Source organism: Artemia sp. Qi Xiang Cuo, chromosome 8, assembly GCF_049724085.1.
Source record: "Artemia sp. Qi Xiang Cuo chromosome 8, ASM4972408v1, whole genome shotgun sequence".
Taxonomy (NCBI): Eukaryota; Metazoa; Arthropoda; class Branchiopoda; order Anostraca; family Artemiidae; genus Artemia; species Artemia sp. Qi Xiang Cuo.
The window spans coordinates 23,228,331-23,347,740 of NC_142801.1; the positions used below are offsets into that span (position 1 = coordinate 23,228,331).

Genomic DNA, 119,410 nt, shown 5'->3' on the forward strand with positions numbered 1-119,410 from the left:
TACTCTAATATGACTATATTTCTCCTCTCTGTTTTTGCAAACGCATTTATTGGCCTATTTGCATTGAAAAATACCATTTCTCGATATTTTCATTCGGTAAACGACACCTTTCCCCCCAATATTTTATAAATAAATTGTATTCTCTTCCCTGAATTTCTGTGAATCTACGCCATTGGTTATATAACCCAATACTTCGAAACTTCCGAATTTAGGAATATGTGTATAAATCATTTCGGATGGAGATGGGATTTGTTACACTGAGCAATTCAAATCGAAAATATGAAAAAAATACAAAAATCTTAGAAACGAGGTTTATCCCAAGTCGCAAAATTACCTAAATACGATTCGTCATGCGTAGCAGCAACTATTTGCCATAAATGTAATAATTGCAAATCTTTATGATTTTCTTATAAAATGCCTACATCTTCTTAATTTATCGCCAAAACTCCCGAATCTCAACTTATTTGATAAACTGGACATGTAGATTACATTTGAAACAGTCTAGCATAAACCAAACAGATATGAAGAAATTGATTTTGACTATAATATGTCCCCCTATTTTTTACTTCGTATCTTATAAGGACCAAACAAGAACAGGCTGTCATAAAATAATAGGAAAGGATTTATGAAAATATACAATCTGAAAAAAGACTAGGTAATTTGTAAATTAACCTCTTTTTGTAGGCTTAACCTAAAAAATAGTTCAAAGACTAGAAAAATTTATCTTGTTTTCTTGTAGCTTGTGTTTTGAACAAATATGTAAGTGCTGCTGGTATTATCTTAGTAGTAACTTCTTAAGACTAATCAAGATAGTTTTTTCCCGATATTGGAAATTCTAGCTTAGAAGAAAACATTATTCCAGACCAAATTAGGTCCCATGAAAGGGCTATAAGGCTTTTGTTCCCACCTTTCCTTGACAACTTCTTCTTACTTGAACTCAGAAACATCAGTCTAACCTGAAATTTTATCACTCAAAATGGAATAGGAATAATAATTTAGTTTGAGCCCCAGCGACAACAACCAATGTATTGTATTATGCAATGTAAAAAGTGAAGTTGGAATGTGAAGTAATGTATTATGAATGTCAAAAAGTGCAGTTGGAAGCCGAAAGGATCCCATTTGGAATTTTGGATGCTTTTCTTAAGAAGAAGAAGAAGAAGATCAAAGGAAGTTTTAACTTTTAATGCAACAGCAACCTTATAAGAAAATCAAAATATATTTTCTTGTGAATTATTATCGCTTCTAATCAGCAGTTGTACCAAACCAATCCTGCTCAACTCATCCTCAGGGCTATACTGTGGTGTTTATCCTCCCCATAGTATAGTGCAGACGGTTTGATATCATTCTATTTTCCCTTCTTGTTTTATTTTTATTTTTGTGTTTAAAGCTTGTTCCATAAGGCATTGTTTAGAAGTCCTCCAAAAAAAAGTCCCCCCAGATCCCAAATCAAATTTCAGTGAAAGTGTCATAGTGAAAGATACCCATCCTGGCTGGTCAAGCACACTATCTCAAAGTTCTAATGATAGCTCCAATTCGGAGAATAGGACAATGATAAGTGTAGGGGCTAATGTAACCATAAATGATGATAATGTGTTTCAAGAGGTCCTCTCTTGAAGCTCTAAAAAAAGGAAAAAAATCTCCCCAATTAAAAGCATTTCCCCTCTCCCTGCCCAAGATCCTCCCTCCAAAAACTTAGGAATTTACCTTAAAATTACTCCCACGACCCCCATTGAAATAAAAATGATCACTGCAATAAGAGTTGCAATTTTTAAATTGCTAAAATCAATGTTCTCTCTTAACATTAACCATAATGGATCTCTCCTAATAGCTGTAGAAGATCAGAAATCAGCAAATACAATAATTAACCTAAAATCCCTTTTGAATACCCCAATTATGCATCTAATTGGAACCCAAAACAATCACCAACAAAAATAGTAGTTTATAATGTTCCCCCAGAGATATCTACTCAGGAGTTAAAAGAAGGCCTCTCAGATAGGGCTGGAAACACAATCCCAGTTGAGGATGTTACCCAACTTGGAAAACCTAACTCTAATGGCCTAAGAACTAGTAGATTCTTATTCACACTGAAGGATAAAATTGATATTCCAGAAAAATTATTCCTATTTGGGCAAATCAAACCACACAAGGAATAAAAACCTAAGCCTATCCAGTGTCAGAAATGTTTCAAACTGGGACACACGACAAACAAATGCAATGAAATTCTCCAAGAGTGTAGTAATTGTAAATCTTTCCATCCTAAAGAGCTGACAACTTGCAACAACACTCAGCCTACATGCATCAATTGCAAAGGCCCACATGAATCTACAAATAAATCATTATGCCCTGCATACAAGAAAAGAGCTCTAACACTCCAAATATCAACAGAGAAGGCCATCCCATACCCCTTTGCAGCATTGGAAGCAAATGCTGCCCAACAATACCAAATAAAGCCTGTTATGAAACCAACCAAAACCCCCCAAGTCAAACGCCCCCAATGCATCAAGCACCCCATATAAAACACCATCTTCTAAGCCCCCTAGCTCAAATCCCTATCAGAAGGAATCACCAAGCCAACAAGCCTCCTTGTCCGGTGAGATAAGGTCCGCCTGGCCCCCCCTCCAGAGAAGAAACAAACCAGAAACAGTACCAGGTATCAATCCCCTAACTAACAAACAGCATGCCTAACCAAAAATGCAATCCCCAAACATATGCTTATTCATTCTAAACTGTAATGCAGCACAGGCCATGAACATACATCAACTAAACAAAACAAAAATTATTGCAGAATTGGCAAAAATCTACATCCCAGATGATATGCTCATTCAAGCAAAAAAAGATCTTGCTTTACTTTTAACAAAGCTGAACATTGATACACAGTCATATAAAGAATAAATCAACAACACAACATTTATCAATACTCCAATGGAATGTAAGATCACTCACAGAAAATAAGCTAAATGAACTAATATCATTTATGAATAATAATTCCATTAATATTGCTTGCGTCCAGGAAACTCATTTAACCCAAAATCAACAAATTAGGTCTCTGGGATATACTATCCTGAGAAAGGATAGATCTTCAGAGAGAAAAGGAGGTGGAGTAGCTTTATTAGTTAATAATAATATAAAATATTGTGGCATCAATTTTCCAGATTTTGCAAATGATGTTGATGTAATTGGTATCAGTGTTTTGCTGAATAATTTAAAAACCTATATAATAAGCTTTTATAACCCTAATGGCCAAACAACAGATGCCAAGGATTTCTTTAATTATATAAATAATTCTAATATGTTAAAAAATATCATTATTTGTTTTGATTTCAATGCCCACATCCTTTTGTGGGGGAATAAACCAGCAAATAAAGCTGGTAAATTCATTGAGCATATGACTTCAAATAATAATGAATTAGCTGTTTCTACCCCTCCAAACCTGAACACATATTTCAACCCCAAAAGTGGAATATTCTCCACAATTGACCTACAAATTGTGTCATTAAATTTTTTGAACAAAATTTACATAAACAAAATTGATAGTCTATGTACTGACCACTTTGCTATAGTTTGCTCCCTAAATGAACCTGCTGAAACTTTATCTCATACCTCCAAATATATCAACATTGAAGCAAATTGGTCTATGTTTCAAAATAAGCTAAATGATGAAATTACAAGTTTCACCCAAAGTTCATGCATTTCTAACACAACAGTTGACACACATGCTGAAGCCTTGACATCTTTACTAATAAATACAGCTAATCATGCTATCCCCAAGACAACACCTAAGAAAACATTCCATAAACAAATTCCTAAAGCATGGTGGACAAATGAGTGCCTAAATAAATGGAGGATAAAAAAGGCAGCTAGGACAGAATTCATAAAAAACCCATCAACTATTACATATTTAAAAAAATTACAAGCAGAATCTAATCTAAAAAGAACTACAATAGATGCTAAATATAAATACTGGAATAATTTTGCAGATAATCTCTCCAGAGAAACACATGAGCCAATTATACATAAAGTTATAAGCCACATCTGTGGGAAAAAGACTTCCCCCAACCCACTCCTGTATGAGCTTATACATAATAATACCCATTATGACAATGATAATGGAAAAGCTAACCTATTTGCAACTGTTTTTGTTAATAAGCTAACATCAAATAATCAAAGCAAACTGTCCACAATTCCTATGAACCCAAGTTAGCAACCACGCCCAGGATCCGAGTACATAACCAATCCATTTTGAATCCAGGAATTGAATAATGCAATACATCATATTAGGACCAAAACTAGCAGCAGCTATGACAATATACACCCTACATTGATAAAGAATCTCACACCTTCATACAAACAAGAACTGCTAAATTGTTATAATCACGCTTGGGCATCTTCTAGGTTCTCCAATATATGGAAATGTTCGTCCCTCCTACCAATCCTAAAGAAAAATAAACCAAAAGATAACCCTGAGTCTTATAGGCCCATAATGATTACACCTGTGATGGGGAAAATAATGGAGAAAATGATCTATCACAGACTCCTCTGGTTTGTTGAAAAAAATAATATGATCCCACACACTCAAACTGGATACAGGAAACACCACTCCTCAACAGATGCTTTCATTTTGCTAACAAATGCAATAAATGAATCTTTTTCAAAAAATAATGTCCTAGTTGCAGCTTTCCTAGATTTCGAAGGGACATATGACAATGTGAACCACCAAATCCTTTTAAACAAACTTGCAAACCTTGGAGTACCCCCTAAGCTAGTATCTTTTATTAAATCCTTTATAGAAGTGCGAAGTTTCATCGTTTGTGTTGGTTCAGCCTCTTCACCCCAAAAGACATTAACCAAAGGCCTACCTCAGGGAGCAGTCCTCAGTTGCCTCCTATTTGCCCTATATCTCTGGGACATGAACCTACCCCACACGAATCTACAATATGCTGATGATCTGGTGCTATGGTCATCTGGCAACACCTTTCAGATAGCACAGTCAAGTCTTCAAAAGTAACTTTTCCAGTTTTAAAAATTCTCTCAACATTCAGATTTACCCATTGCACCCACCAATTCAAAAATAATCCAATTTCACCTGAAGCTAAACCATGTTATTGCAAAACTAACTCTAAATAAAACAACTATTTCAGAAGATAATCATATTAATTACCTAGGTCTCATACTTGACCAAAAACTTAATTTCCACCTCCACATTTCAAACACAATAAAAAAATGCTATAGAAAAGCAAATATACTAAAAAGACTTCTTTCCAAACCCTGGGGTTGTAAGGAGAAAACCTTACTCCAGTTTTATAAATCACATATAAGACCCCATATTGACTATGGGCTCATCGTCTATGGTGCATACCCAGATGCAAAAAATTGAAACAACACAAAATGATATAATACGTCTCATATTTGGTCTTAGGAAACCCACAAGCACCAAGTTTCTGCTTATGGAGAGTGGATTAACAACAATAAGGGAGAGACGTAGCTTTCTCTTGACAAAGATCTTACAAAAATTGAATCAAATAGCTCACACACATTACATAATTGGTTAAGAAATCCAGCCATGTATAGAGGTATTGCAGATGAGTATGCTAATATTCAAAAGAAGTTCCCTGTACCAGCAAAGTCTATTGCACCTACTTTCCCCCAATCCCCTCCATGGGATTGGTCATTTCCCAGAATAAATACTGAATTTTCAAAATGGAATAAAGATTTAACCCCCATTGCTTTTGTCCAGAAAAAATTTGCAGAACTTAATACAATTACCTATAAAATCACTTCCAAATATTTGTTGATGGGTCAAAAATGAATGAGAAGGTTGCAAGTGGTGTTTTCCTTCCTCACCTGAAAATTGCAATGGGCGAGAGATTATTTAATAATTTATCTATAATGTCTGCTGAGTTGATTGCCATAATTATGGAACTAGAACACCTTAAGCAAAACCAACCTTTGATTGCACTTTCGAATAATATAATCATCTATTCTGACTCTTTATCAAGCATTGAGTTGCTGGCCTCAGCTCCTCAATATAAGTTGGACATTGGCACTTATCATTGTCTCGGTATTATTGATAATCTTGCTTCAAGTGGCATAGAAACTTATTTTCAGTACATTCCTAGCCACCCGGGCATAAATGGTAATCATCAGGTTGATGAAATAGCAAAAAATGCTATAAATATTGACCAGCCAAGTGGGAGACCAATCCCAATTAAAGATATTTACCGATGGAGGCTATCAGATATTAATTTTAATAAGCTTAATCCTATCCTTTCCCCCTTTCCCAATATGTATCCTTCTAAAATTTATCATAGAACTCGTTCTCGAACAAATGGACTAAATTTCCTTGCATTCTCATATAAGCTTTCTAATTCAAGTGGTTCAATTCCCCTGTCCCCTCTTTGCAGGCATTGTAATATGAATAATGAAACAATTGACCATTGCCTATTTGAATGTAATATGCTGACATCTGCACAACATACCTTGCTTTGTAAACTGTTAAAATACTTTAAACACCACAAAATCTCACTATCAGCCAAGAGCCTAAACAACTATACCTGCACACAGAACACAGAAATCGATATCTATCATCTTATATTTGAACTCCTTGAGTCAAAAGATCTACTGAAAGATATCTGAGAATATTTAATAAATAAGAGACAACCAAGACAGTAGCTCTGTAGCCCACAGAGTGAAGCAAAAAGAAGAGGGCTAAATAGTACCAACTGAATAGCCCGCCTGCTGTGAATTAGAAGAAGAACAATGCCGATTTCTCTATGTGTGCAAAGTCAGGGTAAGATCCAAAATTTGGGCTTGTAGAAAACGGGAAAAGGCTCAATTTATTTGCATCGATTTGCTCTTACAAAATTTACTCGTATCCCTCATGATGTTCGCGTATTGCTTAATGTTCCTATAAGTACTGTTTATTTTCTCATTTTAGATTTTTACAAGCACTTGTTTGCTTGGGAGATGCAGATGAAGCATCACTGTGACTTTCACTTGGTTTACAGAAAATCAAAGGAATTAAGTTAGTTGCATTAATTTAAGTAAACTTCCACATAAAATGTCATCTGAGTGTATGACCTATTCCACGGTGATTAATGTTAATAAAAAATAAAAGCTGAATGGCGAATCGAATAGTGTGCTTTTGTGGCTACCTCATTATGAAAATGTTCTTCTGCACAAATTAATTTACCATTCTTCGAATAAACTATCTTTATTCAATGAAAATAAATTCATCCTTCAATTCTCTATCTTGATATAACAATTGTTTTCTGAGAAAATTCCTTTCAGAAATCTAGAATACTCATCACTGGCGGGACTCAATACATCCCTTAGATTCTACCAATCAAGCTTTTTGGGAATCCTAAAGGATTCCGGGGTGGGCTGATGGGTTGAGGGAAATTCGAGGTCAGCCTAGAACGACCCAAAATAAACAGTATGAAGTGATTTGTTTATATCTGGTTTTACAGATTACCGGCGAAACTAAACTACCCAATAGACTGAATAACATACGTTTATCTTTTATCAGGGGGAACTAATCTACACCTTTACCACAACAGCTAATGTATTTTACGTTTATTTATTGTAATATAACCCAGTTCATGACTGAATGTCTCAGTGAAGAGTCACTCAAGGGCGACAAGGTCAAAACTGCATGTCTCTGACAATTCTGCTGCACTTTGACCATAGAGTTTTGTCTGTAAGGTGACTGTGGTTCCAGACTTCCTTGTGCATAGAGATTACAGCTTCGTTTAATGAAGTGAAAGTACTGGATTGTAAGGATCTATGGATTATTATATAAATAATTTCTTCCCCAAAAAGCAGTTCGCGCGCAAAAAAATAAAAAAAAACAAAAAAATAAGTTTCATTTTCAAAAATAAAACTGGCAAGAGAGTCGACAAGCTTCGTCTACTGGGGATTCATTCTCTACTGATCGCTCTTGGAATAACTACCTTGATCGGATGAGAACCTCCTGCGCCAGAAAGCTTGGAGTCACTCTTCGCTGTAAAAACCTTCTTTCATCCAGCTCGATTATCCCAAAAAAACAAGTTTCATTTTCAAAAATAAAACAGTCAAGAGAGTCGACAAGCTTCGTCTCCTGTATCAGAACCACAGCTGAAAATGGATGCCCGCTATATGCTGGTGCCCCAAAAACGCTGTTAAAACCACTCCAAAAATCCGGAATAGGGCCAACAAGGCGGGCTGTGCCTCCACACCTGACTCACTCCAGCCTCCAAATGAAAGGTTTGATGTAGCGTCGACGGCTGTTTTCTACAAGTACATGAATTCGCCTCCCTCAAATGAGCTCTCTTGTATTGTTCCCCCCCCCTTTGTCAAACAGACAAGGCAGACGTGAAGGCACACAGCTCGATCCAATTATCTAATGGATGAGTCGATTAAAAAATTAATCGAAATTGTTGAGGCGCGTACTTGAGGAAGAGCTTCATCCGGCGTTGCATTTCTATCTGGAACGACCTTCGTGGGGAACTTATTCCTGCAAATCCCTCTGTTGAATCCTTCATATGAAGGTTCAACAGACATTTGAAACCTCGAGGTGCCAAAACAAGGTAATTGAATAGTGGCATATCAAATACCTTTAAGTACCTGGCGCCGTGAATATAGGAATAAAAAAGGATAAAATAAGGCAAGTTTTGAGCCTCAAGCTTCGTGCAAAAATGCAAAAATAAGTCAGTTTGACGCATGGCAACAGTGGAATCGTACCCTCCGTCAACTTTTAAAATATAATTAAGAAGATCTAAGCAAGAAAATTAAAAAAAAAAAAAAATACTTGTACATATTGTGCAGATTTGCTATTTTAGAATGGTGTATGTATAGAAAAGGACTGCGTTATCAATAATAATTATCAATTTCCTGGGAATGTTTTGATCCTGGAGAAATTAACTCGGCGCTAGTTATTCATACAAATAGAATATATAACTTCAGATTTTATAAAGATGACACTGCGCTACAAAAAATTAAAGAATTTATGCTAATACAAAAGAATTGATCTTTGAGGTAAGCTCCGTGCTTTTACGTGGAAAAGTAAAACCAAGAGCTTTTACAGGCAGTTGCATCGAATCGGGGAGGATACTGGTTCCTCTCCCTATATTACAAAAATATAATTTTTAGCATAGTTGCATTGAAAAATGAATTTTAAAGCATTTTTATTGAAAAGGGTCAAACCTGCAGTTTTTAAAAATTATACCCCCCCCCCTCCTAATATTCGTAAATTGATACCTCTGCTACTGAGCATAGCTAATGGCTGATTTGGCGTATACCTGTCTATCTCCTTAGCATGAGAAATAAGGAGAAATAAAGTTTTTTTTCATCTTTGTATTTAGGAATACTAATATAGTGCAATAATTACATCATATCATTTTTCCGAAGAGCTTTTGGCATCAACAAGCGATCCAAAAATTGGTAAAAATCTATAAAGTAATTGCCAATTAAAGCATATGCTTTTGCTGAGCCAAAGACAACTCCGACTTTTAATCTGGCAAAACTCTTATATTTTTACAGGAAGTTTCTTGATTTTTTTTGTAGTTTCGGCTGGATGAAGCTTCTTGGAAAATCAAACTGACTTGGCTTTCTTTTCTAGGATGCCCAATATTAATGCATCGTCTGTACCTCTTCCTGTACATGCTTGAAACTTGTGCAGGAAATATAAAATTTTCCTTCACAACAGTACTGAACCAAATCAACTTGACTTTGTTTTGCTGTACTGTCTTCCGTCTCTTCTGAAAAATTTCCCAATTTGCATTACAAACGATTGTTGACCCAACAGCCTTATATCCAAGAGTAAGGCGTTTAGTTTTCATAATTTAACTTGAGTAGCCTATGCCCTGGGACGGGGTGGGTCCTGGGGATAGTTTTAGGAGTAAATACACCCCCAACAAGGTCAAAAGTGGCCCTAGTTACGGGGCAAAAATACTAATGGGGAGTCCAAGTTTCGTTGGTGCCCTATCCAAACATTAATTATCTCTCAGACCCTGCCCTGGAAAGTATTTCATGGGACATGGTCAGCTTCAGCACTGATATCATTAATTACTAGATATCTCTTTCCTGTATTTTCTAAGAATAGGAAGTTCAAGTCTTCGTCACCTATAAGTCTTTATATACCTAATTAAAATGTGTGTACTATTTTTCACTAGTCACACCAGTTAGTTCCACCTCATAGCATTTGTAATGCAAAATGCGCAATTGCAGAAAAGCGCAATGAAACCGAATCCGGAACACTGCCAGAATGAAAACGTTAGGAATGGATCTGAATTAGGTTAGAGGAAGTGTTACAGCCCCTACATCCATCTTGCCCCCAATCAAGAACGCTTGACTTCTCACGACCTTAGGATAATTTTGTGTTATGTGAATGAGGCTTTCAGGAATGGGTCAAGGGTCTAAATTAGGGCACGAAAAAGTGTTGTCAGGTTCTTACACCCATTCCTTGCTCCAGACCCTGAGTACTTGCCTCATCACCAATAAATAGAGGGCCAAAATTAGAACCCAGAAAGATTTTCCCATCTTCTACCTCCACTTTCAAAAAATTAAAACTAAGCTTGGAGCCTGGATTAAATGACAATGTTTTACATCTTACACCATGCATAAGCATATTTTTCGCACTCAAAAATATTAGCAAAAAAAAGAAAAAAAAAGAAGAAAACGTTGCCGGATGTAAGCTGTGTTGTAATTAAAATCAGCAATATATCGTTTGTGTCAACAGCCTTGGCTCCTTATCAAACGCAGCTAATAACTTTGGCTTCTGAATAGCTCATATCGTTTTCGAAACATCATCATAGTGTCACATTAGTTTCTTTTTTCATGCAATACTAAGTTGACATTGTCCTAAACACATATGAAATTTGCGGCTACTTTACTTAGCAAAACTTTAAATGAAAAGATAGATCCATCTTTAGCAATATATCTTGAAAATGTTGAAAGTTTACAGAAGAATCAGCGACTATTTGTTTGCCTTACCACATTATTGCATGTAATCTTCAGTTTTAACCCTTAAAATCTGACATTCAACAACATTTTTCAACAACATTCAACACGAAGTTCCATAAAATTCAACAATCAATGTCAATTGATATTGAAATTGTTGACATTGACATTCAAAGTTACCAATGTCATCTTGCCGTCCTTGAATTGGGTTAGAAGTCGTGGTAACGAAAGATTTCAGAGAAATGGGAATTCATTGGGAGGGTGTAAAGAGAAAGGCTTTTGAGGAAAGGAGGGTTTAAGGAGGTGGGTTGTAAAGAGGGAAAACACATCTTACCTTCATATGTGTGTATAATTGAGTTAAAATTGAAGTCTTATTGTGTCGGTCACTTTTCTAAAAGGCATTATCATAGGCAGCGCAGTAGTGTTGCCTAAGTAAAGAGCGATGTGGGCACAATCTATATTTTTTTTTTCTGACCAGCGCACTTCGTATAGAACAGGTTGTCGTAGAAACTTCGAAAGGAGCTCAATTGAAAGGAAATTTAAAGTTCTAGTGCCCTTTTTGAAGGTCGAACATGATAAGATGGCGAACAGTCCCCCCCTCCTACGCCCATCATTTTCTCAGACACATATAATAAAAATTTTAAGATGGCCATTTTGTCCAGCATAGTTGAAAGATCCAATAATTATGTCTTTGGGGATGACAGACCCCCCCCCCCCAACAACCTTCAGAGCAAAGGCTATTAATTATACTAGTTGCCCACTATTAACACATAACGTTTTTATGGAAGGGGTTGGTATTGTCTTTAGAGGAGGCTCATTTATTTGGAAATGGAAAGTTCTAGTTCTTTTTTAAGAGTCGAAAGTGATGGAGGACAACAACCCCCCTCCGCTCTCCGATGCCCTATTGTCCCCAAACGCATCGAAATTGTGAGATAGCCATTTTGTTCAAAATAGTCCAGATAACATATAGCAATGCCTCCAGGGTGGAAACAACCCCGCAAAGTCCAGGGGCAAGGGTTGTAAGCTATTCCCTGGGGTTAAAGTTTTTTTGAAATGAGTTGTCGCATAAAATTTGAATGGGGCTCATTTGATTATAAATCTGAAGCTATAGTGCCCTTTTTAAGAGTCAAAAGTGGCCCACCTTGTGCCCATCAATTTCCAAAACAAACATCCGTTTAAAATTTGAGACATCTATTTTCTTCAGCATTGTTGAAAGGTCTAGTAATCATGTCTTTGGAGATGCCATCCCCCCTCCAAAGCCCTCAGGGCAAGGGCTGTAAGTTAAGTAATTCGTTCACTGTTTACACATAGTATATTCTATTCAGAAAGGTATGCATGTTTGAACTTTACTTTCCAAAAGACGAAAGGCATTCACGTGAGCCTTTCTAAGAATCTTAAGGGAAGTGTTGAACTAAATCAAAACACGTTATGTGTAAATGGGTTGTCAAAAGGGCGTAACTCAGCAATAACTAAGCATATTAATTTGGAACTTTTCGGAAATGATAAGGGAGATTATCAATTGACCAAAAAGGCAATATTTTCACGCTACTACCAATGCTACAACTTCTACCACTGCTATTTTTGGAAAGGCTTACTGTATCAAAATGAAACTTTTTGGGCATCATGAGTGTGATGTTCAGCTGACCAAAAGACAACAATTACCTGCTACTACTGTTATTAATACTGCTGCTACTACTGTTACTGCTGCTACTATTACAACACTATTACTGGTACTAGTGATCCTACTATTTCCACTATTAATATAATAGTAATACTATTAAGGCTACGTGGATGAAGGTTCAACTTTAAGCTTTCAGAGAATGCTTAAAGTTGAACATCAATTGAAACAAAGATATTATGTGCATGCTTCTACTAACATTAGTACCACTGCTACTAAACTACCACAGCTACTACTTCAATTATGACTACTTGTAGGGCTAAGAGTATTAAAATGAAAAGGGCATCAAAAGGAATCAAAAAGGCACATCAGCAATATTTTTGGAACGCCTCTGTTACTACTACTATTAATACAACACTACTACTGCTTTAACTTCTCCTACTACCACCACCACTATTATAATACTAATACTATTAAGGCTAAGTCTATGAAGGTAAAAACTTGAGAGAGTATTGACGGAAAATTTGAACTGAATCAAAAGACACAATATGTATTAACATTGTCAAAAGAGTGTATCTTAAGAATGGATTTAGGTTTTAAGTTGGAGCTCTCAGAGAACACTTAAAGGGGAAGATCAATTGACAAAAAGACAATATGCGCACGCTAACCCTAATGCTACTACTACTGCTACATTTGGCCATTTGCTACTACTACTACTACTACTACTACTACTACTACTACTACTACTACTATGTCAGCTACTACAGCTATTGCATTTGCTTGTAAGGCTAAGAGCATTAAGATAACAATTTCAAGAAGTATATGAATATATAGGCTAGCAAAATGACATATCAGTAATGTCATAGCAACGGCTAATTGAATTAAGACGAAACTTCCAGAACTTGATGAGAGGAATGTTCAACTGACTGAAAGGCTGCTACAAGTTCTAGTGTTATTACTATTAATAGTACCACTAGCAATAATACTACTACGGTGACTACCATTACAACTAAGCCTATGGGTATGAAGCTGAAATTTTCAGGGAATTTTCAGGGGAGAAGGTGAACATAATCACAACCCACCATCTGTATACAGGTTGCCAAAAGGGCGTATCAGCAATATGGTAGGAACAGTTTGGTAGGAACCGACTGACGGAGATACTAGGGACTCAGATGAATTTTACTTACAGTTACAGGAGCAAATAGACAAGGTCCCAGGTAGAAATATGATGTTATTAATGGGAGATTTTAATGCCCAGGTTGGTAGAAATAGGGAAAGATGGTATGCTAGCCGAGGTAAATTTGGTGTAAGAAAAGAAAACAGTATTGGATACAGACTTTTGCAATTATTTAGGTATAACAATCTAGTTATACCCAAAACGGTATTAGGCCATAATATGGCTCATAAGTTAACATGTTATTCACGTGATAGTAAAACAGCTAACCTTATTGATTATGTTATAGTAAATCAAAGACTGGCAGGATCAATACAAGATACTAGGGTATATAGGAGTGCTGTTATCAATGTAAAAAGTAAAGATCACCATCTAGTAGTGTCTCGGGTTAATTTAAAGCTGAAATTTCAGAAGAGTAACTACCTTACAGGAAGTTATGATGTCCGTGGACTCCAGGATCTGAATTTGAGAGAAAATTCCATGGGACAGTTGAATACTATAGTTGAGTTTGAAATTTAGTAATGTGAAAGATGGTTGGGATGATTTTAGAAAAATAATTTGTGAAGTTGCTGAAGGTGTATTAGTGAAGAAAGCTAGAACTGCAGCTAAAAATATTAGTGAAAAAGCTTTATGTTTAATAAAAAGGAGAAAGGACTTGTACAAGAATTATCTCAGTGATAGATCGTATGAAAACAAAAGAAATGTAAAGAAAGTGGAGAAAGCATTAAAATATGAACTAAGGAGGTGTGAAGTGGAGGCCATGGATAAAATTGCCGAGGATCTGGAAGATGCAGCTAGACGGCATAATAGTAAAATATTGTACTGGCACGTTAACAAATTGAAAGGGAGTAGTCAATCAGGACTTGTCCACGTTAAAGATAGGAATGGGGTCGCAATTAGCGATAAGGAAAAAACTAAAGAGAGATGGGCCGAAAATTTTGAGAACTTGCTTAACCGAGATAGAGTCGCAGTAAAAAATATAGAGGAAAATGAAAAAGTTTGTGATACTTTGGATGTGAAGGAAGATTTGTTTTGTGAGGAGGACTTAGCAACAGTACTAAAAGGATTAAAGAATAATATGGCTCCAGGTGCTGATAGGGTGGTAAATGAGTTTCTTAAATATGGTGGCTCTGAGGTCAGAAATAAGTTATTGAAGATTATGAATATGATTTTTGAAGAAGGGGAAGTACCTAACGATTTTAGGAAAACCTTAATTAAGCCACTTTATAAGAAAGGTGATAAAAGTGAGTGTGGTAATTATCGAGGCATTAGTCTGGTCTCTGTAGGTAGTAAATTACTTAGTAATATGATACTTTTTAGACTGAGAGATGACGTAGACTAAGTTTAAAGAGAAAAACAGTGCGGTTTTAGAAAAGGTAGAGGATGTGTCGACCAAATATTCACTCTTAGGCTAATAATTGAGAAGTGCCTGAGTTGTTAAACACCTTTGGTCCTCAGTCTTATAGATTATGAGCAAATGTTAAATTCTGTTGATAAAGGGGCTTTAGTCAAGATTATATCCCTGTATGGTATACGAGACAAACACAATAAAGTGATGAGTGCTGTGTACGAGGATAACACTGCTGCGGTTAAGGTAGGAAATGAGTTTAGCAGCTGGTTTGGTATTATATCAGGAATTAAGCAGGGCTGTGTTCTATCCCTCTTTATATGGATTATTTTGATGGACTTTGTTTAAGGAGCACAGGAAAGGCAATGTGAGACCACGGAATCAAATTGGGAGGAAAAAGTCTCCTGGACTTGGATTATGCTGATGATTTAAGCATCCTAGATGAAAGTGTGAGCAAAATGAATGAACTTTTAGAGGTTTTGCTAGTTCAGGGTGCTAAAATAGGTTTAAAAATTAGGGCCAAGGTGAACAAATTGATAAGGCTATGGACAAGTGAAGACGAAAAGGTGACGTTGGGTAACAAAAAGACTGATTAAATGGATAGCGCCCACTTGTTTGGGATCACCTTGAATACGAATAATTGGGGCATTGAAGATATTAGAAGCAGATTAGCATAGGCTAAGGGTGTTTTTTTCAAAGTTAAAAAAAGGTTGGAAGAATAGGAAGATAAGTCTGCAAAACCAATATTAGAATATTAGAAGCTACAGTGATGACAGTGGTCAAATATGGCTCTGAAGCATGGGCGCTCCGAAAAGCGGATAAGATTTGCTAGATGTTTTCCAGAGAAATTGCTTAAGAATGGTTATGGGAACCTGGCTGACTGCCCGTATCTCAAATAATAGGCTATACGAAAAATGTGGTTCGATACCGCTCTCTAGGGCTATAATGAAAGAAAGGTCGAGGCGGTTAGGGCACGCTGTGCGGATGAAGGATGACAGATTGCCGAAGATTGTTCTTTTTGGCCAACCATCTAGGGCTAAACGGAAAGCAGGTCGTCCCCGTCTGGGGTGGGAGGACGTCATAAAGAAAGATTTAAAGGAAATGGGAACTTCGTGGGCGGGTGTAAAAGGGGAGGCTTTGAATAGATTGGGGCGGAGGGGGATCTTGCGTAGCTGTGTTGGCCTCAGGCGGCTTGGTGCTGCGGTGAGTTGTTAGTAGTAGTAGTAGTAGTTTGGTGTGTGAAGTTGAAATTAACAGGGGCCGTTGTGGGGGATATTGAACTAACCAAAAGACAGTATTTGCGTCATAATCCTGCTGCTTCCACTCATACTACTACTACTACTACTGCTGCTACTATTATTACTGCTTCTAATAATACTACTACTACCACTAAATCTAAGGCTACTCTTATCAAATCTACTACTGCTACTACTATTACTATTGGTACTACTACTACTGCTATTAAAGCCAAGGGTATTAAGGCGAAAACTGGGAAATATTGAAACTGCATTGGACTACTTCGAAACAAAATATGCCCACATAGGTTGCCAAGAAGACACATCAGCAATACTTCAAGAACAGATGATAGCATTAAGTTGAAACTTACAGCTTGTGATTAGGGGATGTTAAAAAAACAAAAGGGGCTTTGCGCATACTGCTACTTATGCTACTACAGCTATTGTTACTGTAAACTAAGGGTATTAGTGTAAAGCTTTCTAGGAATATATAGGCAGATGATGAACTCAACCAAAACGAACTATGAGCATGTAGATTTTAGAAAAGTTGACAAAGCAATATCTTAAGAACAGCTAACATTATTAAGTTAGACCTTTAAAAGTAAGTTGTGGCGGATCTTAATTTACCCAGAACTATGCAATTAGGTGTCTAGGTCTAGGTGTATATTATACTAGGTGTATAATACCATACACTATGTGTATGGTATTAATGCTACCACTACAGTTACTTTAGCTAATGAAACTAAGGGTATTAAGGTGAAACTTTTAGGGAGCGTCTAGGGGGAGTTTCAGTTGAACGAAAAGAAAATATGCATGCAGGTTTTCAAAAGGACACTTAGGCAATATCATAAGTAGTGCCGCTCTATAATAGATAGCAATATCATTAAAACTTGTAAAGGAGCTACTTCGATTGGAAATTAAAAGTTCTAGAGCGCTTCTTAAGAGCCAAAAGGGATCAAAATTCCAATCAAATTTTGAAAAAGCTATTTTGTTCAGTATAGTTGAACGGTCCAACAACTATGTCTCTAGGGATATTGGGTATATCAACCCCCCACAATTATGCAACTTTCCCATTATTCTTTAAACTAAATGTTGTTTAAAGCTAAATTCAAAAGGCACTATTTGTATATAGAGTACAAGACTCTTCAGCAATATCTCGAGAACGACTGAGGGTATTAAGTTGAAGCTTTCAGGGCTATTACTATCACTACTTCTGAGTATTTGGGTTTTCAGAGTATCCGGAGTGTAAGAGTATCCGGGTTTTCAAAGAGCATAGATATAAATTTGTGTGAATGGTACTACGTTTTATTTTTCAGGTCAACTTGAGGAGGTATAAACTTGAATTAAACAATATTATTTGTGTCAGGATTAAAATTTGTTAAAAAAAGTTTTTCCAACATAGTACTAACAGCAAGCTAAACTATGGATTCTTATAGAAAAAACCGAAAAAAAGTGAGATATTATTTTCAGTTCCATTAAAAAGACTATGTCAATAAAAAACGAACATAAATTAATTTTAAAACTTTTTCCACGAAACAAGTGTTTCAAAGAAATTAAAGAGCTCCACTAAACCAAAAATTAGCAGAAATAAAGTCGAATGATCTAACAAGTGTAAAACGACCACATATCACAAAAATAAACCAAACCCAAAACGAACAGAAATCACAATACATAACCGATTCAAATTCAAAATGAGCAGAAATTAACATGAGTAGGGCTGACAACCCCCATGCCTTCTAAAGACCAGAATATAATTTGCACTTTACTGAAAACAATTTTTTTTTAAATGTTTCCACTTTTTTAACTGTAATGAATCAAAAATCATTAAGACTTTAAGGAATGAATATCAGTATATGTATATTTAATTACCAGTCTACATTAATCTGCTAAGTAACTTACTACCTAGAGAGACCAGACTAATGCCTCGATAATTACCACACTCACTTTTATCGCCTTTCTTATAAAGTGGCTTAATTAAGGTTTTCCTAAAATCGTTAGGTATTTCCCCTTTTCCAAAAATCATATTCATAATCATCAGTAGCTTAGTCCTAACCTCAGAGCCACGATATTTAATAAACTCATTTAGCACCCTCTCAGCACCTGAAGCCTTATAATTTTTTAATCCTTTTAGTACTGTTGCTAATTCTTCCTCACAAAACAAATCTTCTTTCAAATCCAAGGTATCACAAACTTTTTCATTTTCCTCTATATCTTTTCCTGCAACTATATCTCGGTTAAGCAAATCCTCAAAATGTTCGGCCCATTTCTCTTTAGTTTTTTTCCTTATCGCTAATTGCGACCCCATTTCTATCTTTAACTGGGCCAAGTCCGGATTGACTACTCCCTCTCAATTTGTTGACGTGCCAGTACAATATTTTACTATTATGCCGTCTAGCTGCATCTTCCAGATCCTCAATATGATACTTTTTAGACTGAGAGAAGCCGTAGACAAAGTTTTAAGAGAAGAGCAGTGCGGTTTTAGAAAAGGTAGAGGATGTGTCGACCAAATTTTCACTCTTAGGCTAATAATTCAGAAGTGCCTGAGTTTTCACACACCTTTGGTCCTCAGTTTTATAGATTATGAGCAAGCGTTTAACTCTTTTGATAGAAAAGCTTTAGCAAAGGTTTTATCCATGTATGGCATACCAGAAAAATACATTAAAGTGATTAGTGCTATGAACGAGAATAATTGTACTGCGGGCAAGGTAGGAAATGAGGGTAGCAGCTGGTTTTGTATTAAATCAGGAGTTAAGGAGGGTTGTGTTCGGTCCCCCTTTATATGGATTATTTTGATGGACTTTGTTTTAAGGAGCACAGGAAAGGCAATGGGAGACCACTGAATCAAATGAGGAGGAAAAAGTCTCCTGGACTTCGACTATGCTGATGATTTAAGCATCCTAGATGAAAGTGTGAGCAAAATGAATGAAGTTTTCGAGGTTTTGCGAGTTCAGGGTGCTAGAATTGGTTTGAAAATTAATGTAAAGAAGACTAAGTCACTAAGGCTAAGAATAAGTGAAGAAGAAAACGTGACGTTGAGTAATGAGAAGATTGATCAGGTGGGAAGCTTCACTTCCCTTGGTAGTGTTCTTAGTAAGGATGGTGGGAGCAGTGAAGATGTTAAAAGTAGAGTAGCCAAGGCTCAGGGTGTTTTTTTCACAGTTAGAAAAAGTTTGGAAGAATAGGAAGGTAAGTCTGCAAACCGAGATTGGAATATTAGAAGCTACAGTGATGACAGTGGTTAAATATGGCTCTGAAGCATGGACATTCCAAAAATCTGATGAAAAGTTGCTATATGTTTTCAGAGAAACTGCTTAAGGATTGTTTTGGGTACCCGGCTGACTGACCGCATTTCAAACAATAGGCTATACGAAAAATGTGGATCAATAGCGCTCTCTAGGGCTATAATGAAAGAAAGGTTGAGGTGGTTAGGGCACGCTGTGCGGATGAAGGATGACAGATTGTTCTTTTCGGCCATCCATCTAGGGCTACACGGAAAGCAGGTCGTCCCCGTCTGGGGTGGGAGGACGTCATGAAGAAAGATTTAAAGGAAATGGGAACTTAGTGGGCGGGTGTAAAAAGGGAGGCTTTGAATAGATTGGGGTGGAGGAGGAGCATGAGTAGCTGTGTTGGCCTCAGGCGACTTGGTGCTGCGGTGAGTTGCTTGTAGTAGTTAAAAACTACGGATGTCGGAAAGCACAAAATTTAAATGGACAAAAATGAAAATTTAAACGAAAAATTGCATTGTTTTAAGCAAATGCACATAAATACGCTCTTCCTTTCTTAAGGTAGTGTGAAAAATACTTTCTATACAGTTCCAATCGTCCTTGTGCTATGGCTGTCGTTTTTAAAGCATTTGGGACATAAAGTTGAACTTTGCAGTAAAGAGCGGAATATTGAGGAGGAGACAGTTCGCCTCGTATGGCCATGGCCATGGGCCATGAAGGACTAAGGAAGTCGTAAAAGGCTAAAGGACGTCCAAACGGAGTAAATAAAGTCAGAAGGAACTAAAGGAAGTCGGATGGGAACTAAAAATAAGTATAGGAAACTATAGAAAGTCTGCTAAAAAAAGAAATGAACATCAAAAGAGACAGATGGAAGCCAGAGGGATTAAAGGAACTTTGAAGGGTTTCTGATTACCGGAAAACAAACGGAAGCTCAAAGAGAGGGTCAGAACAGACTAAAGGAAGTTGAAGAAAAAAGGCGATTTTTTTATGTACTCTCAAGGCCCTAAATCACGCATATGGGCCTCTATCACTCTTTAATTGTAAACAATGTTCCCCATACATTATTGTTAACTGGTAAATGAAACTGAGAGAGGAAAGAAACTAACAAAATGAAAAATAAAATCAAAAAGGGTGAAAAAACGAGGATTTTGTCAGCCAGTGGCGAACCATGAAGAAGAAGAAATAAGCAAATATTTCAACAAGGACCTCCGCCAAGTCGTCCTTTTTTTTCTTTGTTCTTTTTTGTTTAGCACTGAGGACGACTTGGCGGAGGTCCTTGTCGAAATATTTGCTTATTTCTTCTTCTTCATGGTTCGCCACTGGCTGACAAAATCCTCGTTTTTTCACCCTTTTTGATTTTATTTTTCATTTTGTTAGTTTCTTTCCTCTCTGAGTTTCATTTGTCATGTATAGCCAGTGTGGTTTAAGAATGTATTAACTGGTAAAATAACGATACAAAAAACCAGGTTTTTCTACTGGCTGAGCATTTTCAGAAGGGGGGGGGGGGGAGCACGTGTTTTGTCTCCTCTAAAAAATTGCACCATTTTAAATGCAATCATTGGAGAAAGGCATATTAGAGGGTTCCCAGAAACCCATTTCCGGAAAAAGTGGGAGGTACACCCTCTGAGTTTTGAACAAGATTTTTAATTAAATAAATAAAATTTACTTTAGCTGCGCTTCAACAGTAGCTGTCAGTCAGGTCAAGATACTTACAGTTTCGCAACCAGTTGCAAAAAAAGACAATACCGCAAAAAAGAGTAAAAAAGCCTTCCACCTCGAAGTTTGTTCAAAATAAACACATATTGCAAATCTATAACCTATATTTAACCTTCATAAAACAAAAAAGAATCACAAGCAGTAAGGTACAAAATTAATCCACCATTCAAAACGGAGACTTCAAGCGTTATTTACTTTTTCAAATCGTTGAGATACATCTTTCCAATTGATAATATTCCACATATTTTTGACATAGTCAGCTCGAACATTTTTATACTGAAGGTAGTAGGCATGCTCCCAGACATCAATACCCAAGAGAGGTACAAGACCAGTTGTTGGTTCAAGAGGATCTTGGTTACCGCAGGCTGCAATGTTTAGACTCTTGGTCGTCTTATTGTATCCAAGCCATCCCCATCCAGAGCCTTGAATGGCAACGGTTGTTGTTGCCATTTTTGTTTTAAAATTTTCAAAAGAGCCGAAGTCCCTCTTTATTTGCTCTGCTAGTGCACCTAAAAACATATTTTTTTCAATGATAAATATTTTAGGAAAAGCAAATTGTCCCTAAAAAATAGTATGGAGTGGGTATGGTTAAAAAAAAACGAAAAAGACCTATCACAGAGAAGAAATAACAAGAAAATGTAAAATATATCAAACTGCAGACGTTATGTTCTGCTTACAGAACTTATCCAATTTGGTTGTCCTTATGATTGTTGATAGAAACGACTATGTCAACAAATTTTAGCAGTTAAAAAAAAAAAATAATTTGAAGAAGAAGAAAATCTTGTATTGATAAAATGTCATAAATTGTCTTTTCTTCCAATTCTTTTTGACAACTAAAACACATTAAGATATCAAATGATCAACCCATAAAACAGCAGTTAAGAGAAACTAATATATCTAAACTCATACATTCATCAGAGTTCCACAAAGATAAACAATTTGCTCTGGAGCGACATTTCATAAACTACAAAAATAAGTGAAAAAAATTTAATTCAGTAGCATATGGCTGCACTAAAGAATGCGAGGCAAAAGGACTTATGCGAAATCAAGGAAAAAATCTGAGCACGCCTGTACGCAGACGGGAGGGGAAAGATTTTTAGTAGAATCGTGCAAAATGTAATGCTAAATAACATCTCACAGTGACAAGACCCAAAATTTCTTCAATGAGTCTGTCATTGGTGAAAAGAACTTCACTGATGAAGAAGATTCTGGGGATAGGGAGGACTCACTCAAAATTTGGCTACCCATTTCTTGAACTTCCATTGATTGATGTTCCTCATCACTGAACGTTTCAAGCTCAAAATCATTCAAGCATATAAGTTACTAGCATAATTTAATAACTGACACAAAAAAAGCGAAAACTGGATCATTTAATTGAAAAATCTGTAGCATTTTTTAAATAGCAGATTTCCAAGGAAATACTAAATTTTTGCCATTAACAGAAAACAGCATACTCGACTTAATTATAAGCCATTTCCTCAATTTGCAACAGTCAAAGCGTTTCTCCAAACTCTGTCTGTTCCATGTATATATTAATTTTTGATTTTCTGTCCATGTCTTAATTATAGTTATTCAAAATGCAGAACATATATTTTAATTGTTAGTATTTTATCATAACAAAACATGATTTTTTTTCTTGTTCTCTCCTTATTAACTTTTTTTTACAGCAAACTAGCAGTTTCCAAGTAGTTACGCATAATTTAATGTAACAAATCATCAATTGTTGTTAAATAAATTTAAAGAAACTCTGAAAAAAGAAGCGTTTCAAAGAAAAAGAAAGAGCTACATTAAACCTCATACAAGCGAAACCTCATACAAGCGAAACCTCATACAAGCGAAACCTCATACAAAACCTCATACAAGCGAAACCTCATACAAGCGAAAATAAAGTCAGATATTAATTCAAATGTAAAACTAACATAAATGACTCCCAAGAAATAAGTGAAACCCAGAAAATACAGAAATTACAATAAATAATACCCCTTATACCATGCAAAGACCACGACGTGACTTGTGCTTTACTGAAACCTGTTCTTTTTGTTCCAATCTTAGATCATGTCTGATAATGAATTTTTAAATGTGTTTCTTAATCTGTTACACTGTTCCCTATGACAACAGACTGAAAGGCCTGGCCACTTATGTTAAGAATGATTTTCTCTTACTTGCCATCACTCTTTGTATTTGCCACTTGTCTGTATTGTGTTTATCTGCCATCCAAGGCCGTATCCAGAAGGAAGTTAGGAGGTCTGAACCCCCCCCCCCCTCATCCCTCAAAATGTTTGTTTGACTTGTAAAATCGTAACAAAAATGCATATAAACAAATTTCTGTTGTGTTTTCTAAAGGGTTTATCTGTGGGTAATATTTCTGTTGTATTTTCAATTTTGTATTTAATATAAAATTGGAAGAGAAAGCATTTAAAATGTATTTTAATCTCATTAAAGTGCAAAAGACGTCCTCCTGGTATTCTTGCTAATAGTTGTGCTCTAAAACTTTGGTTGAATGGATTTATGAAATATAATTTAAATAGATTGATTGAAAATCTACATAAACTTTGAGCCTCTATAGAGTTAGGCTATTCTTATCACTGTTATGTTACAACTCTAAGTATAGACAAATGTAAATCTATCATCCCTCTCAACATTCCCTAAAATCTTCATCTTAATACTCTTAGGTCTCCCTGGGATATCACAGATAAACCCTTTTGACAACCTTGAAAGCACATATTGTCTTATAATTTCGTTCGATATCCCTTTCAATATGCCCCGAGAGCCCGGACTTACGACTCTTAGCCGTTCCTAAAATGTTGAATACAAGTCCTTTAGAAGATCTAGATGCATATAGTATCTCTCGATTCAGCTCAACATACCCCTTAACATGCCCTGACAGTTTCAAATTAATACCCCAGCACATTCCTACAATATTGAAGCTACGCCTTCTTGAAAACCAAGATGAACATAGTTTCTTTTGACTTAGTTCAACGTCTCCCTCAACATTCCCTAGAAGTTGCATTTTATAAACTTAGTCCTTCCTTAGGTATTGCAGATACGCCCTTTGAAAACCTTCAATTCATTTATTGTCTTTTTATTTAGTTAAACGCCCTCAACAATGAAATTCCCAATGAAATAAAACTAATTGTAGTCAGAGGCGCAAGTAGTCGCAGTCACAGTTGCCTTGGGCATAGTAGTAATAGTAGCGGTAGTGGTATGCACAGAGTGTCTTTGGTTAGTTCAACATCCTTTTCAATATGCCCTGAATGTTTTAACTTAATACCCTATGATGTTCCTGAGTTGTTGCTGACACTCTTTTGACAACCTACATGCACATTGTGTGTTTTTAGTTCAACCTCCTCCTAAACATTCCCTGAAAGTTCTTTTGAATTCCCTTGAAATTTACTTGTTACCTTTTTTGGAGACCCTGTTACCCTTTTTTTTTTTTATCTAACATACCCCCCCCCCTTTCCCTAAAGTAAATCCAATATGGGAAAAAGGACAAATTGCATATCTTACAGTCCTTGACCCAAGGACTGTGTGGGGGGGAGGTCAAGCCATCCCCAGTGGCTTAGTTATTTTACCTTTCAACCATGCACAACAAAATATCTATCTCAAAATTTTGCTTGGGTGTTTTAAGGGGAGGGCAGCACAAAAAGGATGTGGGAGAGGAAGGGGGAAGGGCTGTCTACCCTCCTATAACTTTTGACTCTTAAAAAGAGTATTTTAGCTTTAAATTTCTGATCAAATGAGTCCCCCTCCAAAGTGTCTATGACAGCTCCTTCCATTGAAAGTGGCTTGGTGAAAAACTAGAAAAAGCACAGTCCTCTTTGCTCTCTACTTAGGCAGTGCAACAGCGTTGCCATGACAAAGAAGCTTTTAAAAACTAAAAATCTAAATCAGCTAAGATTAACCTCCTACAATTGATAAATGTTAGACGTATGAACTTTGCCAAGTACTATGTCAAGTATTAAAACAATCAGAATACTGCTACCATGTCCAGCACATTTTTAAAAGAGAAGATGGCTCAATACACCCGCAGTGATAGACAGAACTTAAGTAAGTCATAACAATTCACTTTTTTCAGTCAGAAAGACCAGGGTAAGTCCTCCGAAATTCAAACCAACATTATCTTAAAACGTTTTACCTGAAGGCTCTCCACCTCCATTTGGTGAAAGGTTTTGCCAGAAAATTGAATGATTCAGATGCCCTCCTCCATTAAATTTCAAGATAGGTGTCAATGCAACCTCTGTTACCAAGTCTCCTATAAAATGAGGAATCAAAGTTTACTTATGCTTATGGGATATGACAACTTTCGTATTTGCCTGCCCTGTTACAACAAAGTATACACACCAAGACTGCCATATATCGCATATGTATTTCTGATATTTTGACATTTTTGGGCTTTTTAAAATTGATTTTTAAACATGCATCAACTGATACAAAATATGAAATCCTTGGCAATCTCATTAAACTTACATCATCAAAAGAAAAAATAAGCTTTTGCTTTAAATCTCAAAACTGCTAGTACATTTTGCTTAAATTAACCAAAAAAAGGTGACTTTCCAACAAATAGTTACAAAGAAAAAAAAATACCAGTTAAAATCTGTTGCATAAATTAACCAAAAAAGGTGACTTTCCAAAAAAATAATTACCAAGAACAAATTACCAGTTAATCATAGTTATTTCTATAGCAGCAAGAAATACAAAGGTCCTTACTACATGACTCTGTTCTGAATTGGCCATGCTTTAATAAAATCGAAACAATAGTAAAAAAGAGAAAAACGAGGATTATACAAGCCAGTGAAACATATGAACTAAAATGCAAATATTTCGGTCAAGACCTCCGCTTGACCGTCCTCAGTGCAGGATAATAACATCAAAATTACTAATAAAACTCCATGGATACTATAAAATTTTTTTTTTCAAACCTTGAAACGAAACGCAACTAAAGTTTGAAGACCCTCTCCATGTAACGGTGAAGAGGGTTTTCAAATTTTAGTTGCGCTTCGTTTCAAGGTTTGAAATTTTTTTTATAGTATCCATGGAGTTTTATTAGTAATTTTGATGTTATTATCCTGCACTGAGGACGGTCAAGCGGAGGTCTTGACCGAAATATTTGCATTTTAGTTCATATGTTTCACTGGCTTGTATAATCCTCGTTTTTCTCTTTTTTTTTACTATTGTTTTTAGTATTTGTTTTTTTGAGTTACCCTTTCACCGTTACATGGAGAGGGTCTTCAAATTTTAGTTGTGCTTCGTTTCAAGGTTTGAAATTTTTTTTTTATAGTATCCATGGAGTTTTATTAGTAATTTTGATGTTATTATCCTGCACTGAGGACGGTCAAGCGGAGGTCTTGACCGAAATATTTGCATTTTAGTTCATATGTTTCACTGGCTTGTATAATCCTCGTTTTTCTCTTTTTTTTTTATTATTGTTTAGTTTTATCATGATTAGCCAGTGTGGTCTCAGAAATTATTTAATAAAATCCATTAAGAAAAAAAAAAATATGCAATGTATCTCTTTTTGTTTGAGAAGATTTGATTACATCAACAGAAGATAAGATCCAAGGCAAATTTTTCTATGGGAAAGTATGGAGCTTTGAGGTAAAACAGTAAGTATTTATTTTGTCAATAGTGAGTTACCTGACTTTTCATAATCAGAGACAGGGCTCTAGCATTGACTTAGCAAAGAACTATGTGCCACATCATGTATTATTTGTTAGATTACTGATTCCTGATCATGTTTAGAAAAAGTGGTGATGGAAACTTTTGAATTTGGCTCATTTAATTTGGAACTGAAGGTTCTTGTGCCTTTTTCAAGGTTCAAATGTAATCATAGAGCAACCACTGCTCTCCCATATCTATTTTGTTACCTGGCCCCCATAACCATGAGACCTATGACCAAAAAATTCGGATTTTTCTCAATATAGTCAAATCGTTCAATAAATATGCTTTTGGGTATGTCATAAGTCTCATAGCCCCTGGGGTATGCAAATTACCATTTGTTTATAGGCAGATCTACAGTGAAAAAAAAAGTTAGGTTTTATCTTGGGTATTCAACTAGCTCAATATTTTCAAGGGTCATTCCCTGGATCAAGAGTAACATGCATTTTGCTGGGAGGATGGAGGACACATTTTTGATGACAGATATCTTTCCTTAACTAAAACAAGAAACATTATTTATGGTTAAATGATCCATCACTTCATGTTCTATGTGCTTGAATTGGATCCTACCATTATTTAAAGAATGGTAGGACACCATCATTCAGGTGCACAAAAGGTTCCAAAGCTGCCAGTAGCAGAATTACAATAGCTGCCATAACTTTAGCAGCATAACTTGTGTTTTGACAGCTTTGCTTTGAGCAAAAAGTATTTTTATGTGTAAAGTTTGCAAAAAAGTAACAAATGTAACTTAGTATAGCTTGCAATTAGAAATGTCAATAGTTTTCTGAATCACAATTAACAATGTAATCTAATTCAGTGACAAGCCATATACTAGCCATAAATATTGTACTCCATAATTTTATATGTACCATTTTATCAAAAATACTGTATCATATTTACTCTAATACTGCCAGTGGAGCATATTATTCAAAATCTGAAGTATATTGTACATTGCTTACTGCTGTTACTTTATGGATAGAGTTGTACACTCCAATGCTATTGGTATTAAAAAAATAATGCATACCAAACTGCATGCTTGATACTCATTGACCACTATGCTACAACTATAAAAAAGCCCCATTTTATTTTCTGGGAGAACAATATTGATTGACAGCCTCGCAGACACATGCATTATGAAGCTGTGATATTAGTTTTGCCCTAATTTAATCCCCAAAATAAACAGAGAATTTCTGCTACATTGTAGTGTGGTTGTTTTAGGCTACTAAGCTTCCATGTTCCAGCTTTCCCATTACCTGCTTTAACTGTATGTACAGCTTGATAGTTACCAACCCTTTTAAGATTCTTTCAACTGACGAATAAGCAGTTATCAGAGAATTTGGCTATTTGTGCAAGATTTGGACAAATATTCACTTTCATTTGAAGACAGGAGGAGTAAGTAAAAACTTGTCCACAAGGACAAAGGATAACAACGACTTAAAATTAAATTTTTACATAGCAATATACTCAATGGAGCTTTTAGTTTGAACAAGTTTTAAAAAAACAGCAGCATGAGAAGAGATACATTTCTTTTTCCAAAAGAGAAGAGATATTTCAGAAGAGATTACTGTTTGATAAATCTTCAAACGCATACATCAGGTAGCAGAGTAAGAAATAAAGACTCAGTTTGTAAAAAAAAATAAGTCTGAAAGGAATATAAAACTTTACAATAAAATCATCTAGAAATAATAACCAAATTTTTACTTTCAGCAATAATATACAATTTTTTATGAATCATGTTTTGGGTTCGCTTCTGTTTACTGCATATAAATTAAATACCGTACAGTATAATCACAACTCAGTAATATTTGCCTACTACAATCTTGGCGAGTATAAAAGCTCCACCCATATACTTGTATGTCCTCATCCATCAACAATTCAGTGTATATTACCCTGGAAAACATATTTTGACAGAAACTCTCTCAAAATGCCCTTGGAACCAACTCGAGACTTTGCAACCTATTTGTAATTTCTAAAAACATCTAATAATAACATTACACTACTAATTACCAATTTTTATATATGTATTGGAAGAAATTAACTTAAAATTAGATTCTTTAAAATTTAGTGTTACAAGGGTGATGCCAAGTTTTGCATTCAAGAGAAATCTGACTTATCTACCTGTGAAAAAATCGAACGCTGCTTATATTTTTACGTTCTCTGGAGCACTTGTATCTTGGTCCAGCTTTGTATTATGGTTGAGATAGGGAATGATTCTACTGTATATATCTATCTATAGTGCTTCCATTTTAATCAACTATTCCTTGAATTTGAACAGAATCTATAGCTTAATTTTGTTTCATTAAGAGGGGGCAGAGGGGAGGGGCTGATTGTATTTCGGAAGAGTTTTTAATGGCAAATCCAATTTTACCACAATATTTTTAGTTTTATTGTTTTTCTCAGAATTAGCCTTCATACAGGGCTAAAAATTGCTCAAGCATTAGAAGTTGTGGAGGGAGGCCTAGGTATTTAGAAAAATTTCCAATGCCCTAATTTGAGCAGAATATCTATTCTTTAGCATTTCTCTAAAATTGGAGGAGAAGGGGAATACATTTGAACATAACAGGTTAGATGCAAAATAAAATTCTCAAGGAAAAAAGAAAAGTACTTAATTTTTACATACCAAATGAAGCAAAATTCTACAAGTTTTTATATGGTGAAGATTCCTGGCAAAAATATCAACCCCTCTAATTGGTACTTGTGTATTATACCACCAACGCTCAAGAAGTGAAGTTTGGTTAATCCTGATAAAAAATACCAAAACATGATGAAAATACAATACTTAAGAAACAAATTTGAGCTATATATTTGCAGGTTGGGGGGGGGGGGTGATAGCCTGAACTAATTTAACCCCCACCCCCTAATGTATAAACATAGGCCAAATTATATAATTCCAATGTATTCTGTCACCCGCCACTTGTCCTCCATAGAGCACAAGAAAATTATTTCTTAATAGAGACAGACAAAACCGGTTTGTTCTTGAGTTTTACAAAGCATAAACTTGAGTCTTGGTAGTATAATGCGTAAGTACCCTTAAATCTATCATGCATTCAATTATTATGTATTTAAGATTAATATATTATGCCTAAAACCTAGAGTAAAAGAAAATAATACTCAAACTAAATTGCAGAAAATAAGAGAAAAAGGTCTTAAAAGGTCCATTTAATTTCTGAGTAAATAATGGTTATATTTTCAAAGAGCATAAAAAAGGTCTGTAATGTTCATCTAATTTACAGCTTGATAATGAAAATATTTCCAAATTATGAAATACCCTCCCCCTCTCTCTGCATAGGTGCCATGATTTCCCTTTTTCATTTTAGAATAATTTTTAATCTAACTCTCTTATGTTTTTAGACCTTTGTTAAACAGAATAGCAAAGAAAAAAAAAAATTAATTCATGGTCCAGATGTCTAAAATAACCCTCTTTGCACCAATGCTCAGAGTTGCACTGAACCTAATGTGTTCAAGTAAAATTATTTACCATGAGTCACAAGAGAATCTGATGAAATGGCATAGTCTTATACACATTATGCTTTTACTAGCATGGGACGAAAGGTCAGTAATTCAATGATCTATGTCTGGTTTTTGATGTGTAGTAAATAATTGAGACAAAAACTTTGGAAAGTAGTAAAAAATATTATGTCAAGTTAAGTGAAAGCAATAGTTACTAGGGTTGGATTGTCACTAGTGATAAATCATTAGGGGTGGCAACCGTGAATGAAAGGGAATTTTTGGGGAACCAATTTTTTTTGAGAAGATAGATTTTTAGGGAAATCCCCAAAAATTCAGGGATAGTGGGAGCACTGGTATTTTCAGGCAAAATCTGCCAACAAATTTTTCTAGGTCATGAAAACTGCCAAGTAGTATTGCTACTATGCTACCCCACTATTTGTATGGCAGACCGCAACTTGTGATTTGACAGCTTTTCTTTGAGCAAAAATTATTTATATGTATAAAAAATGATATTTTCAGACAAAATCTACCAACAAAATTGAAAACTGCAATGTAGCATTGCTACTTTGTTACCCCACTTTTTGCACTGCAGCCACCATTGCTTAATCTATTTTAAGGTCAATAAATTTTTTAATTTCTTACTAAATTGGACATACACCAAGAGCACTCACAACTGTTACACAACAGGCCATAGGTGATTAGACAAAAAAAACTTAACCCAAATGTAAAATTTCTTACTGAATTTGACATATAGGCTGCAAAAGCTCAGAAAATTTGTTGATACTCACACCAAATGATTTTAGCTGCTTGATTAAAATAAATGGTGTCAGTTTGGTTTCAACTATGAATAATTAATTTAATATTATTTCCATAGCTTCATTTGCAGTGTCAAGGCAGGTGAGGCCAAATAGCAAACACAAGCTTATGCTTAATTGTGTAAAAATGATACAAGAAAAACACTTTTTTTTATTTTAATGCATCTACATTTAATATATATTTTTTTGTCATTGACTAGGAAAAGGAGAAAAAAAGAAATAGACAAACCTTTATCTTTAGCTTCAGCAAGTTTCATTTCTGTTTCATTGAGAACATTCAGGTATGTCTGGTGATGTTTTTGATGATGCAGTTGCATGATCTCAGCACTGATAACTGGCTCCAAAGCATTATAGTCATATGGAAGATCTGGTAGTGTATGTTTATTTCTCAGTGTTACACAGCCAACATTTACAAAGGCTCTGTAGGAGAAAAAAAATACAAAATATATTCAATTATATTAGCTAGACTTGGACCTATACTATTTTGCATAGTTAAATATATATATATATATATATATATATATATAATAAATAACCCTCAGGAACAGGTTAATTCCAAACTTGAATCTTGATCATCAACTTTTTAAACATTATTCCAACTAGGTTTACTTTCTACTGTCCTAGTATGTGATTTATTGTGTTTTTTTTTGTACCAGCATATGATGCTTTCTGCATTTGATATGTTTTGCTACCCCTGTCAGATAGTTGATATGCCCACTGAAAAAAGAAGAAAGTACACAAGGAGGGTCACAATGCCTTATACCAGTACCACTCAGAATCTCAAATTTTCTATATAATTTTTTTCTATATTTTCTTCTATCTAGCCTACTATTAATTTGTCAAGTTCATTTTTATGCTCTGCCTCTTCAAAAAATTCAAATACACGCCTAGGAATAAGTGCTCAAAAATTGATTTTAACTGCATTTATCTGCTAGTGTCCTGCTTACCAGTCCAGTCATAGCAGGGCTAGAGAGGCATTCCCTACTAAAAGACTTGTTTTTGAGAGTGATCCCAGCTTGACCATCTGAAATTATCATTAAAATTTACGCAGTCACAGAGGTTAATAAGCTTCATTAAGCTTTGGGAAGCCTCAGTCCAACTCCCAACAAAAAATTTCAAAATCCTTTATCTTTACCTAGACATGCATATCTACAAGAGCCCAGTGAGATCAAGATTAGTACCATAAATGTGCATCACAATTCCAATTAATAAAACAGACCAGAAGGCTGTCAAATCTGTCTAGCAATGGATAACAAAATCAATAATGTTAAAACATTATTCCAACTAGGGTTACTTTCTACTGTCCTAATGTGTGATTTCTTGTTTTTTTTTTTCAACCAGTATATGGTGCTTTCTGCATTTGATATGTTTTGCTACCCCTGTCAGATATTTGATATGCCCAATGAAAAAAGAAGAAAGTAAACAAGGAGGGTCACAATGCTTTATATCAGTACCCCTCAAAATCTCAAATTTTCTATATAATTTTTAATATATTTTCTTCTTTCTAGCCTACTATTAATTTGTCCATCTAAAATTATCATTAAAATTTACATAGTCAGAGGTTAATAAGCTTCACTAAGCTTTGGAAAGCCTCAGCCCAACTCCAAACAAAAATTTCCAAAATCTTTCATCTTTACCTAGACGTGCATATCTACAAGAGCCCAGTGAGACCAAGATTAGTACCATAAATGTGCATCACCATTCCAATTAATAAAATAGACCAAAAGGCTGTCAAATCTGTCTAGCAATGGATAACAAAATGCATAAAGAGGTTGAAAAATAGCAACTATCCATGCTAACTGTAGAAACTCAACAAACAAACTTTAACATACCACCAACAAAGAAGTGACATGATACTGACCTAAAAGTTGTTCTATTCTAAAAGCAAGTCATCAAGAAAAAGAGGTCATCCAGCAAAGCTCTCCTGCAAAAGTGGCAATGCAAGAAAAAAAAAGAAGATTTTTCTCCAACTGTATAAAAAGCCAGTAGAATGGTGACTGTGAGTCAGGGTGGAGAGGTGACTGTGAGTTCACCAACTATTGACAGCTTCAATGTCAATCCTAACAAGGATTAGGAGACCAAACCAAGGCTCACCCAATAGGACCACAGCTTTGGCATAAGTGACTTGAGTAAACTAAATTCATATTGGTAGCAAGCATGACTTAGGGTAATATATATCTCAAATGGTAGGATATTTCTGAATGGCATCTAGCTTATTAAGCCTATAAAAAAAACATAAGACGCTAGACATAAACATCTAAAGAAGCAGAGAATTATCCTAATCTAGGTTAACAGAACAAACAGATTAGTTATAATAATCTGTTAATTTTAATAAACTTGAAGTTAACTCTTCAACTTCAATTCTTAATGATTTATGTTAACCTTTTATAATTATGTGGTTGTTCTTAATACTAATTAAATTAATTGTTAACTATACTTTTAGAATTTATCTATCTCTTAGTCTATTGCCAATTAATTTACTATTATTGATATTGTTGATTACAGGCATTAAGAACCAACCTTGCAACAAACTTGATTAATAGAACTAAGACATACAATATTATTTTATAGAAGGGATTGCAGGCTGCTTGTGGTCAAGTCTTTATCAGACTAAGAAGATCTTGCGCAGCCATTTGTCTACACAAAGTCTACTCATCCCAGTAGGCTACATAATGGTTACAGGGATAGCTGTTTTGACAAAAAAAAAATTATGTCAAGCTGAAGGTATGGTGGATATGAAAACAAAATAAACACCAGTTTAAAGCCACTAATGTGGGATACCTGTTGGCAGAATTTTTGTTCTTTTGGGCAAAATTTACTAGGTCAAAAGAACAAACAAAAAATGGATACAACATTTTTGGTACTTGATTAGTAACCAATAAACACACAAAAACAAATGCATATTGAATTTCAAAGATGCTATTCAAAACCAGGTTTCCACTGACTAGTGAGGTGTTGCTCACTCTGTGGAAACTATTTCAACTTTAGTTTTCTGGGGTTAAAGGGGCAAAAAAAAAAGGAACCTAGGTTAGGTTATGTATTTAATATATGCTACACTTTACCCCCAACCCCCCTAATGTGCAAATATATAGCCCAATTATGTTCATAAACTATAATATTTTTATCCTATTTTGTTTTATTTCATTAGCATTAACAAAACTTCACTTTGTGCATGTTTATTGGTTACTAAACAAGTACCACAATTTTACTTGCCCTTTAAGCTGCTATGGCAGTTACAACAAAAGTGCAAGAAAACACTCTGGCTCTTTCCCCATTGTGCTACAATAATCTGTCACCTAAAGCTTATATATAGGCTACCTGGGATCTTAATAGCCAACTAGTTAGCTAATTTCACAACTGTATCAGAAACTTTATTGATAGCTGACTAGCTGGCTTTTTTAAAATAAAGTATGTATAACTAGGATATTAATAGCCAACTAGTTAGCTAATTTAAACAACTAACATGAACTTTACCCCCCCCCCCCCCTAATGTTCTAATACATACCCTGAATTCTTGACAGCAAAGTTTTGAATAACAAAACTCAGCATTATTTTTGTCAACAGCATTTGAAAAACTTGAAACAGTAGGAAAATGGGTTTGAATTGAAAATCATGTAATTTTGCAGGTTAGGTTATATCTTCTTTGTGTGGTTACAAAAATGAAATACCTTTGGGGCCCCTTTAAGGGCTCAAGATATAACTAGCCCAAGAAGCAATTATTGAATTATGAAAGAGCATAAAAAAGGCATCAAGTGATGTTTTCACTTTCATCCTGGCTAAACTATAGGGTCACCTAGAAATTTACCTGTTTTTTTTTTTCTCTATATATAAACTGTCCTATTTTCTATTAGCCATCTGGTGGTAGCCTATCTCAGTCTTGGTCTGTCTTTAAAACAGTGGCAGATCCAGGGGGTGGGGTGGGTGAGGGGGCATGCACCCCCTCCCCTAGTGTAGTCTAAAGTAGTGTAATTGGTAAAAAATTTACAATTGTGACTCTTGATAAGGAGACATGTTAAGAAAACAATTCTTACTTTAAAATATGTATAATGATCCTAGTTAACATATTATCCAAGGGAAGAACCTTTATCCTCAAATCTTTCCTCGTTTTTTCTTCTTTTTCCGATTTAAAAAAAAAAAATATAAATTTTTGCCATACTTTGAACATATTTTGTAAATGTTTTGAAATTGTTGCTCTAAGTTTGTTTTTATAGATATGTTCAATCCCCATTTTAAGTTCTGTTTTTTTAAACCAAATTTTAAAATACAGTTCTAAGACATTGCTGAACATCTTAGAACCTATATATTAACAGAATATATACCCACACCCCCCTAGTGGGCAAATATATACCCAAAATTGCATTTTCAGTCTAAATATACCCATTATTTGCATCACAGATGAATTTTATCCTCACCCCCATGATGTGAAAATATATATCCTGATTTGGATATATTTAGGGGTTAAGGTAAAGTTTATTTGGTTATATTTAGATTCAGAATGCAGTATTTGTTATATATTTGCACATTAGGGGGGGGGGGTGTATACTCTGTTAGTATATAGGTTCTAAAATATTCATCAATGTCTTAGAACTGTATTTTTAAATTTTGTTTAAAAAAAAAAAGAACTTAACAAGGGGATTCTTGCCAGTTAAACACCATCTAAAAAACACATTTATAGCAACAATTTCAAAAGATTTACACATTGCATTGAAAGCATGCAAAAATAGATATTTCTTTTCTTTACAGTTGGAAAAAGAAGGAAAAAAGAGGAAAGACTTGAAGATAAAGGTTCTCCCCTTGGATAATATGTTAACTAGAATCATTATACATATTTGAAAGTAAGAATTGTTTTTTAAACATCTCTCCTTATCAAGAGTCACAATTGTAAATTTGTACCATGTAATTTACTTATTTAACTCAAGTTTGCATTAATTAAACTTGCTCCTAACACAAGTTTCAGATTAACCTATTTTGCCCCCCCCCCAATTTTTTTTGATCAACCTATTTTGGTAAGTATTTACCAAATCTTACTATTGAGTTACAACTAAAGTGAATATAGGGTAAAAGACCAGTATCAAATTGAGCAAAATTATGTAAAACTTAAAACCTCATATCTTCTTATCAAATTAGAGTTGGAAAGGTTTGTATAAGCCAATGAATAGCTAAAAATCCAAGCTATGCAGCAACATGGTTTTTATTAAAATTATTGAAGATCATTCACTGAAAATGATTAGTTTTTTGACTTATCAAGAAAGAACTCTTTTAGTAAATACCAATTATCCAGTTTTAATGTAAATATAAGTTTAGTGTTTCAGTATTATGCAAATATTAATAAAAAGCTGATAGTCTTCTGATTCTGAAATTATAGGTTTTATTTCTTTATTTTTGTTATGTAAATCCCAAATATTAAATACATATTTTTTTCATTTCACTTGCTTGTCAAAACAAAGACCACACATTGGATTTATGATGACAAATTACTCCCAATGGGCTGGCTCTAGTGAGAGATGATTGGGTCTACACTTGCATTGTGTCATACTGTAGTAAAAAAGGGGCAGTCCAAAGACCCATTGCTATTTTTCCAAAATGCCAAAGAAAAGTGGTCTTTCCCAAAAAGAGGTCTTTTACCCTACCACTTGATGCCTTTTTTGGTAAAATTCTACTTTAGCTACTTTTGGCTATCTTGGAAGGGGTTTAGGTTATGAAAATGAAACTTTCAGGCATGGGTCTACAGGCCAAAGAATGTCCTGGGAAGTTAATTTGGAGTACCTACCTCCACTCCTTCTCCCTCTACATTTTAAAACAACATTTTACCTTAATTTTCAGTTATCAGTTTCCTTTTCTCTAGCTTTTGCTCTGAAAATGCAATTTCAGTTATTTGAGCAGAATTTTAAGGCATATCAATGTTTTATTTCCAGAATTTAGGAAATGTATTTGCATATCTTTGAAACCTTATAAATTGGGATTGAGCAAAGTTGTGAAGCTGAAAACAATTTTGTTGTAACCTAGGCTACTTCATTTAAGCAGAAGATCTATTTTGCAAGGTTTCACTTCTATAACTCACAGATTTTTAAAGGTCATCAAAGGTCAGGGCCCTCTAGAGGGGGAAGTAGTGGAGGTAGGTACTTCAAAATACCTTCCCAGGACATACTTTAGCCTGTGTACCCATCCCTGAAAGTTTCATTTTCCTAACCAAACCCCTTTCTGAGATAGTCAAAAGTAGCTAAAGTAGAATTTTACCCCTTTTCTATGCTCTTTACAAATAGAATAATCATTTTTGTAGGAAATGAATTTTACCCCCACCCCTATAGGCTATATACCAATTCAGGGTGTATATTTGCACATTAGGGGGTGGGGGTAAAGTTTAAACTTACCTCCCATTTACATCATAAATAAAATCTGCCCCCTCCCCTCTCCTAATGTGCAAATATATAGGCTATCCTGAATTGGTATATATATGGGTGGGGGTAAAATTCATTTCTGTCAAAAATGTTACATTTTTGGAAAGAGTATTTCCAAAAATATATACAATAATTAGGAATTAACATTTCCTAATTATTATATTTGGAAAGAGCATAAAAAAGGCATCAAGTGGTATATCCACTTTATTTGTAAGTCAATAATATGATTTGGTAGAAATTTACCAAATTCATTTCTGACAAAAATGATTATTATATTTGTAAAGAGCATTAAAAAGGGCATTGAGTGGTATATTTGATTTAGTTGTAACTCAATAATATGATTTGCTAAATATTTACCCCTATTTTGCACCTCCTCCCCTAACAAAAATCCTGGATTGACCCCCTGCTTTAAAAGCATGCTAAAGTGAAACCAGAAGTAAAAAATGTCTCACAGTTCCTGTACAATGTTAAATTCATAATTGCAATACTTTTCTTACTGCAATACAAAAACGCAGCCAACTTTAGCCTATAAAATTTGACTACACTTGCTACAATGAATTAGGCTAAATATAGCCTAGCCTACCTTCACCAGCTATGGGCTATTAACACTCTGTTTTCTTTCAAAACTTAGCCTTAAAATTTAGGCTATCTCTAATAGCAAAAAAATAGACAATACCTAAAAGATGTAGGCAGGCCTAATCTGATGGACAACATTTCTATATGCTAGAAAAGAAAACCGAGCTTTTTAAATAATGATTTCTTCTAATGGTGCATTTACCGTCAGGGATGATACTTGATAACTTCAATTCAAAATCAACGGGTATTAGACGATTGATTTTTTTAAGAATTGATAAATTCAATTTCAATCGGGAGATTAACTTAGAGTTGTACATGGTTGACATAAAACAGAAACGACCGATCTACCAATTACTATAGATGATCATGTTTAATTTATGTGCAACCGGTAAATGGCAGGAGTATGCATGACTCTCTTATTGGACACATACTTGTCAGGTAAGCCAATGGGACTTTCTTCTTGATCGCAGTAGAGAGAGTGCAGTTTTCAACTATATAATTCTGTAGAAAAAGCCCAAGGCGGTTTTATAAGGAGATGAGTGGGGTATGTATTTTACGTCCAAGAATAGTTGGATATGAAAATGGAGAGTTTACATTTAACAACGTAGAGGATGCATGAATTAATTTTCTGAAAAAGAGTTTACTAAGTTTTAAAAGATGTAAAAAGCTAGAATCACAAGGAGGGTTACTAGCAAAAATACCGGAAGCTTGGACTTCAGAAAGAGTTTACTTTTATTCACTTTAGTTTTCACGAGCTTTTTATGGAACAATTAATTTTATTTCAACTTATTTAAGTGTCTGACATTCAAAAAGAAAAAAATTCGTTTTTTTTAGACCCTTTTTAGTTTATTTCTTTGGGTTATTCCAATTTTCTTTGGTTTTCAGAGCTGAAAAAAAATTTTTATAGCTAGGATATGGTCTCCTATGAAACAACTGACAGTCCTGAGCAATGCTACGAGAAAGCCAGATACTCCTTACAGAACAGACACGGGAGCCTGTACTCTTTTGATATACTTTTCAGGTCTCTAAGGGCACAAAGCCCTGAAAACTCCCTGAAAACCCATGAGACCTTTTCATCACAGCCGAGATCCTTGAGAAGATCATCCTTCATACCAATGTCAAGACTGACAAGTGCCACTTGCATTATAACTTTTGTACTGTAGATAAGCAAACGTACTTGCAACCAGTCGGCGTTATAGAGATGCAAACCTTTTTAGACGTTCTCTATCTCTTTAGAATATTCAATTCGGGCAGTGAAGATTGCTAAGGTCTCTTTGCAGCTGATGGAACTGGGGTGGGGGGGGGTGGCATTTTTCACGCTACGATGAGCCTGAAGCGATTCTAGTATCTGAAAGACTGTCTTTGCTTCGAAGATTGGCACACTTGTCACGAAAGAAGCGCATCTCTAGTTCCCGTCAAAGAGGTATTAGACTTCATCCCAGACTGCAAAACAAGTTACTCACCTGGCAAGTACTTGGCGAATGATGAAATGCTAATTGCAATTAGAGGACGGTGCAGATTCAAGAAGCAAATTTGTTCTAAGGTGGACAAGTTTGAATTCAATGTTTAATGTGTAGAGGCCTTACAGACATTACATCTATTTAATGTCTTCGTCTACACTGGAAAGGAAACCTATAGTTGAAATCCGTAATGTTTCAGTTCCGACATGAACATGACCCTTGTCGATCTCTTGAAGAGCCGGAACAACAAAATCACAGCCAGCAACTAGTTCATGTCCATAGGGCTCATTGACATGCTCAGACCCTTGAGAATGACATACGTAAACACGTGGAAAAAGAACGAAAGAGAGATCTACTCTCTTTTCTTGCTGGTCATACGAGGGAACCCAACTCGTCCATTTACGAATTTAGAGACCATCTGAACCTCGTGTCGTATATTCCAAAGAAAAAAGACAGTTATTCTTACTTCGTCGATCCACTTTTCAGCAGCAATTGAACATGAGAGTATAAACCAGAGGTCATCATGACGTACAAAGCAACAAAAATGGAGTGGACTCTCTAGACCAAAAGTGGTCCATTTATACAACTAGCCACCACACGAGAAGATGGTCCAAGGAGGTGTGACATGCGATCATGTACATAGGTGGAGTCAATGCCAATATCATTCTGAGCCACTCAACACACCAAGAAAAGACTTGACCCGACGAAAAACGCTGATAGAGCTAGGGCGATCCCTCGTCAACCGGCAAATTAGGATCAGAGCAACCCTCCAAAGGGATCTCACGAGCACTGCATAATTTGATCAAGAGCCATACATGATTTTCAGCTGAGAATGTCCCCCACGTGTTTTCTTCAGTTTCCTTTGACTGAAAAGGTCGTTGCGTCATTTGCCCTTTAAGCAAGGACAGAAAATCCAAATATACGTGCAGTTCGTGCAAAAAAAAAAAAAAATGTATCTACGGAAAATTCCAAGTTACTCTGCGAATAGTGGAAGGATTTTTGTGTTTTAGTATTTCTAAGTGATATATCTGAATATTTTGCAAGCTAAATTGGGATACATTTGCAACTGTATTTTTCTCGAATTTTAGAAAGTGGGGTTCCACAGATCCCATTCTGCAGATAGTGTAACTTTTTTCTCCCTGCTAGTAAAGGGTTAAAGCCGGGCGATATTAAATATCAAAATTGATATTTTTGTATATCGGACCAAAAATCAATATTGAATGTCGAAATGTAAATATCGATATCGGAAACAAAATTTGGAAATCTTTGTTTATTTTCAGCTTTTTCAACCATCTACCAGCGAACATCCAACAGAATATTCCAACACATGAAAAGTTCTCGGTAATATCTAGTGAAAATTTGAAGTTCTAGGGAGGAGGGAGGGGCAGTTGCCCCTCTTCCCTACACCCATGCAAGTGTTAAAGGGAGTTGGGCAGATTATTTTAAGAATGTGTTAAATTGTGATAAAGCTGCAGAAAAAATACAGAGAATAAAGAAAAAATTGAACGATTTAGAAGTAAAGCAAGATTTATTTTGTAAGAAGTTACACACAGAACTCAAAGCACTGAAAAATGACAAGAATTTTGGAAATGATAGTGTCTTAAAGGAATTTTGAGATATGGTAATTACAAAACAAGTGACAAGTACTTACTAATTTTAGAAAACTTTATATGAGCCTCAGTCAGCATTCGACAGTGACTTTTTTTCATTAAACGGTTTTTTTTAACGTATTTTTAAACTATTGATTGCTATGCCGGTATTCACTCTTTAACAGGTTGCAGCTATGGCTAAGACAATGACAAAAATAGGCCTTTTCAGAGGCTAGGAAATATTTATTTCATAGTTACCCCCTCCCACTACAAAATAGTTTGGATCTTTCCAAAAAGAAAAAAATTCCGGAAACAAAAGATCCTGTTAACGGTAGTTGTAAATTATATTAGACATCTTTTAAAAAGTCGTAATTTTTACTAAAATTATTTTACCTGGTAAAATCAGTCATCCAAGACAAAAATACTATTAAAAAGAGATTCATCATTTATTTGCTGTAACTAATCGTCAATTATACACTTACGGTATTTAAAAGCACTTAAACTCTTTTGACTTTAGTTTAGTAGTAGTAGTAGTACCAGCAGAAGTCGCAGAAGCAGTAGTAGCAGTCAACAGTACTGGCAGTTACAAATAGTCGCAATCGCAAGTAATAAGAAGTAGACAAAATAGAAGTAGTAGTAGCTGAAAGTAACAGGCATTCCTTTCGACAATCCCTGAAAGTTTCAACTTAATAACCTTAACCATTCCGAATATATTGTAGCTGCGCCTTTCTGACAACCTGCATGCACACGTTTTTCTTTTGATTTAGTTCAAAACCCCCTCAACATGCCCTGAAACTTTCAACTTAACCGTTCCAGTAATGTCGCAGACGTGCTCTTTTGATAACCTTGGATGCATATGGTGTCTTTTGGTTTAATTCAACATACCCAACATTATGCCCTGAAATTTACAACACAAAACCACAGCTCTTTCTGAGACATTGCATAGACGCCCTTTTGACAATATGCAAACTCAAAGTAACTTTTCATTTATTTTTCCACCCCCATCAACCTTCCCTGAAAGTTTCAACTTAATATCCAAATCTGTTCCTAAGACTGAGATTTTGCATATATGCCATTTTGATAACCGGGATTCATTGGTGTCATGGACTGGGATCATGGTGTAAAGACCTATCATTAATTGGCAAAGGATTATATCAATGCAGACAAAAAAATAGCCTTTCTCTGGATTGTAAACAAAAGTGTGTGGCAAGTTTTTATGAACTTACTTTACTATTGAAACTTGTCTGACTAGTTTTTAGCACACAACGCTCGTCGAGTGAACATCGTGTGTGCTCTGCGTGTGTTAGATTGAATTCTCTCTGGAGACATTGTTTTGAAGTTTCTTTTTTTTTGAAAAATTAGCTTCTGTAAATGGACTGTGGATTGATTATGATGATTGATGAGATTATGCATTAATGGCGGTCCACATTTTTGTTTGTCCTGTTCTGAACTTTTTGGTCCGTAATGTTCAAAAGGACAAAGACACAGTGATTAAAGTAGCTGCAGAGCTTTTTGGTAAAGATGCACTTAAACAGACGATTGACGTTTGCAAAAGTGCTCTGAAGTTTGACGCCCTTGAGAAGCGAAGGGGTTCTCATCCAGCTATAACTTTTCTGGGAGATTTTTATAAATTGTTAAGTGGTCTTGTTGCAAGTAAGGAGCAGTTACTTGGTAATTGGTAATTGTTGATCACTCAGACGTTCCGACTATCCCGAACGACCCCGGTACTATTATAGCTTCTCGTTTAAATGAATGTCTCAGGATGCTAAGCTACCTAGTAGAGAAGCAGGATGCCTCTGTTCAGTCCCCAGGTCCTGTCGCTTGGCCCTCAATGCCTCGAGCTGGACCCTCCGTTCCTGTTGTGTTGACAAATATTCCTAGCAATATCAATGTTTGTAACCCAGCGAATCTACGTGAAATTGTGGAGAAACTCGGCTGTTCTGACACAGTAAAGCATATTGTGGCTCGAAATGATAAACTAACAGTTCATATGACCAACGACCAATCTTCAGTGGCGGCAGTTGCTGCCATACCGGATACGCTTCAGATTCGAGCCAAGGTAGTTAAAATTGAATACGCTGGTATTATCCGAATGGATCTGGACTATGACGTTTCGCAAATCCTTGTTCTTGTGAGCAATGTATGTGATGCGACTAAATTTGTTCAGTGGTTCAGTTAAATTTCAGATCAAAAGTTGACTTAGACCATGCTATAAATTACGGGACAAAGATTGAATATTGTTTGTTCCGGGTGACAGTGCCTATTGAAAGGCCTAAACAGTGCCACAATATTGCCAAGGGTTTGGACGTATCGCTAGAGACTGTACAAACCCAGTGAACTGAAGTAAATGTGAGAGTGGTCACAGCAATCGTGAAAAGAGTTGCCATGCTCAATCATTTACGTGTGCAAATTGTGGTGGAAATAACCAAAGCAATAGTTTAATCTGTTCCGAGCTCTAGAAACACTTACCGGTTCGAGGGCCCACTGTCAGAAGTGAAAATGTGTCCGGCGATCGTTACAAGTTACGTTCTTAAAGGTATAGTTTCTGTTTTCTTTCAAAACATTAATGGTGCCCGAGAAAAGCTAACAACTCTTAAGAATTTGGTTAATCGTTATGATATTGTTTGTTTAACTGAACACTTACTTAACGCTGATAATGCTTCTATGCTGGAAGTTTCGGCTGATCATTTATATTTTATTAGACCTGCTAAAAATACCACAGGCCTTCCCTCTAGCGGTCTAGTAGTTATTGTAAATAAGAAGTTTATTTGTAGTTGTGTCGTGTCGAACGATCTATTTATCGCTGTTGATCTCGGTAGTGTTGTTTTTTTTTGTGTTTATATGCCTACTAATTACCGAAATGCCGTTTCAAGTCGTAAATTTGCATCAGCTTGCACATCTCTGTTTAAGTCTCTCCATAAATTTAAATCGTCTAGTAAATCACTCGTAGTATGTGGGGATTTTAACACAGACCTTAAAGGTGATGCCGCACCCTTCACACAGATGCTTCTGTCATCACTACCTGATGACTTGTTTGTGCTTCCAAAATCTAAGCAATTTTCATTTATGCATCAATCGGGTTCTACATCTGATCTTGATTTTGTTCTTTCTAATGTTCCTGAGCTCCGGGATGTCATGGTTGATGTAGCCGATGATATGCTAACTAGCGACCATTTGCATTTGCAGTTCCATTTGAATCTGTCTCTTCCGCAAGTCATAGGCAGCGCAATCGCGCTACCTAAGTAAAGAACGATGTTGGCACAGTGTATTATTATTATTTTTTTGGTTCTAGACCAGGGAAATTCGTATCGATGGAGTTGTCGTAGAAACTTCGAAAAGGGTTCATTCTATTGGAAATTGGAGTGGCTACGGGCCTTTTTAATAGTCGAAAGTGATTGGATGGCAACTAACACCCCTTCTTGACTTACGTACTTGACTTAAGGCTCCTGCCGAGGGTTCGGCGTAGAGAACGATGAGACTAGGCGCCTCCAGGTTGACCTATCACTTGCCAGGATGTGCACCAGGATGTCTTCCACCAGGATGTGGGCTTGGGTGAGGAATTCATCGGCTTTGTCTTTCCACCTAGTGGGAGGGTGTCCTCTGGGTCGCTTCCATCCGTGTAGGGTTGGGTCGATGTTGAATGCGACCCATTCTGGGGCATCACTTGACATGCGAAGGAGATGACCGTACCAGCCGACAACAGGCTGGGGGATTTGCGTCGAAAAAGGGGTTTGTGCCGTACGTGACAGGAGAGTCTGGTTGCTAACGAAGTCAGTCCAGTGAAGTCTTTCGATTCTTCAGAGATGTTTCGTCTGTGCGACATCGACGGCGCTGAGGATAGATTTTGCAGCTGGCCACGTCTCCACTCCATACAGCAAGACAGTGCTGACTGACGCATTGTAAATGCGCATTTTGGTAAAGCGGCTTATGGGTGGCTTTCGGCAGATGCTGCTAGGCCTCCCAACAAGTGCTGAAGCTTTGGCAATTCGAGATGTAAGCTCTTTTGTGATCAAGCCATCATTCGACAGAGTAGATCCCAGGTAAGTGAAATATTTAACCACATCTACTTGGTTGCTTCCGATGTTGACTTCCTTTACAGTAGAACGGGACGTGGGGGGCTCAAGGAGCATAGCTTTGGTTTTCTGCCAGTTGATCTTCAGTCCAACTTTCGAGGCTTCTTCTGAGAGCACCTGGAGAGCTTTGGTGATCTGTTCGACGGTGCTCGCAACTAGCGCTATGTCGTCGGCGAAGTCAGCATCATAGAAAAGCCGGTCTCCGAACTGAAGACTGAACTGAAGGCGATTCGTCGTGCTGGTCATAACATGGTCTATGACGCAGTTGAAAAGCTCGGGAGCGGTGGCGCAACCTTGCCGGACGCCAGTCTTCACCAAGAATGTGGGACTGCGTCTTCCATTGACTTACATGCAGCTTTCGGTATCCTCTTGCAGCTTTTCAAAGAGTGAGCAATATTTCTTGGGTAGACCCGTAGTTCTTAGTATCAGACAAAGGGAACGGCGATCAACAGAATCGAAGGCAGCCTTAGAGTCCACGAATGCGATGTACGCTTTTTGGTGGAACTCTCGCGTCTTCTCGATCAACTGGCGCATAGTAAACATTTGCTCCGTCGTCGTCCTGCCGGGCATGTTACCGGCTTGCTGGACTCTTCTCTTTCTACGCAAAAAGGTGGAACACCTGTTCAGGAGTGACATGGCGAAGAGTTTACCAGGAACGGAGAGAAGCGTGATCCCACGATTGTTGGAGCAGATTTGATGGCTGCCCTCACGTTTCCAGAGCGGCAATATGATGCCAGCACGCCAGTCATTCGGTATGCTTTCCGTCGTCCATAGAGCTGAGAAGATTAGCTGGAGCCACAGAATCATCGCTGCACCCCCGTACTTGAGAAGTTCTGCAGAAATACCACAGACGCTGGGGGCTCGATTATTATTTAACCGTTTTACAGCATTTTGGATCTCAAAGGTGGTAAACGGTTGCGATACGAGGTCGGAAGTAGCCTCGGGTGTTGTCATTGCTCCTTGAATCAGATCAGGGTCGGGATGAGCAACTGCTTCGGCATTCAGAAGCGTTGAGAAGTGACTGCTCAAGGCAGAGAGTTGGCCTGCATCGTCATCCGGCATGCTTCCATCAGCAGACAAAACACGGCTCACGGTGGAAGTCTTCCCTTCCGTCAGCTCGCGGAGGTGTTTGTACAGGGAGCAGGTGTCTCCTTTTCTTGAGGCATCTTCAAGATCGCTGGCTTTCTTGTCGACAAAGGTCTTCCTATCACTGTGCAGTAGGCTATTACGCAGGCCATTGAGTCGTCTGTACTCTGGTATATTCTTTGGTAAGCGGGCCTTCCAGTGCAGCTCGATCAAGGACAAGTCTCCTAGAATATCCAGGGTTTGTTTTTGTGTCTACTGTGACCAGTGGTATTGCCAGCCGAATCGAGTACATTATCTTTGAAAGACTTCCAGGCTACTTCAGGGTCGTCCAGAACCTGGAGGCAGCTAAACCGATTAGAGATATCGAGAGCATACTTCTGTTGCATCTCAGATGTAGCCAGACTACTCAGATCGAGCTTGGGAGGCCGTCTTTCTTGTCCTTCTGCTCTCAGTCGTAGCCTGAGTGTGGCGACTACTATCCTATGGTCTGTGTTTCCAAGCTCGGCCGACCTATAAGTCCGGCAATTTGTTATTGACGAGCGCCAGCGACCCGACATCATAACATAATCGATCATCTTCTTTGTCTGGCCGTCGTTACTATACCAAGTGTATTTGTGTATATCTCGTCTCTGAAGGAGCGTGTTTGATATGACCAGATTATGCATATTAAAGAGCTGGAGGAGTCTTTGTCCGTTGTCATTCAGTGAATCTGGAGTCACAGGGCCGAGAACACTTTTCCACACGCCCTCCCTGGCATTTCCCGTCGCGTTAAGGTCTCCCAGAAGAGTGAGGATGTCGTGGGGTGGGACTCTAGACAGGGTCGCTGAGAGCTCCGCATATAACTGATCCTTCACTTCTGCAGGACTCGGATTGGTGGGAGCATAGCATACAATAATTGTCCACTTTCCATGCTTGTGCTGGAGCTGATCCATCAGCATTCTATCTGAAATTTGTTTATACGAGAGAAGGCATCTCTTGGCTCTGGCGTTCAGCGCGAGACCTACACCATTTGTCTTGCTTTTTGGGTCACCAGACCAGATCAGGTGATATCCTTCACCAATACCCTGGGACTCTCTTCCGACAAGGCGGGTTTCCGTAAGGCCAACCACAGCTATATTGAAGCGTTTTAGCTCATAGGCAAGCATTGATTTAGCTCCAGGAAAGTTGAGTGTGAGTACGTTCCAGGTGGCGAGTCGTATTCCACCTTCGTCAATAAGGTTCATTTGATGGTCTGAACTCGGTCCAGGGACATGCTGGGGTTGTGGAAGGTAAAGGGGGGGTAGGTCATCCGAGGCAGCATCATCGGTTTTCGTTGCGGTAAAATTTTCCGGTGGAGGGTTGCAGGCCCCTAGGCCTGGGACCTAATTAGAGCTAGGACTTGCCTAGATAGCAATTTCGTTCAGCGTAGTTGATTTCCAGATAGAAATTATGATTTTGAGGAGGACACTCCCCCACAGCCCTCAGGGCAAGGGTTGTACTTATGCCCTGGGGGCATATAAGATTTTACAGAAAGCGTTGTCGCAGAAACTTCAAAAAAGGCTAATTCGATTGGAAATTAAAAGGGCTAGTGCCCTTTTTAATAGTCGAAAGTAATTGTAGGGCAACTAAATTTTCTCTCACGCTCACCTTTTCCCCAAACACATCCAATCAAAATTTTGAGATAGCCATTTTGTTCAACGTAGTTGAAAGTTCTGGAAATTAGGTCTTTGAGGATGATAACCCCCTCAGAGCCCTCAGGGCAAGGGTTATAAGTTATACCCTGGGGAAATATAAGGTTTTTATTGAAAGCTTTGTCGTAGAAACTTGAAAGAGAGCGCATTCGATTGAAAATTTAAAGGGATAGTACCCTTTATAATCGTCGAAAGTGATTGGAGGGCAACTAATCTCCCTCTCACGCCCTCCTTTTCCCCAAACACTTACAATCAAAATTTTTAGATAGCCATTTTGTCAAACATAGTAGAAAATTTTGAAATTAGGTCTTTAAGGATATACCCCCCCCCCCCCCTACAGCCCTCAGGTCAAGGGTTGTAAGTTGTGCCCTGGGGGCATGTAAGGTTTTTACAGAAAGCGTTGTCGTAGAAACGTCAAAAAGGGCTTCATTCCGTTGGAAATTGAAATGGTTTGTCGCCTTTTTAATAGTCGAAAGTAATTGGAGGGCAACTAACCCCCCTCTCACGCTCACCATTTTCCCATACACATACAATCAAAATTTTTAGATAGCCATTTTGTTCAACGTAGTTGAAAGTCCTGGAAATTATGTCTTTGAGGATGACAAACCCCCACAGCCCTCGGCGCAAGGATTGTAAGGTATGCCCTTGGGGCACATGAGGTTATTATAGAAAGCGTTGTCGTAAAACTTCAAAAAGGGCTCATTCGATTGAAAGGGCTACTGCCCTCTTTAATAGTTGAAAGTAATTGGAGGGCAACTAACCCCCCCCCCCCCCTCTAACGCCCACCATATCCTCAGACACATCCAATCAACATTTTGAGATATTCATTTTGTTCATCGTAGTTAAAAGTTCTGGAAATTGGGTCTTTTAGGATGAAAACCCCCTCAGAGTCCTCAGGGCAAGGGTTTTAAAGTTATATCCTGGGGGCATATAAGGTTTTTATAGAAAGTGTTGTCTTAGAAACTTCAAAAAGGGCTCACTTGATTGGATATTGAAATGGCTAGTGCCATTTTTAATAGTCTAAAGTGAATAGAGAGTCACTAACCCCCCTCTCACGCCCACCATTTCCTCAAGCACATTGAATTAAAATTTGGGATAGATAATTTGTTCAACGTAGTTGAAAATTCTGGAAATTGTGATTTTGAGGATGAAAAACCCCTCAGGGCAAGGGTTATAAGTTATGCCCTGGGAGTATATATGGTTTTTATAGAAATCATTTTAGTAGAGACTTCAGAAAGGGCTCATTCGATTGGAAATTAAAAGGTGCTAGTGCCCTTTTTAATAGTCGAAAGTGATTGGAGAGCAACTAGGCCCCCTCTTAAGCTCACCATTTCCCCAAACACATCCAATCAAAATTTTGAGATACCTATTTTCTTCAACGTAGATGAAAGTTCTGGAAATTAGGTTTTTCAGGCTGACACTCCCCCCAGAGCCCTTCAGCGCTAAGATTGTAAGTTATGCCCTGGGGGCATATAAGGTTTTTTATAGAAAATGTTGTCGTAGAAACTTCAAAAAAGGCTCATTCAATTGGAAATCGAAAGGGCTAGTGCCCTTTTTTAAGAGGCTAGTCAAAACTAATTGGAGGGTAAATAACCTCCCTCTCACGCCTACCGTTTCCCCAAACGCATCCAATCAAAATTTAGAGATAGCCATTTTTCAACGTAGTTGAAAGTTCTAGATTTTATGTCTTTGAGGATGATAAACCCCCTCCTCCCACACCGGTCAGGGCAAGGGTTGTAAGTTATTCTCTGGGGAGTATATAAAGTTTTTATAGAGTGTTGTAATAGAAATTTCAAAAACTTCGAAGGGCTAGTGCCCTTTTTATTAGTCAAAATTGATTTGAGGAAAACTAACACCCCACCCACGTTCATTATTTCCCCAAAAACAGACAAAAATTTTTTTGAGATATCCATTTTGTTCAACGTAGTTGAAAAGTCCGGAAATTATGTCTTTGAGGATGACACTCGCCCCACAGCCGTCAGCGCAAGGGTTATAAGTTATTCCCTAGGGACATATAAGGTTTTATAGAAAGCTTTGTCGTAGAAAATTCAAAAAGGGCTCATTCCATTGTAAATTAAAAGCACTAGTGCTCTATTTAATAGCCAGCAGTGATTGGAGGGCTCCTAACACACCTCTCGGGCCTACCATTTCCCTAAACAAATCCAATCAAAATTTTGAGATAGACATTTTCTTCAACGTAGTTGAAAGTTCTGGAAATTAGGTCTTTGCCAGCATTGTCGTATAAACTTCAAAAAGGACTCATTCAATTGGGAATTGAGAGGGCTAGTGCCCCTATTAATAGTCAAAAGCGATCGGAGGGCGAATGCCTCCCCATACCCATCATTTCCCCAAACACTTGCGATCAACATTTTGATACAGCAATTTTGTTGAACGTAGTTGAAGGGCCCGGAAAGTATGATTTTGAGCATGACAACCCCCAACATCCTTCAGGGCTAAGGTTGTAAGTTATGCCCTGGAGGTATGTTGTCGTAAAAACTTGAAAAAGGGATCTTTCGATTGGAAATTGGGAGGGCTATTACCCTTTTTAATAGTCAAAAGTAATAAGAGGGAGAATCCCCTCCCCCCCCCCCCCAACGCCCATAATTTCCTCAAACATTTCCAATCAAATTTTTGATATGGCCATTTTGTTCAACGTAGTTGAAAGGTCTGGAAATTATGTCTTTGAGGATGACAACCGTGCCCCCATAGCCCTCAGGACAAGATTCGTAAGTTATGCCCTTGGGGCATATAACGTTTTTACAGAAATTTTTGTCGTAGAAGCTTCAAAAAGGGCTCATTCGATTGGAAATTGAGAGGACTAGTGCCTTTTTTATTAGTCCAAATTGATCAGAGGGCAAATGTCTCCCTCCACGCCTATAACTTCCCCAAACAATTCTAGTCAAAATTTTGACATAGCCATTTTGTTAAGCTTATTAGAAAGGTCTGGAAATTATGTCTTTGAGGATAAAAAATCCTCCCAGCCTTCAGGGCAAGAGTTGTAAGCTGTGCACTGGGGACATTTATGGTTTTTATAGAAAGTGTGGTCATATAAACTTCAAAGGGGGCAAATTGGATTGGTAATAGTACGATGTGGTGCTCTTTTTCAAGGTCAAAGTGATCAAAGTGCAGCTACCCTCTCCCCCGTACACACACATCACTTTAACCCGAAAAGTGCTTAATAGAAATTTTGAGATAGCCATTCTACTGAAAATATTTTAAATACTATATAACACGGCTTTTGGGTTTGAAACCAACCCCAGAGACTAGGGGCAAGGGTTTTAAGTTATCCCCAGGGGAAATTAAAGGTTTTTATGGAAGGGATGGTTGTTTAACTTCAGAAGAAGCTCAGTCTTTCTCCCTGAAAAAGACTATGTCAATATAAAACGAACAGAAATTAATCTAAAAACCTTTTGCACTAAATAAGTTTAAAAAAAAAAAAATAAAGAACTCCATTAAACCAAAAATGAACAAAAATAGAATCAAATAATCTATAAAGCATACAAAGACCACAAATCAGTATCAATAAATAAATGAAACCCAAAACAAACAGAAAAGAGAATAATTCAAACCAAAAACGAGCAGAAATTAATCTGAGTAGGGTTCTAAACCCAATGCTTTCTAAAAGCCATAATATAATTTGTACTTTACTGAAAAAAAAAATCTTTAATTGTTTTCACTAACAACTTTAAGAAAACAAAAATTAATTAAGATTTTAAGAAATAAATATCAGCATATGTATATTAAACTGAGAGTGCACATTTTTTTTTCAGTAAACTGATTTGAATTTTTTTTTCAGTAAAACACAAATTATATTCTGGCTTTTAGAAAGCAAAGGGTTTAGAACTCTACTCAGATTAATTTCTGCTCGTTTTGAGTTTGACTTATTTTAATTTCTGTTTGTTTTGGGTTTCATTTATTATTGATACTGATTCGTCGGAGTTGTATGCTTAATACATTATTCGATTCTATTTTTGTTCATTTTTGGTTTAATGGAGTTCTTTACTTTTTTGGAAAAACTTATTTTGTGCAAAAAGTTTTTTTGATTAACACATAAAAAGGCCAATTGGTTTCGGAAGTTGTTTTGGGATAGTATTGACCTGCCACTTTATCAAAGTGTGCTGGATTCAATGCTTTCCAGGAATAAAATCCCTTTCCACCTGCTCTCTACAACGCTGAACAGTGATTAACTCGATCTGGATTGCTATCTTATCGAAATCACTCATTTGCTAAAAATCGCCGCCTCGGCGGCAGTTCTATCAGAGAATATTGGTGTTGGTACACGGACAAAGGGATGGAAGGAGGATCCTGAGCTGAATTTCACGAAACATCGTCATAAACAATGATTATGGGTTGATTGTGGCCGTCCAAGATCCGGTCTCTTTTTTGGAATTGTCAAATCTACAAAGAGATATTACCAGAAAGCGGTACTCTTTTGGAAGATACGGCAGGCATCTAACCTGTTACGTGATGTCAGAAATAACCTAAAGCAGCTTTGGAAGCAAGTATCAAAATTAACTTCACCTTCTTCTTCGAATTCTAATCGAATAAATATAACTACATGGGAAAGACACTCCTCCTTCTTATTTTCTGATAGGCCTCCACCTTCGGATACACCGTTCTGCCAGACCCTTCTTCTCCATTTTTCTCAACTAGACCATAGCCGGAAATCCGTTCCTATAGCACCATCGTCCGTCCTGACCCAGATTCGTCTACTTAAGAAAGGTAAGGCTCCTATCTCAGATGGGCTTCAATCTGAACATGTGATGTATGGTGCCAAAAAGCAAGTTGAATAAAAGCTTGTTGCAAGTTGAATAAAAAGCTTGTCTTCCAGGCTTGTATTGCGCAGCAATAGATACCCACTGCCTTATGTAAGGATATCGTGACTTGCGTTCACAAAAAGAATAAGGATCCTCAGTCTTGTGATTCTTATCGTCCGATCACAGTTTGCTCAGTCATCGCGAAACTCTTTGAAAAGATCCTTCTACTAAAAATTTTGGATAGGTGTGATAATGGTGATTATCTTCATGTCTATCCTCAAAAAGCATGAGAAACTAAACAAGTCCCTATATGTTTGTTCAATTGATATATTTTAGGGTTTTGACTCGGTCCTTCACTCGCAAGCTATATTGGCTCTCATAAAATCAGGAGCAAATCCATTCATCTGCGCCTCTAAATGGCAGTGGTATCAGAGGGCATCTATTAGCATATGAGGGGAAACTGTTTATAGTTGCCGGATTCCTCTACGTCGCGGAGCTAAACAGGGCTCGGTCTTAAGTCCTGTAATCTTCAACAATGCAATCCGTTCTGCCATGCGTAGAATACCACCTTTTCTCATTAAGCCGTCTATCGATGCAAGTCATCTTGCGTACGCGGATGATATTATCCTTCTGTCAGACGATGTGCAGTCGCTATGGATAACCTTTATGACGGTCTTCTTGATATTGGATTATCAGTTGCTTCCACAAAAACCGAATTTCTTGTTTTTGGTTGTCGACAGCCTCCTGACTCCAAGAACCAGGCTGGCCCTTCTACTATTTCTGCTTCCACGTCTCTCAAATATCTTGGGCTTCCATACAGAACATCAATTCAAGCAACACGATCACTCATTATTAAAGCATTGAAGAAGAAGCTGAGAAAGTCCTATGGACTTCTCTCCAGGGTGAAGGGTCAATTCAATAAGAAAACAGTCGGTCGTCTTTATAACGCTTTTTTCTCCTCATGTTTTCTTTTTAGTCCATATTTGGAAGTTTTTCACCGCTTCTGAACGGAAACAAATTCGTTCGCTATTTTTCAGATTTTGTAAATATCTTCTTCGTATTCCGATTTGGACCCATAACAGATACATAACAAGACGTTAAGGAGTCCTCGAAATTTGCGAGAAAATGGATAAACTAGTAGCTAAATTCAGAGTTAGATGAGAATCAATAGTCGATTTTCCACTCAACTGTATTTCATTGATGTGAGTTATTCTAATTTTGTAATTCTTATGTTTGTTTATTTGTGCTGACAGGTGTGTGCGTCCCCGGTAAGAAGTTTCCTTTTTGTTTCTTTTTTAATTTTGAATTCATTTTGTTTCGTTTATTATTGGTAATAGTTTCTGTTGGTTTTATATATGAGTTTATTTTTGTTTTTCTGAGGCCATGTTGTTATCCTGCCTTTGAACGGTGTAATTGGAACAAGTTACATTTATCTTGCATTATGTATCTTTAAGTGTGAGTATTGTGAGTTATAGAATTTTACAATGTGCATTTGGTCAATTAAGGTTTGTTTTTTTATTATGAGAGAAATAAGTTTTTTTTTTTCCTTTTTGCTTCGTGTTTTTGCTGAGTGAGAATATTATTGTTGTCTATATGTAGCTCTTGTCTTGTTTTTCTTTTTTTCATTTTACTCTTCTTGTGTGCATTTTTGCACATAGAGGGTACAAATAAACTATTATTATTATTACAAGTAGTAGCAGCAACAGTAGTAGTAGCCTTGAGAGTTTCAACTTAATACCCTCAGTTGTTCCTGAGATAGTTCTGATGCACCCTTTGGATAACCTGCATGAACATAAATGCCTTTTTACTTACCAATCAACCTTCCCTAAAAGTTCCAACTAAATTCCTTGCTTCTTTACTGAGATATTGCTTCTAGTATAGGCTAATATCCTCAGCTGTTCCAGAGATAATTTTTGTACATCCTTCTGACAATTGAAATACAGACAGTGTGTTTTGATGTAGGTCAAACATAACCTTAAAATTCCATGAAAGTTTCATTTAATACAATTAGCCTTTTTAGAGACCCAGGATGAAACATGCCAATTTTCCCAATAAAAAAAACCTCTATATGTAAACAATGGGTATGTTACACAGCTAATACCTCTTGCTCCAAGAGCTGTGGGGGTCGTGTCATTCCTAGAATTAGTTATTGAATCTTTCCTATTTTGAACGACTAGGGTATCTCAAATTTGTATCTGATGTTGGTAGCTAAAAAGGATGAAGTGGGCTGTTCGCCCTCCAGTCACTTATGGCTGGAAATCGCTATGGGAGACAATTCTGATCCAATGACACGGGTCACGGTTGCACTGACCAGAATATCTGCATTATCGAGATTCTTATTATGAGATCTAGCAACTGCAACAACGACTGAACAGTATTTGTCAAAGTTAACCAAGTTGAAGAAGAAGCTGTCATACTGAATATTGAGCTTCGCAGCTGAGCCCTGCAATCTCGTAACTCATTCCTTTTAAAACGGCAGTGGGGAAATAAGGATAAAAATATAGAGATCTTCCACAGCCATTACTGGCACATAGGGCGTGGAATCGAAATTTCAGTTGCTGTTTTTTTTTTTATAAGGACAAGCAACAACCTTAAAACCCAACTTTGCCAGAGAAGGGGTTGATCCCAAGGCCACGGGTTGCCAAGCGGAGCATCATCCACTCTACTACCAAAGGGTAACAGGGTGTTCCAAGATAAGCAATTTCTAATTTTTTTCTTGTAAATATTGTCTTAGACCCCAGAGCCTAAGAAAAGAAAACAGTAAATGTATTATAAATGAACCAGTTACTGTAGTCCAACAAATTTTACAGAAAAAAATGTTCTGTTTTTGCAGATAAATAAAAATAAATAAAATTCACTATATGTAAATTTTGTTTTATGACCGACAGAAATTCTACTAGCAAATTATACAACTTTACTTGTTTATTGGGTCACGTTGACCAAAAAGGAACAAGCAATCAATATAAAACCCACCCATCGTGGCCGTAGTTCCAGACTATTTTCCCTACAAAATGGGACCATTGACTTGCAGTACGGAGGGGGGGGGGTATCGTTTTATTATAATTTAAATATATAATCGTTTTTACGAACTTTATCGGGTAATGGAACGATCTGGGGAGCACTGAGTTTATTGCTACTCAAATGTGACCATATTAGACAAATGCGTGGTAGCTTAAGCTACACGAATAAATAAAGTTAGTATGGGAAATTCAATATAGAATCAGAATTACAGGTTATTATTATTACATTCTTGATAATATAAAAACATTTCATAATACTTGAGTCTTCATACGTTTTCATATAAACAAAAACTGGGTTTTAAATTTTCCTATTTAGTCTAGAATGTACATCTTTGCCTGATTCAAATCGATTTTGAAAAAATGAATTTTTGGCAGATTGAGATAAAAATTGTTTCTATCCCGTTTAGACATACACTTGGACCAGAATCTTGGAACTTTCAACCGAGAAACCCGTTCAGCTGAATGAAAACTTTCCCTTGAACGGAAGTCGTCTCGAAAATGCACCTTTAGCGAACCGCTGTTTTCAACATTTTTTTTTTCGGGGGGGGGGGGGGGCGCAGGTAGGTATCTCACAACCGAGATCTAATTTTGGCAAAACTATATAGCAATTGGGCTTATACATGAACTATGAATTTTCACATATCTAAGTTATTCATATTCTAAACTTAGTAATTCCTATATCATATATTTGACAAATTGCAAAGTACACACTTCGTATTTCGTTTACAACTTGCATTTGACAATAAGCCCCATTTAAACAGGAAATAACATATTTTTGTCAAAAATCTCCTTCTGTATTAGCTAGGAAAAACAAGCTTCATAACCGACAGTACATACACAATAAACAATACCCGATTGCAATAAGGTCACATACATTACGCAATAGAAAAAAAATAACACAAAAAGAATAAAACAAACGACAAGATCACCGGTATTTTAAGTCAAAAATTTCAATCAACAGTGGGGCAATTTCGGCAGTGTCAGCATCAATATAAACGTCAACAATACTTTTACTCAAAGCACGAAGCTCCATAATTTTTTGAATTAACTTAAGGTAGGCTGACTTTGCTTCACAACCACCAATCACAGACTCCAGATATCTTCTCAGTAGACGATAATAGGAAGCCTAAAAAAAAAACAAAAACATATCAATTCGATGTATGAATGCCAAAAGTACCTAAACCTTAAAGCCTCGTCTTGATTGACATCATACACTCCATCAGCAGCTTTTTTTGGAGGTGGATCATTTTTGGACAGCTGGCTATGATTGGACAGCCTTCAAAGGGTATGATTGGCTGTTTAATCAAAGCCGGCCCAGCTGCTGTCAGGGTGAATGATGCCAATCGAGACGATCCTTGATAAAAAATGGATGAGATGCCTACTTTTTCTTTTTTGTCCAAAATCATCATTCCAATTTTGTTCTCAATTAATTTCTACGTATCTAGCTTGATTATCGATGCATGATTTCTCAGTCAATTGCCCACCATAGTAAAGTTCTTGTGTAATTAGCGGACCGCCCTAGCTTCACAATTACCTACTGACCTGAGGAATCTATCAAGCTTTTTGAGTACAACCCACCTCGTCCTCCCCCTCCCCTCTACGACAGAAAGCCAAGGGGGACCCCTGAGCATCATTAATTCTAGCAGCGGTGTTTTAGTCCCTGAACCTTTGAAATAGTTAAGCTATACATAGGTGGTTAGGGGAGAGTGACTTCACTCCCAGATTTTCCCCCAAAGGCATCAACACTTATGATCTACGATGGTTTTCGTACTGAGCTAAGTTTCAGGCTACAGGTCTTACCCTGTAACAATAGTCTATAAATAATGCAAATTTGCTCTTCGTTTAACATTCATTTCTTCAATGGATCAATGGCCAAGCCAATAAAAGGAATCGTTTTCTTATTAAGGCTCCCCCGCAATTTTGAAAAAAAAGGATCACTGGCTAGACCAATAAACTGAATTCTATCTTTAATAAATTACCTTTTATTTTGGGAACAAAGAAAAAAGCTTTATCGCAATTTAAGGAATATTTGGTCCTTACCTTTTGGCTATTTATCTCTATATTTTATAAGAAATTTGAGATGAATTTTGATACATATTTTTATAGTGTAAGTGTACTGATGGCACCAAAAGCTTTTAAATTTTGAAATTAAATTTACGAGAATATATTAATCCAATTCAACTTAATAATAAATAATTTAATAATAACTCCATTAAAATTTGCAATACATCCACTTAACTTATTTTACAGTTACCCATTAAGATTTAAGTACATTAATTTAATTCATTACATTACAGCCAATTTAAATTTGAAGAGTTACCTTTATAATACTAAGAGGAATAAATCCTCAAGCCAAAACATGATTCACCTGTCATACAAAATTCGGGCTCGAAGAAAATGCAAGCTCGTACCGTTCCTTGCGACCGAGCTAAAGGAAAGTACTAGTACTAGAGATGGAAAAGTATTAGAGATGGAAAAGTATTAGTCATGAAGTTCTGAAAATAAAGCGAACAGCAATCAAACCCACTGTGAAAATAATTTACCCCACTTTTGTGCTCTCCATCATTATCGAGTACGATATATTGAGAGATACCAGCCAGCAGACATCGGAGATTTCACTCAAATTGTTCGAGACATTGGGAGGCAAAAACTCTCAAATCTTACAGTAACTGCATCTTATTTTCAAACAGTTCGTGGTAATGAACTACTAGCATAGATAGTTAAAACTCTAAACCACAAACCAAGGGAGTTTGATAAACAATGCATACATATTTCTGTTTCAGATCATTCCAAAGAGGTATAGTTCATTAAGTTCAAGCGCACCAATCAAAAGGTATTTGCATAAATAAAGTTGCTTAATTTGAGAAATGGTGGGGGGATCACCACACAAATATGATCAGTTGATGTAAAAAATTTAACAATCAAAGCTTGGATACCCAATGACCATGTAACCTTCAAGCCCTTAGCTAAAAAAGTTTTTGAGTCATGGATGCGTTTTTTTTTTTTTTTTTTTTTTAAAATGCAATTAATCAGAAGGTAAATAGGAAACTCTTACACCATTATTGCACCTGGAACCCATAGCAGCGAATTATGGTATCCCAAGGTAGTATAACCCGTGGTAGGAAAATAATAAAGAGTAAATCAAATGAGGGGTTGAACAGCACTCGTCACGGATCATTCGTGGTGTCATGTAAAGAGCAAGCGGATATTTAAAAAAAAAAAAAAAAAAAAAAAAAAAAAAAAATCGTAATAATGAACACGAAGGATAGGCTATAGTGATCCGAAGCAGTAGTAACCAAAACTCGAAGACACGGACGTTTGGATTTTAACTTGATTCCAAATATGTGACATATTTAAATAGTATGAATTATCTTAAAATCATATAACAACTTCATCATTAGATTCTGGATGCCCAACAGACCCCCAAAATAGGATTTTCAGACCTCTAACTACAGAAAAGCGAAACTTTGCATTTTGTGTGTGTGTTTGTGCGTGCGTATGTCATATGTGTGTTGGATGGTCGCATCGATTGTCTGCAGAGGTTGCGCTACCGTGTATAAATCGAATTTATTAATACTTTAAAAAAAACACAGTAGAGAGAATATAATATAGTATCGACAAAGGCTATGCTCTCCGTTAAAAAAAAGTGAAACACATTTAAATCCACACATGATATATACTTCGCCTTCGCGCACGCGCGATTCCGATGTGCACATCACGAGAAGCCTATGAAAAACCTGTTTTTTTTTGTACGACCACTAGGAACTGAACTAGGCTGTGACGACACGACTCAGAGCATTGTGACGCAGTATCAAATGTGTTTCATGTTTGGAAAAAGAAGACACTACAGTTCTACAGTATTAAAAAAAGCTAAGAGAGTAGTAATATTTTACAGCATTAGATAACAGATTCCCAGTGTTTCAAGAGAAAGTAAAGAGCTATGCTAAAAATTAATAAGAGCAGAAATTACCCTAAATATTAGAGGGGGGACGCGGACGGAGCTACCAATTCTGTAAAATAAACGAACTTCCGAAAATAAACGAAATTCTGTAAAATAAACGAACTTTTGGGTATATAGCCTATAGACACCATCAACGCAGTAGAAGAAATTAAACTGAATGATAATAGTAACTCCTAATAAAAATAAAAATCCAAATAATTTCTTAAATCATACTGCTTTTCCATTAACAAGAGAAAGTTTAAGAGAGAAAAAACGGTTTTAATTTAAACAAAGCAGCGACAGGCGTACTATTGGCTCGTTACTAAATAATGGAAAAGATAGGGTTCCGAAAAACATACATGGGGGGGGGGGTATACAAAATTCAGTGTTCTTGTGGTAAATTTTATGTAGGAAGGACACAACAAAATTTAAAAAATAGGCTACAGCAACACAAAAATGCAACTGGCTGTTCGCTAGAATATAAACGAAACCCAGAAACGTTTGAATCAGCTGTAGCAGAACAATTAGTTGACCTTTCTTCATTATAATATATTGTTTGACCAGGTAAAAATTGTAGACACGTCTATAGGCCTCTTACAAAGCTTTAGAGAAATTATTGAAACTAGGAAAATTATCTATGGAGGGATTAGTATTAATAGAGACGAAAGGGAATATAGAACTAGTTCACTTTATAATAGATTAATTAAGGGGCAGGTAAAATTTTCTAACAGCGGTAATTTAAATGATAGTCCTCGAACAGGTGGTAACCGTGTAAGTGAAAGTCAGGATGAGGCTAAGACTAGCAGGAGTCAAAGGATAACAGCTAAATCTGCAAATGAAAGAAAATCACTCAATTTATAATGCATGAGGTTCGCTGGCCTGTTTGCCATATCTAAATAGTTCAAGGGTTTTAGCCCATAAATTTAATCAGGGCTGGTGACCTAGGTTTTATTTTTGTTCAAATAAAAATGGCATTTTATTTTTTACAGATTCCATTTGCCAATCTGATCTTATAGACGAAAACTATCTAAAGATGTTGGTGTCTTATCTGTGATTACAGTTGTTGCCGTACTTTGACAGTTTTTATCAAGATGTGAGTTTTATTTATTCGTTTTGCCTTTTTTCTATTTTGTTTGTGATGTTCTTTGTCTTTTTCTTTAGATAATTAACTAAGTTTTTTTCTTTGTTTTCCCATTGATAAAGGCTCCCGGATGTGGAGTCGAAATATTCGGAGTTCTTTTTTATTAATTAATGTTTTGTTGTTGCTTTTGTTTTTAGTACGTTTTAGTACGCCTGTCACTGCTTTGCTTAAATTAAACCTGGTTTTTCTCTCTTAAACTCCCTCTTGTAAAAACCCATATAAAAATCAATACGCTGAAGATCTTCTGATCGTAACTCAAATATTGATAATTTTCATTTTCTGCCGCCTTACGATTTACCAATTAAGTTAGATTGAAATAAATTAAAATTTGGTTAAAACTAAAAACCATCATTACCACACAAAAGTTCAACTGAGCTCCGTCTTCGCCCTGCCCTCTTGGTGATTCTATTTACCTACGATGATATACAGTTAGGGATAGTAACCTTTAACTAGCTTTTGTTAAGTTTTAGGCCAGAAACTCTACTTTCATAAGAGACTAAACCAGCCAAGCAAAAAAAAGAATATTAAGCCTTTATTCATTAAATATTAGGTAAGTTTTGATTGTAGGTTGCTTATTAATTTTTTAGAGCTGCACAGTTACTCCATCAACAATGGAGTACTTTAGAGTTACTGCACAGTAACTGCACAGAGCTAGTTACTGTGCAGAATAGAGGCTAGTGTGTATTACTTGTACTGGATTTACTCCCGAAGTAACAGTGGCATCATTGTTTTTAGGGGGGGGGGGTGCGTATGTCGTCTAGATTTGGAAGAATTCTTTTTTAATGGGGGGTGGGGGGTATTCTTTATTGAAATATACCCTTTTTGTTGTTTTTATTGAAGCAATTACAAAAAAAACGACACCCCCTATATTTATTTTCAAAAATACATTTTGCTCCTCCCTAAATTTCCGTGAATTGAAGCCATTGCAAACTAATAAACTAATCTTTATGAAATTTTGGATTGTGTATTTTATAGAACGAACTTACTAAGGTGTATGTATACATTATGGTAGTTTTATTTGTGCAACTTCTAATTGAAATATATTTCTAACTGAATCGAAAATCCACGCAATCAACATCCAATTATTTGAAACAAATTGCTGTTACCAGTAAACTATATGTACTTTAAGTTCACTGAATGAGTAGAAACTGCTGAGTAGACAGTTTCAAGCAAAACCTCAATTCTGTATCACTGAAATTGGGTATCTCCAGGAAGAAACCTAATGCATCCAAGTTATTTGGGTCCGATTGTTTACTACTATCCTTTACGCGCGCAAACGAAGAGACTCTTTTTTACACGCATAAAAAAGAAAACAGATTAGTCAGAAAAATTGCTAACGAAAATGCACATTTGTGAATGCAGTTACGGGCAGCACACACCAAAAAATTTACTACAGAAAAAACGAAGGAATAATAACAACAATAACAATAACAACCCTAACAACAAATAACAATAATAAGACAAGAGATGTCGTTTAAAATACCTGTGCTAATTTCACTGGTTCTTTGTGAATCACATGAGGTCTGTCTGAGCAACAATAACAATAACAACCCTGACAACAAATAACAATAATAAGACAAGAGATGTCGTTTAAAATACCTGTGCTAATTTCACTGGTTCTTTGTGAATCACATGAGGTCTGTCTGAGCAAAAAAGACAAATGGCTGCCATTATTAATGTGATGTTATCATCTGATCGCCATTCGGGGGCAAAAGAAGTTATAAAATTTTGAAATGCTTCATATATATTATGCCCAGCTTGCTTCAAAATATCCATCTTGATTAACTGGTTGCCCCTTGTAGGGATCTGAAACAAAGTCTCAAATCAAAACCAGCTTCAATTTAGCCGCTGAAAGCCAAGACGAAAAAAGGAAAAGGTTTTCTACAATTTCGGTTTGAAGTTATTATGTTATAAGGGAAACGATTGCGCACATTTATTTCTGAGAAATCACAAGTCAAGACGCTTCTCAGACTTCGCAAGTCAATACGGAGAGCTGATAGCAATATATTAGAAAAATGGAGAAACATGCAACATTTTGACTAAATTTTGTCATAGATCGCAGTTAACTATTCTGTATTATTATTTACATTTTTTCACAATTTGTATGGAAGGAGTTGTCGCAGAAATTTCGGAGGGGGCTAATTCATTTGTAAATTAAAAATTCTAGTTCCCTTATTAAGAGTAAAAAGTAATTGGTTGGAGATATATTTAAGGCCTTTAGCCTTAGAAGTAGTAATAGCAGTAAAAGTAGTAGTAGCAGACATAGCAGTAGTAGTAATTATGCGATTTGCCAATTGTTTACATACAGTATTTGTTATTGGGATTAAGGGCATGTTTGATCTTTCGTGTCCAAAAAGGCTGCAGATATTAAGGTGATGCTTCCAGGAAATGCCGAGGGAAATGCTGAAGTAAACCTAAACACACAATGAAAATGCAGGCTGTCCATAGGGCGTATCTCAGGAACGGCTTAGACTATTGAGTTGGAACTTTAAGTAAATAATGAGGGGGATGTTCAATTGACCATAAGGCAAAATGTGTACGCTGCTAATACTATTATTAATTAGAACTGCTACTACAACTATTACTTCTGCTACGATTGCTACTAAGGCTAAATGCATTAAGACAGAAATTTTGGAGAATATTGAGGGGCAAGTTGGACTAAATCACAACACACTATGGGCATACAGGTTGTCAAAAGGGCGTGTAAGCAATAACTTGGGAATGGCCTAGAGTATGAAGTTGAAACTTACAGGACATGCTGAGGGCGATGATAAAACTTACTGAAAGCCCTATATTCATGCTGCTACTAAGGCTTAGGGTATCAAGTTGAAAATTGCAGGAACTGTTGAGGGGATGTTGGACTAAATCTAAACATACTGTATGCATGCAGGTTATCCGAAGACGAATAAGCAATATCTCAGAAACGGCTTTGGGTATTAAAATGAAACTTTCGGGCCTGGTAAGGGAGATATTCATCTGACTATAAGACACTAAGTGCATACTACTACTACTACAACTACTGTCACCACTACTATTACTATTACAACTAAGGCTAAGAGTATTGGGGTTATTGAGCGGGAACCAGATCAGAAAACACTATGTGCTTGCAGGTTGTCAAAAGGACACATCAGCAATATTTTATAAACGGCTTGGAGTATTAAGCTAAAACTTACAGGGCATGTTGAACTACCAAAATGTACTTGCACTGTATGCTTGCTACAACTTCTATTACTACTGCTACTACTATTGCTAATGCTGCTGCCACTACAACAATGACTACTACTGAGGCTAGAGATATTAATGTGACACTTTCAGGGAATGTTTAGGGATATGTTGAACTAAATCAACACAATATATGTAGTCAAAAGGGCGTATCAGCACTTTTTTTCAGGAACGGCTTAGAAAATTACGTTGAAAATTGCAGGGCATGTTGAACTAACCAAAAGGCACTATGTGTTTGCAACTACTTCTACTACTACTACTAAAGCTAAGCGTATTAAGGTGAGCAAAGGTTGAGGGGATGTTGAACTAACTCAAAACACATTATGCGCAAAATGGATTTCAAAAGGAAAGTATCAGTTTCCCAGGAACTATTTAGGGCATTAAGTTGAAACTTTCAGCGCATGTTGAGAGGGATGTAGAGCTAAACACTTTGTGCACGCAGGTAGTCAAAAGGCCGTATCACCAATAGCTAAGAAACGACTTTGGGTATTAAGTTGAATATTTCAGGGCATGATGAAGGGGATGTTCAAATGACCAAAAGTAATAAGTTCATACTGCTACTACTGTTACTACTACTACGACTACTGCTACTACTAAGTCTAAGGGTATGAAGGTAAAATATTTTAGGGTATATTGAAGGGGAAGCTGAGCTAAATCAGAACACACAATATGCATCCAGGTCCGCAAAAAGTCGTATCAGCCATATTCTAGAAACGGCTAAGAGTATTAAGTTGGAACTTACATTGCATGTTGACCTAAACAAAAGGAATTATGTGCTTGCTACTACTACTTTTTCTACTACTACTGCTACTACTACTGCTACTTTACTACTTGAGCTAAAGGTATTAAGCTGAAAATGTCAAAGACTGTTTAGAGGATGCTGAACTAAATCAAAACTTATTATGGCCATGGTTGTCAAAAGAACGCATTAATGTCTCAGGAACTGCTTAGGGCAATAAGTTCAAACTTTCAGCTTATGTTGAGGGAGATTCCGAACTAGCCAAAACGCTCAGAGTATTAAGTTGAAAGTTTCAGGGCATGTTGAACTAACGAAAATGCACTATGTGTATTCTACCAATACTAGTGCTAATACTGTTGCTATTCTGCGGCTAAAGGTATTAAAGGGAAACTTTAAGGCTATGTTTAGGAGGTAGGAGTATGTATAGTATAGTAAGTATGACGGCACTAGACCCCTAAGATCCAAACCGGCGGTGCTGATTTCCGTTTCGTGGCCCTTCACCCAGGAAGTGCAATGGGGGTTGGGGGTCAGCCATCCTGTGCTTTCTGTTCGTGTCCCTCGGACAAAGGATTCCTAACCCATGTTTAGGATTAACTATGTTTAGGGGGATGTTGAACTAAATCAAAACACTATGTGCATGAAGGTTGTCAAAAGAACGTATCAGCAATGTCTTAGAGACAACTTAGAGCATGAAATTGAAACTTCCAGGGCATGTCAAGGGTGGTGCTGAACTAACCAAAAGGCACTTTGTGCACACTACCACTATTGCCACTATTACTACTACTGCGACGACTATTACTACTACTGAGGCTAACGGTATGAAGAAGATACTTTCAGCGGAATGTTGAACTAAATCAAAACACACTATGAGCATGCCGTTTGTCAAAAAGGCGTCTCAGCAATTTCTCAGGAACGACTGAGAGTATTAAGTTGAAACTTTCAGGATGTTGAAATAAATCAAAACAAGTTATGTGCATGCAGTTTGTCAAAAGGGCGTATCAGCAATTTCTCAAGAATAGCTTGGAGTATTAAGTTGAAATTTCCATGGTATATTGAGTGGCATGTTGGACTTACCAAAAGGCACATTGTGCATGCTTCTATTAGTACTTCTACTGCTAATTTACTACTTCTACTAAGGGTAACGATATAAAGGCAAACTTTTCAAGAAATGTTAAGGGCGACGTTGAATAATATCAAAACAGACTATGTGTATGCATGTTGTCAAAACGGCGTATCAGTAATATCTCGGGAACTAATTAGAAAATTAAGTTGACACTTTCAGGGCATACTGAGGAGGGTGTTGGAAAAAACACAAGTTACTGTATTCATACTACTACTACTACTTCTTTTGCTTCTACTACTACTCGTAATACTACTATTACAGGTACTGCAGCTGCTACTAAGGCTAAGGGAATTAAGGGTGAAAATTTCCCCAGGAAACACTGAAGGGGATGTAGAATTAAATCAAACATACTATGTGTCTGCAGACTGTCAAAAGGGTGTATCAGCAACATCTCGAGAATGGCTTAGAGCAATAAGTTGATACTTTTAGAGTATGTCAAGGGGAATGTTGAAGTAACCAAAAGGCACTATATGCATTATACTACTTCTACTGCTACTCCTAATACTACTACTATTTGTATCAATACTACTACTACTACGGCAAATGGTATTAAGGTGAAATTTTCAGCAAATGCTCTGGGGGATGTTGAATTAAACCAAACCAAGCTATGTGTGTGCAGGCTGTCCAAAAAGCGTATCAGTATAATCCCAGGAACGGCTGAGGGTATTAGGTTGAAACTTTCAGGGCTACTACTGCTGTTATTACTATTATGGAATTAAATCAAAGGGTTAAAATGCATCCATGTTGTAAAAAAGGTGGAGAAGCATTATCTCAGGAACCAAATAGGAGATTAAGTAGAAACTTTCAGGGAAAGTTATTTTACTATAAAACTAAATCAAAAGGTACTATGTGTATGCTGATTCTCAAAAGCACGCAATATATCAGGAACGGCGAGGGTGTTAAGTTGAAACTGTCAGGGCTACTACTGTTACTACTGCTGCTACTAAACTAAATCAAAAAGCCTTTAGTGAATCGAGGTTGTCAAAATAGCCTAGATACAATAACTCAGGAACAAAATAGGGCATTAAATTTTATTTTTTCGGGGAAATTTGAGGGGGGGGGGGTGTAGAACTAAATCAAAGGGCACTATATATATCCAGATTGTCAAAAGGGCGTATGTGTAATTACCCAAGAACAGCTAGGGGTCTTACGTTGCAACTCTTCGAGCTTGTTATCGAGGATTGTGAACCAAATTAAAAGACATTATGTTCATTCAAGTTTGTCATAAGGGTTTACTTACGATATCTTAGGAACGGCTAAAGGTATTAAGTTGAAACTTTCAGGGCCTGTTAAGGGGGATGTTTAACTAAATATGAATGTTAAAAATGTGTGTCTGCAATATCTCTGGAATGGCTAAGGGCATCAGAGTGACACTTTCAGGGGATGCTGGGGTGTATGTTGAACATTCAAAACGTACTATATTCGTGCAGGTTGTCGAAAGGACGTATCAGCAACATCTCAGAAACGGCTGAGGGTATTAAACCTTTCAGGACTACTACAACTACAACTGCTAGTTCTAATACTGCTACTGCTACTTCTATTACTACTACTACTAAACTATTTATGACTGTAAATGTGACTATTTACGACTGTGAGTGCTTGTAACAGCTTGCATTTGCGACCACTTGCAACAGAAAATATTTGCGACTGCGACTACTTGCGACTTCAACTCGAGCTACTTGTGACTCCTCCACCACCACTACTATTATTATAGAACAAAATCAAGAGCGTTTAAGTGCATCCAAGTTGTTAAAAAGGCGCAAATGCAGTAGTTCAGAATAAGAATAAGGTATTAAGTTGAGACTATGAGAGAAAGTTCAGGAGTTAAAGGAATTGAGATGAAACTTTCAAAGCATGCCAAGGAGATTGTTGATTAATATTTGTCTATGCTCAAGGTTGTAACATGGTGGGGGGGGCGGGGATTAGAATTTCATCAACCCTATAGAGCCCCAGAGATTATGTAGATTTTTAACCCCTATACTTCCCAAAAAAAATTCAGTACCCATCCAACCTAAGCATTATAGTACAGCGATTATTAAAAATTATTGGAAAAGACTATGTCGATTAAAAACGAACAGAAATTAATTTAAAAAAAGCTTTTCCACAAAAGATGTTTTTCAAAGAAAATTGCAGAGCTACATTAAACCAAGGACGAGCAGGAATGAATTCAAATTACTTTTCAAGCAAAAAACTACCATAAATCACATGAATAAATAAATGAAACCCAAAACGAACAAATATTACAACCACAAAGAAGAGTAGGGCTAACACCCATTGGGCCTAGAAAACATCAGAGCAGAATTTAAATTCTATTTAAAACAAAATACCTTTTAAAAGTACTACGTTTTGGTCTTTACAAGACACAGGGTCATAGCTCTTCTCTTCTCTGTAGTATTTTCTGCTCGTTTTGGGTTTAACTTGATTATTTATTGTTCTTTCTGTTCGTTTTAGGTTCCATTTATTTATTGATACTACTACTACTACTAACAACAATTCACCGCAGCACAAAGCCGCCTGAGGCCAACACAGCTGCGCACGCTCCTCCTCCATCCCAATCTATTCAAAGTCCCCCTTTTTACACCCTCCCAGGATGTTCCCATTCCCTTTAAATCTTTCTTTATGACATCCTTCCACCCCAGACGAGGACGACCTGATTTCCATTTAGTCTTAGACGGTTGGCCGAAAACGGCAATCTTCGGCAATCTGGCATCCTTCATCCGCACAACGTGCCCTAGCCACCTAAACCGTTCTTTCATTATAGCCCTAGAAAGCGGTACTGAACCACATTTTTCGTACAGCCTACTGTTTGAAATACGGTCAGTCACCCGGGTACCCAGGACAATCCGTAAGCATTTTCTCTGGAAAACATCTAGCAAATCTTCATCCGCTTTTCGGAGCGCCCATGCTTCCGAGCCATATTTGACCACTGTCATCACTGTACCTTCTAGTATTCTAATCTTGGTTTGCACACTTATCTTCCTATTCTTCCAAACTTTTTTTAACTGTGAAAAAACACCCTGAGCCTTGGCTATTCTACTTTTAACATCTTCACTACTCCTACCATCTTTATTAATAACAATACCAAGGTAAGTGAAGCTGCCCAGCCGATCAATCTTTTCGTTACCCAACGTCACCTTTTCATCTTCACTTATTCCTAGCCTTAGTGACTGAAGTCTTCTTAACATTAATTTTCAAACCTATTCTCTCACCCTGAATAAAAAAAAACCTCTACAAGTTCATTCATTTTGCTCACACTTTCTAACAATAATGATTTTCACACTAATGATTCTCAATTCTGATAAATAACATCATAAACCAATTCTCTTTTATTAAATCATTTTTCATAAGTGTCCCCTTTACCCATTTGTATGTTAATTTTCTTTTATTTCTTGAAACATATTTTCTCACGTACCGGATCTCAAGGTACAGTCCCTGCGAGCCAGGGGATTTCGAAGAATCTCTGTCCACATATCTCTATTCAGAGCCTATTTTCTTGGTGGAACTTCTCTGTACTTGTTGGAAGGGACTGATCCAACCAAGCTCTTCGGGGACTTGTTCGGGTAGTTTATTCAAGCTCTTCGAGTAGTTTATTTGCTTGAGCTAATCTTTTTTTCTGTTCTGTAGAGAGTATATTACACTCAAATATACAATGAAAAACATTTTTATTGGTCATCTTACATAATCTGCAGCGAAGGAACGGCAGAGATTGAATATGATACTTGGAACAAATAAGCTTGATAGCTTAAAGCAGCAGTGTTTGCACGGTCACGGATCCTAATATACATCGTAGGATGGAGGTTGGGGGGGGGGGGGGGGGAGCAGGAAGCCTCAAAAACCTCAAGTAAGTAATTTTTCTCTGGGAAATGTGTGGTTTCTAATCGTGTCACAGTCTTTTCATTTTTTTTTTTTTTTAGTTCCATATTAGAATAGGCATTTGCTGACACCCTCAAGGGACCGTTACTTGGGAGGAACTCAGAGTCAAGCCTGGAATATAATCAATTTCAGGTAGTACGAGAGCTGAAAATAATTTAAAAAGGACTATTTCTTTTAAAAAAGAGACGTTTTGATGACACAGCAAAAAAAAAAAAAAAAAAAAAAAAAAAAAAAAAAAAAAAAAAGACAGCCCCTCTTCAATGGCAAATAAAAAATGAAAAAAAATTTGTAAACTTACACCAAATTATATTCTCCGGACAATGACACTAGACAATATATTACAGTTATTATTTTGACAACAAAAATACAAGGGCATTTACTTCATACCTACAAATTAACTCTTATTTGTTGAAATAGAATCTCCTTCTATGACTTTATTTCATTTCTCATTTGTTTTATTCTCATAGCTCTATGTTCCATCATATTTTTATTTTATTCTTATATTTTCAATTTTATTCACTTCTTACCCACATAAAAAAAAATGTTACATCAAACACCAACAAAAAAAAAATCACATCAAAAATTAATTCTCACATGGAACATATAAGGAACACGTAGGCCACAACATAAATCATGAGAATTGAAAATTATTAAACACTTGAACTTACCTATGCTACGTCTAAGGAGAAAGACGTTCTATTAGTCTATGTTAGGAATTAATTCTCAAAGCAACTCTTTTACAAATCTGATTCTCTAAAAAAGAACTCAACCTCCTTTCCAAATGTTTTTAAAATGGTCACTTATTTACAAATAATTTATCTCCAAATACACGCAGTAAAAAAAAAAAGAAAAAAAAAGTCAATTGATTTTTAAAAGGTTCAACAAACTAAACCGCTTCATTTAAAATCAAATGCTGAAAAAAATGCAAATGTACTAAAAAATTACTTACTTTCTAAGAACTTTTAAAGGGTTGATTTAAACTACTTTTAAATTGATATATTTAAAAAAGATTAAATGTAAAATAAAGCTTTCATCTGTAACTATACTAAAAAGTATAAAATAACATACTTTCCAAGAGCTTTTAAAAGAATAAAACAATCCCTTTTAAAATCATATATTTTAAACAAAAAACAAATATAAAAGAAGATTTTATCCCCAAATGTACCAACAACTCTAATTTTTTTTTTTTAAAGGGCGGAATTACATTACTCTTTCTAAAATTAAAAACAAAATAGAAATATGAAAAAAACGAGAAAATTTGTTTTTCCATATTATTATTATTTTATTTATGCCCACTACAGAACAGAAAAAAGGTAGCGGAGTAAATAATCAAAAAAAAAAAAAAAAAAAAAAAAAAAAAAAAAAAAGAGAACACTTCACACAACTACATTACACGCACAAACTTTAAGCAAAATCATGCATAAGCCGTGTCAGCTGAGAAAAATACAGGTGCGTCAGAGTGAAACTCAAAATAATATATATTAAAAGCTCAAAAATAATTTACCTTCCAAGAATTTTTAAAAGGATCAAACTGAACTACTCCTTTTAAAATCATAACTTCTGTACATCCATCTTTCAACAATGCTATCTGATCCTCTTGACAAAAATCACGAAAGGCACTTATCCGTTTGGCCATTTTGATTATCCGCCTGATGGCAATTTCGGTTAAGTTGATTACCGTTATTAATTGGTGAGAAGATTCACCCTTTAAAGGAGAAGTACAACCATAAGATAATTTGCAATACCACTGTTGCATTATAAATTGTTAGAAAATGACGCCTTAAGCTTATATACACTAAGGTACAAGTGCAGATCTTTAGAAACTAACTGTCATGATGACAAATATATCATTCTTCTATCAGCTGCGTATGATAGGCAAAAAAAATCTATCTAAAAAGTCAGACACTTTTGACAGCAAAAAAAAGAGAAAAACTTCATTACTTATTGAGTCGATCAGGCTTGTATTCACTCCATTCTGCTATATGGATGCAAAAACTAGTCGCTAAAGGCGGAAGCAGAAGGCTTACTCAACATCCTTGACCAAAAGTGCATGACAGCAGTAGTAAGTATCTATTGAATTCTGGGACTTTATGTTCCTTCCGGTGTATTTGTCCCACTTTACGTTCCATGGCACCTTTCCAGTGCATGTACCTATGGATCTGGTTTGGTGGGTATAATCTGGTTTGGTGGGTATAGTCTAGTTTGATGGGTATAGTCTGGTTTGATGGTTATAGTGAGGTTTGGTTTTTAGGGAGTCCCCGCCTGTTCCTAAACATTGAAAAAAAGATAGCAGTATGAATGGGGGATTCCCCGCACAAATTTGTTTCAACTCAAAGTTTTTTTTCAACCAGACTGTTTTTTTTTCGAGCTAATACCTGTTGTTTAGGCAGCTAATCATAGAGAATTGCTTAACAATTCGTCATTGAAACCTCGTATAAAATGTACATGCTTTGGAATTTAATCTTCATTATGTTTTAACACATTGATTATAGTACACTACATATTATTAACTTTGAAAACAATGGATATTTCTATTTTCAATGTGAGTACACTTTCATTCTTTATTTCCAAAAAAAAAATCGTTTTACTAGTAAATTCAAATTTCAGGGGGACTTAGCCCCCTCCCCTCCAACAACACAAAGCTTAAAATATGATGCGTATTTTCAATAGAAACGGCAAAGCATGCTTTTTTCTATTATGTAAATAAAATCTCTCCTCCACAGCTATGTTTACAAGTTTTAATTGTTTTGAAAAACAGTTCTTTATCATTCAGAAAACAACCTTTTTCCAAACGGGCTGTATTTTTCTGGTTTGAATGAAAAGCTTGCGTGTTACACAGAGAGTGAAAGTTTTGGGGCTCAAATTTCACAGGCTCGTTCTATCACAGAGATTAAAACCATATGTGTTTATAATTACAGAAAAGGGTCCTTTTTGGAACCAAACTACAACGTATCTGAAAACAAAAAGCTTGGTGATTAAAATAGGCTTTGTCTAATTTTAGCCAAAACTCAGAAGGGATAGGGGGGGGGGGGCAAGATGGAACAATGCTACAGTCTTTGTGTTTTTTTGTTTATTGGTGGGGTATTCAAAAGCGTGGATTTATGTTAAATAAATTGTTATTGTATGCGCGATTTAAGAGTTTACTTTTATGGTCTAATTAAACGAAACGTAGTTGATGAAATCAAAAAGGGTTTAACAGATGATTAAGTGGCTTTTATAAAAATTTAAGACAGGGAAGGGGTCAATGTATGAATTCTAGCGCGTTCATTGTAAAGTGAAAAAAAAAACAAAGTATTTCTTCATTAAGGAATTTGTGTATTAAGCTGAAACTTTCGGAGTTAAATAAATGATTCTTGCATGCGTCATTCAAGAGTTTCTGTTCATGACCAAATTAAAAGAGACTTAATTGATGAAAGAGTAAAGGGTTTAGCAGATGATTAAGTAACTTTTATAAAATTTCAGATCGGGAAGGGATCAATGTATAAATCCTAGTACGCTCATTGTAAGGTAAAATAACAAACTATTTCGTCATTAAGGGATTTGATTATTCAGTTGGAACTTTCGAAGACTGCTTAAAAGGGAAGGTCGATTTGCATGAGGGTTTATTTGAATGGGATATATTTACATGGGGGTTGAGGGCAGTTTGTCTCTAAAAGAGGGCTTATTATTACATTATTACATTTTTCTTCTTTTTTAAGGCGGAGGAAGATTCTTGCAATTACCCCCCTCCGGAAAAGAAACCAAGATGGAACGAATCCACACTGATGCAACCCGCAAGACCCTCCATCATCAAATATGCTGGTTCAATTATACATGCTCTAGATAATCCAATGGCCATGCAACTTTCAATGCAAGGTGCCTTTCATGCCACTGTTACCTCTGCGCAAACCTCGACGCAGCACGGGGAGAAATTGGATAGAGAGTGGGCGGCTTCTCATAATGCCTCGCCAGAGCCTACTCAAGATAGTGAAGTTGCCTTCCTTCTTGCTTTGCCAAGAACCTCAGGTGTGGAAGTCCAGTCAGAATTTTTAGGTATATATATAATTTTTTTTTTCTTTCCGTATTTTCAAAAATAAGACAAAATTTCTCAAGTACTTAACTTTTAATGAGTAAAACTTACATTTGTTTCTAAACCATTTTATAATAATGCTATTTTATTGCCATTAACCAAATTAGCAGTATATAAAAGAGTGGTTATAACACAGAACTAGCAAATAGCTTATCATACTTTTCCTTAAAACTTTACCTATAATTTCTCTTTGAAGCAATATGTTTGCTAATGCAATAATCCAATTATTTCTTTAAAAAAATCACTATTTCACACTTGATCGTACAACAAGCTTTCTTAAACTAAGATATGTTTTTACTCTTAGCTTCGCGCCTATTTAATCCTATTACTAAAATTATCTATCGGGAAAGGTTTTATGTTAATCAAGCAGGTATAAATTTGAATGTTAATCGCTCGCTCCGGGAGTTTCAAATAACAGGATGTTTTTTATCTTAGATATTAACACAGGAAAAATCGCATAAATTGTTTCAACAGCACATTTCTATCTGACGCTGTTTCAGCAGCACGTTATAGGCTAATAGAATATAGGCTAAGGGCTTAGAAACGTAATTTCAACCTGTAAGAATATTTTAGCGTGTAAGTGTGTGCATGCGTGGGTGTGTGCGCATGTGTGTTGTGTGTGTGTGTGTTTGTGTGAGTGTGTGAGGATGTTTAAATGTGTGTGTGTGTGTGTGTGTGTGTGTATGTGTGTACGTGTGTGTGTGTGCGCGTGTGTGTGAACGTGTGCGTGTGTGAGTGTGTGTGTGTGTAAGTGTGAGTGTGTGTGTGTGTGTGTGCGCATGTGTGCGTGTGCTATTAACAAAATTTGTAATTTATTATGCATTCGTTTGATAAATAATGCTATAAGCAAAAAAAAGAAAAGTGTGTTATAGTTGTGATAAGACTTTCGTCAAAGAAAAAAAACTTAATCCATTCATTTTCTAGTTTCAAGGGGAAGCTGCGAGAATTTCTGCCTTCCCAGATCCGGGATTTCAAAGTATCATGGGTAATTGTCGCCTCTCACCGGATGATGATGTTAGTGAAGGTACGTTATTTTATATCCCCCTGGTTTTTCAATTTACAGCTGATTAAATGGACAATCTAATGCAAATTTTCGGGCCCAATTCTTCCGCTGGCATTCTTGATAATAACTTTACTTTATGTCAATAAGATTCTGTAAAGTTAGATGCAGGACTGCACAATAGTGCTATGTCCTAAGACCTGCGGGACTTTTATTTGCTATGGCCGGTTCTTAGTCTCCTAGAAACGTACAGGACAGATACTAACCCCCCCGGGGAAAAAGCGATTGTCGAGGGCATTATTTAACTGACACTGTAAATGTTCTCTAGAGCAATACTGTCCTACCACGAGCACAAAGAGACGTTCATATTCAGCCATGGGGGGGCCAAGGGTGGGTTAAAGCATCAGTGATTCAAAAAGTTTATTTATAAATGGAAACATCCTCTGATATGGTTTAATTTAAGTTTTTCAACTGGCAACCAGACTTTTTACCCAGGTCTAAATGAATTTGAAGAAAACTTTTTCAACTGGGTGAATAAACTAATTTCGACTTTGAATAGGCTTAACGAGAAAGATAGTGGATCAACCATTTTATACATTGAACGTCCTGATCTGAATCTTAATAGATTGAAAAAAAAACTTCATTTTAAGGGGAGCGGTTAATCTAAAAATAAAATGACATCCAGATTTTATAGCAGCCAAAGAGTTTCAGAGCTTTGATTTTGAAAAAGGACTGCAACATTTTAAGCACGCGTTCTTGATAGGAGTCCATAAAACATTAAAAAATGAGTCAACAATGAAAATTCTCGACGGATTTGCTCGTAACGGCGGAGACAATTTCCCTAAAGTAAATTTTGACTATTTAGAGGGGAAGCATCCAGTGTCCTTTAAAGAAATAAGCATATTCGAGAACGCAAATGAAATTCTTGGGGTGGGGGGGTTTGTTCTCCAGTATGACACTGAATTTGTAGATGGGGGAAAAAAACCAAATAAAAAAGGGGTTTTGTACTCAGTGAGGACACCAATGGTGGATAATGTTAAAAATTGGGTATGGGTTATTTACGAAACTCCCAAAGATGTAAATTCCTATGTTAATTTTTCTCCTATTACAGCAGTAAGTTGACTCCTTTCTGACGGAAAGAAAAAAGGCAAATGCCTTTATTGTCCCATGTACCTCATTTAGACCTGAACGAACATTCTCGGATCACATGAACACGTGCGAAATTCATGGCAACCACCGAGTATATATGTTGGCAGAAGGCAAATATATTTTACAGTTTAAGAATTTTCAAAAGTCCCTGCTACAAGTTGATAAAATATCTTAGGACAGTGAAACATGGCTAATTGAGATATCAGACACTTCAAGACAAAATATAGTCAAGGAACACAAACTAGTTGCATGGTCCTACTGACACGTCCGTCATGATTCCAACGTTCAAATAGAGTTGGAAGAGTTCTTTTTTGCTATGGATGGGGAGGGTAGCATGGAAAAGTTATTGATAGCTTTAATAAAAACAGCAAACGGCGCAATTTCACGATTACGCCACACCAACTATCCAATAACATGGTCATAAAAAGAGCAGCTAGCACTAGAAAAGGGGACGATTTGCTGGGTTTGTAGGGATGCTCTTGCCCCAAAAGACGCGGTTCAGGATCACGACCACCTTATTGATCCCAATTCAACGGGGAAAAAGTAACTTTCGGGGGTGGGCTCACAATTCATGTAATTTAAAAAATTAAACAGCAACTTTTTCTTCCGGTTTTTATACATAACTCTAACTATGATCTGAAGTATTTGCTTCCAGCATTCGCACATCTTCAAAGAAATGAACTAGTGGATGATGAAGCTTTACTAATAGCCAGATCTAGCTACAAAATCATTCCTAAATTATTAGAAAGACTTAATTTCGTGGAATTAAAGTTCAAATTTTGTTGAAGAGGATTTTGAGTACAGAAACAAAATTCGCTCTTTACGTTATTACAGTTTTTTCACCAAATATTTGAGTAAATTAATTCATGTTCAGAAAAACGATGACGGTTGCAATGCTTTCCCCCCTTCTCAAGCAACAATTTCCAAATGATTTATATGATTTATTGACGGTCAAGGGCATCTATCCTTATGTTTTTTATCGTTCCACTTTAAGATTTACAAATGAAATTAGTCCTCCAATTTATTCGCGTATTATTGGTCTTATTAACTATTTGCGCACCCCCGAGATCTGATTTTTAGCTAAAAAAGAGCGGACGAAGAGAAGGTGTAAACATGGCTTCTGATACTGCTAGTTGCGTATCTCGAGTGACGTGTTGATCCCGTCACACAGTATGAGTAAAAATGTGGATACAACAAAATAGGAGTTTAATCTCGATGTGGGCTATTATTTTTCATCTCCTCATCTAGTGATGGACCTCATCCTAAAAATTAGTGGGGAAAAATTGGGCTAATCACAGACATTGATCAGCACCTGTTCATCGAAAATTCAATGAGGGACGGTTTTGTTTTTCATGGGGATTGTATTTTTGAAACTGATCCAACAGGAGAGAAGACGGGGACAAAATCAGATATAGTTTTCCTTGATATGAATTCTCTCTACCCTTCGGCCATGTCCCATTCTGTGCTACCTTGCGATGGCTATACATGGCTCAATGACCCTCAAGCCCCCCATTTCCCAAACTTTGGTGATGACCGTGTTGAGGGGAATGGCGCAGCGAGATGGTTTTTTTAAATTGATGGAGATATACCAGTTAAACTTCACGATTCAGTAAAAGATTTTGTTTTCCCTTGCATCAATAGACCTGTGACTAAGGACTCTTTGAGCCCTCGCAATAGGCGTTTAGTCGAGGTGGACGGATTGCATTGGTCACCTTCAAAACAAAACTTATTGCTGATCTTCTCCCAAAAAAAGATATAGTTGTAAGCCACGTGGATTGAAAATGTCCGTAGATAAATGGCGTCAATGCCAAACAGGTTCACCAAGAGCTTGAGTTAAGCCAAAAACAATATTTGAAATCGTTTTTATACACCATTCGAAGGCTACGTTATGAAGTACAGCCAACAGCCGACCCAGAAATTTATAAGCTCTCTTGGTAGTTGGTTTTCAGTAAAATCTGAGTGTTTGCAATAGGGATCGTTGTGACGTTATGACCGACCCCGAGCACTGAGTTCTAATCATTTTCGACATAAACTTTAGTTCTTTTGTGATCCGTGGTACGGCCAATGTGAATTTTCGTAGGAAAAAAGACGCAGGGACCTGAATAAAAATAGTGCTGTTATCAGTGCGATCTTGGAGACCCGAGAAAAGCACTTGTTAGAATTCTACTAACGTGTGGCGTGGGTACAGGGACCGGAAAAGTAGTACTTAGAGAATAGCAATGGTAAAACATATTTTCTATTGATGTAACTTAAAAATTAAAATCTAATTGATGATTTGGCGCACGGTGAACTTATCAGTTCACGGATGGACTACACCAATTGGGGTGGTCTTTACCCAGAGCTAGTGAAACGTCGGGCGCCAAATCAGCTTTTATTTTTTAAATCAGAAAAGGGAAGCGATTTCATTTCCCGAGGTGTGTTTTTAGATTTGAAAGTGTACTTTAGCCTAACACATAGCAAGGACATCAAGAAACTGCACTAGAGAGTGCACGTATACTGAGTACACAAGAGTATGGGTTCTAGCTTCTATCGAACCTCTATTGTTCAAAATACCATGCCACAAGTCAAATTGTTGGTAATTCGATCCCTCAAATACAGAAACTTTACTGTAAATATAGAAAATGCCATGAGTACCATCTCCGACAAGGTCTATGTTTGTCAAGACGGTGTGACCACCATCGCCTTGGTCACTATTTAACTTCAGACCGGGCCGAATGTGTTACCCATAGGGAAAGTCTCGGTTTGAATAGTCCTGTAAATTATTTCCTAAAACCTTTGGAGGGGGCCTCACGGCCCAGGGGGGGGGGGGGCCTCGCGGCCCGGGGGGGGCGGCCGGCAGCGCGGGGGGCGCACCGCCACTATCAAAGTTATCTCTTTTTTTACTTAGAGCAGATTTTTTTTGTAAAGTTTCATTAAAAAAAGTGATATTTTTTTCAAGTGCTTTAATCTAATGTTGTATTTTTTCTCTATAAATAAACAAAAAAAAAGTGAATTTATTTAAGTGTTTTTTCTCAGTGTGCCTATGTAAATGTTGTATTTTTTTATTATAAATAAATTAAAAAAAAGTGTATTTTTTCATGTTTAATGTGCTTTTTTCAATGTATTGTTACTTTTTTTTATATATATAATAAAAGAAAATATGATTCTTTATTCGTCCTCTTCTTCTTATTCTTCTTGAACGGAGTAGTAGTAGTAGTAGTAGGGAAATTATTTAGTCATTAGACAATTATGGTCTACAGTTAGTTGTCCAGGTGAACTGTTGAAGGGAACATGTATCAATTTAAAACACCATTCAGATCGTTTTTGTGTGGACCGTCAATGTCGGGAAAAACAACACTCTTAACTAAAATAAAAAAAAAATGTGATAAAATGTTTGCGGAAAAGCCGAAAAAAATCTACTATTGCTATAGTATTTGGCAGGAGTCATACGATAAAATAAAAGCAATTGCTGCCACCACCATGGGATTGGTCCAGATACAATTCGACCGATCTGGCTGAATCTATTGAACAATGGTCCCAGGAAATGTTGCAATTGTTCACTGTTCGCTCTCATCATGAACAGACTTCCGTTACTCTGGTTCTACACAATCTCTTTCATCAGAGCAAATGTATGCGAACACTTGCTTTGAACTGCACCTACTATATCATCTACAGAGTTGTTCGTGAATCCCGCTTACCAATAAACTTCAAAAAAAAAATCCATCCATGGGCCCTTAAATTTCTACTTTCTGTATAAAATCAGGCAACTAATAAAACCCACGGTTATATCCTATTGGATCTTAATAATAATAAATCCGAGGATCTACGTGTAGTCATAGATATTTTCGACAATGAAATTACAGTATATCTCAATGTAGACAATTAAAAGACCTATTAGTCATTATTATGACACTGAAGAAACTACATGAAAATAGACATTTGTTTTCAGTTCTAAGCACTTCAAAACCTCCGCTTAGGAAAGCAATACTCAAACACGGTATTGATAATTTCATTGATCTAATATCTGAACTTTTTTTAAATTTTACCGAGAGTAATGTTCAACTGCCAGAAGTAGTTAAAAAACAGACAAAGCAACATCGGTCTTTTGTACGTACATGGTCATATAAAAAGAAAGTAAGAAATTTTAAAAGAAAATGACTTCTTCAGGCGGGCAGTATCTTTTTCACAATTTTACTGCCAATAATTGCAGGACTTGTAATTAGTTTTATCTCCTAGGATGGGCAAAATCTTATAAATTGACTCAAATATAACTCATTCTCTCTACCGTCGAACACTTTGAAAACAAGCTAAGTAGGTTCATTGAAAACGAGAATACTGAAGATGATAAAAAACTGCTTTTACTTCAAGATGCACTTCGCCGAGTGGACAAACACAAGTCGTATCGATCGAATCCCATTGCTGCTGCTGATCCCAAAAAAGAATCCCCTCTTCAAGTATCTCCTGCTGCTGCTGCTGGGAAGCATTTGAATGAGGTTTATTTGGTTTAGACCTTTTTTACAACTGTAAATAAAATGCCCCTAACATAGCGAGAACAATGAACGCGACTATTAGTCTCTCGCATGGAAAGTGATCACATTCAAGTTGAGAGCAACGGGAAAGGGATTATAATTCAGGGCAAGAGCTATAATCTACTTGATTTAATCTATGATATGGTTACAAATCGTAAAGGACTATTATCATTTGACACTCATCTATACAACTTTCTAAATACAATAAACTTCCCCAAAAGTCTTATTGGCAATAGACAAATTCTAAAAAAATTAAATGAACATGCATCATCATCATCATCAACAACATTGACACCATTAAAATATGAAGAAGAAAAAGATTTTAAATGAATTTTGAAAAATACTAGCAAATCACTAATAGCGAGACAAAAGCGAAGACACATCAAGTCAACATCACTACCACCACCTTAATCAACCACCAGGATACCAAAGGGAAGTAGGCGTTGCACAACATGTTTACGTTCAAAATGATTGAAGTTCTGAAAGGTGCTTATAAAAATATTGGTGTGGTGGCAAGTTTAAGTTCCCCCACCACTCTTTCCAAATTCACTGGTGTTCAGACTAAAAGTGTACAAGACTATCTACAAAATGAATCAAGTTACACTGCATAGAAATAATAGACTTCGTGCCAATCAATATCGAAAAACTAAAGCCTTTTACCCATTGCATATAATGCAAGCAAATCTCCTGACTCTAGATGAGCTTCAAAGACGTCACAATACACCGTACAAGTACTTTCTACTTGCAATCAGTGTTTTTAGTCGCTATGCATATGTAATTCCATTGCGGTCAAAGAGAGGTGTTGAAGTTGCTCAGGCCATAGAAAGTATTCTCAAACATGATTCATATAAAAAAAATTCAAACTGATCACGGTAGTGAATTTGTTAACCCCAATGTTGTAAAACTACTAGAGAAATATAGTTCACTGCGCTATCAATGTCACAGTCCTATAGAAGCTGCATTAGTCGAACGATTGATAAGAGCTATTCGACTTTTAATTTCCAGATATTGTACGTTGAAAAATACACCTAATTTTATTCCTGATTTTTAAAAAATCCTTTTGAGCTACCATCAGCAACCTAAGCGGACATTGACCGACCCAACATCGAGGGAAGACTTTTATGTGGAGCATTTCACAATTGAAATCTGCTTAGAGAAATCTACCAATGAATCAGCTGTACCGAAGAAAAATATAGCCTATTCTAATGATACCGTTCGAATTAATAGAACAAGCAATGATGTCAAAAAGAGGAATTACTTATGGTCTTAAGCACTTTTTAGAGTTGCAAAAATCCTAGACATTAAACCAAAAACTTACCACTTTAATGGTAAAACATCTGAAGACACTTCTGGTCGCCCTTATAAGTATTAGTTGCTAAAAACTAAATATAACAGAGAAATCTATAGAATTGAAAAGATATTAAAGGGTCTTACTCCCAGAAATAGGAAAAAGCAGCTAGTTCGGTCGCTACGATACAACTCTGATTTTGAATCTTGGATCGGTGTTGAAGATATTGACAATGTCTCATGATTTCTATACAATATTCATGTCCAACGTTTCCGATCCTCTCTACAATGACTTGAATACGTCAAGTGATTTTTGGACAAAACTCTCCCCTGCCGTCAAATTTGACGGCGCGTATGAAGGGGCTCTTGTCGACTGTATTCTTAAACCTACATTTGACATCCTGAGAAAGGATCGTGTGTATGATATAAAAGTTATACCAGTCGACTGGACTAAGAAAGGGTTGAACTATGTCGACTATGATTGGGCTGAATCACTTAAATCTAGTGAATATCCACATGCCAAATTGAAATATATTGAATATGATAATATGGGAGATTTTTGTCGTACAATCAATAGAAAAATCTCATATTGTAGGAACGGTAAATTCTATTTTAATTTTTCATTGGAACAAGATAGGATTTATATTACTTCAACTCTTGACACTGAAATAATTATTCTAAACGATAATATGAGACACGTTCTTGGCTTTAAACAAAACATTATCATTGGGAAAAATGCTGACGCCGTTTACGGGATGAATCGAATTTTTTTTCCTGATTATCCACCGGGTTTTGCTTCAGATTCTTTTATATATCTATATGCATCATTTGTGAAAACATCGAGATTCGGTAATTCAAATGTCCCCCTCCTGTTTGCTATTGAACGAAACAAAACCCATGAACATGTTCATCACTCTAATTTAAAGCATCTTCAGTATGTTCTTGTAAAGACTTCTTACTTGAAACTCTGTCAATTTACAGTAAGAAGTAAAGTGAGTGATCCTCTAGCAATAACAAAAGGCTTAGCAGTGAGTAAATGTCGTGTTATAGCTATTTTTAGCAGCAGCACAATCAACTAAAATAAAAAATGGAAGAATTAAATTTGTCTGCCTTGATATCGATTACTATGTTGGTGCTTTGGGTCCAAGTCAAATAGGCAGTGGATTGGATTGCTACAAGGGGCGAACTATAATGTCTGGCTATGGTCTTGGTAGCTGGTTTGCTAGGCTATTTCTTTCTGCACTACCCCTTGCCAGAAAATATCTTGTACCTGCTGGATTAAATTTTGCTGCCTCCACACTACAGGACTGGGGGTCGGGCAAGAATTTCAATGAGAGTGTTAAGGAGAATATTAGATCTTCAGCAAGAGCCGTTGGTGAGCAATTAAAGTCTCGACAAAATGGGGAGGTGTTGAAAGGGACGTGTTCGTGTCATTCAGTCATCAGTCTCCAGCCGGGCAGGAAGCAAGAGACATCAACAAGTACTTTGAGGACTAAAACAAGTAAGACCAATAAGCAGCAGAAGAGGAAAAAGAAAAAGATTATTAGATCAAAGAAGAATTTCTTTTCTTAAAATGACTTATCTCTCCCACCTGGAATCACACACGTCATTCAGGTCCTCATTGAATCTACTAAATGCTGAGAATTTTAATGTCAGTGTCAAGTATAAGTACTATGAGCAATTTCATCCCCAAAAACACCTCTCGGAAAAAAGTCACGTTCATATATTTTCCAATGAAGACTATTTCCTTGATTTTTCACCGAAATGTATTTACTTAAATGCTTTGGTGAATACCAGGTAGGAGAATACAACTCCGAACGCCGGCGATGGTCTCTCCTATGAAAACTGTATTCTACACAACCTATTCAAACAAATTAATGCATTTATTAATGGAACATTGGTGATCACTAGCAATAATTTATCAAAATATGCAAGATACATACAATTTATGATGATGACACCAAAGGCTTACAAGGAGTTGAGAGGACAATCATTAGGCTATGAATATCGATCAGGTGTTGATACTGACGGTGAGTTGACTGCTGCAGTTACCCAGGAGCATCATCTAGTTGGAAAATTAAATCATGAGATATTCAATATATCCCAATGGCTACCCCCCCAAACTCAAGATAGATATAAAGTTACAGATGACACCATAGAACTTCATTTTGAGAAAAACACTTCCCGCAGAACCTGATGCAAATTTCGTTATCTCATCGGCTATTCTCCACGTCCGAAAACAACAGGTTATGAGTTCTGTTGCATTCGCAGTGGAAAAGCTAAGAACCAATGGTAACAACATTAAACTTCTTGTCCCCCACACAATCACCAATCAACGTCACATTGCCACCGGCTCTTGTAGCTATAGTGATTCATCATTTATCAATAGAGAAATCCCATGAAAATTGGATTTGGCCATTGTGAAGACTGGCAGTGCCGTTGGATCCTGGACTGATTCCCCTCATGATTTTAATTTTTTTGGTCTACCTAGCCTCGTGTGTAAAGTGAATGATTTTCCCCTTTATGCTCTCTCATTTGACGAAAAATCCCATAGAACTTTGTACGAGTATACTATTCAATCCCTTGATCATCACTATAGACTATTTGAAAATAAAATAACCGATTCAATGTTTTCAAAAAATCAATGGGCAGTCTTTTTGGACTTGTCTGGTACAAAGGATATAACCAAAGTAGGAAAAGGGAATGTAGGTTTAGAGTATACATTCGCCAATTTTCTGACTGATAGTATCACCCTAATATCACTGATTAAAATTGAAATCTACGGGGAATTTGCACCCAAAGGCAGTGTTCTAATAGACCTTGCGCAATGAATACAAAAAAAATAATCAATGTATTTGCTATGGATCCATACATATCTCGCTACAAGTCCTATTGCATACCTTTGGACTTAATTGAAAAAATTACAAGTGTTAACAATACCCTTATCATTGTTAATAGCAGTCCATCGACTTTGAAGACCGGTCATTGGCTATGCATCTTTCAAACAGCGAAGAATATTGAATTTTTTGATCCTCTTGGCCTATCGTATAAATTCTACGCTCCAAACATCAGCAACTTTATTGAAAGCAGTGGGAAACCCATTATTCAAAATCAACGAAGAGTACAGGATTTAACGACTAAGACATATGGTTTTCATGGACTACTCTCTTTCTTTTTCGTATGTCGTGGCTGTACCTAAAATCATTTCCTCAAGATTTACGTTGATCTGCTTGAATTGAACGAACTTCTAGTTGAGATAATACTTACAAGTTTATCTAATATGTATTCTATTGCCCTAATAATAAAATTTTCTAAAAATGTATGTTAAATTGTTTATTAATAAAAAAAAAATTATATACATTATAAAATGACTTTTATACTCTTTAGATTTCATCCGCTACTACGTATTTGTCGAAACAACTAGTGCAGGTAGATTATCTGAATTCACAGTGCACTGATCCTGATGTAGTGCAATGTCAGAGTCACATTTTCTACAGTAGAACGTGACTTCACTCTTGTCATATATTTTTATATAGTTAATGATACTACTTTCATTCTTTTTATAGCATTAACATGTTTAAAGTTGCTTATTTGAAACAATTTCATAAAAAGTGTCCTCAAATGTCAAATAACATTCTGTCACACCCAAATACAAAACAGGGGGTTTATAATCATAAAACCCATTGTCTTCACAGCAATGACGTAGAAACTATATTCTTTTTTTATTCCAATAGTTGAAACGTTGACCCGGTTCCTCCTCCCAGAACAATCTAAAACCACGACGATACCAATCTCGTAGCAATAAACTAAAATCACGGTTAGAATTCTTTCCAATCATACCGGGATATATATTCTCCCACTGCTTACATTTATCATAATGACAATTGGAGCATAGGTGTCCTCTAGGATGAGAGTCACACACCTCTTCAAGACAGGAATTACAACCTTTAATTTGTACAGCATATACTCTATGCAATTTACACGGGTTGCATAATCTACACTTTTCATCATATTCATCAATCATTGTGCAATTCTCACATCATGACTAGCGGCCCAATACTAACATATATAGCTGGCATGCATGGAACATCTCTTCATTTGTTGAAGCTCTCACTACCATTATAAAACTGAGATAGCAACAACAAAAAATTTACTGGGATAGAAAGAGAGAGAGAGGAGTAAATTGTCTCTAAACAACATATTTTTCATGAAAAAAAAAGTCCTAAATTTCAAAACTAGTTTTTAAAATCCAATACACAACATCGTTTTGGTGTGTCGTGGTCAACATATCAATAAATTGTGTAAATGCATTTGGACCACGACGTAGAAGCTTCATACAATAGTCTAATGATGGAGAATCAGTTTTCATTATATCGACAAGCATTCCCCGAGAAAATATCTTCCTTTGAATAGACAACTCTAGAAAATTGTCATCTAGAATCAAACGTTTTCCATAAGAACTAGATTCCTCATGACTCGCTCTTTCTCGAATCTATCCATTTTTTAGAGTCCTAACTCTCTCACAATCAACTTCAGACTAACTAGAATTTATTCTACTCTAAAATATATATTGTAGTCTACCATGGAAAGAAAAAAAATACCATTGATTTAGAAACAATTTTATTGAACAACATCACAATAATAATAATAATAATCACTAATGCCTTTCGTAATAATATATGTATATTGAAGGGAAATTTACTACTGGCCAACGTTTCGTTAATTAGAGGATATTCCCATTTCATGCCATATATGATTTCTCCAGCTACGGAAATATTCCAACTTGCGTATCACATCCGGCATACATAGTGTCCCATTTAATGCATAGTCTACAGCCAGTAGTTATTTTCACAGCCACATTGGGTACTCGTATATCGTTGCCGCTGTTGTCAGCTCCATCATTAAGCTCGAATTCTGTAGATGTACCATCCATTTTTTTCTCCACTAATATCTTCGGAAAAAACCATTATCTTTGAATTCAATTCTCTTACTAATATGAATTTTAAAGAAAACCATTCATTTTATTAAAATCCCAATCATCAATCAAGTTATCGTATATGGAGTAACCGCCGCTCTCTGATTGGGTCATAAAAAACGGATGTTACCTTGAAAAACCAGTTTGGTTGAGTTATATAATTTCATGCATACCCACTAAACATGTTTGACTACTTTATATCATATCAGTTTTTTAAGAATGTACACGTGATCTCATGATGTACATTCATTGTGCAATTGACAAAAAAAACAGAAAAAAAAACCTGTTTGAGGACATTATATTATTACGACCAAACTCTCAAAACATGCTTGACCACATTATACACTGCCAAATAACTAGTCTGGTAATCTGCCAAGGAAAGGTGCCATGGAATGTAAAGTGGGACAAATACACCGGAAGGAACATAAAGTCCCAGAATTCAATAGATACTTACTACTGACAGCCATTTGATGCCTCAAGTTTAGCCAAAAAATAAGCAACGAGCACCTAATGCGAATACGCCGTCTGAAGCTTTCATTATCCAGTATCAAGAGCAGACAGCTCAGATGGTTAGGGTAGATTATACAGCGTCCAAGTGACTAGCTACCCACCAGTCCTTTTAATTTAAGCCATCTTCACAGTGAAAGAAAGAGCACAGGGGTAAAATAAATCCTGGGATGCCACAATGAAGACATACATCCAGTTTTGGACTGGGTTCCGAAAGCAAGGACGCAAATGGGATAAATAATGGTTGGAAACCATCCACCCCCAAACAGTAGACCGAAAATAATGGCAGGGTATGGTCCAGCGTATTCTTGCTGCCAAGTTGGGCTGAATAGCCTGCGCCTCGTCTCGAGTACAAGTAATTACATTTCTTGAAAATGTAACGAACACTTTGCAATTTCCAAGAGAGACATTCTTTTAAGTGCTCAAGAGACTTTCTTTTCGTCTTGACTCCCAAACCAAAAATTACGCATACGTCCAATAATCGTTTTACCGTTTGAGATCGACTTGGATGAAATCATTCCCTTATATGGCCGTGTACTACGGACGAAAAGCAACCCCACTAACAAATTAAAACAAAGAAAAACTGCTGAACAGAAAACAACAAGCTATACAGGGCTTTTTGAGTAGGACTATGGAGTTTGTGAATTACCAATGTCGATTCAAAGCCTTAGAATTGGAGGATCTTCAACCTTCGATACGAGCTTTTACTCTCAGTGTCTGAAGATTAAAAATACTGCTTTTTAAGATTAATTATACCAGCAGTATTTATATAGAGTGATATTCAACCAATCAAAATAATATGAAACTTACAATTTGTTTAATCCTTTTGTATATTTTTTTTTTCGCTCACACCAGGCTCTCAGGCTAAAAAATAAGAACACTATTATCTCTAAATGTAATAAAGAATAAAAAGGACACAGTTTTTTCCTCCTGACATTCTTTTTCCCAAAATACTCGTTTATCTGACTGCTATATACTTTCATCTTCGTTTTTTAAGACAATTACACATTTCTCGTTACCAGACAGTTTTTTTTTAAGTTTTCACAATATTTGAAGATAACAGACTTTTTTCAAGTTTGTTTTAATTTTGGGTAAATTTTTTGGGATATCAAAGTAAACTTTTTCATAATTCACTCTAACTATGCACAAAAACGACCAAAAAATTTACTAGAGTGGCATTGAAACAATCAGAGGCATTTCATCGGCTAGACTCAGAGCTTGTTTACTCTCGCTGGCTCCCACTCCTGCTCCAAGAAATTTAGGGTCTTTCGCTCCATTTCAACTGCAACCTTTGCAACATAGGAGAGCAGAATCTAACACTTCCATTAAGTTTTGGAAGTAAAACATCAACTCCAGCACTTAAATATTATATGGCAGAATCGGGGTTTTATGATACCCTGGATATTCACCTACAGTGGCATTTCACCAATCACACGGGCATTTCATTAGAGTATGTGCGATTCTACTATACTTCTATACTCCTGACTTTGACTCATAGCTGCACTAGTTTATACTCCGGACTCCAATTCAAGGCTTAATTATTGACTAACGCAACGTCCGGCTTAAGTATGATACATTAAATTTAGGCAGCCTTTCAATGTAAAATTCAACATAATAGCGGTATAAAAACAATCAAGAGAAAATGACCCCCACCCTTCATTTACCTTGGGGCTACACTGGTGCATCGATGGTTTAGTTACACGTACAATTTATCTGTCCGTGTCTTTAAAAAGAGCATGATTGTTCATATTAATTTTACACAGAGACAACACAACGACATTAGATTTGGAATACGAAACGAAATGGAAATACGATTTCGTCAGGATTCTCTTTTGCCTAAATAGATGATAGAGTAAGGATGTATAGTTTACTGTTTACTTAAGCTTTTGTCAACTTTTTTTTTGGATGTCCAACCTATCCTTCAGACAAAAGCAACAGAAGAGAAGAAAAGAGAGAGCGTGAGAGAGAGAGAGAGAGAGAGAGAGAGAGAGAGAGAGAGAGAGAGAGAGAGAGAGAGAGAGAGAGAGAGAGAGAGAGAGAGAGAGAGAGAGAGAGAGAGAGAGAGAGAGAGAGAGAGAGAGAGAGAGAGAGAGAGAGCGTGTGTGAGACACCCTACTCCTAATATAGTTAAAGATCTCCTGGCGCCAGAGACATCCTTTGTGTCCGATATGTCACTAATACCCCAAATTCTTTCTATCTCACTCCTCTGTACCGATTTTCTGCAGTCTCTCTCGATATTTCTCCCAGTTCTACCTAAAATGGCCTACAAGCAAGGCCTTATCCAGGGGGGGATGGTAGGGGGGACAATATAAAGATGTAATGATGAAGTTAAATTGATATAAGAGAAAACTCACCTCAAGAAAAACTTCATCAGTCAAAGGTGCAGTCATTTCTTGATTAGCAACGATCAGCTCGTTTAACTTGGCCCTCTCGGCCTCGTTTAGCTCCCTTTGAGAAGAAGCAGACAAGCCAAGTCTATAAGCTTCACTAAATTCAGCTTCAATCGCAACATTTAAAATGACATCAACACTTGTTGGAGGAACACTGAAATAAATTGACTCATTTACTAAATCCAACAGTCGTAAGCTCACGTTTGTCAGTTACAACAGTAACCTTACAATACACTGAATGGTTGGATTAAAACGAAACTGCATTATCATTACACATTAATGAAAAGTCGTGGATCCAGATAAACATCACTTTAAAAATCATCACATATTAAAATCCCGCTAAGATTTCTAAACTAGATTTCTAAGCTGGTTAAAACTTGGTCGATCAATCTGTTCCAATTCTCTGCAAATCAGTACTTGCATATCTCTTCCGACATTCCACCGGATCATTCGATATGGGTGTTGCCTGGTTGCCGTGTAGCTTGAACAATTTGTAATTATTAGGAAAGTATTTATTAAGTCAGCTCTATCCCTTCGAAACTTCACGCTAGGTCGTTCTAATCATTGCATCTTATGGCTGCATATTGCCCGTCTTTGAATACTTTCAATCGACGACCTGTCGGACTTAGTTGGTAGATATTAACATAACAAACAATATTCCACAAAAGAATTTACGAATCACCCGGATATTATTCTAAATTTATTTATATTGGTATGTTTTTTTTTAGTGTGAAGCCAGGAATCCGCAATTTTTGTAAAGATCAAAGCCTGTTTACGAAATTTTAATTTATTATTGAAATACATTCCTAGGTCTTTAGCTGCCTTTAACTCCAAGCACTTGCAGTGCGTAGATAATCTAATAGTAACTGAAACTCTAAAGAACGGGATTTTGATACCAATAGAAACATCCAAAGAATCAGATTTTAATGCTGATTTCAAATATATAAGTTTCATCAACTTTAGTCTTACCCATCAAAAGTTACGCACCCGAGAAAATTTGCCTGATTTTTGACAACAGGGGGAAAGACCCCATAAAAGCTACATAACCTTAATGAAAATCACACGATTAGATTCAGTGTATCAGAGAACCCTACTGTAGAGGTTTCAAGCTCCTATCTGCAAAAATGGGGAATTTTGCATTATTTGCCAGAAGAAAGATCACGGATGCGTGTTTATTTGTTTTTTTATTCCAAGATGATCGTATCGACCCAGTGGTCCTAGAACATCGTGGGAGGGCTCATTGGAACGGAAATTAACAGTTCCAGTGCCCTCTTTAGATGACAAACGAAATGGACGGTAACCAGGCCCCCTCACACGCTCATATTTTTCCCAAAGTCACCCGATCAAAATTTTGAGATAGCCATTTTGTTCAGCATGGTTGAAAATATGATAACTATGTCTTTTACGATGACTTAATCCCCAAAGTCTCCGGAGGGGGGGGGGGCTGAAAGTTATGAACTTTACCCAATGTTAACATATAGTATTGGTTATTGGGAAGTATACAGACGTTTTCAGGGGGGATTTTTTCTCGTAGTGGGGGAGGGGCTCGGGTCGGGGGTTATGTGGGAGGATCTTTACATGGAGGAAGTTTTCGTGTGGGAAGGGACATTGCTATGAAGAGTGCGCCCGATTTCCCAGCATTATCTAAAAAAAAAGGATCAGAAATTAATTTTCAACTGAAAGTAAGGAGCAACATCAAAACTTAAAACGAACAAAAACTATTACATATATGATTGGATTCGGCCCCTAGTCAATACCTCGCTATTTAAGCCAAAGATTTTTTAGTACTTTTCATAAGAGCTATTTATTCTAATTAACGGCCTTTGTGATTAAGAGGTCATTTTTAAAGAATTGGAACAAAATTCAAACTAGCGTAAAGAGCGAGGTATTGACTAGGGGGCGAACCCCCTAATATACGTATTAAAAATATAAAAATATAAAAGTTCGTTATGCAAGTTAATTCGTAAGTTATGTATATTTATTACTAAAATAAATAAAAACGTTCGTAAATAAAATTAAACAACGCTCGAGAAAGGCATTTAACCAAATAAAAGCAAAATTAATATGCAAATTTGGTTTTAATTATTCATGTACGGTGAGCCAAAATCAAAACCTGCATTAATTCAAAAACGTTCAAAAATTAAATAAAAAAACAAGTTTTTAACTGAAAGTAAATTATAATCTTAAAAAGCAGTTTTTTATTGTTTAAAAAAAATAGAGTTGTGAGAAAGTCAAACTTAAGCGCAAAGAGCGAGGCGTTGAGGAGGGGACAGCCCCTTTCATATACGGAATAATTTCTGTCCGTTTTAATTTTTAACGTCACTCCTTACTTTCAGCTAAAAAAAAACTTGTTTATTTTTATTTAATCGATACAATACGTGGATCCAGATGGAGATATGCAGACGTAATTTACCGAATAAGTCTTCTCAATGTTAATAAACATTGCCTCAGAGCATCAACATCACCTTTGTTCGTATGAACTAAACATCCTACTAATATATCTACCCTAACACTACGTGTTAGGGTAGATATATTAGTAGAATGTTTATGTCATTGTCAGCAGGACTTTTTTTTCTGTGAAACTTGAAATCCTCCACGAATACCTAAATATTGATTGCTTGACTGCACCCGCCAAGTCATTTATGAAAAATAAAAAAAAACAAGTTTTTTTCAACTGAAAGTAAGGAGCAACATTAAAACTTAAAACAATCAGAATTATTACGTATAGAAGGGGGTTGTCCCCTCCTCAACACCTCACTCTTTACGCTAAAGTTTTTTAGTACTTTTAAAAAAGCGTCTTATTTTTCTAATTAAACGGCCCTTAAAGAATTGGGACAAAATTCAAACTTCAGCGTAAAGAGGGAGGTGTTGAGGAGGGGACAATCTCCTTCATATACGTAATAATTTCTGTTCGTTTGAAGTTTTAATGTTACTTGTTACTTTTAGTTGAGAAAACTTGATTTTTTAATTTAATATCTGATCTTTTTTTTAAATATTGCCAAAAAATCTGGCCCATCTCCACGGAAAAATCCCCCTCCTCACGGAAATATCCTCAAGACTAGGCAATTCAATCCCGGTGAAAATTTACCCTAGACAATTACTCTTGACAACTCCACGCGTAAAATTGAGACGGAGAAGAGAAAGCAAGACATAAAAAAAAATTATATAAGAATTCTCGCAAATTCCCCTAGTGAATAATTTCCCCTGACGAGTTCATTCCCCATGGAAAATTCCACCGTGGAAAAAATTCCAGCCGAAAATTTGCCTCCCTTCACCCGAAAATGTATGCATTCATCCCAATAGCAAATACTATGCGTAAACAATGGACAAATTTAATAACTTAAAGACCTATCCCCTGGTCTGTGGGGGGATATGTTATACACAAGGGCATAGTTATTGGGCCTTTTAACTATGATGAACAAAATGGCTATCTCAAAATTTTGATCGGACGATTTTCAGAAAAAAGGGGCGGGAGAGGGAGCCTAGTTGCCCTCCAATCTTTTTAGTCACTCAAAAAGGGCACTAGAACTTTTATCTTCCGTTCGAATGAGCCCTCTGGCGATATCCTAGGACCAATGGGGCGATACAATCACCCCTGAAAAAAAAAACACGCATCCGTGATCTTTTTTCTTGCAAAAAATACAAAAGTCCACATTTTTGCAGATAGGAGCTTGAAATCTCTACACAAGCGTTTTCTGATACGCTGAATCTGATGGTGTGATTTTCATTAAGATTATGACTTTTAGGGGGTTTTCCCACTTATGTCGAAAATGAAGCACATTTTCTCAGCTCGTAACCTATAATGGGTAAGTCTAAACTTAATGAAACTTATATTTGAAATCAGCATAATAAGATGATTCTTCTGACATGTGCATTGGTATCAAAGTTTCTTAGAGTTTTGATTACTTATTGAGCTGGGTCGCTTCTTACTTACAGTTCTTTACCACGAACTGTTTGATATACGAAACAAAAAGGGCCCAATCACCTTCCCAGAGGAGCGCCAGTTGCAACATAATAAGACCAGGAAGTACGACTCCCAGCAGTCGGCAGTCAAAATAGATGCAATCAAAAGATGGACTGTTGTTAGCCTTATTGTGAAAATCATTAATAACTTCAGGAATTCGAGTGCCAATTGTTTTTCCTAAGTCCGTTTTGTTCCAAAATTCCAAAAGTAATTTTGGAGAAAATAAATCTGTACTAGTTCCATCAAAAGTTTTTCAAATATCTTACAAAATATGAACGTGTTCGCTATTGGCCTCTAATTGGTCATGCAAGACTGCTGTCTGTTTTATCCAACAGTTTTATAACAGATTCTTTCCCAAATTTTTAGATATTTGCCAGATTCAAAGCCTAAGTTAAATAAATAGTCGATATTATCCTTATAAGTCATATCTAATATTTTTAAACTTCTGAAATAACTGGCAAAACCATCTCCTGAGCTGCTCTCGAAAACAGGATCAACATGGAAAAGAAGTTCAGTCTTATTTTGGTCTTGTTGCTCTATATTACCTTCCCAAACTTCCCTTAAAATTTATATGTCAATATTAAAGAAATTATTTATTTTAAATTTTAAATTCTTGCTCAACCTTCTTAAGATCATAGGCGGGTCTGCCTTGTTTGCCTCTTTTTTAAATTCTTGATCAGCATGCCTAAGACTCTAGGCAGGCATGCCTTTCCAAAAACTAACCTGACAAGAATGTGTCCAATAAGAGAGGCATTCATACTCCTGCCATTTACCCGTGCCCCAGCCATTTAAACATTTGCCTCTCAATTACTTGGACTATCTGTCTTGGCTTTTCTCTGTCTACAAATACCCAGCCCAGTCTTGATGCAACCTATTGCCCAAAATACTTGATAACTTCAATTAAAGAAAGTACATTAAAAAGAGTATTCTAATTTCATTACATGTAATTTAATTTGATTTTATTAAAATGTTCTTTAATATTAATAATATTAAAGAAATTATTTATATGTCATCCAAATATTATATCTTCAAGAGTTTTTGGTAACTATCTCAAAGTGTGAAAATTGTTAGTTATGCGTAATAGCAACGAGATATGTTAATGGTTTGGGCTAAAGACTGAAAAATTACGAAATCACTTTAAACAAAGGATAAAAACAATCAAACTATACTTAAGCAATATATACAATATTTTTAGAACAAATTAAGATATAATGATCTTTCCAACAAGTCCCCCTTGCCTTTTTATATAAATCCAACATATGCACGAAGTTGTGAGTTGAAGTGACAGAGAAACTTTATCAAGCGTACAGTCTCGAACAAAATATTCTTGGTTAAGCATTAATTTTTTTCTGTTGCAACTATCTTGTTCCCAGGTAATTAATTAACAAATACTGGATATTTGGTCAATTAATGTAAGTAATGCAACCGGAAAAATTTGCTATCGATGCTGTCACTTGGTCTCTAACTAGATACAAGAAAATTATATCAAATATATATATAAAATCAAATATTATATCAAAATTATAGATAAAATCAAATATTATATCAAAATTATAGCTCGAGGTTTGGCTAGCTTCCAGTTCTAAAATTTCCTTTTAAACCCCACGATGCAAGGGATCGATGATGCTTCAAAGGACAATAAATCCCAATTTCTATTCCAAAGACTATGAAAGACAAATAAGAAATGGATATGTAGCACTTTATATAGCACTTTAATGCGAGGATAATAGGAATTAAAAAGCACTATGGCAACAGACAGTGCCGCAAGATCCTGCATAACTAGATACATTCAAAACGAGCTAATTTGGATTCAGTCTAAACAAATAAAACACGGAAAGTCAATGTGAAAGTGAAAAAAAAAAACAATAAAAAAAAACCAAAAAATTAAAAGATGAATAAAAATAAATAAAAGCCAAATTTTATTGGTTAAAATTTAAGTTTCTTAATATTTTTTGTCTTTTATTGATTTTTATTCATCTTTTAATTTTTTTTTTCACCTTCACATTGACTTTCCGCGTTTTATTTGTTGGTTTCTTCTTCGGAACTCGCATTGATTATATTTTTTCGTTTCGAGCTGAAGAAGAGAGGTATTTGTCCCCTCGAAATATTCGCTTTGTTGTGTTTTTTCAACATTTTCATTTGGCCTTTAAATACCCCATTTTTGCTCGTTTCTCATCCTTTATGTTATGTCAAGCCAAAGTGATTTAATAAATTATCTGATTCCTCTACCCTTTTTAATCATTTAATTTCGTTGCCTACAACTCTGAGGTCTGCTGGAATTGGTTATGGTCAAATCAATATGGATTAGGGATACGATTCCTTGTTTGGGCATAGCATGTGGGTCGAAGTAGAATATTTAAGTTCTATATTGAAGGTTACCACCGGTTACCACCGAGATTATCTCATAGTCCTCTCCTAATCTTTTAAAGCCATACTGCCCCTAGACCCCTTTACCTTTTGAATAGATTAACCTTTCTAATTTATTCAAGCCTTTTATTCAGCACTAAATTACCTAGTTGCCATGGCTAGCAGCAGATTATTAAGTTATTGATGTCAGAACAAACAATCCTACAGAAAATTAAAAATCTATCGAACGGGAAGAGCTATGTTTAAGATGGTGCGAAGGAGTTGCAGATTAAGTCCTTTATGGACACCACTAGTGTGGACGTGAGAGAGAATACCCAGGTATAAAACTGAAGGCAGGCTCAAAATTAGATGTGGAAGTGCAGAATTGTGCATAATGTGCAATCATGCGCGGTATTGTGAAGCTTTTTGATATCGTTATGTTAAAAAAATATATTTTTCCATTTAGAATTTATTGGCGTTTTCACCATGAATTTTTACATTTTTTTTTATTGTACTCTTCATACTCATGACAATAGAAAAGTCCTGGGATTCCGTTTTTGTAAGTGTGATGATAAATAAGTTCATATTTTGCATCGAATTACGACTCGATAAACTGGCCTATTGCAAAACTTGTTCAAATAGTACATAACAACATTGGTAATTATTAGAATAATAGAACAAAAGAATATATAGATGTTAATAATCTCACTTTATGTAATCGGTAAGTATTCGTAACACCTAGACAATTAGGCGTAACCACGCGTGATACAACAATTAGCTGAAGACAGTATTCCTCCAGGATACAATTAAAACCAGATTCAGTTGGTTTTCGACCACCATAGGAGAGTATAAGTTATCTTCTATGCCTGAAGCCTGATGGCAAGTCGGTATTTCTTGTTGTAGATATTGCCTATAGTCTGCCAGTTTAATTAAAAGGTGCTAAACTTTATATGTAATTTGATGAGTATGTCCTGTTTTGTCCCCCAGTTAGGAAATCGAGATGAAACGTTTATGATTTTCTTTTGAGGGGGGGGGGGGGGAGGAGAAAGACGTATTATTTTGTGTTTGGGGGAAGGGTTCACTAGAGTTTTCTGAAATCCTTATAAAATAGTATATCTTATAGTTCTTGTTGTCTTCTTTACGCCTGTCCTCCGACAGACTCTTTGGCTGGTAGAACGTACGTACTAGAATAATGTAAGTAACAGATAAAAATATGTAATAAATAGGAAACAAATAGAATAGATAAATAGCTCTCTACAATACTACCTGAATAAGGCTGTTTCTAGGGCGACGCTCAAAAGGATTACTAAACTCCCATCCGAATTTTCTAAACCCAATTAAAAGTCAATACAAGAACAGTTAGGCTCATGAACAATGCTAGAAATATCTCCGAAACAATTTTGTTTTCCTGTTATATAGGGCCCAGTCCCCCCCTCCCGAAAAAGGAACGAAGCATATACTTTTTGAAATTTCTCCCTTCAGTTACTTATGGCTCATATTTCGCACGACTTGTCAGAACCATAGCTGTGAATTGGAATTCCAATAGAATATCCAAGGCAGCTCCTTCAAGAGCATCGAAATCTCTACGAACCAGTTTGAATATGACAGGTCCTCCACAAAAAGGAATTGACAGAACACTTTGAGAAGCATTTGAAAGGGGTTAAGCACTCTGAGAAGCGTGGGTCCACGGGATTTCTGGACAACAAACGATCAATTTCATTTGATGCTTTTTCGGGGCTATTTCGAGATTTCATTTGTGCTACCAGAGGTGACGCGGAAAATCAATGTTAAATTCAAGAAATTTGAGGATGTTGGAGCTATCATGGCAGTGACTCAAGCGCAGTGATAAAAATCATGGGCAGTTTATTACACTACCTCAAGAAATGTACGGAGCTAAACTGGCAAGCATGCGTAGCTGCGTTTAACTAATCTCATTATGTAGAATTTGTAACCATATTTGGCATGAATACTTTGAAGTGATTTAAATTTTAAGTGCCAAGCACTTCAAACAAGTACTTTGGATTGCAACATTATGCCAAATAAAACATAAATAATAAAAATGGTTTTCACTTCTTTGGGAAGGGGGGGGGGGGACTGGATGCTTTCTAATTAACCAAGTCGAATTTACAAGAGTCCAGAATTTGAAAACACAAAGCATTACACTTACCTAAAGTGTGAAGAGGAACTAGGCGTTTGCGTCAGAAAACTTGAAGGAAGGTTATCTTCAGAGGCCTTGATGGAAATATCTGTATTAACACCTTTTTCTTCTAAGCTAGCCCTTCTCTCTTCCCTAACCGAAGAACTGATAATGTCATCTCTAAGGGCATCACTTTTTGACGAAGTTATCACCGTTGTTCTCTCTTTGCTAGTAACTAGGGAGTCAAGGAGACGATAACTCGTTGAGTGTGGCGCACAATTACCATCAGCGCTGCAATATCTGCTACTAAGATTTGTGAATTGATTATCGCATCTCGAGTGATGAGAGCTTGACGATGCTAGCATTGAGGCAAGCTCAAGGTTGCTATCACTAAGCCGTGCTGGTACTTGTGGTGACACTGGGTATTCTGAAATAAAATAAAATTAGTGACGATATTAGCTTTTTATCCATCGTCATCAAAAGGCAGGAGGGTAGAAAAGATTCTATTTTGTATGGTTTCAACTACCTTACTGATTTTTATTTCTAAAAAGTAAAAATTGATATATGTATGTATGTACGCATGTATTTCCAAAAAAAGCCACCGGGCCATAGAAAAAAAAACAACAACAACATAAACATAACAAAACCAACAAAAAACACAAATAGAAAAAAACGTACTTATATATGAATCTTCACGAAAATATTAATAAAGATACATCTTTCACGAGGTATCAGCTCTTCATCAACATACTTAGCCAGATTCCTTAATGTCATTTTAACTCGTGATCCTATAATCCCTTCCATCCACCTTCTATCTGCCACACTAACGAAAAACACTTATTTCTCAGATCCGCCAATTCTTTACAATTCCCCCCAAAATGAAAAAATAACCTCATCATATTCCCCACACATCGTACAAGAGACTGGGTTAACACTATGACCCCTAAATTTCCTCTCTCTTTCCCCAATATCAATCGACCCTCCCCTTAAATTAAAAATTCATTTTATTTCTTCCCCTTTCAACCCCAACTTAAAATAAGCTTCTTCCCCCACGTGTCTCTCACCGTCGTATATAGACTCAGAGGTCCCGAGGCCTCCTTCCGAGCCAGCCCCTGCTGTATTTCCTGCTCGTGTAACCTTTCTTTTACCTTATCAACCATTGTATACAAATTCGATCCCTTACCTTCATTTCAAAAATACGAATATCCTACTTCATCTAATTTTTTTTTAATCTTCTTAAACATATGTATATATAAAGCTGGAAGGGTCATCACCGTTGATCCTCTTTTCCGGTCACCATCTCAAGTTGAGTTTGGTGTTTCTCAAGGTTCGGTTCTTGGTTTTTTTCCTTTCTGGGTCAATCTGGACGTTATAGTTGTGAAATTAAATCCAACAGTTTGTTGTCATGTATATCACTCTGCATCCCTTCATATCCAATAATACAGATTTTTATCAACAGGCAAGGACGCTCTAGTTGCTTTCGTTGGCAACAGTAACTTTGCCTCTACCGTCAGAAAAGAGAATGAGATCTATAAAATACGCAAACAGTGATGTTCCTGTGACCCTAAGAACTAATCATTTTCTTGTTTGTGATAATTCTACTCATCATTTCACTCTATCAGTCAGTTGAGATTTCAATCCTCTGAGTACCTCTCGTGCTGCCTGGAGTACTTTACATGAGTGAGCTAAAAAGTGTCACCCATATGGTACCTTGTGGAAAATCGTAGAAAAACTGATTTCTAGATATTTTTTCAAATTTAATTTATTTTTTAATGTCCCATTGCGGTGGGTATCTCTGGGCTGGGGAGGGGAAGGGAGAATATAATGATTTATTTAGCTTTTATTGTTTAAAATTATCGTTGAAAAAATCTATCCAGCCATTTTGATTCTCCGTTTTTCAGTTTAATTGCGTTCCATATTTCTGTAAAAAAAAAAAAATAAAGAAGGAAAAAGGATGAAACTTGATATTTCACCTGCTTTTATCTGTTTCGTTTGACGTTTAATTTCAAGTTAATTTGTTTCACTTGAATTTGTATACTTTTTACAGTATACAATTACAAGAACATTTTAGAACTTTTGAAAAAAATTCTATTGTTTCCGAACTTCTTGCCAATGCCATTTCTAAGAAAGAGTAATCCTAATTGAAAAAAACAAAAAAACAATAAGAATCAAATGTGACAGTGATACCCCAACAGCCCATCGCTAATGAGAACATTGTCTTTATGTTGGCAATCCGGTTCGCTTCTGTTTCAGATCTTAGTTGCTGGTAAAATTACGGTTAAAATACATAAAAGCAACCTGGTGGAAAGATATGCTGCAATTGAATGTACAATACTGATAAATTATTTTTTTTAGATGGCTATTTGACGGAATCTTTTTTCAAGAAACTTTATATTGAATTCCGTTTTCTTATAGAAACTTTACTTCATAAGGACTTTCTAACTTATTAAAGAATTTTAGTTTCAATAAGACATGCTAGCCAGAATTCACATAGCAATGTCACCTGGTGTTTTTGCTTGATAGAATTTCAGAACTTGGCTTTAACGGTTTGTATGTTCTAATAGTAGAGAACAAGGAATGAAAAGCTGAATATTAACTTCGCATCACTGTATCTTCGAAATACTTATATTCTTTGAGTTTTTTTAGACAATAAGAAATAAGATCATACATATTTGGGGGAGGGCACATTAAATCGCACATTAAAGGTTACAAACTCAGAAAAACTGCCAGAACGAAAAGGAAAATCACTACAGCTCTTCAGCGTCTCATGGGCCTTGAGCACTTCCTTGCCAAACATGGTAATGAATCAAATTTCAAGACAGCCAGTTTATATAAAATAGCAGAAAAGTACGAGAAACTTGCCCCTGGGGGTTACACAAAAAGTGCAGCACTACAGGTAAGGGTTCAAACTATGAAAAACAACCCATCTAAAATAGATTTTTCATGTGTTTATTTAAAAATAAAGAAAAGGTGGACACCTTACACTTTGTTAAAATGAGTTATCAAATGACTGAATAAGCATGACTCAAGGGTGCAAAGTGACGCCCTTGAGTCTATGCCTCTAATACCTGTCTGTGGGCTGGATACTTGTGAAACAGGACTGAAAGCCGAAACTGAAGGCTGGCTTTGTATCGTTTCATCTTCAGAATATTCTTCTTCTTTAGGTCTTTTCCTTGGAGGTTCTCCATTACCTAATTTCTTCTTTTGATATAGCCTTTGCTTTTTTGAAAGCTTTTCCTCATCAGACATGATCCATTCTTTTTTCATACCAACAGCTAGACATTTTTCCATGCGACACTTCTGGCAGAATCGACGAGTTACTTTGGTTATTTCGCATTTGTTGCTGAACGGACACTTGAATCCCTGAAATTGAATTAGCAAAAATAAACCCCTAAATTTAAAGGAACAATGAAAAAAAAATCCATATACATATATAACAAGTAATAAATAGAAGAAGAAAGAGCACAAGGTTTATTTTTAATATTTGATAATATTTTTGTATATTTTATAAAAAAAATATTTTTTATTAAAAAATTTGGTAATTTTATACAAAAACACCTTTTTGGTATTTTTATTAAAGAATACACCTTTTTTTTGTATTTTCGGTGAAAAAATAACCTCCCTAGATTCTGAAAAAAAAACACATTTTGACCCCCCCCCCCCCACAATTTCACGAACCGACGCCATTGCATTTCGTCGTGAAGGCAGTTATTTTTGTTAGAATGTCCAACATCGTCATGCCCAAAACGAAATGGGGTATTATGCACGTTTTTTTTAAGAGATGAATGAATGATTAGCTCTAAGTCTTTCTTGGACTTATTTTTTCATGAAAAAACAAGTCCATAAAAAAAGATTTTTTTTCAAAAAACCAAAATGACTAAGATAAGATATTTATTTCTAAAAATGACTATCACAAGCCCCGAAGGGCTAAATTCGCATTTCGGAGTCATAAAAAAAATCATAAAAATAAATGGCTAAACAATGCCAAAAACAACAATATCAGAAAGGAAAAGCCATTAATTAGTAAAAAAAAAATATAGAAAAAAACAGAAAAAAAGCGTCAAATGTAAGAAAGTTAAAAATGTCTAAAAGAGAACATACAAACAAGGGGGAGGGAACAAAAGAACCAAATGGCTCAAACTTGGGCATCACCAGTACCCTCCCCCCCCCCCCAAAAAAAAATAATAATGGTTTGTTTGATCAGTAATGAAGGGGACAAAGGTTTTTTCATACCTGGAGGTTAAGCAACGGACGGGGGACAAGATAGGGACGGGTTCAGAAACAGTACGTGGCAGGTGGTGTCTGGATGGGAGTGTCTTTTGGGGAAATTGTTTTTCGTGCGGAGGGTTTATTACTGCATTTTTTGCAAAACGGAGCACAGCGTTCCTCTCCTGTGCTCAAGAGTTTCCAGCTTGGCCTTTTTTTTTAGAAGGAGTTAATTTGGTACCATAGCTTGTTTAAAAATTATTCTTAGGGCTCTTTTTTGAATAGTTTCAATTTTTTCTGATTCATCACGGAAGATACCGGGATGCCAAACTGGACAAGCATATTCAAGATGCGGGCGGACGAAGGAAGTATAGATCCTTAAAGAATGGGATGGGGGGGGGGGTTTAAATTTATTCAAGAGCTTAAGGAGAGACATGGACGCATTAGCTCTATGGACAATATCTTTCACGTGGATATCCCAGTTTAAATTAGAGGAAATTGTAACCCCAAGTAATTTAAAGGAAAACACAGAAATATCTGGGGGGATAGCGTTGAGGAAAAGGGGTGAGGTTTTAAGGAAACAAATTGGCATTATCATAGATTTAGAGGGGTTTACTCTCATGTCTAACTCCGCAGCGTCATCTGCCATATCACTGTTAATACTCATAGGGTTACTTACTAAGTTTTGGTAGCAGGTTACAAAAACCCTTAGGTCATCCATTAATTTCCATCTGTTGGGAAATTCCTAAGCAATGCTATTTATCATGACAGAAAAAAGGAGGGGACCTACGAGAGTGCGTTGGGGTACTCCATTGTGTACAGGGGGCTGGAATAATGATCCTGATATTTTACTACCTGTGATCTATTTGATAAAAAAGGAGGCAACCAATTTAACCAGTAAAGAATCAATATTGAAATCAGTTACAAGTCTCTCAACTAAAATATTGTGATTAACAACGTCAAATGCTTTTTGAAGGTCAATGGAAATTATAATTTAGCCAGCAATTAGGTTTTTCGAGAATATTCCCAATTGAGTCAATAAGAAAAACAATGGGAAGTAGAGGTGGATTTGATGTTCCCGAATTGTCTCGGGTAATTAGTATTCAAAAACATAGCGAAGCAAACCTATAGCCCTATAACTTACAAGTATGACTTAGCCTATGACTAAGACTTTTTTTTCATCACTTTTTCTAGGGTTTGAGTTCTTTTGGATGATGGACTCTCAGTGAATGAACCCTCCTGCTCTATCAAGCTTCATAGCTTTTCTTGACAAGAAAAACGTGTATGTTTTTTGCTTATTGTTTTTTAATATTTTTCCCTCCTACAATTTGGATTTATTTTTCATTGTGTCTTTTTTTATAGGTATATTGATTGATTCGGTTCTTTTTTTTCTTTTTCTTTTTTTTTATTTGGTACTTTTTTGTGGATTCCCGTATCGCCTGATTTGACCTTTAGATTTGTTAAATTTAAATGAACTTCTCTCTCTATCTCTGTCCCTCTGTCTTTCTTTATGATTAAATGTTTTAACTAGTATGTGTTTAACACTTAAATATTTTGCTTCTTTATCCACTTCCTTTACAGGCCATGGAGCCTTCGTGGGGATTAGTGATTTTTGTTATTTTTTTTTTATATAATCTATCGAAGGATATCTTTTTCTAATCTAAATCATGGGTACAGCAATAGCTGCAATTCACTAAAGAGCAAACCACAGCTAATATTAACCGAAAATTTTAAAACGCATTTTTTTAAAGGTAATTCAGGAATAATAGCTATTATACAGCTTCATCTTAATAGTAAAAGTGTATTGCGTAAGCAAATTTTCAAAATTTTTAAAAAGAGCACAATACCTCTTAAAAATGGCACAGAATCGAAAAAAGAAACTACACCACTGGAATCAAAATTGCTGAAAACTCTTCACTGGACTTTTTGACTTTTTACATTTCGGTGCCATTTTTAGAGTTGGAAGACAGGGAAACATAACAATGGTAGCATTATAATCACCATGGTATTATAACCTGGTATATGGTATTATATATTATATATGGTATTATATTATATATTATATTATATTATATTATTATATGGTATATTATATTATATTATTATATTATTATATGGTATTATATTATATATGGTATTATATGGTATGGTATTGTATAACATGGTATTATAACATGGTATTATAAACATTATAACCCTTAACCCGAAGTTTACAGTTTCCCGTTTTATATGTTTCAACTTCCAGTTCCCTTACTAAATGAAAACTAAAGAACACCTTTTGAAAAAAATTGATATACCCCCACCCACGCTCATTTTTTCCCAAAGTCACCCGATCCAAATTTTTAGATAGCCATTTTGTTCAGCATAGTAGAAAAATCTAATAACTATGTCTTTGAGGATAACTTAATCCCCAACAACCTCGGGGGAAAGGCTGCAAGTTATGAACTTTGCCCATTGTTTACACATAGTATTGGTTATTGGGAAGTATACAGATGTTTACAGGGGGGATTCTTTCCGGTGGAAGGGGTTGCATGGGAGGATCTTCCCATGGAGATAGTTTTCATGGGGAAGGGACATTTCTATGAAGGGGCGCCGGATTTCCCAACATTATTTAAAAAACAATCAAGAGTTAAACAAAAACAACAAGTTTTTTCAACTGAAAGTAAGGAGCAACATTAAAACTTAAAACGAATAGAAATTATTACGTATATGAGGTGGTTCACCCCCTAGTCAATGCCTCGCTCTTTAAGCTAAGTCTTTTTAGTACTTTCAAAAGAGCTATTTATTCTAATCAAACAGCCTTTGTGATTCAGGGGTCATTCTTAAAGAATTGGAACAAAATTCAAACTTTTGCGAATTCGAACTTTTGCGTAAAGAGCGAGGTATTGACTAGGGGCGAACCCCCTCATATACGTAATAATTTCTGTCCGTTTTAAGTTTTAATGTTGCTCCTTACTTTCAACTGAAAAAACTTGTGTTTTTTAAATTTTGACGAGCTTGAAATACAGATGTCTATTTTTATTTCTTTTTAGTTCTCAAGCACCAGGATGACACTGAAACGTCATAGAAAGCTGTCGAGGAGCTTTTAAAGCATTTGAAAGCTAATGCTTACATCTAAGTGCTTAGTACAATTTTTTTTTACAACACCCTAGTAAAGCGGCACACTACACAAAAATGAGACTTCTTGTGTCATTATTAGAGCGCATTAGGTTGGTAGCATAAACAGCATATCATTAAAATCTTCATGGTCTAAGATATTTAGCCGGAAGCTCACTCCCAGTCTTCTTAGTAATCAAAAACCGAACATGAGTTTGAAAAAAATGCCTAATAAAAAAATATTTTCACTGAAATTTGAAGCTGATTCGAGAATGTTTCTAAATGCTGTTTATGTTTGTTTTAACAGTGCACGTTAATTGCGAAAAAAAATTTCAGGAATTAAAAAAAAAAAAAAAACAGCATAAAACCCTGATGTGTTTATTTTCTTCTTTTTCTTCTCAGATGCTAGCGGGATGCTGAAAAGTCGTATGGACGTCAAAAAAGAGTATTAAAGCTAAGTTTTCCCAATTAGAGGATTTAATTTCCCCACTGAGTCAAGAGGTGCACGAATTGGTCACTGGTTTTGACGTCACACACAAGCCCACCATTTGGGGGCAGGGGAAGGGCACTGCCACTCCAATTACATGATCGGTTCTCCTAAAATGTTAACGTCCAAGAGGCAAAAATAATAAAAATAGGCTACACCATGAGAAGTTCAAAATTCTTAGCAGCATTGCGGCAGAAAAATTACAGCAATAATAGCATGAATTATATTAATACATCTAAAGGTATTTTGATATCCTTCAGTTTTTTAAAATCTATATATTTCCTACAGGACAATATTTCGTAAATAATATATTTTTTTTATATTTGCAACTTTTCAAAGATACCGATGACAACATGTCTCTTGAACTCTTTAGTGACAAAATTGTATTTTTGTTGTCAGAAGTTTAAAAGAGGTGGGGAGTAAAACGAATATTCAATGCCCCATTTAAAAAAAAACTCATGTTGATTTCTTTAGTTTCATTGCTTAAGTTTAGATAAAGATCTTTTGGAAAGTTTATTGCATATATTAAAAAAAAAAAACTAAAAACGAGCGAAAATTACATAAAACAAGCAGTTTTTCTGATGGAAATAAAGAGCGAAGTTGAAACTTAAAACGAAAAAAAATTATTGATTCGTAGTTTTATACAAAAAATATCTAAAAGCTCAAATAAAGTGACTCGTGATATTTCCCTTTTTACTGTATATTTCTGAATAGAGCGTTTTATTAAAAACACAAACACAGACGTGTTGCATCCCTAAATTTTAGTGATTTGAATTTTACATGGTTTAATTTTACCCGGGTTCATTTTGTGCAAATCTAAATTCGTGCTAGTTAAGTTTTATGGGGGAAAATCTTTGCATGGAATGAATTTTGACTGGATGGAATTATTTTTTGGACGAAACTTACTATTTGCTTGTTATACACAATTTTGACTGGGTTGAGTTTTACTGGGTTGCAGATTGCGTGCTCCGGGTACTTTTTACTATGAGTAAGTAATAAGGAAGTGCGCATGATAGAGATAATACAACTTTTAATTACATTTTTAATATATTAGGTATAGGTACATACACTTTCTTCTATACTAAAAACCAGATATTGTCTTACCTCTGTTTTAAAGGCATTCCGCCGGAAGAAAGCCTTGCACGACTCACAAGTAACAGCATTAAAGTTGTAACCTAAGGCATGATCACCACACACTCTGCATATCTTTGCTAAAGATAGGGCTTTTTCGGCTTCACAATCCATGTTCGTCCATTCAAAGTTGACAACAATGATCACTATAATTTCAGAGAAGAAAAAATATGTGAGAACCACTAAGATGAGATCGCATGCTGTTACTTATGCAATAGTGATAAAGCCAATGAGTCTTTTAATTTACATGGTGCGATTCATTTTCTGAAGATAAAATATATTGTTTATTCATAAATTAGTTTTTTGATAAGAACAATCAAACGGATTCAAATGAATGATCCTTCTGGCATCACTCCAAGTTGCTACAGTCTCAACCGAAAAAAAACCTGCCTAGTATCTCATAGTCCTATTACAATATCTGTTTTGCTGAAAATAACAACATAACATGAAAATGTATGCAGGATAATATTGAAACAACGAGAATCGGCCGGAGATAAAATGGCAAAAAAAAGAGAAAAAAAACCCACGAAATGTGACGTCACGATAACCAGCATACAAGAACGAAGGCCCGAGCTCGTAAATTGTGAGGATTAAGGTTCTAAGATACAAACCCGAAGAAGCAAAGTGGGTATAGGGAGGCAATTCGAGGTTATTTTGCAAGGAGAAATAGCCCTCACCCAGTCAAGAGGCTAAATATGCGAGGTTCGCTAGCCGAGGTCTGTTAATGACTAGGGCCCCAGGCTCAAGCGAGCGGAGGGAGGCAATAGGAAGCTTACATAGACCAATTTTTAATAAATAAAATGTCAGCAAGGCGCCATTTACATATATATAGCAAATAAAAATCTCATATGCAAAGAAAAATTAGGGTGAACACTTCAAGTTCCCTTAGACGTAAATCTAGTTTCTTTGTGTCTTAAGTTTGACTTGTTATATGGTTTTATTTCTACTCGTTTTAGGTTTTACTATTGCTGTTTACTTTTTATCAAAAAACTTTTTTTGTATAAAGATTCTGTTTTATTTCCTTGTGTCTTTACTTGTTTGATTTGATTTTGAGATATTTGTGGGAATATTTTTAAGACACTTTTTTTTTAGTTTTTTTTCTGCTTTGTAACGAAACTGTTGGATTGCAGTTAAAATTTTAGACAATATTTCACATTCAGTCACCTAGGGTTTTTGCACTGATTTTATATTGATGATTTAAATAAAAAAAACAAGTTTTTTAAACTGAAAGTAAGGAGCGACATTAAAACTTAAAACGAACAGAAATTATTCCGTATATGAAAGGGGCGGCCCCCTCCTCAGCACCTCGCTCTTTACGTTAAAGTTTTTTATTATTTAAAAAAATAAAGTGGTGAGGCAGAGTCAAACTTTAGCGTAACGAGCTAAGTGTTCAGGAGGGGACCGTCCCTTTCAAATACGGAATAAATTCTGTTCGTTTTAAGCTTTAATGTCGCTCCTTACTTTCAGTTAAAAATATTTGTTTTTTTTATTTAATTTCTGATCGTTTTTTAGTTAATGCAGCTTTTATTTTGGCTCACCGTCCTTGAATAAGTAAAAAAAAATTGCATCAAAATTTTACTCTTCTTTTGCTAAATGGCTGTCTCTAAATTTGGTTCTGACGTAATTTACAAATTAACTTACGTAACGAACTTCTATATTCGTATATTTTTCTTCTGGCAAAAGATACGTTGCAGATATAGTTGCAGATTTTTGCAGATATGAGCTTGAAACCTATGTAATAAGGTGTTCTGATACGCTGAATCTGACGGCGGGATTTTCATTAAAATTCGTTCACTTGTAGGGGATGTTTCCTCCCTCTTTAAAAAATCAGGTAAATTTTCTCAGGCTCGTAGCCTTTGATGAGCAATACTAAACTTAATAAAATTTATAAATTTAGAATCAGCATTATAAGCCCATTCTTTTGATACATTTATTGACATCAAAATTCCGTTTTTAAAAGTTTCGATTACTATTGAGCCGCATCGCTTGTTTTTTTTTAACGTATATGTTATTACGCATATGAGGGGGTTCTCCCCTTAGTCAATACCACCCTTATTTTCACCTCCCCTTACTTTCAGTTAAAAAACTTGTTTTTTTATATTTAATTTCAGTTTTTTTGTAAATAATGATGGGAAATCCAGCACCCCTTCATAGCAATGTCCCTTCCCCATGAAAACTTCCTTCATGAAAAGATCCTCCCATATACCCCCCGGGCCACCCCCACCCCCAACTACCAGTAAAAATTCCCCCTGAAAACGTCTGTATACTTCCCAATAACCAATACTATATGTTAACGTTGGGTAAAGTTGATAACTTTCAGCCCTCCCCCTGGGGGCTTTGAGGGATTAAGTCATCCTAAAAGACATAGTTATAATATTTTCTACCATGCTGAACAAAATGGCTATCTCAAAATTTTGATCGGGTGACTTTGGGAAAAAATTAGCATGGGAGGGGGCCTAGTTGCGATCCATTTTTTTGTTTAATTAAAAACGAAACTAGAACGTTTAATTTCCGTTCGGGTGAGCCCTCCGACGATATTCTAGGACCACTGGGTCAATACAATCACCCCTGGAAAAAAAAACAAATAAACAAATAAACACGCATCCGTGATCTTTCTTCTTGCAAAAAATGGAAAATTCCACATTTTTGTAGATAGGAGCTTGAAACATCTACAGCAGGGTTCTCTGATAAACTGAATATGGTGGTGTGATTTTCATTAAGGTTCTATAACTTTTAGGCGGTCTTTCCCCCTTTTTTCGAAAATCAGCTAATTTTCTCAGGCGCGTAACTTTTGATAGGTAAGATTAAACTTGGTGAAACTTATATATTTGAAATCAGAATTAAAATCTGATTCTCTTGATGTATCTATTGGTATCAAAATTCCGTTTTTTAGAGTTTCGGTTACCATTGAGCCGGGTCGCTCCTCACTTACAGTTCGTTACCACGAACTATTTTATAGAAAAAGGAAGTTTTTTCAACTGAAAGTAAGGAGCAACAGCAAACCTTAAAATGAACAGAAATTATTACGTATATGAGAAGGTTTGCCCCCTTCTCTATGCTTCACTCTTTACGCTAAAGTTCTACTTTTTGATACATAAGGACCATTTAATTATAATAATAAGTTTTTAAAAATAAAAAAAATGACTTTAGCGTAAAGAGCGAGGTACTGAGGAGGGGCCAACCCCCTCATATACGGAAGATTTTCTGCTTGTTTTAACTTTTAAAGATGCTCCCTACTTTCAGTTGAAAAAGACTTTTTTTTATTTAATTTCTGATAGTTATTTAATTGATGCCGAAAAATCCAGATCCCCCTATATGGAAAATTCTCTTTCCCCAAGAATATTCCTCCATGAAAAGATCCTCCCACGTAAGCACCCCCGACACATACCCCCCCCCACCCAAAAAAAATATATCTTTATACTTCCCAATAGCCAATACTATATGTAAGCAATGGGCAAAGTTCATAACTTGCAGCCCTTCCCCGGGGGGCTCTGGGGGGTCAAGTCATCCTCAAAGACATAATTATTAGATTTTTAGACCATGCTAAAGAAAAGTGCAAAATTTTGATCGGGCAATTTTGGCTAAAAAGGGGGGTGAAAGGGGGGCTAGCTGCCCTCCAATATCTTTAGTCAATTAAAAAGAGCACTATAACTTTTTATTTCATATTAAATGAGACCATTCCTTATCTTCTAGGATTACAGGTTCGATACGATAATCACTTAAAAAAAAACAAAAAAAAAAAACGCATCTGTGATCTTGCATCTGGCAAAAAATTCAAAATTGCACATTTTTGTATATAGGAGTTTGAAACCTCTACAATAGGGTTTTCTTATATGCTGAATCTTCATTAAGGATCACTTGATATTTTAGGGGTGTTTCTACCCTTTTTCAAAATAAGGCGAATTTTCTCAGGCTTTTAACTTTTGACAGGTAACATTAAACTTGATGAATTTCATAGATTTTGCATAAGCATCAAAATTGGATTCTTTTGATGTACCTATTATCATCAAGACTCTGTTTCTTACGGTTTCGGTTACTATTCAGTGGCATCGCTTCTTACTTACAGTTCGTTACCACAAACTGTTTGGCTAATTTTCGAGCCCATAGGAAAAAATATGGTTGATAGTGTTTTATTCAAACATGTAGCAAATGAATACCAACATAAAATTCAATATTTACACAGGCAATTTTTCAAGCTATATTGTTGGCTTGTTGAAACAATATTTTGACTGAACAAAATATCAAGAACGGATATTTTTGGACCTGAAAAGAATACGTTTTAAAGGAAGCTAGTAAGAACAAAAATTTACTGTATATCAGATAGGACCCCAGATAAAGACATTTTATTTTATTACGGGATTTTAATGCCCAGGTTGGTGGAAATAGGGATAGATGATTTTCCAAGCTAAATAAATTTGGTGCCTAGAAGTTCACGCAGTACCCAGGGCCGCCATGTATGTGGGAAGTGACCCCACCCCTGTGTTTTCAGCCAATCGCTAAAAAATTCAAGTCAGAAAAATAGTAGTGGGAGATACTCCTATTATAAATGGCTTTTTTTATTAGATAAACATACTTATGAAAGAATACACATTATTTCCCACTAAAAAGATGTCACAGGCAGAGTAACAAAAGGAAAGATAACAACAAAAAAGCATCAAATAAGAAACTCATACACATATATACAAGCAGAACGACAAATGGACACAAATATCGCAAAGCATCACACAGTTCATTTTCCGTTGAACTCATAAAACTTCTCTAGTCTTTTCTGAAGAACCATGTACGAGTCCAGTATGTTCTATTAATTCCTAATAGCTGCATTACACTTCCAAGGAGGCACAACCAAAAGAAATTTACAAAAACGGTAGTAACAAGAACCCGAAAACGGCTGTTGCCGTTTTTGTATCACTAACGGTAAAACAAGATACGTTTATTTTTCTGAGATAATACAACCCAAAAAGGAGAGAGCGCTGACGCATGTGGTGTAACCATCACCGAAAACAGCTGGGCCCAAATCCGGCGACCATATAAAATTTTCGAAGATACAATCATACGATAAGCTTTTTGGACTTTATTAGTAAACTCATCTACTAACAAAAGACGTGTCAACTTAACGTTACAATCCTCAGGTAGACCAAGATGCACTATACTTGAAGACGATTTTATTATCTTGTCACAAAAATTTACTTTTGGGGCAGAAACACTTCCTTTTCGTTGAAAGACAAACCAACTTTCACATATGAGCTTTTCAACGCCACAAAACTCTCTTTAAAACAGGAAAGAACGATTTGAACACAAAATATTATTAGCATAGTTCAATAAAGAAAGATCTTGACCAAGATACAGAAAGCTTGGTTTAACCACATGCCGAGCCTCAACTACACTATTATTGTAAAGATAAGGCAAAGAGATAGCTCCTTGCCGAATTCCTTATCGAACTGGGATAACAGTAGAAGAAGTTTTTACCCCACTAATTGGCCTATGCGAACTGCATAGGCCAGGTAGTGGGATAAAACACCTAGATTTTATCCCCAAGGCACCACCTAGGGAAAAAATCCCTAAACACACTCCTAAAGCATGGTGGTCAAATGAGTGCCAAAATAAATGGAGAACATATATAAAAAAAAAACTCTCCTGCTACGTATTTAAATAAATTACACGCTGAGTCTAATCTCAAAAAGGCTATATTAAATGGTAAATATAAATACTGGAATAACTTTGCAAATAGTCTATCCTGAGAAACACGTGAGCAACACCACCCCCATCTAAAAAAAATCCATATACCAGCCTGGAACAGGCTCAGAGTATATAACCGGCCCATTCACAGTTCATGAACTGAATAATGCAATACAACACATTAGGGCTAAAGCTACTAGTAGCTACAACAACATACACCCTACATGGATAAAGAATATCCCCCCTTCTTATACAAATAAAAAAACAAGTTTTTTTTAACTGAAAGTAAGGAGCAACACTGAAACTTGAAATAAACAGAAATTATTCCGTAGGCTATATGAAAGGGGCTGTCCCCTCCTAAACGCCCCGCTCTTTACGCTAAAGTTTTTATTGTTTTAAAAAGTCAAGTTGTGAGAAAGAGTCAAACTTTAGCGTAAAGAGCGGGGTGTTGAGGAGGGGACATCCCCTTTCATATACCGAATAATTTCTGTTCGTTTTAAGCTATAATGTCGCTCCTTATTTTCAGTAAAAAAAACTTGTTTTTTTATTTAATTTCTGAACGTTTTTCAACTAATGCAGGTTCAAATTTGGCTCACCATACATGAAAAATTAAAACAAAATTGCATATTAATCTTGGCAGATTTATTTCGGATATGAAAGGCTGCCCCCTCCTCAATACCTTGCTCTTTACGCTAAAGCTGTTAGCACTTTTAAGAAAGCTTTCTATTCTAATTAAACGGCCCCCGTGTTTCAATTTTAGTAAACAGTCAAACTTAACCGTAAAAAGTAAGGTATTGAGGAAGGGGCAATCCTTCATATATGGCATAATTTCTGGTCATTTTTCAAATAATGCCGGTAAATCTGGATCACCATCTATGAAATATACCCCTCCCCCTCACGGAAAACTCCTCCGTGGCAATTTCATCCAACGTAAAGTGCTCCTCTCCTCAAATTCCCTCCAGATAGTTCCATCCTCGCTGAAAATTTCCCTCCCTGTTTAAATTGCTTGTGGACGTTTCACCTTGAAAAATTTCCTTATCATTCTTTCATTTGAACAAGATTTTAATCTCTGATCGGTTTCTCCATCACTCCAGAAATGCTCCCTTCCGTGGAAATTATTTCACAGAAAGCAAAACACGCGGAAAAAAGCCCCTTGATAACTCCCCCGAAACAATTTAAGGTAGAATATTTGGCAAAGAGAATGTAAAGCAATTAAAAAGAACTTTGGGTAAATATTTACCAAATCATATTATTGACTTACGAATAAAGTGAATATACCACTCAATGGTTTTTTTTATGCTCTTTCCAAATATAATACTCATTTTTGTTGGAAATAAATTTTACCCCCACCCCTATATACCAATTCAGGGTATATATTTGCACATTAGGGAGGTAGGAGTAAAGTTTAAACTTACCTCCCATTTACATCAGAAATAAAATTTACCCCACCCCCCTAATGTGCAAAAATATACCCTGAATTGGTAAATATAGGGGTGTAGTGAAATTCATTTCCGACAAAAATGATTATTATATATGGAAAGAGCATAAAAGAAGACATCGAGTGGTATATTCACTTTATTCGTAAGTCAATAATGATTTGGTAAATATATACCGAATTTTGTATAGTAATTCTGTCAAAAACCCCAGTGTAACATTTTCCTTGGAATATTCACTCCCCAGAAATTTCCCTTCCCAAGGAAGATTCTCCCCAGATATCCACTTCAAGCAACCCCCCCTCCCCCCCACAAAAAAAACACGGCTGTATACTTTCCAATAACCCCTTCCACGCCCAACATTCCCCCAAACACATCCAATCAAAATTTTGAGCTAGCCATTTTGTTCAACGCAGTTGAAAGTTCTGGAAATTCTTTTTTTGAGCAGGACACTCCCCCCAGTCTTCAGGGCAAGGGTTATAAGTTCTGCCCTGGGGGGCATATAAGGTTTTTATTGAAAGCTTTGTCGTAGAAACTTGAAAAAGGGCTCTTTCGATTGGAAATTCAAAGGGCTATTCAAAGGGGAAATTCTCAGGGAAAGGGTTGTAAGTTATGCCCTGGGGCATATAAGCTTTTTTTTTAGAAAACTTTGTCATAGAAACTTCAATTGGAAATTCAAAGGGCTAGTGCCCTTTTTAATAGTCGAAATCGATTGGAGGGCAACTAACCCCCCTCTCACGCCCACCGTTTCCCCAGACACATCCAATCAAAATTTTGAGATAGCCATTTTAATCAACGTAGTTGAAAATTCTGGAAATTAGGTCTTTGAATTATGCCCTGGGGGAATATAAGGTATTTTTTTTATAGAAAGCGTTGTCGTAGAAACTTCAAAAAGGGCTCATTCGATTGGAAATTTAAATGACTATTGCCCTTTTTAATAGTAGAAAGCGATTGGAAGGAAACTAACACCCCTTCCACGCCCACCATTCCCCCAAACACATCCAATCAAAATTTTGAGCTTGTCATTTTGTTCAACGTAGTTGAAAGTTCTGGAAATTATATCTTTGAGCAGGACACTACCCAAAGTTTTCAGGACAAGGGTTATAAGGTATGCCCTGGGGGCATATATGGTTCTTATGGAAGGAATGCTCGTATAAACTTCGGAGAAGCCTCATTTGATTGGAACTTGAGTTCTAGTTCGCTTTTTAAACGTCAAAAGATATCGGAGGGTAACCAGCCCCCCCCCCCCCCCACGCCCTTTTTTCCCAAATGCATCCGATAAAAATTTTGAGATAGTTATTTTGTTAAAAATAGTTCAAAGATCATATAATAAAAATCGGTGTCGACACAACCTCCCAGGGCCTGGGGGCAGGCGTTGTAAGTTATGCCCTGGGGGCATATATGGTTCTTACGGAAGGGATGCTCGTATAAACTTTAAAGAAGGTTCATTTGATTGGAAATTGAAAGTTCTAGTTCACTTTTCAATAGTCAAAAGACATTGGAGGGCACCTAGACCACCCCCTCCACGCCCTGTTTTTTCAAACCCATCTGATAAGAATTTTGCAATAGCCGTTTTTATGGCTATTATGGAAGGGATGCTCGTATAAACTTCAGAGAGGGCTCATTTGATTAGAAATTGAAAGTTAGAGTTCACTTTTTAATTGTCAAAAGATATCCGAGGGCAACTAGACCTCCCCTCACGCCTTCTTTTTCCAAACCCATGTGATGAAAATTCTGAGAAAAGCATTTTATGAAAAAAAATAGTTCAAAGGTCGGATAAGAAAAACTCCGGTGTCAATGCAACCCCCCAGGGACCGGGGAAGGCATTCTAAGTTATGCCCTAAAGGCATGCATGGTTCTTATGAAAGGGATGCTCATATAAACTTCATAGAGGGCTCATTTGATTGGAAATTGAAAGTTTTAGTTCACTTTTTAACAGTCAAGAGATTTATGGGCAACTAGACCCCCTCTCCCACGCCCTTTTTTCCACCCATCCGCTACAAATTTTGGGATACCCAGTATTTTAAAAAATGTTCAAGAATTAGATAACAAAACTCCGGTGTCAACACAGCCCCCCAGGGCCCGGAGGATAGGCGTTGTAAGTGTTGTCCTGGGGGGGTACATGGTTTTTATGAAAGGGATGCTCTTATAAACTTCAAAGAGGGCTCATTTGAATGGAAATTGAAAGTTCTAGTTCGCTTTTTAAGAGTCAAAATATATCCGAGGGCAACTAGTCTCCCCCCCCCACACACCCTTTTCCCCCAAGCTTATCCGATAATATTTTTAAAATAGCAATTTCAGTAAAAATAGTTTTCTCAAACCCATCTGATAAGAACTTTGAGATCGCCATTTTTAAAAAATAGTTCAAAGACCATATAACGAAAACTCCGGGGTCAACACAGCCCTCCAGGGCCCGAGGGCAGGCGTTGTAAGTTATATATTGTAATATATGGTACTTATGGAAGGGATGCTCGTAAAAGCTTCAGAGAGGACTCATTTGATTGGAAATTGAAAGTTCTAGTTACATATAAGACTCAAAAGATATTCGAGGGTAACTAGCCCCCACACACACCCTTTTTTCCCAAAACCTATCCGATAAAATTTTTAAAATAGCCATTTCATTAAAAATAGTTAAAAGATCAGATAAGAAAAATTCCTGTGTCGATGCAACCCCTAGGGCCCGAGAGTAGGCGTTGTAAGTTATGCCATGGCGAAATATATGGTTGTAATGGATGGGATGCTCGTATAAACTTCCTAGAGGGCTCGTTTGATTGGAAATTGAAAGTTGTAATTAAAAAGTGATCGGAGGGCAGCTAGCCCCCCCCCCCCACACTACATTTATTTTTTCCCATAGGCACTTCATATAGGGGTCGTCGTATAAAATTCAAAAGGAGCTCATTCGATTGGAAATCGAGAGTTCTAGCACGATTTTAAGAGTCAAAGGTGATCGGAGGGTATCTAGCCCCCCCCACGCCCTGTTTCCACAAATATATCTGATAGAAAATTCGAGATAGCCATTGCATCAGATAAAATTTTTGAGATAGCCATTTTGTTAAAAATAGTTGAAAGATCAGATAACAAAACTCTGATGTCGACACAACCCCCCAGGGACAGGCGTTGTAATAATGCCCTGGGGGCATATAATGTTCTTATGGAAGGAATGCTCGTATAAACTTCAAAGAGGACTCACTTGATTGGAAATTAAAAGTTCTAGTTCACTTTTATAAATCAAAAGTGATTGGAGGGCAGTTAGCTCCCCGCCCTTTTTTCCTAAATGCATCAGATAAAAATTTTGAGATAAACATTTTTTTAAAAATAGTTGAAAGATCAGATAACAAGAACTATAGTGTCGACACAGCACCACAGGGCCCGGGGGCAGGCTTTGTAAGTTATTCCCTGGGGGCATAGACGGTTCTGACGTACGGGATGCTCGTATAAACTTCAAAGAGGGCTCATTTTAAGGGGGCTCATCAAAGAACCCTCAATAAAGAGAGTTTGAATCCCCCCAGCCCTGGGGGAAAGGGCTGTAAATTATATTAGCAGGCCATCGTTAGCATATAATGCTTCTATGGAAAGCTTGGTGATATACACTTTGGAGGAAGTTCATTCAACCGGAAATTGAAATTTATTGTGCCCCTTTTCAGAATAGAAATTGATCAAAATTAACACGCACCCCCCCCCCCTTGTGCCTTTCCCCCAAATGCATCTTATTAAAATTTTAAAATAGCCATTTTGTTCAAAATAGTCCAAAATTCAAATTACTACAACTTAGGGGTTGAGAAATCCTCCATAGCCTGGGATAAGGATTATAACTTCAGTAAGTAGCCTATTATTAGAATATAAGGTTTTTGTGGAAGGGTTGGTTGTATTAACTTTGGAGGGGGCTCATTTGATCGGAAATTTATACACCTAGTTCTTTTTTAAGAGTCAAAATTAATCAGTGTGCAACCAGCCAATGCTCAACTTTTCCAAAGGGCATCCAGTCAAAATTTTGAAATTGCCATTTTCTTCAAAAAAGTTCAAAGGCAGAATAACTATGCTTCCGCGGTTGAGCCCACCCCTCGCCCCTAACCCCGGGGAATTTGCTCTGAGTTACGGAACTTGCTTATTGTTACTTTGACATTTCGTTTACTTCAATACTTGGTTTTCGTGATTTACGTGGCAACTTCGACTTACGGGGCAAGGGCTACATGTTTTGCAAGTTGCTTATTTATACTTTGAAACATTGTTTACTTTGATACTTTCTTTACTTCGTTATTTTTTTTACTTTGGTATTGTTACTTTGATACTAGTTTTGACAATTTGATGAACATTTGAGTAGTAAGTCGTATAAAGGTTTGAACCCTACGCCTGAGGCAGGTGGATGTGTGCATTTTTTAAAAAAAGTGGGGTTACCAGTGTCATTTTCATAGAGGTATCATGTCTCTAGAAGCTATAGTAATTTAAAAAATGATATGGAATTTTATTGAAGGTATATACTTTGCATACGTCCCCGTACCAAACAGGTTGGTTATAATCTGTTCTGGTTCAAGTTTTTTCTGGCACAATTAACTGAATTTCTATTTCATCACATACAAGTTTTTTTTTTAGGTTACATCCGTGTCGGAAAAACAGGTGTATCTTTTTTTTAGAAGCTAATTATTTTTGTATATATTCAAGTTCCAAATTAGATTCCTCAACAGTTTTGAATAGTTTATTGAACATAACACAACTGACATTTTTTGTAAGCATTTACATAGAAAATGGATAATTCAAAGCAATTTCTGGTGAGTAAAAATTTTTTCATTATTATAATAAAAAAAAAGAAATTATCTTATCATTAAGTTAAAGAAGAAATTCTTTCCTTACACTAGAACTAAGGGTACTTATATACTTAGAAGCCTATTGTTTTAAGGAGCTGAAAACTCTAAATAATTCTCCTTTTGGTTTAAGGTTTCGGGGGGTTTTTTTTTTTTTTTTTTTTTTTTTTTTTTTTTGAAAATACTTCCAGGCCATTCTGCATTTACGGTGTTATTTTTATCATTATCAGTTAACCTTTTTAGGTATGTTTTTGAAAAAGTGATTAGCTCTATTTAAAAAAAAAATGTTTTACACTACTTTAAATGCCTAACATAAACTGAATTATTTTCCAAAACCAAAATGCATTTTTTTTCAAGGAAGTGGACACATGCAATACCCCCCTTCTGAAAAGAGGGCAAGATATAGCGAAGGT

General features: G+C 36.1%; 2 protein-coding genes across 3 annotated transcripts; both read right to left on the reverse strand.

Moving 5' to 3' along the window:
* Window positions 1-21,336: 21,336 nt before the first annotated feature.
* On the reverse strand, window positions 21,337-38,380 carry Sod2 (superoxide dismutase 2). Its single transcript, XM_089093309.1, has 4 exons — window positions 38,245-38,380; window positions 31,400-31,590; window positions 25,386-25,502; window positions 21,337-21,759 (listed from the first exon to the last, which is right to left on the reverse strand). Exons 1-4 carry the CDS (start codon window positions 38,280-38,282, stop codon window positions 21,431-21,433), a joined length of 675 nt encoding a protein of 224 aa, XP_088949435.1. The 5' UTR covers window positions 38,283-38,380; the 3' UTR covers window positions 21,337-21,430.
* An 18,088-nt stretch (window positions 38,381-56,468) lies between these two features.
* Window positions 56,469-107,293, reverse strand: Hr96 (Nuclear hormone receptor HR96). Of its 2 annotated transcripts, XM_089092893.1 has the most exons (7): window positions 107,063-107,293; window positions 101,238-101,532; window positions 98,200-98,596; window positions 89,687-89,876; window positions 71,342-71,542; window positions 62,480-62,686; window positions 56,469-56,925 (listed from the first exon to the last, which is right to left on the reverse strand). In XM_089092893.1, the coding sequence occupies exons 1-7, from the start codon at window positions 107,201-107,203 to the stop codon at window positions 56,725-56,727; spliced, it is 1,632 nt and encodes a 543-aa protein (XP_088949019.1). In that variant the 5' UTR covers window positions 107,204-107,293; the 3' UTR covers window positions 56,469-56,724. The 2 variants fall into 2 exon arrangements, with proteins under 2 accessions (XP_088949019.1, XP_088949020.1); XM_089092894.1 differs by lacking the exon at window positions 62,480-62,686.
* Window positions 107,294-119,410: the final 12,117 nt, after the last annotated feature.

Excerpts from the sequence above, each read along its gene's own strand:
- Sod2 (XM_089093309.1), bottom strand. The coding sequence starts at position 38,282 with ATGTTGTCCATCAGATTAGGCCTGCCTACATCTTTTAG. Across the intron at positions 31,591-38,244 it reads GGCCTGCCTACATCTTTTAG|AGCCTTTGTAAATGTTGGCT; the intron begins GTATTGTCTATT and ends TTTCTCCTACAG. Across the intron at positions 21,760-25,385 it reads TGGAGGTGGAGAGCCTTCAG|GTGCACTAGCAGAGCAAATA; the intron begins GTAAAACGTTTT and ends ATATGTTTTTAG.
- Hr96 (XM_089092893.1), bottom strand. The coding sequence starts at position 107,203 with ATGGATTGTGAAGCCGAAAAAGCCCTATCTTTAGCAAAGATATGCAGA. Across the intron at positions 98,597-101,237 it reads AGTATCCAGCCCACAGACAG|AATACCCAGTGTCACCACAA; the intron begins GTATTAGAGGCA and ends ATTTTATTTCAG. Across the intron at positions 62,687-71,341 it reads CTTTTAAAAATTCTTGGAAG|ATCCCTACAAGGGGCAACCA; the intron begins GTAAATTATTTT and ends ACTTTGTTTCAG.